This window comes from Aulonocara sp. 'chitande type north' Nkhata Bay, linkage group LG11 (assembly GCF_057382095.1).
Source record: "Aulonocara sp. 'chitande type north' Nkhata Bay isolate Kocher_YH1m ecotype deep benthic linkage group LG11, A_spYH_male_GT1.1, whole genome shotgun sequence".
Classification (NCBI taxonomy): Eukaryota; Metazoa; Chordata; class Actinopteri; order Cichliformes; family Cichlidae; genus Aulonocara; species Aulonocara sp. 'chitande type north' Nkhata Bay.
Window position 1 is genome coordinate 14,733,635 of NC_141354.1, and position 141,857 is coordinate 14,875,491.

Genomic DNA, 141,857 nt, shown 5'->3' on the forward strand with positions numbered 1-141,857 from the left:
ATAACCCAGCTATTGGGTGCCCAGAGAGCAGTGTGTAGGGATGGTACTGTGGTAGGGGTACCTCAGGGTAGTGTTAAGAAGAATCGAACCTCTGACCTTCTGATCATGGGGCCACCACTTTACCTACTGAGCTACCTGCCAGTATACATATGCTTATAATTAAATATAAGTATTCATTTTTAGTTAAAGGGGCAAAATCTGGCGCATCAGTGCTGCGTTTGTATGTTAAATCAAATGTTGTGAAAATGATTGCTGCACTAAGTTTATGCAGGAGCTTTACTATAACAACAAGAACAAAACAAATGCAACAAAGCACCAGGGAAGCCGAAATATGCTGCACACTTTATGGGAATAAAGTGACTTTTGTCCCACTTTTATGTGACAGTTGTTCCCTGTAATAAACTGTAAAGTGTGGTTAACTATTTATCTGAATTTTGAACATGTACAATGTTGTTTCATGTCACTGATTCCCATTGTGCATTTTATTGAGTAATAGTAAGAGAGTAATATGAGTTGCAGTTGTCTCATAAAACTGTTTCTTGTTTGTGTGAATGTTTGTGTGTGTATTCATATTTAAGCACATAGATGCAAAGAGTCCAAACTCTTTCATTGCTGAGGTTTTATGTATCATAAAACATAATCTGGTCCCTAACAAGTTCTAAAATTATTGAAATACAACTGCAGATAAATAACCACACATGAAATGTTTCTCTAAATTGTTTATTTGACCAAAACTAAGCTAAAATGCAAAAGCAGTACCTGAAAAACTACATATAGCCCACAATTCTGTAGCTTGTAGAACCACGTTTTGCAGCTTGAAGGAATCATTTTGAGTTTGACTTCATCAAGAATTGTGACTGACTCTTCTTTCCTGCAGTTCATTGATGTTTGTAGGCATTTATTTCTGCACAGCCCTTGTAATGTTTGACCACAGCATTTCAATGTTATTGAGGTCTGGATTTTGACTGGGTCATTGCAATTTAATCTTTTCTTTTTCAGTCATTCTGTTGTAGATTTGCTGCCAAGCTTGGAATCAGTGTTAGATGTTTGCCTCACATGTAACTTTAGAATACTTTGGCATAAAAAGGTGATCGTGGCCAAGTCACTGACTACAGTGACTACAGTGTGCTCTTCCACCACCATGATTGGCAGCTGGCATGAAGTCTTTGTGCTGATATGCTGTGTTTGGTTTTTGCCAAATGTGACACTGTGCATTATGACCAAACATCTCCACTTTGGTTTTATTTGTCCAAAGGACATTCCTCCAGAAATCTTGTGGTTTGTTCAGATGCCACTTTACAAACCTAAGCTGTGCTGCCATGTTTGTTTTAGAGAGAGGAGGCTTTCTCCTGGCTATCCTTACAAACAAGCCATACTTGTTCAGTCTTTTTCTAATTGTGATATCATGAACTGAGCAAACTAAGGCCTGTAGAGTCTAGGTTGTATCTCCTGGGTGTGTTTTGTAGTTAAGACAAGATAAGATAACTCTTTATTGTCATTGCACAGTCATACATAGTACAGTAGTACAATGAAATTGGAAAACTGTCCTACGTCGGCACTACATATAACACAACACGACACGATATGAGGATTGTGCTGACCTTGGGGTGAATTAACACACCTGAACATTCCAGACCAGCAAACTGCCAAAACCCCTGGTTTTATAGAGTGATCGGTTAAACACGTCTATTTGATTTGCAGCACCTGGCTGCCACTTACCCTCCCAATTCCTATGCAAGAAATTGCACAAAAATGCTGAATGTAGCAACTGATACTAATTAAAATGAATTTATGCAAATTAATATTGAATTTCCTTTTTTTTAAATTTGTCAGTAAACATGGTTCAGCATTATGTAAATAATGACATTGTAATATACTGTGTATTATTGATCATTTGTATGTATGAGTTGACCTGTTGTGTCCACACATACTATTGCATTTGTTCTGTAGATGCATTTACCAGAAGCGCTAGAGGGCGCTAGTGAGTATGTTGTTCTGGTTGTGGTTTTGAAGAAGAAAAAAGAAAAATAAAGAAAGGAGTTATCTCTGGTGATCCTCTGTTCCTACATGCATGTGTGTGTAATGCCTGCTGAACTAACACCACACAACATGACCCTATCTCCGAATCGAGGTATGATACCTAGCTTATTTAGCCCACACTTCTGACCTGATTAGTGCTTCCCATCTGTTAGTGTTAATGCTAGTGTTTGTTTTGTATTTTGTTAATGCCTGTTATATTAATTTATTTTGATCTATTGTATTATTGTGAAGCACTTTGGTGTATCCTTTGGTTTTAAATGTGCTTTATAAATAAAGTTGTATTGTATTTGAGGATTTATTTAAACAAGAATGTATTAAAACCTACTGAGGACCACATTGTTTTGTATTGGTATGTAAAGCTTTAGAATTGAAAGCGGGTGTTCTCTCTTTATCGCAGCTGTCCAACTGTGATAGAAATGCTATGCATGAAATGATGATGGAAGTATTCATGCTAAATAAATACCTTAGATTGTTTTGCCAGTGAACCCTCCACCTGTTCTCCACCAGCTCCACTTGGTTCAGTGTATTTGTTTACTCAGTTGCTGATGAAAACACTGGAATGTGTCCCTGCATTACGAACTGCAGACATATTTACGACAACGGGTGTTCTTCCAAGACTGCGTACATTCTCAGTGTGTGTTCTCATGCGCGCACACAGACTTGTCAGCGTAGCTGTTAGCTGTTCAAGATTAAATTTATAGGCTATTCCTGTTAAGCTCATTATAATGCAGTCGTAAATGAGGGGTAAGATGATAAACACGTAAACATGCAGACATGATTTGGTGAGACCAGTTGGACATAAAGGTAAAGTTCCACCCAAACCTGTCAATCTTCTTCACACTGCTCTGCTTTATGATTGGGCAAGCAAGACTGCTTTTCATGTTTTCATGTTTTTCTGTTCTCATGCAACACCCCTGTGCACACCCATAAATCTTTAGTAATTAAGTACTGACACTAAAAAATTACTCATTGATTTCCTGAACGGCAACTACTTGATACTGCAGCCTGGGAGAGTGTCACACTGTGGATTTTAATCCAGGGGAGATGCACCTCATGGCTTTTAATCTACAGTAAAACATCAAAAAATGTCTGCCTCACGGTTACTCTGCTTAATTCAGTTTCTCTGTGTCTTACATTACATTGTCATCACTCACTTTGGCACACAAGGATGCTATTGGCGTGTGATTTATTTGCAGACAGAGGCTTTTTCATCTTTCCCCCACCCTCTGTGTCTCTTCTTGCATTCTTCCTCTCTTTCTCAGCTTTCTGCTTTGTCTTCCGCTTTCTGGTTATGTCTTTGATTAAGTGTTGTTAAGCTATCATAGCTGAATTTAAAAGAAATAGTCGAGTAATGCAAACAACATGGATATTAACACCACGAAAAGACTTATGACATTTATGTGTTCCACGTGATTTAGTGTTTAAAGTTCCAACAATCTAATGTAGGTATTTCACAGCTGGCATAACAAATCCAGCAATTTTAAAATGTTCCACTTTTCCAAAAAACATCCAAGTAACTTGGTTGCAATGTCTGCTTGTAAATATTTGAAGTCCAGAAGTAAAGTTAAAGCGTTCCTCTAGCTTTAACTAGTAATGACTTTGTGAAATTCTTAACACAAAAAATGTAACCATTCTAGAAATAATGATTCACAGCTGTCCTGCTGATGTATCATCAAGTACAGCAACTTTTAAAACTGCTGGTATTTATTTAGACCCTTTCGCTCCAACATCAGCAATTACTTAAACTAAACCATTACAGTTCATTTTCTACAAGACTTCTCAACAAAGTCTTACCATTAATTGATAATACAGTTATGAACATGATGAGTCTATCTTAATTACAGGCCAATTTCTAATTTCTTAAAAGTCTAGTTCTAAGCAGCTGGGTGATCATCTGCAGAGAAGTGGTGTATCTGAAGCATTTCAGTGCATAATAAAACAAGAAAGAGTGCTATTGACGGTTCTGAATGATGATCATGGCCTCTGATACTGGACTCATTTGTGTGCATGTCCTGCCAGACCTTAGAGGAGCAGTCGATACCACTGATTGCAACACCGTGAGGAATCTTGGAGACATTTATACCCAAGATATGTCCTTCAATGTGTATATTAAACAAATATGTAAGACTGTTTTATTCTATTTAAAAATAGAAACATCTTTTTCAGAATGATCCTGAAAACTAGTTCATGTATTCATGTCTTCTAGGTCGGACACCTGCAATTTATTATTGTCAGTTGTCAGCTGTTTCAAGGAGGAGTCAAATGCTCCTTGAAAAAGCTTCAGTTAATCCGATGCATGGCAGCGAGAGTACTGATATATTAACTTCTCTTCACTGGCTATCCAGTTCCCAGTGTTTCTAAAAGTCAGACTCTTCAACTTCTTCTGTGGAACCAGCTCCTTGTTTGGATTTGGGAGACAGATGCAATTGCTGTTTTTAAGATTAGACTTAACCTTTTCTTTAAGATAATGCTTATGGTTAAGGCTGACACTGATGATTCTGAATCATCTCTTAGACTGCTTGGGTTTCCCTCCTTCTCTCGCTGGGGTGGATGTAGCTCACGTGGTAGAGAAAGTCAATTACTAGAAGGCTGGTGGTTTGAGCCCCATCTGCTCCAGTTTGCATGCCAAATATCCTTGGACAAGATGTTAACCCCAAGTTGCTCTCTGATGCATCCATCAGAGTGTAATGCAGAAAGAGCATAGAAAAAAGTGCTTGTGCGAATGAGGCAAGTTGTGTAAAGCACTTTGAGTGCTCAGTTAAAGTAGAAAAGAACTATATGAGTACCACTTCACTCACCTCTTTTAACTGCCCATGTCTTTATATACTACTGCTGCAATTAAATAATAGTTTTTAATTAAGTTTATCTCTTGTACTGTCTCGCTCTGCTCTCTTCTCTTTCCCTCCACTCCCTAGCTGGTCATGGTTACCTCTACCTGAGCCTGGTTTTCCCTTCCCGCTGTCACCAAGTGCTTAGTCATAAGGGGTTATCTGATTGTTGGTGTTTTCACTCTCATGTTATAGGGGCTTTACCCTACCCAGCTTTAAGGTGACTGTTGTCTTAATTCTGTGCTATAGTAAAAAAAATGCATTAAATGAAACGTGGTACGTGATGTAAATAATTCAACAACCACTGGCTGTGAAGATGTTGTGAAACCAGAATGAAAGAAAGAAAAACAATCAAGGAAATCATAAATTCCTTTTGGCACAGAGCATAGAAGAAGAAGAAAAAAAAGCATAGAAGATGTTTTTATCTCCCACAACCAAGCATGCACGACACGACAGCGGCCAGGAACTGAGCTGCTAGTCATGTCTTGTAAAATATGATTATAGCCTAATAACTTTGATTTAACACCTTATAACAAACACATGAATCAACTAATTCAGTCTAGGCCACAGCTGCTGGCAACAATTTGTTGAGCTTTTTGTTTTTCTTCACTTGTCGAAAACACTAATCACTACAAGTCCAAGACAAATTAACGGCTGGAAAATAAAGGGGCAAGGCTGTCGATAAGGCAAGCAAAAAGTTCTGTTTGAGGTCACTGCTTATAATCACTCTGAGACTGAAGAAGCTGCTGTTAACCACTGCTACTGCACTAGTCCTTTTTGATGTCATAATATATATCTGCGCACTGTAAAATGTTCATGCTAAAATGTTTTCAAAAGTGCTCGAGGCCTAGCCGTGTGTTTCCATCTGTTCCCTGAATCGCACCCCATATTTGGTTCACAAGGTCACACAGCAGACACACACACAGGCAAACACTTCCACAGCATGTTTACCACCTGTTGATAATTTGGATATTCCAGTAAGTTCAAGTTGAAGTGACAATGAGTCATCTCTTATCCATCAAATTCTCTCTCTCTCTCTTTCTCTCTGTGTGTTTTTGTGTGTCTGCACTTGCAGCCAGATCCCTTTCTCTTTTTGTTCAGTTGCATAGCCCAAGGTAAACTAAAGCATACCTGATTATAAAACACTTATTATTGTAAAGTAAGGTAAGTGGTATTTCCTGGTGTGAACCATCAGAGCCAGCTCGTTTCAGTAACGATAAAGGATGAGAATATCTTCTGCCAAACAAATCGTCCAAGTACAACAAACCTGCCCATATCACTCACATCCAACCATAGTCCCTCCGAGCCCCCAGATCTGTGCTGCATTAGCCCCTCTCAACAGCCAGTCCCACATTGCATGTCAGTGTATGTCTAGGTAAGATTGCCCCTCGACCTGGATAAGAGTTCTTCTGAGAACATAAAGGTCCACTGATTAAAAAAAATGGTATATGCCAAAACTTCATTTAATAAACAGTAAACGCTCAAGATTCAGTCAGAGAAATAATTGCCCTGGCACACTAGAACTCATGTCATTTGGGGATTATCCAAAACCCATTTTGGAATCCAGCCTGCTGTCCACACTTCCAAAACGACCGGGCGTTGTAGCGGGATTGCTGATCGGTGCAGAAATCATTATTGTAATCTTCACTTTTTTAAGGAAAGAATAAATAAAACATCATCTTATAGTAAGGTCCAAAGGTTTTTAGTCAGTTAAGTAACTTTTGAAGTTTTTTTCTTCATATACCATCAGAGTGGATTTTAAATCAAGCAAGATCTGATTGGAGGTCAGACTTTCAGCTTTTATTTTATTTTATTTTTGTTTTTTGTCCATCCATTTGCCTCCGCTTATCCTTTTCAGGGTGGCAGGGGGCGCTGGAGCCTATCCCAGCTGTCTTAGGGCGAGAGGCAGGGTACACCCTGGTCAGGTCACCAGTCTATCGCTGGGCTAACACATAGACAAAGACAACCATTCACTCTCATATTTGCTCCCCCATTCACACCTATGGGCAATTTAGTGTTTCCAATTATCCATTTCCCAATAACAGCATGTCTTTGGACTGTAGGAGGGAGCCGGAGTAACCGGGGAGAACCCACGCAAACACGGGGAGAACCTGCAAACTCCACACAGAAAGACCCTGGCCTGATGGTGGAATTGAACTCATGACCTTCTTGCTGTGAGACAAAAGTGCTAATCACCTTGCCACCATTTTTTATCATTTTGTTTAATAATTAAATGAAACATCTTTGCAGCCAATATTTGCCTGACGTGTAGATTCCAGGGATCTCACAAATTGCTTGTTTGGTGAGATCCCTTGAGATGCTCTGCCACGCACCGACTGCTGCCACCCTCAGATGCCATTTGATTTCTGTTTTTTGAAGAATACTGCATTTCTTTCCCTTGAGAAAACTCTTTGTTTGCTTTTTGCAGCATGCTTTGGGTCATTATCCATTCACACTGTGAAGTTCTGTCCGATTTATACAGCATTTGTTTGAATTTGAGCAGAGAGTACGTCCCTTTACACTTTACAATTCATCCTGCTGCTTCTATGAACAGTCACTTCATCAGTAAACACTAATGACCCAATTCCACTGGCAGCCATACATGCCCATGCCATAACATTGCCTCCATCACGTTTGACAGATAATGTGGTATGCTTTGGATCACGAACTGTTTGTCTCTGTCCACATTTGTTTCTGCTACGAGTTAGTCTTGGTTTCCGAGATTTTGTTGTCCAAAGATTTATTTCAGTACTCTGCAGAACCGAGCTTTTTTAGATATTTTCTGACGATGTGCAATCTGGTTAGGTATTGAGAGTAAGCAGTGGTTTGCACCTTGGTGTAAACCCTTTGTGATTCCATTCATAAATGTTTCTCTTAATCATAGACATCCTTAACAATAATACTCGTGCCTATTCAACAGTGTTCTTGACTTGGTTAGATGTTGTAAAGTTGTTTTTCTAAATGCACTTTAGTTGCCTTCTGTGGTCTTTCAGAACTTTTGATTTTACTGAGCTGGTCAGTGAATTCTTTCTTTTTAACATTGAACCACATTGTTGATTAAGCCAATTCTATTTTTTCAGATTAATGATGGCCTCCTTCACTTGCATTCACATGTCACTGGACTTCATTGGGTGTTGCAGTGAGTAGCCACCAAATGCAACTGGAGCACTTCTAATCAGTTCCAGATCTTTTATCTACCTAACTTTCTATTGGCTAACCACACTGGAATTTATTTGCTTAAACTGCACTTATCATCAAGCAAAAAATTATATTTTAACACAAAATATCAGATAAAGGGTGTACTTGACATTTTGCGTCATGCGACTTCTTTAAGGACAGAACTACCGTATGTCACAAGCTCACAAGCACAATTAGCCTACTGTTGCTTTTATATGTAGGCCATTATCACTGGCTATAAACAGCCACTGTATTCAATTGCCCAGCTCTTTTGGTTGGATGCAGAATCAGTCTTGTTTTACTGGCTTCATGTGCTTCACATGTGTGCTGTCCAGCTGCATTTAGGTTCACTCTGGGTAAATACTGTAGGCATGCTTCACATGTACATTGAGAGCACATTTAGAAACATCCCTAATTAGACTCCACAGTAATGATGACTTTAAACAAAATTCTGGGAACAGTCACAGTTTTATATGACCTTATTATAATTGTAGTGGTTGATAGTTCCAGTGTTGAAAACTTTGTGCTTTCCTTTTCAAATTTCTTGTGATTACAGGTTTTATATTCTGTTTCAGAACTGAAAATAATTATTATTAACAACAGTAATATTTTCAATATAAATCAGATATTGTTTGATTACTGCGTTGGCACTAATAACCTCTGCCTTAGTTTGTTAGTGAAGTCAAGTCATCATCAAACTGTGATCAGTTTAGCACTGCAGGAACATTTAAAGACCTCCCTCATGCTCACATTTCAACCCCTAAATCATTTTTGCTGTTCTTTTTCTTATTTTACTTCATTTCCTATAACTGCTGCAGATCATTTGGATTTTCCCTGTGTGCGGCACACATGTACTGTCCCCGCTAAACACTCCCACTCTGGTCATTAGTAGAAATAAGCTTTGGCTTTAATTATAAAAACACCAGCCCATGAATCCAGCTGTTTTATGGGTCCCGGGTATTTTTATATGACTGGTTTTCAAACATGAGATGGATTTCTTGTGTGCAAATAATCAACACTTGTTAATTTTTTAGAGCCTCTGGCCTCTGGGTGGAGAGATTCTTTCTTTTTTGTTGGTTACTATAACAATGTGTGACCAACTTCAACCAGAAAAGAGTTTTGACAGATAAGTGAAGCTTTTTTTTCCTGTTCTTTTTTGTAAACATTGCTGTCTCCTTGTATTTGGGTTTCTGACTATTGCAAAGATATTATATAATAAAAGGCGGGCCATTTCTTGGGCAAAATGAAAAACAAACTTTCATCTCTTCATTTATTTGGGGACATAGCAAAACAAGAAAAACACTATATGGATTTTTTTTTTTTTTCCCACATTAATTTTGTGGCTCTTACCCAGACAAAATATCCCAGCCATGGATTTCCATGCAATGTTGTACAAGCAGTCATGGTTAACAGGAAAAGGGCTTGGTGACTCCTTAACTTTTCTACGAGGATCAACTTTTGAAGTTTTACAGTGACTAACTGTAATTGAAACTGGGAGATTATATAGGTTCTTGCCAACTACAAGAAGAACCTCTGATCTTTTCCAGTAATCTGGAGGCCAAATCCCTCCAAAGTTAAAGACATTCCCCTGACCTCTAACCTTTTTCTTTGTTTAGTGCTCATAAATGTTGCCAGTGCAAACTCTATGAACTAAGAAGTTGAACAAGTTCAGCCTTACATGCGCTCAAAATTTTATTAGCATGATACAATTTTCATTGTTAGCATGTTTTGTTTGGCACTAGTAAGCACAAAATAACAGGACCAATTGCACGTCTGCAGTTAGTTTTGCTCAAAAGTCTTCAGTGTTCTTGTTTGTAGCACCCATACAAGCTCTTTGGAAAATTGCGCTTGGCTGACTATGGAACAGGTAGTTTTTGTGCATCCAGTTATATGGAATTATACTTCCCTTGCAAAAACAACCAACTGAACCAAGTCAAAAAACACTGGCAAAAGAGCAACAGGATTTATGTTTTGCCCAGTGCATTTCAGAGAAGCATCACTCCACTGACCTAATGTTTGGAACATCTGAGGAGCTATTTGTTGACTGTTAAAACCGCACTGTCTCAACAGTTCCTGAAATCAACAACCCAACATTAGCCACTGGTAATTGGGGCCGAACAGATGTGGCCAACACTGAGCAATGCTGGAAAAGGGGAAAGAGTCCTAATTTTTTTTTTCTTTGGATGGAGAAATGTTTGAATTAATTTACTTAATAAAAAGACAAATTCGTTTTGCAGTGCGGTTCACCAGGGTTGTTCTGCCTGGGTGAGAAGCAAAGGGGGAAATTGTACTTTCACACATGTTTTAATTCAGGCTCTTTCCATTAGAGCCCTTATATTGAGAGGAAATTGTTCACTAGAAAAATAAAGCTCAGGCCATCTGCCTTCTTTCAACTTTCTATAGTGAGTAATCTTGACATTTCTCGAGGGCTGTTCTTGAACCATGTGTTCTGTAAAAAGTCAACAAAAGTATTTGCACGTTAAACTAGATTTTTCCAGAGAGATGTGGCTTTGCAAACTTTCCATAACGATTGGAGGGTTTTGAAAGTCTCTCTCTCTCACACACACACACACTCACACAGCTACTCTCACACAGGCTGTCTTGGAGGGCGACATGGGTTCCTGCAGAGCTGAAAGATCACAGGACAAAAGTCGAGGGCAGACAGGCCGCCTGCTAGAAAGCATGAGCAGTGAAAGAAAGGGCTCCCCATGCAGATTAATAAAATAGCCCCAAGGTTTTTCTATACACACCCTGATCTGCGTACCCTCCTATTCCTCTCAACAGATATACCACACGCACACACATACAGAATACCTTGGGTTTCCCACACCTGTTGCCTGGCAACAAGTGATGGGGGAAAAAAGAGCTGGTGGTGCTCCAGTGATTAAAATTTCCTAGGAAGCAGTGTTTGATCCCCTGTACGCTGTCAATGTCTCGCATGGCTTCATAACAAACCCAAAACCGAGGCAGCAAGAACGGGGACAATATTGAAACTTTCTCACTCTTGATAAAAAGGGGTTGCTTTCTTTCCTCTAATTTCTAGAGGCTTAAAAAAAAAGAAAACACCTAAAAAGCCACTCCTGATTACCCTCGTGCTAAACAGGCACATTTTGAACTTAAACATGCACATATTAAAAACTAAGAAAAATATGTTTTTTACTAAGCAAACTTAAGGAAAAAACTCTTTATGTAACAGTTCAACATTTTGAGAAATGAGACTGTCCTACAGAGGTGAATGAAATGACTGATCTTCTTCTTCTTCTGTCAGCTGGTCTCTTTAGGGGTCACCAGTCACCAGGATCGTGTTAAATAGTCTGATTAAAACATGAGATGATTAATATACCCCTCATATGTCTACGAGCAACTTTAAGCATAGCGTTGGCTTAGTTTTGCACAAGCGGAGAACATGAAAAGAACAGGCCTGGCTGTGTCAGAAAGGTAACAAAACACAGGTCTAAAAACAGCAATTTGGTGTTTTACATGACTTGCTGGGAATTCACATTTACCAGCCAAGAAATATTCCAGTACATTATCCCCTTTAACTCTAGTTTTTAAGACTTAGATTGTTTCCGCACTTCGGATATTGTATAGTACATCGTTTGGGGGGAGGGGGGGGGGGGGGGGGTTGCGCAAAATGCAACGTGGTAGGTAGGCTTTGCTGCTTTGACAGATGCAGGATAGCCATTTCCTCCAGTTTCCATTCATTATGCTAAGTTAAGCTAATCATCTCCTGGCAGATATGTAAATGGTATCACACTTCTCATCAAACTCTTGGCACGAAAGCAAAGCACATTTACCAAAAAGTCACAATCCTCAACACGGATCTGTGTGTATTTTTTGCATTTTTTGCTTATCTGAGGGAAACACGCTTAAATATTGAGAATCAGTGGTAATTTGTCTCCTTTTCACAAACACAAACATGCCCACATGAACACCCACACACACAGCTATGGTGCCCTTCTCTTTTGACCTTCTCTATGCAAAACTCTAACTTGCTTTCCCACTGTGTGTACAGCTGACAGCTCTTGCTCACAGTGATTATCTGTCCTTGACTACCTTCTCAATCCCTCTTAGTATGAAATGATCCCCTCAATCACCCCAGCACACACACACAGATACACACACACAGTCACACACACACCTGTCTTAACCTTGTTTATACGAATCTAATCCTCCTTGTCTTTGTGTCTAACAGAATTTCAAGAATCACTATGTATTTATTGGAACTTCTAGAGCCTTTATTTATGTGTGTGTGTGTGTGTGTGTGTGTGTGTGTGTGTGTGTGTGTGTGTGTGTGTGTGTGTGCGTGTGTGTGCGTGTGTGTGTGTGTGTGTGTGTGTGTGTGTGTGTGCTCCTGCATGTCTATTTTCATAACATTGTACACCCTCTGCTGCCCCATGTCACTGTCTCCCTCTCTGCTTGCTTCACGCAGGAAGAATGTGCGGGATAGCTGCTGGGATATCTGCAGCTTTATTAGATGCAATGTCAGAAAAGTCCACACTAGCCTAATTCCTAAGCTGATGACAGGACACTTGATCAGCATTGTCACTGTCAAATGGGAATTTTATGAGTCATAGGCCTGGGAATGAACATTTTGGAGATCATAGGTAATGGCTTTGTGATGTTGTGGTATGTTCAATCCTTTGATGCAGTTAAAGATTACGAGTATGGCTTCTTAATGAGGGCTGTGCAATGTCATTGGTTACAACAAAGCACATATCTGTTTATATTAAAGATTGGCTTATTTATAGCCTAAACTCAAAAATGGCAAAAGTAATTAGCTCTTGACATTCCCACACATGCATTAAAGTTCAGTCTCTCATGTTCTGAAAATCACCTGAATATTGATGCGAACATTGTTAGGAACAACTGAACAACAGAAGAGTGCTTAAAAAAATGATAAATCAGCTATATATGGCACACATCACCTCAGCTGATTGATGTGTTATAAGCCCATCAAATTGCCATGATTAGTTGTTATAGCGCCACAATAACCAGTAGGTATCCCAATCTTGCTTGGGTTATCATCTGTTGTAATACGTAATAAATAGAGAGCAACACGCATTATGTGTTATTAGAAAGAGACAGGCAATCTTGGCAAGCGGATACAAATCCTGCACCTTCTTGCTGTAAGACGACAGAGCTAATCACTACACCACTATCCTAGTCGCCGAGACTGTTTGAAGACTTTTACACTTTTTCAGCATTGAATGATGTGATACAGATTACTGGTAGGCCGTGCATGGCCGATAACAGGCAGATTATATTCAAAACTTGTGGGTTGCCCAACATGAAAACAGATAAAGTTAGCAACTAGCTGGTGAATGCAGAGAAGAACCAGATTTCTCACTCAGGTGGTAATAGAAACCAAAACAGAGCTAAAAGGAGAGCAAGTTTTATTGTTTCATTTTTGGTGGTCACATAAATCCAAATTGATGCTAATTTTAAGTTTATAAGTGTCTGTGTGTGTTTCTTTCAAAATGTCTTTTCATTTTTAGGACGTTTGAACGTTTGATGGCTGTGGCTTAACTGTTTAGGGAAGGCTGGATGACAAGCAGCAGGTTCAACAACTGATCCCATCCATTATGCAGCAAATGCATTTTTTGCTGTTAACATATACTGGAAGCAAATATTTTAAGAGACTATAAGATCAGAATTTAATGCTCCACAGATCAACCCAGACTCAATATATTCTAGTCAGTATTAGGCACATTGTCACGGTCTGGCTAGGGCAGACCGTATGTTGCAGGGAAGGACTCAAGCGCAGACCGAAATGAGATGTGAATAACAAAACAAGCCGTTTATTAAGGCAAGAAACGAGGGTACAAAATAATAGGGAATCGATGAAAACTAAACAATGACTTAAACTGGGTGAACTAAAACGAAACATTCAAAACTCTAAACATGACGAACTGACAGGGATACCTGGAGCGGAGACATAGAAACAACGGAGCAGTAACAACAGACGAATACAACGGACCAGTACAACGGGCGACCTGACAAAGAATGACTGAGAACACACAGACTAAATGGACACAGGAGGATAATGAGGGAAGTGGCAACACATGGGAACCCAGCTGACACATGAACATAATTACGTCACAGGGGGAGAGTAACTGAACATGATGAACACAGACACACCAGACCTCTTCACAATAAAACAGGAAACACAGTGAGATATAGACATGACAACCTGAACTTGACAACATAAGCCACAGACATGAAATACATGAAAAGCAGGGGAGACACAAAATGCTGGGTCAGCAGACCCAGGATCATGACACACATATTATTAAACAAAACACCAGAAGCAACAGCTGGGAATTTAAAAGTTCTTTATGCTAACCTTAATTTGTGCCAGACTTTGTGTCATCATGTATAATGGTACAAAGTCTTGTACAATGCCTAAAATGGATTAAGGCTAAAATAGGACTGGATGTGGTATTAAAAAGAAAAAAAAATCTTGTCGCGTACATCCATCGCTGGTCGAGAGGGTTTGTGCACCTGCCCGACTTCATTTACAGGTGTCGAGTGATTCTCTCACTGGACGGTCTCAGGGACTGACCAAGTGACCTTAACCTTCCACACCCCAGTGCCACATAGACACCCGCACACACACAGATACACACACGTGCCTATTCCCATGGGCTTGCTCAGACTGGCACACAAAGACCAGCATTATTCTTCCATATCCCTTATACCAAACTGATGGGACTAAAGGAAGCAAGGTGGCAAATTTCATAATTTTTCATAACATTGTATCTGAATGTTTTTGCAACACTCCCCCCCCCCCCCCTTTTTTTTTTTTTTTTGCAAAATCATGGAAGAGAGACACATGAGATTACATTTCATAGTCTGACAAAGTTTAACAAAGGCGTTACTATGCCGCTGCTCAAAGACACACCAGTTTACAAAAAGGAAGGCAAGAAGACACAAATGTGTGTATTAGAGTCACATGTTCCACATTAACGCATCTGTGGCAAAGTTTGGATCCAGGAGTCTGCCTCGGTGGAGGTGAAAGGGTTTAAAACAATGCATCAATCTCTGTTATGTCTCACCGTCCTGGTCCTGAGTTAGTACAGACAGGCAAACAGGGAAGTATTGCTATAAAGAACTAGTCCACACTGTGTTTGTATTGCTTTCCTCAGCACAGTGACTGATGAAAGACCAGAAGCCACAGGGAGGAAAAGCACTGGACTCATGGATACTGTTCCCCTAAACATCAACACACTAGTTAGACAAATGAAGCTTCAGCTGCCCTTTCCACTGCTCTGCTCTGGTCTCCAGAGGCTGTAGTTCACTAAATGTAGAGGTAAATCACAAAGTCCATCCATTTAACAGAATTTATCACCAAAATGTCTAAACCTGCATTGTTTGCGTCTGCGTGCTTAGGTCGTCCCGACATATGTATCACTGACTGATAGTGTATTTATATTTCCTTGATGTTAAATAATTTGAGGCCAAAACAAGATTTGAATATTATTCTTGGGTTACATGTCTATTTTAAACTTTGCTGTTATTCTCTTGAATAATCTTCTACATTGTATAAATAGAAAAAACACGGTGACTCATCAAACAAAGGTCAAGTGTAAAGTTCCCCATAACCTACTGATCCCCGTGCTTTTCTGTGCAGAATCTGTGCCACAAGCTTTTATGGAACTCCCTCTAGAGGCAATACAGTGAGGTGCTACTGCTTTTTGGGGATTTTCTACCTCCCTGCTGAACTATCCCTCCCTGTCGCAAAAAAAAAGAAAGAAAAGAAAAAGAAAAAGGTTGCATTTATCAAGAACGTTATGAGACCATTTTGCACCACTTGCCTCATTTAAGCAATCTCACAACTCTTCAAATGCATGAAATAACAGTTTTTGGCAGATACGTACTCAGCAGACTTCAGTACGACTGGAGTGACTTTAAAATGTCACTTCAGTGGGAGAAAAACTGTTTTGATATGAATTTGTCCAAAGAATGTCAGCCAAAGCAAAAACATCTTCAAAAACATCGGCACTAATGTTTTATTATATTATTTAGGATGGAAAATACCTCCTTTATGAGATGTAGAAATTACCCATCGATTCATTCATCCGTCTATCATTTTCTTCTGCTTATCAAACAGAAATTAATTTGCACAAAAGATTTAGCAAAACTCAAGTATACATCTGATGACATCTTTTAACAACTGAGTAATGATCATCCAAAGCTTCATAGCAAAACCAAATAGGAATCACAGAGAAGCAACAGCTCACATTACTAAACCCTCGCTGAAAAACAAGGTTCTCTCTCTCTCTCTCTCTCTCTCTCTCTCTCTCTCTCTCTCTCTCTCTCTCTGAACTCCAAAGTTTATTTAGAGGGCATATCCCAAGCTTCGGAGAGAGAGAGAGATCGACAGGGAGGGAGAGAGTGAGAGAGAGATAGCTGAAGTCATCAGCGGGCTGAGGGAAGTGAATGGGTCCTGCACGCAAAGCAGAAAAGCGCTGAAACTGTGGAGATTTACTTTGGTTCAGTTGTAGCTCAGCGAGAAGGAGGAGGTGTGCGCTTGGTGGTTAGAGCAACGCGAGCTGTTTAACGTAAAAACTTAATTTGTCTTTTCTGTTGTTGGTCCTGTAGTGGCTTTTACGTCAGCTGATGGTCAGATGAAGCCGAGACCCTCGGCATATTAGCGCAGTCTGTACACCGGGACGCACGGTTCTCTTCTGAGAAAGACTTGGAGAGGGAGGGAAAGGTTCATTTGGAGTTCTACAAATGGATTTAATCCCTCAAACTTCTCGAGAGTCACGATAATGCTTCATTAATCATTCTATTTTTTCTTTGCGACCTTCACTGATGTTTGATTCTACTTTTCTCCTCCTCGCAACGGATGAAAATCCATCTTTTTGGCGTGGTTGTTTGGTTTTTGTTTGGGGGTTTTTTGTTGGGGGGGATGTTCTTTATAACTACAAGGATAACGGATCCCTAACTCAGTCTGGCTTTCTTGGCACATATGTGGACCTTATCCAGGATGTTACAGTCTAAGCGGCCCAGGCATCATTGGGCCACTGTACATTACCATCACCACATATCACCACATTGCTGGGGGTCCCGCTGTGTCTAGGAATTACCTGCAATCCCGCCTCTGTCTTCGTCTGGGGACAGAAAACGGAATCTTATTAATAAGTGTTTTGGCGAACATTGACATTGGCTTTACGAGTCTCACCTCTGGGCTACTATGCAATTACAACTCTCCTTTGTTTTGATCATCTTGCACTGCATGGATTACATTGGTTGTCAGCAGCACAGCAGCTCCAGGCACCGGCAACATAAACGTGAGTAAAGTGCTGTTCCGCGCCACAAAGTCCCATTATTAGGCTTGTATATTATTTCTTCTAGTTTTTAATTGATATTCACTTAATTTCAGCTTATGCTCAACAATATTTATTAACCGATTTCAGTCGAAGTTACGAAGATCTGCATCGTACATCTTGTTGCCATTAAAACAAATCTTCCAATATTTAGTCTTTGGTCAGATTTCTTAATCGGTTACATTAATTTTGCGCCGTGTAATAAATTGACAGATATGAAAGTAAACAAACAATCCTCCTGATGCGCTTTTAAAGTGATCACCAAATCAAAACATCATCAAATAAAAGTTCAGGTGACATTTAATTTTTCTGCATATGAAACAGGATTAAAAGCAATAATTAACAAATAAATAAATAGATAAAAACAAAATACTTAAAACAACAACAACACATTACCATCACCCATACTCCCAACTCTAATTTCTGCAATGGAGTTTAATAATTATGTATGTTTGCTTAATTTGGAAAACTGGTATTTCCTTTTTTTTTTTTTTTCTTTTTTTTTTTTTTTTTATTAAATGTATATATTTTGCCCGTGCCTAGACTGGGTGAGCGAATCAAGCTCTCTATTAAAACCCTTTTCCTTAATTGGATTCATTCACCTGAAGGCTGCAGCAGCCTCCCTGTGCGCTCGGTCTCGTGGTTCCCGTCGCTCTCTAGCGGTCAGCGGAGCAGACTTCATGCGCGGAGTTTGTTGTTTGTTTGGTTTCAGGGTTGGTGAATAATAAAGCTTTAGCTCATATACTTAGTGAGATTTACGTGAATTTGCTGCCTTATACTATAAAGTATTAAAAAACATTTTTTGGAGATTTTTTTTAATCTGTTGGTGCACATCAGCAGGGTACATTCTGATGGATTCATGTTCTGGTGAATATGAATTCAAAATGTAACTCTTGTAATTGTGCAAAATGTTAGTCAATGCAAAACTGACTCCAGCAAACAGCAGAGAAGTTCCACACTGACTGTGAAGGTATTTCGGCTCTCATATATCTCTCTGGGGTCCAACAATATGTCTCCTCTCTTGGGCAATGAGCAGCTTTTTTCCATGACACTATGAAATAATTATCAATAAAGTATTTTTTCTGTTCTTCCTACGCACACTTTATCATTGAGGGTCTCCAGATGTGCTCTGTGACTAACTCCGTTTGAGATGAGCGGTGATAACTGGAATATTCCATGTATCGCTTGCCAGTATGGTCAAAACTGTCTGTGATCTACAACAATGGACCTTCGGAGTGATGTTTTTATCCCTGCCACCTGGGGCTAAAAGATCTCACTACACCTGTTTCTCTTTACATTGGATTGCAGAGCTCAGACCTGCACACAGGACCAGATAGATGTCGAATCTATCGGGCATGTAATGAGTTGATTATTTTCCCTTAAACGTGTGTTTGTACCACACAAATGTAGACATCAGTGTTTGCTTTAGACCCCCCGCATATTTTCACTTTCTGTGTTTATTTCCCTCTAAACAATATTAAAGAGCCTCTCAGCAGAGTGTGAAAGAGATGAAACGAGAACGTCAACAACTTCTGTGCAGGACGATACACTAAAATATGTTGTTTTACTCAAAAAGATTTAAAAAATTGTAACCTCAGCATATATTGACATACTGACCCAATGTTAATTGGTTTTTGTGTTAAGGAGTAGGTTAATCTTCTTTCTTACAGACTGACTCAGTAACCATCAATTGATAGGCCCTTCTATGAATCCCAACTTCCTCTAAGAAAGCAGATATTAGGGAGGATGGAGGGTTTAGTTGGTGAAAGGGTGAATGAGTACAGACATTAGAGGGAAAGCAGGGGGTAAGAGTGAGTGGGGGTGGGTCAATGACCATTCAGTTAGCAGGTCCAAATCACCACACAGAGACAGAACCCAAGCTGTGAGCTTCCTGTCTGTGATGATTCACCCAGAAACAAAGGGGGCGGGTTAATAGTGGGAATTACATTAATATTATAGTTAATGAAGACGTTTCAGCTTCATGGAGGATGCTTTGATTTATGGCTAACAACAGAGTTTGTGCACAGTAAAGCCTGGGTGAATTGAGAGGCATGAAGGTAAAGCATGTAACACAATGGATGAAATGAAGTGGGGGGGGTTGCAAAAAAAAAGAAAAACAAAATGTGTATGTGTGCAAATGTGTTTATTATATGTGTAACTCTTGTTGTTATGCAAGTTACCACTGTCCAACTGAGGCTTCGTTGGTGCAAAAGCAAGGGGAAGGCCAAATTCCTGTGTTTTAAGGCTTCTGTGAATCAGGGCAACTTGGCAGGAACACATGTGGGCAAATGGACAGCGGTTGTAAAGATAGTCAGGATATTTCAAACAAAGTATCCATGATCTATGGTAAACTGACAGCTAAACCCTGAGTTGAAAATGCTGGCCAATGAAAGCCAGTGGCATGCAATGCCAAGACTGGGGAGGAAAACCAATTCCTGACGTTCTTGCAGGGGTTGCTTTTAATTTACCTAACATATGTGATTATGGCAACACCTCTCAAACAGAAGCAGCAGCGCAGGTGAATATAATAGTATATAAAACGTGGGAAATCTCTCAAAGACTCTTATTGCCTATATACTCACACAGGAGTCACTCCTTGTATGGATTAATATGTTTCTGTCACATAGCTGTCCATGCGAGGGTTTCTCAAAACCCTCCATTATGCCATTATTTAAGGAAGTGTGTTAACCAATGTCTTCATGGAGACAGCAACACTGTAGGTGCCTGGGACCTGGTGTGCATGTCAGGTTGTATTCAGTAAATCACCTCTGTGGTTGTCCACTTTATCGCTGTTCATTGTGCTCCAATTTAAATCAGACACCAAAGAGCAAATATTATATAAGACTGTTATGTTTTTTCAAAGAAGTCATATTTCTACAATTTGTCACTATTAGCCTTTGTTATGATTCGTTTACTTAAAATACTATCACACTGATGCAAACATGTTGGAATTTGAGAGACATTAAACATGCCGGGGACAAAGTTGCAACATACAGTTAAAATGATTAAAACCTACAACCTGTACTTTCATCCATGGAAGACAAAGTGTGGTGAATCATCTCAAACTGGTATATAGTTGGGGAGGACAACTCTACTCTTGAATATATATCAACATAAACTAAACACTTCAGTACTTATGCACATAAACAGAGTTGCAAATATGGAATAAATTGCTGTCATTGGCACTGGGCTTTAAGTTAATGTGACATTAAGTGGTTTGTCTTCTGTAATGCAACCCTTGTAAATATATTTAATTCCTGGTGGAGCTAAATTTACCTTTGGCCTCACACTTAAAAATGTGGATTTTAACCTTTTCTCCATTTTCATTTCATTCCCTGTTTTATTACCATCACTGCAAGATTTTAAAGCTATCGTAGACAGAAACTTGAGAATGCAAAACTCAGATATCAAGTGCTTGTTGTGAGTTTTGCCTCAATTATAAAAAGATATAAAAGGTTCTGTAACAAAAGCAACACTCTTGTAGTTTTGAAAAGCACTGGTATTCTCTCTCTTTTTGCCTTTTTATACAAAAAGGTGGAACATTGAAGGAATGAGTTATACATGCACTCAGAACTTTGAGTTGCCCTAAAATATCTGGAAAAATATGTCATATTTATTCATAAATATTCCTTTTTTATAAGAATCCTAATATTTTTGTGTGTGAGATCTATATCTAATGTGAAACCCATCCACCCTCTCCTCTCGACAGCGATCTCTGGTGTGAGCTCAGGGTGCCAGCAGGGTGGCTGTCTGACCTGCTCTGACTACAATGGCTGTCTTTCCTGCAAGCCGCGCTTCTTCATGCATTTGGAGAGGATTGGGATGAAGCAGATCGGGGTGTGCATGACTTCCTGTCCGCCAGGCTTTTATGGCACACGCTCTCCTGAAAGAAACACCTGTACAAGTGAGTCAAATGAACTGCAAATATAAAAATTTTAAAAGAATTTTTATGGATATGTTAACTGACTGCATGATTCCAATGAAAAAAGAACATCCAAATTTGAACGAGCACAAGCACTGAAATATTCAGGCTAAATATGGTGCCTTTAAAAGCGTAACTTGACTTTGTGTGCATCATTAAATCATATGTCCTGCCTAGTGAAGTGTAGTATGGCATGAAGTCGAGGCCTACATGTTCCTGAACAAGTGAAAAACATGAGACTGACCCTGTTAGCATGTTTCCTTTTGGTGACATTATATGAAATCAAGAGTTGCTTTGTTTAAAATCATTTATCATGATCCAGCCTGTAAAACATTAATTTCCCCGCAGTGTCCCATATTGTTTTTCCAGCCTGACACACACACACACACACACACACACACACACACACACACACACACACACACACACACACACACACACACACACACAGTGACACCCTGTATATTTAACGTGCAGGACACACACGATAACTTGTATGGTTTAAATAAACGCTGGCGGTGGGTCTGTGTTTCTCCGTCAGAGTGCAGGTCGGAGTGCGACTCCTGCTTCAACAAGAACTTCTGCACGCACTGCCGAGCAGGATTCTACCTTCACCTGGGCAAGTGCCAGGAGAACTGCCCCGAGGGCATGGTCCGCAGCGACGCACAGAGGGAGTGTATTCTCAGTGAGTACTCAGAGTTTACATTAATCAGGCATGGGGATTTTTTTTAAGTTCGCCTTTTATTTCATTTATTTGGGTTGCAGAACTAGTTTATATAGAACTACATTAAACATATTACATGCCAGATTACATTTTGTCTGTGCAGAGTGTCCTGCAGACTGTGAGTCATGTGTGAGCAGCGACATGTGTAAGCAGTGCCGACCGGGCCTATACCAGCTCAGTGGCATGTGTCACCATGTCTGTCCAGAGGACTATGAGCCCAATGACAAACTCATGGAGTGCATACCGCAAGGTCAGTCCAGTGTGAGTGTGGATATGTTAAAGAAAAATGTCTGGTAAATAACCATTTTGAAAAAGCGAGTAACCCCATGTCAAAATTTTGCAAAATATTTATTATCCTTATATTTCCCCTTCTGCCAATTTTCTCCTGTCAGTGCACTGTGAGGTGGGTGAATGGAGCGAGTGGAGCCCCTGCTCGAAATCTGGTAGAACCTGTGGCTTCAAGCGGGGCCAGGAGACCCGCACAAGGCAGGTCATGCAGTACCCGTCATCCTTTGGCAAACCCTGCCCTGAGGTCTCTGAGATCAGAGAGTGCATGGTCAGGAGGAGGAAATGTCCAGGTAAAGAAAAAAAAAACATAATTTCTGAGAAGATGCTGTGACAGAGTAGCACTGCTTTTGTGCCCAACTTAAATCCCACGTGATGCGACATAAAAACACACAACCCTCCCCCCCAGAAGGAATTATCAAATAAGATGCTTACTATATATTACACTGTCTTTGGTAATTGCTGCTGACCCATCACACTTACTGCCAACATTGTATTTGAGCTACATGGCACGGTTTCAATTCTCTATGAATTCCAGACCACACTGCTTAAGCTTGAACAACCAGAGCTAGCCGTTCTTCCGCTCAGGACTACGACTGTTTACTCAGAGGACTGTCATTGTCGCTAGAGTGAGGACAGTGGGGAGAACACATGTGTGATGTTGCAATGGCTATGCTGCGTGTTTTACCCATGAGAGCTCTTTGGATTTTAAACAGTAAAACCGCTTTCTGTGCTCCTAGTAAACAGGGGATAGCGTGATTATTTCTAATGAATAGAGTGCAAACTGCTTTCAGACGGGCTCGTCCCCTTTTAAACCCGAAGCTGTAGTGCATTTACAATCATCTTGTGTTGTGCGTACTGAGCGTGTGGTTGCTGAGGTGGTTGGTGGCTACGGCTGGTTGTTTTTTCGCCTGGGCTCTGTAGTGTTAAATGACAGATTGCAGACAGGGTAGGAGGCTGAGATCCAGCCCCCTGGGGCCTCACACTTACAGAACAAACACTGTGTGTGTGTGTGTGTGTGTGTGTGTGTGTGTGTGTGTGTGTGTGTGTGTGTGTGTGTGTGTGTGTGTGTGTGTGTGTGTGATGCAGCAGAAAAGCAGTTGACTCTGGAACAGAAACAGCCAGCTCAACATCAACATCCTCCCCCTGGGAGGCACGCGGCGACCAGGGGATCAGTATTGGTTTATCCCCACAGCTGCCAATACACACACACATATGCAATAACTCTCTCCCACACACACATATGCAAACCAACACAGGCACAAACAATTCCAGATATAGATGTGCCATTCTCCATTTCAAGCAAGAGCGATAGATGCACATACTCACATTTCCATGCAGGCACACACACATACCAGCATTGTCTCACTGAAATAACTACACAGCCATTACTCAGAGTGGTAATTTGTGAAGACAGTATACTGAGTTGGCGTGATTTGTAAGGCAGACTGTGAAATATGCCCTCTGTCTCTCTCTCACACATTTCCTATCTGTATCTTTTCACTGATCTATCCCCTCATCATCATCCCCAACACACACACACACACACACTCCCCAACAAACCAAAGAAAACATAGACCCCCATATAAGCTCCCAGCTAGCGCACCCAGTCATTTGGGGTCGGTGCCGAGAGTCTAGCGTAGAGTCGACGGATCTGTTGATGTACCCAGAGACTGACGAAAGGGGTACAGAGACAGAGCGACAGATAGAACGAAAAAGAAAGAAAGAAAGAAAGAAAGAAAGAAAGAAAGAAAGAAAGAAAGAAAGAAAGAAAGAAAGAAAGAAAGAAAGAAAGAAAGATCTGTGCACAGACACAGTACAGACCCTTCTTATCGACTTTGCTCCTTTGTGGGATAACCCGATTGCCCCAGCTCCAAGAGAAACCCTGGTGCGTGGGAGCTAATTATCTGCCTCGGTGTATCCTCTACCCGCTGTTTACGTTCTGCACACGCTAGAGGGTCAGTGGTCTGACTTCAGAGAGCCTCCAGTAATCCTCCAACAGCTCTCTGACACTGATACATCCTTCCTCTTGTCCTCATCCTTTTCTCCTCTTTTGCACTTTCTTCTTTTGTCCCTCCGCCCCCTTCTATCCTCTTCTGTTCCTGCTTCTCTCAGTACATTGTTTTACTCTTCCACATTAGAACACTAAGTCCTTCACTCATTTCATCCAATCTGGCCTGACCCTGTTGTTTTTTTTCTTTACCATTGCTCTTCTTTCTCCTTATTCTTCTTGCTTTTATTTTCACTCATCTGTACCGCAAACCTAAACTCTTGTGATACTTTGTGTCCAAATGTCTGTGTATTAAATCTAGGAAATATGCGACAGAACCTTTAATCAGTTCATAAAAGGCTACGGGCATGCACAATCAGTAAATGTTGACATGTTGGCAAGATAATTTTCCTTCTTTTTTTTTTTGTTTAAACCAGTTAGAAGGTAGTGGCTGTGCTGTACTTTGCAGGGTAAGTGTTCATAATTTTGCATGTAATCTTCAGATGACGTTGCGCGACTCATCCCAGGAAACTGTCAAAAATAACCCTTTCTCACATGTAGCACATGGCAGGAGGTAGTATGTAAACACTCAGGTGTACTAGATCAAGATTGGGCAGGTTAAAGACTGCTTACTGTCCCATCTAACCGTGCTGACATTTGCATTCTCACGTGCCCCCAGGAATGGACTGGTAATGTGGCATTCCAGGCATTTACCTGTGGTCCTATTACCTGTGCATATAAATGGATGGCAAAATTGTCCTTTAAGCAACTACTTTTTACTTTCTTTCTTTGAGTACATTTCAGAGACTTTACTTTTTCACTTTTACTTGAGTAAAGAAGTTGAATCAGTACTTCAACAGTACTTTTTAACACAAGTATCTACACTTCTACTTAAGTACAGAATGTCTGTACTTTTGCCACTCGTGCAAGCAACAAGGATTCAGGTAACACGAATGGCTACCTTGACCACGAGCGACTTTTTTAGCCTAAGTATATCTTTGAATTGTCACATGCTGCAGTGCAACAAAGAACTAACCCAACGACAACTTTAGCAACTTGTTTAAAACCTGTTTCAATATAAACAATCAAATAAATGTAAATATATACAAAATATGTGTATGCATGATAGATTGTATGTGTCCAATCACAGCACAGTTCATATGCATTGTTTCAAAATGACTGATATTAGGGGAAAAAAGCTTTTGATCTCCAAAGGTGTCAGCTATTGTAGCTCCTACATCCGCAAAGCTGCAGAACAATTTCAAAATCCCAAATGCCACCTGGGTCTGATTAAGCACTGTTTTTAAATTAGTGATATAAAATCGGAAGAGGTGTAAAACTGTGGGGAAGCAGACATGCTAAGTCTCAGAGCTAATTTATTGATGTTGACATACACAACCTCATTTGCTGCCTTCTCTCTCAATAGTTGTAATGTCTGATTTGTCCTTCAATTAGCCTGCAGTTCACCTCACTATCGCTGTAGCTGGATGGACCTTAGCCCCCCTTTTACTCCAGTATACACACCCTCAGTGACACTCATGCATATTAGAGACAGTTGAGCCAACTAACAGCAAGCAGTCAGCGAGGGCAGAGGTTTACACACACCCACAGACCCCCATGACATTCTGCCAACCATGCAGCCAACATTCCACTTATGGGACAGCCCATAGCCTATAATCCCCGCCTGGCTCTCGCCAAAATCTCCCCGGACGACAGAACGCCTGCCACAGGGGATGTGCAGTGTTGGGAAGGTTACTTTTAAAATGTATTCCATTACAGAATACAGTGCCCCTACTAAATACATAGACACAAACCTCCCCTTACCCTCACTGCCCCTTAACTTTCTCATTTGATCTCTGTCTGTCTGCTGTTCTCACCACAGTTATAGAGTCATCTAATACGGTCTGTGATTCTTATTCCTCCTTCACCACTCTATACTTCTGCTTGTTTTTTTATTTTGATATTTTTAGTGTAGCATGCTTGCTCACTTATTGCTCCAGCATACACACACACACACACACACACACACACACACACACACACACACAGAGAGAGAGAGAGAGAGAGAGAGAGAGAGAGAGAGAGAGAGAGAGAGGGAGTATTGTGTATGCAGTCAGTAAAGCCCTCTTGAATCCTGTCCTTTATGACAATGTTGTAACAGATTTCTTGCAGTTATATCATAGCCAGTTCAGCAGATCTACACTAACTTATAATGTACAGGCATGCATTTCAAAGGGAATAACATGGCCTGATAACAGAGGTGTCTCCATAGGATTGCACAGCCCTCCCCTAAAATATGATTGCCTCAGTGCCCAGCTTTCCCTAAGCTATAACCTATATATCCCATGTTACTGGACTAGAGCAGCATTAATCTTAGAGCCTTATAAAGCTCCTGTAAATGCCAACTCACATATTCCAGATGATCCTTAATGATAGATTACAGGAAACTTACAACAAAAGACAAATGTTTGTCATCTGTGGCGTCTTATGTTGAATTTGAGAGTAGTTACAGGCAAGATATTTACTGGATCCAGATTTGCCAGAAATGTCATATGTCATATAATCATAAATGTTTCCATTGCTTCCCAGCTGTGGCAGTTACCACAACTGGCTCAGCCGTAAAGAGTAGCTACTACTAATGGTTTAACATTATATCAAAAATGTATATGACTGTCAAGCATGCCAGCTATGTGCTGAGATGCCAGGACACTGCTCGCTTGCTAACTTGATCATCTAGCGCAGGGATGTCAGACTCATTTTTTATCACCACTTTGATCTTTAGTGGGCTGGATCAAAGGAAACTCATTTCTGTCAGCATAAAGATACTTAACTAATCATCCAGACTGTCTATATTTATAAAAGACCTATTTTCCTTTTCTTTTTTTGTGGTTAATTTACAGAAAATCTTTTCTTATCTACCTTGGCACAGTTTGAATGGCAATGGGGGAGGTCTTTATTAATAGGAAAAGCTGTAAAATGTATTAAAATACAGCTAAAAGTTCAAAACCTATGTACTCCTTTCAGTGGGGCAGATTGGAGTCTTTGCTGGACCAATTCTGGCCCCTAGGACTTGACATAAGGTTTAAAAATCTGCCGGTCAGTGCCTCTGAACCTCACCAAATAATGCATGCAACCAATTTAAATCCTGAAACAAACAGAAAAAAAAATTACATATTACGTTCCATTTATTTCCAAAAAAGTAGCAACCTTTGCATTGTTCAGAAATTACTGTTTCCGATCGCTTCCAGTCTTTGTGCAAAGAAAAGCTAAATTCACGGTGGTTTAGGAAGCTGATGGCCCATGTGCTCAAGTTCCACATTATGACGCTACTGGAAGTGTTTCATGTGTTTTCCCCACAGCCAAAAAATCCTTCACTGAAAGTCTTTTAAGACTCTGTGATATTTTTCATCAAAACTTGACTTTTGGGAATGTGCTAAATGTCGGTTGAAAATGTTCCAGAACCTCTTAAGGTGTCCCATTTGTGGACCATTATACACATGTCAACACACAGTTTACAAAAGGCCCATCAGAAACTGTTCCAACTAACCAAACGCAGGTTGGTTTGATAAACACTCTCGTAATCATCTCAACACTGGCATGGATTAGGTTTCTCTTCTGGCTCGACAAAAGCACAGGGGCTACAGTATGACTAATCCACTGAACTTGTAAATAGTTATGGTGTCAGGGCAGAGAAAACAATGAGAGCAAAGGGGACTTCCTGTGTTTACAGAGGACAGGGGGCATACCCCGAATGAGTCAGTGAGTCAGATTACTACATCCGTCCATCTATCCAACCATCCATCACTAAAATCACCTGTCTTCGCAATAATTTGTTCTTTTTTTTACTTACTTTTTGCTCACTGTGGTGTCTGTCTCCTGTCCTCTTGTTCTTTCATTATTTCTAGAAGGTTAAACACAGCTGGCAGAGAGAGCTTCATATCACAAGCTCAAAATGTGTGGGTCAGACTTGATCCCTGGTCCAAGCAGACACCTGCCTTGATTAATGAACGGAGTGGGAGATGATGAGCATAGGAAGGCTGGGGGGTGAACGTGAAGCGGACAGGAGAGAGACAGGGATCTCGTTTTCTCTCCCACTTTATCTCTCTTTCCCCTCTCCCTATGTCTCTGCCTACTGCCGACTTCAGCAGTTTCACAATCCCCGACCGGCCAGCCAACAGCCGAGCAGGCCGTGCTGCTCCGTTCCACTCACACATGAGCGGCAGCAGTACAACAACAGGAAAGGGCCTCCTCTGCTTTCACTTGCAGGTCCTGTCTCCAAAACTCCCTGCGGCTGGATCTTGTTATTATCATTATTAACTATGGCTCGAGCAGAGATAAACCTTCAACATTCCAAAATTCTCTGTTTTGTTTATGAGATGGTGTTGCAAGAACAGATAAATTGGGGGTTTATTTAAAGGCTTTCTATTTTGGACAAAGGTCTACTCATCACACACGGAGAGGGCTGCAACAGCTGATAGACCCGACAGTGTAGCTGCTTCCGCTGATTAAACACTGACATCTAGTGAGAACCTTAGCATGTTGCACTGTAAATGAAAGTTGTGCACAATGCTTTACTTTCAAGTGCATACTTTCTGGAATTGGCATTTCTTACTTCACAGAGGTTTCCCAGCAGGACAATCTTTTGAAATATTATTGACATCTTACTACATTTACTGCAGTTTTTAACAATATTTTTATTCCAAATTCCTTTGTGAAAATACTTGTGCAGTCATTTCTACTGACACCTCCCACAATCCACTGACGTTGCAAATCTTAATTTTTTTTGGTCTTCTTAATTTTCAGGACGGAAGAAGAATGAGCGGAGAGAAGGAAGGAATCGCAACAACCGGAAAGATAAGGAGAATCAGGAGGGGAGGCGGGAGAGGAAGAGAGAAAGGGAACGAGAGAAGGAGAGAGACACGGGTGAACGTGAAGATTCTGTTAACAGGAACAAAACAGAGCACAGGCACCGCAGAGGCCATGAGACAGAGCTAGTCTCACCTGTAGACGGCCCTATCCAGTAGTGCTCGGGGGAGATAACATCCAATGCCTCACCACCTTACTTCTGTCATCTTCCCATCCTTCGTGTTCCAAAACTTCCCCGCCCTCACCTCTGTTTGCCCCACTCACAACCTCTCTCTGCAGGGGTGTTGCTGCTACCTGTATGATTTGAATATACTGTTTATGCACAAGCAGGACGGGGCACATTCAGCCAAAAGGCTGGAGCCACTATTGTTTTCAGCTCCTCTTCAACCGCTGAGAGCGTCTCTTATGAAAAGTCCAGGAGACACTGCTGAGACTGCTGTTGGGACTGCAGAACACTGAGAATTGTCTGTGACAGTGTGGAGGACTGTCAGAGAAATGTAATGAGAGACAAAGACATTACACGTTTGTTGAAATGGTTATTTAATAGGGCTCTGGTACAACATTGTGCATCTTGGATTTTGAATGTAGATTTTCCAGCATTATGTAGAAGAATTCTCATTATTGTTGTTCTTGTTCTTTAGATCTCTTTATTTGGTGCAGATTTTGTAAAGAAAAAATAAAGATAAAAAGTGAGGGTTTTTTTTTTTTTTTTGCTCTTTCCATCTCGTGACATCTTCATAATCACTACAGCTGAGGGTGACCTACCTTGTAGGCAACTGCATCTTTGCAGTATTTGCAAGATCATTAGAATATTCACTGTAAGCAAACTATCTGGTGTGGCCAGCTAAAGGGGAACCCGCTTGGTATGAATAAAAGGATTATGGTCATAAAGTTTCAAGTGTATGCATGTCTGGTGGAAATGTTAATTTTATCCAGATAAGTGATAAATCTAATCTACCACTGGTTTTTCTTGTGTAAATAGAAGCTCTCAATACAGCTCCGACTAGAAACCAAAACACTTGTATGTCAAATAAAACTATAATGGGTTTGTACCTGTGACTGCTTTAATCTCTCTTTTTTGCCCCTTCACCTTCATCTTGTGCAATCCAAACAAGTATTAGCTGATCTCAACTAGGAAGTGAAACTCAGTACACAGATGCCACGCTCTCCATTTGGCTTAAATCTGATTGCAGTAGTAAGAAGCTATGGCCTTAAAAACTTACTTTAAAAAAAAAAAAAAAAGAAAATACTGGGAGCCCATCTTTCTGTAGCTGAAGCTACTCTGGCAAAATATACTTGAATTTATTAAAGTGCGTTATTAAATTTGTGTGCATTTTTGAATAATCCATAACCCAATTTGGTCAGTTTAAACAAGTAAACGAATATGAGATATGAAATTTAGGATAGTCACATCTGGGTGTACCCATTCAAGCCATTTTATGCAAAAATAAATAAAGAAACATTTTAAAGCTAAACTGTTTATTGGTGGAGTGATTATTTTTGCTCAACAGCAGCATCTACTGCATTTTGCATCAGGCATGACAGTATTTCCTCCTCATTCATTTAGCAAAGAAGTCTCCACTAATGTGGGGTTGCACATGAAAATATATGAAATTCTGATTTAAATGTACTTTACAACATTACAGTATGTACACAAATCTTAAGTGCAAGATAAAGCAATGTTTGAGAAGAGAACATTAATTATACATGACAAATACAACCAAGTTCAAAAGGATGGTATCTGAATCAAGATGAGTCTAAATCAAAAACGACAGAGGAGACACTGACAGATGGAAATTTAGCCAGATGCCTTTAAATAGACTGAACAAATTCTCAATCACAGCTGTTTTTTAAGGGGGTCAACTGTTCACTTCAGGTTGGCGACAAAATCCTCGCCCTTCTTGATAGAGGCCTTCAGCTCACCGATGGCGTCAGCAACCAGCTTCTCCTCAAAGGCGGACAACTTGCCGAGGCCAAGGTTCTTCTCGATGCCGTTCTTCCCCAGAAGGATAGGTGTGGAGAAGTACTTGCACTCTGTCTCCTCAGACCTGACAAAGGAACACTCCACCACTCCCTCTTTTCCATTTATGGCGTCCAGGACGGAGAAGGTGAAGCGGGCGCCAGCATAGGCCATCGAGAGGGTTGCAGATCCAGCTCCAGCCTTGGCCTTGACCACCTCTGTGCCGGCCTCCTGGATCCTTTCAGTCAGGGCGGAGAGCTGGTCAGCAGGGAACTCCACTTTAGGCGTGCACTGGGAAATGAGAGGAATGATGGTCTTCCCAGCATGGCCTCCAATCACCGGCACATTAACACGAGCAGGATCCAGGCCCTTGAGCTCTGCAACAAAGGTGTTAGCTCTTACAATGTCCAAGGTTGTGACACCAAACACTTTGTTTGGGTTGTACACTCCATGCTTTTTCATGATCTCTGATGTAATCGGGATGGTGGAGTTGACGGGATTGGAGATAATGCAGATCAGAGCCTCAGGGCAAGTGCGGGCGCAGGCATCGGTCAAGGTGGCCACAATGCTGGCGTTGGTGTTGAAAAGGTCATCGCGGGTCATGCCTGGTTTTCTGGGCACGCCGGCTGGAATTACCACAACGTCGCAACCCTGCAGCGCAGCGCCGAGCTGGTCGGGGCCTATGTGGCCGGTCACCTTGGCCCTCGTCTCGATGTGGCTGAGGTCTGCAGCCACTCCGGGTGTATGAGCGATATCATACAGGGAGAGGTGGCTCACCAGGGGGCTATTCTTGAGTAGCAGCGATAGCGGCTGGCCTATGCCGCCCGAAGCCCCGAGCACCGCCACCTTGGCGTTGTTCTGTGACGAGGTGGCCAAGCCCCGCACGAGGCTAACGGTAGGTCTCACAGCACGGGAAAACATCTTCTTGAATGTTGATTCAGCTACTGAAATGAGTGAAAATTGAAACGCCTTCGGAGCCCCTCTCTTCCGTGACACCAACGTCCTCTAGCCACTAGCAAACCGGAAGACTACCGAGTTGTCATGCGTCGAAGATAATGGTCGCGCGATTTTACGTCTGATTTGCGTCAGTTCGTACGGCTGCGTCGTCGTCTTTGTCTCAGCTTCTTTTTCGTAGGAAAACAAAGCCAGTGAACAGCAGAAGTGGGCAAATTAGAATTGGACATTAGTACCATCAAAAGAATTGTAACGAAAACCAGCTCAACACAGCAGTACGGTACGTGTACGGTCGTTGCGGTGTTTGTGTCGTGAGAAAAACACGTCTTCTGACTCTTTATGTCGCCCCTGCTAAAATAAGCTAGCGCCATCAAATGAACGCCGTCTATTTGCTGGAGTCACAATGCTGCCGTCAGATTAGCCAGGGCTAGCTAACTACAACAGGTTTCATTGTTATGGAAGCTTTGTCAGTCGAGAAAAGCCTCTGTGTCGTTATTGTTCGACTCGTTTTACAAGTAAAACGGTACTGTTTGACCAGCTGCTGGGTAATCAGCCAGACAAGTTTTTATATATACTATTAATAGTTATTGTGAGTATTATAACCATCACATCGTTAGCCGTTAAATTTAATTAAATAATGTGCTTGTCACTAGCCCTGCTTTAACGATAGAAGGTTTAAGTCACAAAGCACAGTTCACTGATTGTTGTGAGGTAACTGAGCAGCCTTTTGTATCACACACAGTAACCTCTTAGGTTTCACTTATAACTAGTGAATTAATCCCAACCTGTAAGTAATCGGTTTTAACGCCAGAGCTGAAGGGTTTGATTGGGAGGAAATGTATGCATATAAGAAATGGCTTGTTATTGTACCGAACAGTTGTATGTATTTTAAGATGAAACACATTTTCACTCACTTCTCTTTTCGTTTTGACAGTGGCAAGTTTCAAGGTCGAACAGCTCTCCTGATGATACATCAGCACTAAGCTCATTCCAGTAAGTCCAAAATGGATAGTGTATTTGAATTTTGTGATGGTACCAGTGTGCCTTTAGACAACATTAAAAGCTGGTTTTATTTAGCCTTTTATTTGTTTGCTAATTTGTGACAGTAACATTGTGTTAAGTGAAGTCATGACAGCAATAAAAATAAAAGAAAAATCAGCTGCATAGTGTCCATTTCATTGAAAGATATATTCATTTACCTAGGCATGATAGCCACAGAATAATATCTCCAGTAATATTAATAATTTCACACAATATACATCTGTATTGAAATTAACACTACTAATAAACAAATGGGTAGAACACATTCATTGTAACATTTTCCTTTATGATATTTCTTGTGGTTTTTTTTTTCAGTACTTCCTCATGATGGCTAGTTGTGGAGAGGTAGACCACTCTGTTAGCTCACTCCCATCCAGCAAGAAAGGCAGCAACAGTGGTGGTGGAAGTGGGAACAGTGCAGAATCATCGTGCTCTGGCTCCAGCAACTCATCCCCAGCTCTATCAGTTCCTGAGTGTGCCATCTGTCTGCAGAGCTGCGTCCACCCAGTCCAACTGCCATGCCATCACGTCTTCTGTTTCCTGTGTGTAAAGGGAGCATCTTGGCAGAGCAAACGATGTGCTCTCTGTAGACAAGAAGTACCTGATGACTTCCTGGAAAGGCCTACACTTCTCTCTCCAGAGGAGCTGAAAGCATCAGCAGGAGGTCGAGGTGGGGCAGCGAGTGATCACGCTTGGTATTATGAGGGGCGTAATGGTTGGTGGCAGTATGATGAGCGAACCAGCCGTGAGCTGGAGGACGCTTTCTCCAAGGGTAAGAAGACAGCCGAAATGCTCATTGCTGGTTTTTTGTATGTAGCTGACCTGGAGAACATGGTGCAGTATAGGCGTAATGAGCACGGTCGCAGACGTAAGATGAAAAGAGACGTTTTAGACATTCCCAAGAAGGGGGTGGCAGGACTGCGATTGGACACTGAGGGTGTTAGTGGGGCCGTGGGGGCTACAAGTAGAGAGAACTCTGCTGATGGGGCTGATACCACACTAACAAATATACAGCAACAGGTTACAGGTATCTCTTCTACTGTATCAGCCCCTTCAGCTCCTGCCAGACCTCCCACTTCCCTCGGTGGTCAGCCAGGCCCCAGTACTAGCCCCCCTCTGGAGGATGCTCTCTCCCAGCTGCAAATCAGCCCCAGGCCCACACCTTCTCATGAGCGGTCTGAGGCTGGGGAAGGAGAGGAAGATGAGGAGGAGGAGGCCTCACCTTCCAGGTCCTCTGACCCTCACACCTCTGTAGATGAGTCTGGCTCTGGAGATTGGAGTGATGATGAGGATGAGGAGGATGAAGAAGAGAACGGGGGAGATGGAGAGCGTGTGGAGCCGCGGGAGGGTAGGCCAAGGAGACAAAGACTGAATCCAGAGAACAGAGCCCCTCCTCATTCAGAGTCTGCCTCCCCGTCTCCCTCATCCAGTAGCAGTGGAAGGTCCAGAATGCCTGATGGCCAGTGTACAGTGACTGAGGTGTGAAGCGATCATTAATATATTATCACCAAATGGCTGTGTTCCTCATTAATTTGTTCCTCGCTTTATGCTGTCGTTCACTTGGTCACAGATCAAATGGGGGTGGAATACTTTCTGCAGGAGAAATGATGCACTACACATCCAGTAATAAACAGAACCACGTTTTCCTCTATTTGTATGCCCCATTCTGGGAGCACAATGATCTGGAGGTATCTGCGTGATTCTAACAGTCTCATCACAAAAATACAGAGTCAGCAGAAGTTTGTTTTCATGTTCTGGAACTGAGTGTTCTCATTCTGAGAGAGAGAAGGTACAGCTTGGTAAACAGATGAATACACAGCGTTTTCTGTTCAGCACATCATTTGAGGGAGGTGCAACAGAGTTGGCTGTAATCAGTCTGTGCACTACTGGCTGCAGGTGTATAAAGTTTGCTTTTTTCAAATTGCAGGCAAGTGGAAGTTAAAAGTGACTTCGGCCAAACCTACCTACCTGTTTACATTTATTAGCTAACACCCAGAGGGGGGGCAGAGTGTTAGCCCCAGTCAGATTTGTGACTTCCAGTGAAAGAAGGCATAATGGGATTTTGGAACTCAGCCATTATGAACGGCTGCATTCTGGTCATCTGCACTTAACTCTCTCAGCTAACATAGCACGCAGAAATGAGCTCATTAGAGCTCAAGTCATCTGCCTACTCGTGCAGAGAATTTAACCCTTAATACCTTATTCCTAGCCTCCACCTTACTTCAACAGTCTCCTTCACATTTAACTAATTATGAAGCATTTTCTTAAAGTTTTAATTTAACTGAACTTTTTCGAAGTGTCTTTCATTTCAGAGCTAATTGTGGTTTGAAAAGAAAGAATATAGTTTGTTCATGATGAAGAACGGAAACATTTTCAACACGATGCTCTTAAACTGTATGGGATTGTAAATTTGACACTTAATGATTAGCAACCTAGAATATCTGGAAACCTGAGGTTATCTGGCTATATGCCAAGATTTTGTGTTTGATTTCGCCTGCAGTTTTATGACAACTAAGATGTTTTAATGAATGTGTAAAACTTTTCCCAGCTTTGAAGAATTGGCATTTTACTGTGGAGTAGCAGCATTGTGCCTTTAAAGCTGCTGATGCCTCTGAAGCTTCCATGTTAGTGTCCCAGATTAAAGTATTCTCAATAAATGTGTATTCTAATCTGTGCGTGTTTGAAGAGAGAGTTACTTAAACACTACTGGTTGGCAGGATGTGGAGAATTGATGTTTTCAGTTTGAGTAAATGTTTTAATTTTGTGTTTGTGCATTTCTTATGGTTGTAAACCCTCTTATATATTATGTCTGGGGGAGTAAGAGAACAAATCTATACCATTGCTATTGGTCATCCTGCAGAAGTTTCAAGTTGCATTGGTTTTCTATTTCTTACATGCCTCAGTCATCGGCTCAGTTTTAAACTTTCCATTTGGAAGAATAAATCATTGTGTAACCTTTTTTTTTGCTTAGTAACCTTTTTGTTTGTTTTATGGTTCGTAATTTAAGAATAAAGTGTCATTTCAACATCCAGAAGTTATTTCGCTCTGTTTGGAGACTGTATTTTGTTGTTTTGGCGTCTCTGTGACAGTGCATAGTCTGGGAAAATATTTCCATCCTGATTTTAAAAGTAGCGCAATCAATTGGGACACTTTACATAACATTTCATCCACCTTTTCTCTACACCAAGTATTTGGCTTCCCTTCACTCACATCCGTGGTGTTTGGTATTCTGACCACAGCAGACAGTAACACTCCAGCTGGTTGTCTTGCCAGGAAACATGACCTTTGGAAGGGGAACAGGGGATACAAGCTCAGCAAGCTCCAGGGACCTGTCCTTTTCCATTGCAGTCCTTGAACATTTGTACTTTTTACAGAGCCTTATTTGCTCTGCGGGTTACTGAAAAATGAACAACACACTGAGGGGGAGGGGGGGGAGGGGGGGGGTACAACTTATGATATTTACTATGATTGGCTGAAATGCTTAATTGGCCCAGCGCTTCAGAATTTTGAATGACTCATCTCTCACTATCACTGCACTTGAACAGATGCACCTAGTAAAAGTACTCAATCAAAACAAATATATAACTTTAGTCCCCTAAAATTAGTTTCCACAAAAGTCATTTGTGTTTGGACTTGCTCGCCAGGGCCTCCAGGTTAGCCGGAGCGCCCCACACCGTCCCAAATATGTCCTTCTCAGTCCTCAGAGCTTCAGACAAAGGAAGCTCTCTGCCTGACAGCACCACCTTCTTCACAGCTTGGATCACTGGGGCAGGTCCCTTTGTGTAGCGACTGAGCCAGTTTTCAGCCTGCTGCAGGAGAGGGGCAGCACCTTCTGTTTTCTGATGGCCTTCCAGGACTCCATCCACCAGTCCAATGTTTACGCCAAGCTCGGGATCCACTTTTACAGCCCCGCCAAGCAACTTCAGTGCGTTCTGGCTTCCAACCAAGTGGACAAGTCGGGCAGCACCGCCCCAGCCTGGGACCAGACCCATGTGTTTATGGACAAACTGGATCACGCTGCCTGCCTCCATTAATCTGCGAGAAAGGAATAACATACGCATGCTAGATTATTAGCTTTTGGATAAAATGCTGTTATGTAACGGAAACTTCTCAGGAGCGTTACCTGAAATCGCAGGCAGTCGTGAGTTCTGCACCGCCTCCCAATGCTCTCCCTTCCACCAGAGCAACAGAGATCAGGGGGAGCCTACACTAAGAAAATGCTCCTGTAAGCATACTGTGGTGCACATTATATAAAAACTAAACTAAGACCCCTTTAAGCGCATAAAGGTAACGGTTGTAGTTTGCAAAAAAGCACTAGAGAGGAAAACTAGAGTCCTTACCTGAGCAGCCTCGTAAGAGCATTCTGCATGAACATACACATCTTCATCCCATCCTATGAGACAAGAAAAGCATCATTTAGGCATCTTCAGTAAGAGGAATCCAGACAGTCACACCAAGATAGACATGAATGCAGTAAAGAATTTGTCCCCTTTGTTACCTGTTGGTTAGATATTGCTCGGACAGCGTTAAGGTCAGACCCAGAGCAGAACGTTTCAGCCGCACCCTGAACTATGAGGCCTTTGCCCTCTGGCCAGTTCTCCAGCTGGCTCACCCTTTCCTCCAGATCTATCATCATACTGCCTGCCAGCAGGGCAAAAAATAATCAAGGCAATAAACCAAAGTGCAATTTCACTTACAAATATTTATGGGAGGCTAATTTTTATCTGTCAGTCTGCGTCAAATGTAAAGTAACCTTACCAGAGAAAGCATTCATGCGAGATGGGTTGTTGATGGTCAGCACCGCAATGCCAGAGTCCTGTTTCAGCAGATCAATGGAGCCTCCATGAAAGGCCTGAAGCTTCTCTTTGATCTCATCCTGGTTGAAGCCGTGGATGCTGGAGTAAACACAGCTACTCCTCTGTCTCTGCAGCAGCCTTGGAGAAACACTCATGGATGAATAAATGCCTTTTTGTCTTTAAACTCCATTCTTATTTATATGTGCGTTAAAGTTAAATGACATGTTAGTCATGTTAAATGTACAAACCAATGGCATCAGAGTCATTCAAGGGTCTATGAAAGATCTCAGACTTTCTAATAATTTTAAACACAGTTACAGAATGTCTGCATACTATCAGTGCTTTTTAAATCACATCCTATTAAGTGTAAGGTGCAAGGCTAGTGTAAGTTTACCTACCTAAGAGCCTATTTCTTTAAAAGTCTACTTTTTAAAAAGATACTTCCAAGTACAAAAGCACAGAGCAGGCAGTAATATCCATTCATTAGCTATACTCTTATATCAAATCTTAATGAAAATATGGAAGGGTTTTAAGAAAGCGGTTATGCAGGACACACACTGCATAACACATGTGATCCATGGCCCAAATCTTTATTGACCATTTATTAGGACTTTAGCTGATAAGGTTTTATTAAATTGTACTGATATGACCAGAGAGTACTGCAGGTTAAATGAGCTTAATGATACTGATTGTTAAGATATCAATAACAGTCATTTAAAGAAAGCTTTTACAAAGCAGCCAAATAGATTCTTGTTGCTCAAAGGTCAAACTGCATGCTTACACTCACAAACAGAGGAAGAAGGAATGGTTTAAAAAAAAAAAAAACAACTACAACCTCTGTTTAAATCAGCATGGGGGATGTATGTTACTAAGTGATGCAAATAAATGGTAAATATATAATCCAGTTTAGCTGAAATTGTGATGTTAGGATCAACATGAATTTCATCATTTTTAATACGTGAACAAGTAAAATGGATTTAACTTGGCATGGTTGACATTCTTTATTTGCTGTTGCCATTATAGCGATGAGCAATGATGTCTAGTCTCCATCACCTGGCCCAGGTTCTGCAGTGACTGCTGCACCTCAGGACCTGTTGCCTCAGCGCACAGAGGACCATCCTGCTGCTGCATGATGGCAGAGAAACACAGAGAGAAAATATTTGCATTTAGCTAGATTCAGTGAAATTGCCTCAGACTTGTGGCCAAACAATACGACACACCGTTAGGTACAATACTGATGGTATCATGATAAAATGATACTAGGATACTTTGCAAGATGACAATAAGCAACACATCACATTATCTGTGTGAGTGAAAGTGAATAAAAAGAGCCCTAAAGATTCACATAACAGGAGTTATATATTTATTCACCTTATTATGGCATCAATGCATATTATCAGTATTTAATATAATAATAAGCTTGATTTAATGATATGCTTTAATAATGTGTCTTCTTCACTTGCGGCTGGTTAACTGTAGTTCACTTTAATGCCACCATGAAGGATCATGAAGTAGAGACCTCTGTTAATTAAACTGGATAGAGTGCCATATTTTATTATCAATACCTTGCCTCTCCCCTAACTTAGACAGATCACTTTATATAGAATCATAGTGGGAATATGTAATGGACACTTCAGACTTTGAGCTTTCAGTTAATGCATTTCACAAATGTTTTTCATAAACTGAAAATAGGTAAATGTGTATGTGTATAAATTGCTGTAATTCTTAAACAGTTTATTCAAAATATTTGCAAAAGTCTTTGAATTAAAGCTAAAAATCTGCTTTTTAATAACATGTTGATTGCTTGATTTAAAACCCACTGTGTTTGTGTACAGAGACAAACCCACATAAACTGTCTTTCCACAACATATTGTGAAACAGGAACATTAAAATGTATTGTAGCATTTTTTTTTTTTTTTTTTTGCATTAAGATGAAATGGGCAAAAACAACCGGAGCTTTTGACATCTGTAACATGTCTGTAGTATTAACCAGCCCGGCATACAGTACATGTAGGAAAACATCTTTGAAACTACTGCAGTACGATACAAGAGTATCAACACAAAGAGTTAGTAAACAATTTATCAATAAAATTCCCAGACGAAGAATCAAACTTTGAAATCATTTTATACGGTTCTGTTTAGAGGTGAAGCATTTCACAGCTGGCAAATGAAATACACTGGGTTAGCAGTCCTTTTCTAGTTTTAATAACGAATGAAATATGTTCCGTAAAATTCGTTTATAAAATTTTACCATGTCGCTATTTCCAATATAAAACACTTAACACGAAACCAACCTTGCTTTATGACAGTCCGGTGGTGTCACTTTGAAATCTGCCCCCCTAGAAACTAGAACTCAGGAAACAAATACGATAGCCAGCGTGTGACTGTAGGTGTTTAAGTCCTCCACCAGGGGGCGGAGTAATACTCATGTTCCTTTCCTGCACTTTTGTTCATTTTTAAATAAAATAAATATATAAACAGATTTTATATTTTTTTAAAGAAACAATATATATATATATAATGCTGGTGCATAGACTGAACAATATTTAAAAAAATATATAATTTATTGTTGAACTATAATGTTATCCATCATAGGCCTATGGACTGCACAAAGAGACCTGCTCTTTATCACATGTCTGTAAACACTGCACACTGAGACTCTGGCTTTTGCAGACATGCCCTTATTCAGTAGCACTGACACCAGCCCTTCAAAAAGCACCCAGGACTCATATTTCCATGTCGGCACAGGCATTTGGCATTCATAATAACATGACCTATGTAAAGTTGTCACTATTGTACAGTGGGTTTTCATGTTAAAACCCTATTAGAACCGGTGATGATTTATAGTATAAAACATCTTTACTTGACACCAGTGAGCAGGTCATGGCAGTGGATTCTTTCTAATCTAGCACTATGTCAACATTTTGTCAAACAACCAAAACTGTATACACAAAGTAGGCATTGCAAAACATATGAAATAGGTGGCTGGAATAAGATCAAGATGAGGGTTAAGATTCGCTCAGTTTCTCCTGAGCAGCAATACTATAATGGCAAAGGGGTCGATTTATTCGCATATATTTACATATTTATTTGGTTTTGAATGTATTTTGGTTCCCAGTGAATTTATGATATGTGCTTTGTCTAAGGAACTATTTGCTTCACAAAAAACATAAAACCTTTGTGAGCGATAGACAAAAATGTGTCTGAGATCACAGTACTGTCCAAGGATTACCTTTAAATACATCTTTAAGACAATTCATTACATTTTTTTCACAGCAACAGTCACAGCAACAATGAAAAAACTGAGGTTTGTAAAGATTTGCCCAGTCTTATCATCATTTGAAGGAGAAAGGAGAGAAGGTTGAGTAAGAGTTAGAAATCATGGGCTTGCAGAGAGTGAATAATCATAAATAAATAAGAATGAGAGGATAATTTACTGTAAATAGCAAGAGTTGGTGAAGGAAAAGGTGGAAAATATGTGCCAAAAACAGAAGGAGGCTGAGACACTTCCTGCCCCGTGGTCTGGCATGTGGTTAGTGGACACATAAATCCTTCCCTTCAATCCACACATCCTCTACCGCTATTCACAGCCCATAGCATCTCTGTGGAAAGAGCAGAGGAACCAAAAATACCCCCCTCATTTCGTTCGGATTGCTGAGGATTCCTTTTCACTTGACACAAAACGGTTATCTGAGAAGAACTTGTCAAAATATTGTTGCGTTCACATGCCTAGAACCACAGCTGATCAGATAGCAGTGGCCTTATTTAAAACTGTCATCGCATACTGTTTTACAGGACCGTTCAAAGGAAAATATTTTGCACATACAAGCGGCAGCTGTCTGGATCAAAGTGTAATTTCCCCTAAATGGTTTATTGTAGCCAGACACAGTCATAGTGCAAACGTAAAAAGGTCATCAACAAGGATACACTGCACTGTAACCAAGGCAGCAATAGAGTCAACTCTGTTTAAAAGTCCACCCTTCTCCAGTCTATTTAAAAGTGGGGAAGGAATTCAAATGTTGGTGGGACTCTTCCCAGGAAGGCATTCCAGACACGTTGACTCCCTTTCTTGCTCTGCATAGTGCATTAAGCTTGGTCAGCTAACCTGCAACCTGTCCATAAATATCACTGTGTGAAGTGCAGAACCTAAAGGACATCGTGGCTTTGTGCAGTTTGCATATGCATTGGTCTCTCTGTAGTGTGTGATAAACAAGCAGCCTGGTGTGGTATCTTCCATCTTTCAAACTGTGCTCATCTACTTTCAGTCACTGTCTGTTCAGCCCTTTTAGCCTGTTTTATTATCCATCTGGATATCAGTGATGCAGCCACGGACTGATAATGGAAGGCTGTCTGAAATTACAGCCTCACTAATGGGAGAAAGGCAGGGATACATTTCTCACATCTGCCTATATGCATGCACAAATGCTGTTGCATGCCCTGTATGTCTGTGTGTGTTTCAGTGTGTGGCCGTGTGTTTACTGTATGTGGCCTTCAAACTGATGCATCAGTGTACTGATCAATATGCAGCTGTCTGGGGCTCCACAGGAAGTCGGGGAATGTGCCGCAGTCAGCATGGCTCTATACCAACACATCAAGATAAGGAAACACACACACAGGCACACATTCACACACACATACACACTCAGAGGACATTACATTGATTTAAGTACAATTCCTGGAAATCTGACCGACAATATCCTTAAAATATGTGTTTGTTTTTTGTCCACATATAGAGCACAATCCCCTTTAATAGGGGGTCCAATAGGGTGAGCAACATCTCAGCTACACTCAGAGATGAGATAAGAGCCTGTAAGGGTCTATTTCAGAGCACAAAGAATGGCAGGTTTGCAGGTGCCAGAGGTTCTCTGGGGCCCAGAGGTTTCCTGTGAGGAGTGCTTAGAGGTCTGTGGGGGTGGACGGCAGAGTGCCAGGAGACTCTGGTAAGGCTGTGGATACACTTCAGTGGAGGCAGCAACAGGGACGTGACCATTCAAGATGCAACTGAAACACTGGCAGACAAAAAGACACCTATTGTAATGTGTACCATGCACTTGAAACAACACATTATGAACCAATTTTTATGCAGACTACATTCTTTACAACTCACAAATTTCTCAATTAAGAAATACTGAGTTATTTTTTTCGGACATGCTTAATGTTCACAGTGTTCAATATGTGGCTGAAGTGCAGGCTTTCATCTTTATTTCAATGAGTTTTACAAAAATCTTTGGACAAATTTTGGACAAACAACCTTTTTACTACTTGGATGAAAAAACTTTGCAGGCAAGGTGTGCCTGACGTCTAGAACAAATGCTGCATTTTCTCGCTCGAGTTGCTCTGCTAGTTCTTTACTGCAGCCACCTTCAGTTTCTGCTTGTTTGTGGTGCGTCTGTCTGCATTCAGTTTTGTATTTAATAATGGAAAAGCATGTGCTGTTGATATCAAATTGACTTGGCCACTGAAGAATATCCAATTTCTTTGCCTTGAGAAAACCTTGGGTTGCTTTAAAGTATGCTTTGATTTTCCATTTACTAACTGAAGCTCTATCTGATTTTTGCAGCATTGGGCTGAATCTGAGCCGAGCGTATTACCATGTACACTTCACAATTCATCTTGCTACTTCTATCAGCAGTCAGAAGTAGTTTAACCTAGCTGTCTTATTTAACTGCAGTGGGTTTTCTGGGAGATAAGCACGCTGGTTTTAGGGTGGATTACTCTACAATTAATCGTTTTACATGATGTAATTGATTTATATTTGTACTATAAGAAACAACTGTATTTTTCTTTTAAATAGATAAAAGCAAGCTTTGGATTTAGTGGAAAGAAGTCTATTATGGTTTAAGTTAAGTGGGTCATTTGTTGATAGATACTTATTTGGTTTCTTCTTTTGATGATGTGTATTGAATGATCATGTGCCTTGTTTATTTGTGTGTATATTTTCTCTTTTACCAGAGAAGGGGGTTCAATGAGAATGGTACGGAAGAGGATTAGGACCACCAGAAAAAAGAGCGGGCTTTTTTTTTTTCTTTTCCAGAATTCTGAGATTAAAGTCAGAATTCAGACTTTTTTTTCCCTCAGAATTCTGACTTTAATCTCAGAATTCTGACTGTTTTTTCTCAGAATTCTTTTTTCTCAAAATTCTGACTTTAATCTCAGAATTCTAACTTTAATCTCAGAACTGTAATCTCAGAATTCTGAGAGTAAAGTCACAATTCTGAGATTAAAGTCAGAATTCTGTGATTAAAGTCAGAATTCTGAGGGGAAAAAGTCAGAATTCTGACTTTAATCTCAGAATTCTGATTTTTTTTTTTTCAGAATCCTGAGATTAAAGTCAGAATTCTGAGAGTAAGGTCAGAATTCCAACTTTTTTTCTCAGAATTCTGACTTTAATCACAGAATTCTCTTTTTTTTTTCTCAGAATTCTTTTTTTTTTTTAATTCTGACTTTAATCTCAAAATTCTGACTTTAACCTCAGAACTGTAATATCAGAATTTTGAGAAAAAGTCAGAATTCTGACTTTTTTCTCAGAATTCTGACTTTACTCTCAGAACCGTAATCTCAGAATTCTGAGATTAAAGTCAGAATTCTGAGAAAAAAAAATCAGAATACTTTTTTCTCAGAATTCTGACTTTAAGGTCAGAACCGTAATCTCAGAATTCTGACTTTAATCACAGAATTCTGAGAAAAGAAAAGTCAGAATTCTAAGGGGGCAAAAAGAATTCTGAGAAAAAAATCTGAATTCTGTGATCAAAGTCGGAATTCTGATATTAAAGTCAGAATTCTGAGAAAAAGAATTGTGAGGAAAAAAATCTGAATTCTGTGATTAAAGTCAGAATTCTGAGAAAAAAGTTTACTCTCAGAATTCTGACTTTCATCAATCATTAATAAACGCTTGTGACCTGGTTCCACTGGCTGCTATACCCATACAGAATAATGTTGCCTCCAGCAGGCTAAGTCTAATTGAGTGAAATCACTGGTTTGCACCTTGTTGTCAACAATTTGCAAGGGGATGTCTCTTTCTTGCAGACTTTGGCAGTGATGCACCTGCCTCCTCAAGACTTGGTTAGATGCTGTAAAGTTGTTTTTCTTATCCACTGAAATAATACTTTCTTTATGCACTTAAGTATTCTTCTTTGGTCTTCCAGGCCTCTTGCTGAGCTGGTCATTGCATTCCTTCTTTTTAACGATGCACCAAATTGAGTTTCTGCTATCTCTCTCATAGGTTTATTTGGCGTTTTCAGCCTAATTATAAACCTCTCACTCGCAGGTAGATCTCTTTAGATCTCATATTTAAAATTAAGTTAAAAGGTATAAACTACACTCATGTGACTTAACCTCAGATATTATGTCTACTTCATTTGTCAGTAAAAAAAAAAAACAAGGAAGCAGGCCTCACCTGGCCGTGAAACTGCTGGTCAGTATTAAAATTCTGATATTTATCTTTCTGATCTTTCACTAATGACATTACAAATAAAGGCTTGCTAAAGACAATTTTCCATTAACTATTACAAGAATAACCAGTAGTCTCTTATAGCTCATGTGTCAACACTTGGTGACGGTAATTTTAAGTGTTACCATTCTTTGCCTCCTTGATGAAATACAGATTGTTCTCTAAATTCTTTCCCTCAGTGTTATTTTAATCAGCAACAGGATAAAGAGCACTGGTTATATAATGGTTTTAGCATCTGGAAACCTCCAGATCTGACTACAGGATAGCACAAGTGTGCACTCTTGCCCAACCTTGACATAGTAAAACAGGTCAGACAGCCAATATGGTCCTAGACTGGGCAGGTCAGAAGAGAATGACAATATTTATATTTATATCAGCCCCTGGTAGGATTTCTGGCACCACAACATTGTCGCACCTGTTATTTCAGTCAGCCTAGAGTGCAAGGTTTCAGGGTGTGTGAGTGTGTGTGAAGTTGCATAACTAATGCATTCACCAAACAGAGCCTTGACATTCATAAATAGCATGGTACTTTTCATGTTTTTGTGTTTAGGCAAGGAAAAAAATAAACACAAAAATGCATATTTACTCCATGTGATGGAAACATATTTACAGAAAGGAATGTGGGGAAAAACTGCAAAAAGAAAAGGTGGGAACAGAAGTGCTTACACATTGACATTATAGTGTCTAGTGTCAGACAGAGAGTTCCACATGTCACGTTGCTCTGCACTCACAGGAAGAGATCACAGTGTTACCAAAGATCTTGGCCGGCAAGATTGAAGCAACTGGAGCCAGACAGTCGTTTGATTCTGGTGCTTCATTTCTGTGAGCTGAAACGTCATGCACTGTGACTTGATTTCTCTCACATAAATATTTATGCGCAAAGTCTGACCAATGTCCAAAATGTACTAAATTATTGTTCATAGTGAAAGGATAAGGTTTGAAGACACATGCAGCCTGGGAATCAGGCATGGGTTGATTGCTGAGAAATAAATTACTCAATGTCTGCCCTCTCCTGTAGTTTGTGTTTTGACCTTATCTACCTATGATCTTCTTTTTTCTCTTCTTCTTACCCTCACCACCTGCCAGTCACAAATGCCCACCCTTTACTGCCTCTGGTTGTGTCAGACTCAGGGGAGGATGAAGAACAACCCCCTGTTAAAAGGGGGTTGTTCCTCCCCGCCATCATCATGAGTTTACTCACAGGGGATTTTGTGATTGTTGGGTTTTTCTCTCTAATATTGTGGAGTCTTTAATTTGCAACATATAGTGCCACAAGGCAACTGTTGTTATAAGTAGAGATGGCACGATACCACTTTTTTATGTCCGATACCGATACCGATATCATAAATTTGAATATCTGCCGATACCGATATGAATCCGATATAGTGTTTTTTAATCAACAAAACTGTTTTTTAAATATCTTGCTGCATTTTGTATAAGTTCATACTCAAGTTTAAAACAACTACACTAAAGCTATTCTGTTATACCTGTATGCAAAAAAAAAATATTTCATAGTTCAGCAATACTGATCAATCTAATAAACTTAGACCTACACCATCCTCCCTATTCTGGTATTTTAAAGAGTACTTAGCATAAATATTAAGCAACCTAACTAATAGGGCTCCAACTCCCAGCAACAACAAAAATAAATAAATAAAAAATAGGGAACCACCCCTCACGCGCCACCTCATGATGCTTAATCGACGTAATCAACCTTAATTTGATGCAGTGTGAAAAAAAATGCACAGAAATCAATTATTTTTCAAGAAATATTAAATAGATTCAACATCTTTCTTCAACAAAATTGCAGACTGCACAGATGGTACCTTCCCAAAGGAAAAAGTACTATAGCTTACTAGGGTATATTAGACTTAATAGTTACTATATACAGTAATTGACTTCTATTCATTTTACATCAAATTAAAACTTTGGGTGTCAGATAATTATTTATTAAAAGCTAGACATTTTAAATGAGAATAAGAAAGAAAAGTATGTCTTTGTGCCCCCTTTTCCCTGTTAATGCCCTATCGGCCCCCCTGGCTAAACTTTGCTAGATCCGCCCCTGCACAGTTACCAGCGTCAGCTACGTAGAAAAAGATCCTCGAGTAGAAAGTAATATTAAATACATTCTAACAACAGCTGATCAAGCTTAAACGTGCTGCTGTTGTTCAGCCGCTGGTTTCCTCTTTCTGGTGCAAAGTGGGCCAAAAGCAAACTAGAGACACGACTGGCGACAGAAAAGCCGATCAGCTGATCGTTAAGCAGTTTCATGATTGAAGTAGCAGCAAGAAGAGGCAGTCGCTCCATATATCGGTTGTTAAGCTTAACGCAGGAATGCTTTACAAACATTCAGAGATGGACTTACACACTTGCTTTACTTCTCTCGGGGATAACTTTGTCGGAGATGAAATGCCGGGTTGCTAGCGAAGCTCCACATGCTATCCAGAGCACCGACAGGTCCTGCATGCCACAGCCGCTCTATCACGTGATGCATACTGCTCCGACTGCTAACGTTCTGAGGTGAGTTACGGCGTGTTGCAAGTTTTGTGAGGTGCTTTCGTGATATTTAATGGATCGGATTACATTTTTTATTTTTCTCCGATATCCGATCCAGTAATTTAGGTCAGTATCGGACCGATACCGATACGTAATATCGGATCGGTCCATCTCTAGTTATAAGTCATTGCTTATACATATTTCCACCCATTCGCTTCCGCTCATCCTTTTCAGGGTTGCGGGGGGCGCTGAAGCCTATCCCAGCTGTCATAGGGCGAGAGGCAGGGTACACCTTGGACAGGTTGCCAGTCTGTCGCAGGGCCAACACACAGGGACAGACAACCATTGGCATTCACATTCACTCGCACATTCACACCTATGGGCAATTTTGATTAACCAATTAACCTATCCCCCACAAGCTGCATGTCTTTGGACTGTGGGAGGAAACCGGAGTACCCGGGGAAAACCCACGCAAACACGGGGAGAACATGCAAACTCCACACAGAAAGACCCCGGCCTGATGGTTGAATTGAACTCAGGACCTTCTTGCTGTGCGGCAACAGTGCTAACCACCGTGCTTATACATATTTATCATATTAAATAGGTCAAATAAAAGGGTTTGTTTATGGGACTAGTCAATTTATTATTTTTTCTATTCTACTGTATAATAACACGCCTCTCATATTGTATTATGTTGGTCTGTTGCTTTCACAACACGATTTAAGCTGTCAACAATTTTGAGAAACGTCGCTAACAAACAGAGCATGACAAAAGCACATATAGCATATCCTAGATATATTACAGGTATATTACAAAGACACTCTTGACATGTCATGTGAAAAGAGAAGCAAAATCCTTATGTTTATTACACAAAATGAACAGCAAAGGCATCACTTTCATGATTTACCACTTTGACTCAAAAATACTGTACTACTCAGCTGAGTAATGTCCTGATATGTGACCATTCAGAATTAGGAAAAGTAGAGAAAAAGGCTGTTCTACGTCTTTCATATGCATTGTTAGCCATGTTATGCAATTAAGCAGGAGCTCAAGAATTAGTTTTGACAGAAACTCTAGAAAACATCAGAAGTGGATGGACAAAAGAAATGTAATTACAAACAATGCATTTAATTAAAAAAAAAAAAAGAGGAAATGTTGAATAAATCAGCCTTTGGTACCAAGTTATAAAAAAAAACTCACATTTAACCTGTTGATATCAAGTAAATGTTCTTTTTGCTTAGTAAAGAAAAATTAAAACCACAAGCAATGTGTTTTAGTCACAGGCAAGGTACAATCCAGGCATGTACTGAAGATAGTGATCAAGAAGGCAGAAAACTGACACTTTTGTTTGGGAGAAAGTAATGCTAAAAGAAAATCCACCATCTTTATCTCTGAAGTCAACATGATGCTACATGTTGTATATGTAATATCACACTTTGTGCTAAAAAAGCACATAAACACGATGCACGCAAAATACAAAATAAAGTACATTGTAAACACATTCTTTTGAATTTTACTTAGTTTAACCACTTTATCATGAATCAACATCACTTTCAATGTGTAAATACAGTTTATATATCAGAGTGAGAAGTGAAGTGTCTGTTGTTGATGGATTAGCAAGGCTACACTAGTCAAAGCTAGAATCCAGACCTGAGCAGAGATTATCCTTTCAGATGGTTAATATAAATAAATGACACGCCGGCTGTGTTATTCCTTGGAAGGTGATGTATTCAACGTCGGATGTAAGGTATGATTCCTAGCAGATTAATCAAAGCGTACTGCTGAATTACTGAAGCTGCTTCAGACACTTTCTTACCTTTCTTGGTCAATTAGGCTCCACTGGATACCATACATTCTAAGAGTTCGCTGATGAACTCACAACTAAAGCACTTCTTAGTCTGGAGTAGCTAAGAGGCAGTCCGGATTTTTATATACAACAGTAAAAAGCAAAGGTTCAAAATTCAGAGGTTATTATTCAAGGCTTCTGGTTGGTTCGGTCACACAGTGAAGATCAAATGATGATAGTCTCAATGTGAAAGGCATGTGAGTATGTAAAAGAAGAGGAGAGCTTCTGAAGGGGAATGGATGGAGGCACAACAGGAGTGGTAGAGGGAGAGGACGAGGTGGAGGAGGACGAAGTGGGGGAGCGGCTGGCCCATCGCGAGGGGAGACGACGGTTGGCTGGGCGGGCAGGTCTTGAAAAGCTCTTGTGGGTGGAGGAAGGCTCTTCATTTTCCTGAGAGGAAAAAAATGAATTAACATTTAGGATCATCACACCGTCCTGTCTTCAATCAAATTCACACACTTAGATACTTTACATTCTGTCATGTGTTCCATTAGTTGTCTTCTTGACCCTAGGGAAAACAACAGGCACATTTCAAACAGGAACACTAAAATAAAGCATTTTTATGTGGAAAAAGTCACACATGGTGGTCGAGGGGAAAGTGAAACTGAATATCTTACATATGCTGCAGTTGAACCGATTTAAAAGCACTTCAGAATGATCTTGGGTAGTGCTCCTCAGTTGTGCCTCCAATTACGTTCTTTTCACGAGGTCAAATAAAACTGGCTGATAATTACTTGCACAATTTCTTAAACATTTGCATGACTTGAAAGAAGCATAATCACTTCAGCTCACTCCACTCTGCAATCTGCCAAGGGCATTTAGTCAGCTGGTTTCTTGCAGATACTTCTGTAATTTCAACACAAAGGCCAGAAAAACACTTCCACTATAGAACCATTGAAAGATGAAAGACAAGCCAGTGAGGGTGAGCAGACCTCCCTTTTTTAAACTTTATATACCACACTGCCAGTTCCTTTTGTTAAGAGCCTTTAAGCAATGGAATGGCCCAGATGCCCAGATTATAATGGAGGCTTTGGCCTGCCTCTGTCTCTTAGCACATACCAGAAATAAACAACATTCCCACTGGAGCTGTCCTCAGTCAAGGGTAATTGCCTAGTGTTTCATAATGGAACAGAACAAAATGTACAACTTCCTGGTCCATCCAACTGGCCCCAAAAATATAGTGTTACTTAAATAGATTTTGTTCAAACTTAAATACATAGTTGCAGACTTTCTTCAAGTGAACTCTCTTTATATTAACATCTTCATTGTGAAGATCTGCTGAATGAAAAAAGCATTTCCATTAATACAAGTGTGCATAATTCTGTCAAGCTCCACCCACCTGCACTACAAGCTGTATCTCTTTCACACCACTGGCACTGTGGCTGCTTAGCTGTGCATGACTGGGGTGCATGACTGGGGCACTCTGTGTGTGTCTCAAAGTAAGAGGTAAAGGCAGAGGGTTCACATTCAGCATGTCCAGTTCTGTGGCGTTCTTCTCATGTGCAGCACTGAAGAATGGGTTAGAGTTAGAATGCATCTCGTTCTGTTGGTTCAGTTGTGCCCGAGCTGCACTTTCATAATTTTTTAGAATTCTTTCAACTGCTCCATAGTTGGACCTGGATCCCTCAGGCCTCGGGTATGCAGCAAGAGTGAGGGGTTTCCACGGATGGTCATTCATTATTCGAAGCCCAGGCCTGGAGGAGTCAGACTGGCAGGAAGACCCTGAAACATGTCTTGGCTGTGCCGTCTGTCTTTGTTTGTTCTCAGCAGACAGCTGCTGGAGTGAAACAGCAGCTCTGACTGACTGAGCCTTTGCTCCATGGGGATTCTCTTTCTTAGAGCTGGAATCATCCACAGGCTGAGCTGGCTGAGTACTTGCAGGCAAGACCGGTTCAGAAAAAAGACCCTCTGTTGCTCCTCTGTGTTGTGTTTTCTTCGAAGGACTGCTTGCTGTTCGAACTTTGTGCTTGACCTCACAATGGTGTGCAGGATTATGAGAGGGTACTGATGCTTCCCTAAGAACAGCCTGTGGTGGAACAGTTGAAAATACAGAAAGAGGTTCTTGCTTTATAATAGCCTCCTCTGGTTTAGTGGTGCATCTTACTGATCTTGGTTGGACCTCAGGGTTCTGTATTGCAGACTCTGAGACAGTTGCTTCAGGATGCACACCCATGATGCTAGAGGTTGCATCAGTAAAATGTGGCTCAAACTTAGTCTCTTTGGAAGGTAAAACATCAGATTCTGTATGGACCGGTTGGAAACCCACTGAGCTGGTATTCGTTGCATTAAGACTGTCTTCTCCATCGACCCCACGGCCCATCTCTGCCTGAAATAAAGTTCGGTTGAACTCAGCTGTTTTTTGTTCCAGCATTATGTTTCTTCTGGATCCCTGAAGGTTGGGGCTGACAGGTGAGGACAGGAGCAACTCTACAGGTAATTCTCTGACAGTTGGAGGTGTTTGTGCCTCAGCACCTTTTAAATTTCCAACACCTGGACAGTAATCTGAACACAGATCTTTCCTGGCAGTCCGTATGTTGGATTCAGAGAAGCTTTTCTGCACAGATCCATATGTGGACAACTTACTGTTAGTGAACTTGCTTGTATCACAGGACCAGCGGTTATGGCAACAGGCCATATTACAGTTAGAGTTAGCAGGCACCGAGCACGATGCTACCACACCATCTACAAAAACTTTTCCTTCATTTTCTTGTAGCATAGCCCCAAACTTCCTGACAATGGATGGGCTGCTACACTTTCTGTCCACTAAAGCGCAGGGACTATGGCACTTCTTCACAGTTGATATTGGAGATTCTGGGATGTGCAGTTCTGTGTCTGGATGGGTGGGAGTGCTCAGATTCCAGGAGGAGGTCCGAGGAGGGATGGGTGGGGCTGCTGTATCCATTTCAGAGTGCACTCCATGGCTTGTCTGTGTGTTTGTGTAGCCATCTGGATCGGTGTTATTTGTTGTCCAGGATTCACTCAGCCCTTTTTTTACTTGCCAGGTGTTACCTGGAGACAAAGTGATCCAATTTTCCCTCTCCAAGGCCAGGAGATCATCGTAGATCTGGCTGAGGTCACAAGGAGCTTCATCCACATCTAGGCGCGTTTCGTTATGGCCAAAGAGTATGTCACTTTCCTGAGATGGGCACAGAGATTCAGATCGATTCCTGAAAGCAAACAAAGTGTAAACTGAGTCCAGTATCTTTCTACAAAATCAATCTAGACAATTTACATCTGAAGTTTGAAGAGAAATGTCATGTATTTACACTTTGAAATAAAAAACACATGGCATTGACACTATGTACATGGTGAGCTTCAGCAGACACAGATTATCCTACTCCTATGCTGGTGCCAGAGAGTTAACATAAAAACAGGGATCTACCTCTTATCTCCGTTCTTCTTTCTGATCTCATCCTGGTAACTACAAAGCTCCTCACTTACACGGGCAATCTCTTTGAGAGCCTGAAACAGACAAACGTTGCAGAAAGAAAGACAATGAGACAAGATGAATATTGTGTAATGCCAGAGTATTTTATCACTAAAACCTAGAGCTGGTGGTATGTCACATAAAGAGGATTATCTGCAAAAGGTCACCAAGTGATGACTAAAATACAAGTACAGGGCAGAGTAAGGGTATACTGTTTAACACCACCAGTGATAAATATAATGTAATATATCTAGTGTTAGAGTTAATAGCAAATTAAAAAATAGATAAAACCCTCACAGCATTAAGAGCAATCGTATTTGTCTTCTTGTCACTGCCGTCGCTCAGGCCTCTTTCCTCATTGCCTTTACAAACATTTTCCTTTTTAACTCCACATTCTGGGGCTCCGTGATAATCAGCATCAAGCTCTGCTGTATCCACATCTTCCTTATTATCACTGACTGAGCTTTGCTGCCAAGTCCCTGCAGATTTCAATACATCCACAAGCTTAGGTTGTGAATACTGGCTCCGAGCGAACTCATTACCAACAATAAAATCACACAGACTGTCTTTCTGGAAGCAGGTGGAGTGGTGACTGTTTTTGTTACCGCAACCACCATCAACACTGATGCTTCTGTTGTGATAAAGTCCAGGTAAAGATGGATGTCTGTTTGGTTCTGACTGACTGCTGCTGCTGAGTAGCTCCGAGTGGGAGTTATCGCTGAGAAGACTCGACCCTGTGCTGGTGGAGCGGATGCTGAGTCTATGCACAGCATCACTGTGAACATCCGGTCTGCCACTGTCCAGTCCAGGGCCTGCTCGCTTGGTTCTCACCTCACAGTACAGCTAGAGATGGGAAGAGGAAATAGAGGTCAGAATTTACACAGCTATGTTGACAGACTTTCAGGTTTCTAATAGTGAAGGAAATGCAATATTGTTATTAATCTAGGCAAATATATCATTTGGAATGAAAATATTTTTGAAAAATAATATCTGTAATAACATTTTTTTTATCCAGTGATATTATTAATTTAGTGACAAGAATGCATCTTTTAACAGACTAGTGTGCTACAGCATACTCCAACCTCAACCTTTGGATGAGATTAAATATAACAGATAAAACAGTTCATGAAAGGCTCAAGCAGTGCGAAGCCTATAAATGGCACCATATGATTATACAGTAAAATTCTGGATCCACTGCTTATGCATAATGATAACTTCACGTTAAATGATGAGAAGTCAGGCAAGATAGCTAATGAACATTTTTAGACCACGGCAGACTAAAGAAAATAACATTCAAAGACTTCTCTTAAATAACAGTGGATAACCTTTGGCCTCCTACCATGGAAATCTTAAAATAGTAAGCAATTCATGCCGACTAGGCTCCCTTCCCATCATGCAATGTCTAGATGGGACTACTGCGCTTTAGCCTTCTTTATTCCTCTGTTGTTTTCCTCTCTAATTTTCTGGTCTCAAGGGGGCAAATTAGAGCCACATGTTCTTTTCATAGCAAATTGTTCCAGTGCTTTTGCTCTGTCCAACTACTTGGGTATAAAACACTAATCTGCTTTTCTGGGCATGTCAGATTTCAATCCACTTGTTTAATTTCTCAACTTTATGAAACTACATAAAAACAAAACAACATTTAAACAAAAATAAAAATGTGTATAGTGCAAAATAGCAGGATGGTAAACAGCTAGTAATGTCTAGTCTATTGTTTCAATTCAGCAGCCTGATTGATGTAGGGGCAAAAACTGTTTAACAGGAGCGTGACCCTTGAGCGAATGGTCCTGTACCTTTTTCCCTGACTGCATAAGTGAAAACAGACTGCACAAAAGATGAGTGGGATCATTTGCAATGCCCAGACTTCTGCAGATGCAGTGCTTGTTGTAGATGTCCAATAGTGTTAGAAGTAAGGCACCAATGACCTTTTCTGCTGTTCTCACATAAACAGGTATACTTCTACACATTAAAGATCAAGGATTTCCTAAACTTGTGTTCAATTAGTCAATTTGCACTTTAGAAAAGTGTGAATAACTTCACACCAAGGTGGGACCAATTGCACCATATCAGCACATTCTATTATCCAAATATAAATAAGAAACCAGTAATTTTTCTGACTGCTGCAGACTTGTCTAACATAGATGTTTACATATGGAGGAGTTCATTACTGCAGCACACCAGGTCACTGACAGTCCTAATCACTGCCTCTCGCCTGTCTCAGAGTCCAGAGGACTAACAGAGCGCTCTAATTCTTCCAATGCCTTTCTTTCCTCAAACTCCGTTGTAATGATCGGGGAGGATGTTTTCACACAGTTGATGGTGAACAGGATGTGAAGGAGGGAAGTGTTACACACTGTAGCAGCTATATGAAGCCATACATCATATAATTTCCTGTTATGGATGGACAATTAAAAGTGGCTAAGTTAACTACTACTCAACAACTACTATACAACGTTTGTAATTTTTGCATACTTGGTGGGATGTTTCACTTTTTCTGTGATAAGCTTTTGTTGTTGTGTTTACTGTTATATAAACGTGCTGCAAAACAAAATTTCCCTGACTGTGACTGTAAAGACAACTTTCACCTTTAACCACAAATCTAATGAAATGTAGACATACCTTCACACTAAGAGCATCTTACCTCTTCTATTTTCTTCTGCATATCCTTCAGCTGGCTCTCCCACTCCCTTCTCTCCACGTCAAACCTTTCCAGCAGCTCAGCTTTCTCTCTCAACCAGTCCCTCTCGCTGTGCTCTACGCGGCTGCGCAGGTCCATAGCCGTAGAATATGTATCTGCCAGGATCCTCTGCTGCTCTTCCCTCTCCCTGCAGGTCGTCAATGTCTCACCGTGCTGTTCTCGAGTGCACCGTGAAGCTGAAGAGCAAGGTCCTGCTGCTGACTGGACCCCTCCACGTACCAATCCAGCAGCCTCTCTACCCTCCAACTGAAAGAACCAGACAGGGAGTGCACAGTTTGCAGAGGAGGAGAAAAAAAGTTAGAAGGGAGATAGAAAGAAAAAGAGTGGGAGAGACATTGTAGAAAACAGTCGTGATAAAGGATAAATTGCAATTGGAGAACCAGAGGATGAAAGCCAGATGACAAGACATGAAGGCAGGAGTAGGAGAAAATGTTAAATGTGGAATTAAGAGAATGAAGGAGGGGCAGGAAGAGAAGGTGGAGGAAGTGGGGGAATAATACACCATGGGGATAAGTGTGAGTGGGTTCACAAGTAGGAAGAGAGAGAAAGACAAAAAAACTGAATACTGAAAATATCCTGTAAGAACCCACACACAGGTTCATAGGTTCAGGGTTCAACTTTCTTTTCTATGGTACTTAACAAGCACAGGATACAGTGCAGGATATGGCATTTTCACACACAGGAAAATATGTCTGCAGATGTGACCTCAGTCAAATGACAGTCTGGTAATCCAGTTATTTGTGTTAAGATGGTTTTTTAACACAAATAAGAATACAACCATGATTCCTTTCAATGCAAATAGCATTGAAAACATTACTAATATGCCAATCTTATTGGATTCAATTTGAATTTTCTGTTTTAATTAAATAAAGGTCCTTTTTAAATAAGATAGGATGGGCATTTCCCCTGGGATTTTCCCTGTTGAACAGCCAAACATGGACACTGAAAGTATGTTATCGAATTACTGAGTATGAAAAGAAATCTCACAAAACTATGAACTGTAAGAGAAAAGGATAGAAAGAGAAAACTGACTTAGCCTGAAAATAACAAACACTAGAGCACTGGTGGCCTCAGTTTAATATAGCAGTTTTGGGGAAAACCCATCTGATGTAGAGAATGTGTTTTTTTACAGAACTAAGGACAGGGGGGTGTTTCAGTACACAGATCTGTGCATTCCGTGGCAAATGTGCATTTTTGTTGCTAGTAAAAAAAAAAAAAGAAAAAAAAAGGCTTTGGTGCTGGAAAGAGCCCAGGACAACGCCTGTGCATACAGTATATTAGTGTGCCTGGGTGTGTGTGCATGTGCGTGTGTGAGTTTGTATGTAGTGTTTGTTAGAAAGAGGGAGATAATGCATAAGCTTGCACAAATGCGTTATTTCAGTGTCCATCCGCAGACACAAACCAAAAACCTCGGTCATGGTGTTATTTTTGCCTGTGGCCTGGGATCAACAAATTATGGAGTAGGAAAACAAGTCAACACAATCTGCCTGTAGCTCTTTTCAAAATTCTCCACAATTAGAGATGGATGATGATGGGTGCTGTCCACACTCTATTTAAACATCTACATGTAAACAAGTTGTGAAAATAAAGAAATAACATGCTTGGAGTCACAATAAAGAGCCAAGCAAAGTTTTCAATGATTGACAAAGGAAGTCAAACTGTCTTATAAAGGAAATACTGCAGGAACATGTAAACAGAGACGCAGATTACCAGCATTTCTTCCAGCACAAGGAAACATACTCATTCACATCCTTAAATTCAGTTTTGATACACAACCTCCAACTACTCTTGGCCACCCTGATAGTCACTGTATGGCACACAGGGTATATAAAGGTAACTGTGTCACCAGGGTGACCCACTATAAATAGCGAACACACAGCTTGTACAATGTTACATTCCAAGGGGAGGCGGGGAGCTGGGGTAAAGGGAGAAGGGAGCGTTGGCTGCTAAAGCAGAATGAGATGTCTCCTAGCTGCCAGCAGCATTCATAAATCAGTGGCATGCAGGGAAATATGCCTGGAAATATCGGGGCTAAGACCTCTGCCTGGGACCCTGGATGCTTCTTTGGTATCTGGAAACAACATATAGCAGTTACAAAATACAAAAGCCCACCAAAGAAAATGATGTGCCTTTAATATATGAATATATGAGCACAAACATACAACTGCTGATAAAATACTGCAGCCTTTTATTTGACTCACTTTGGCTTGAAGCCCATAATCTCTGGTACAGCAATTAATCTACAAAACATATCAGTGAAGCCAAACTTTAAAAAAACGACTCATATGGCTAAATCTCGCAGCTTCTTTATGATTCACCACCTACAAAACGACCAAAAGAGAATAAATTAAAGTCTGATACTGCTTTCAAAAGGTCTCCTTAAACTGCACTAATAAATAAACAGCATCTAGCTGTTCAGCTAGCAGGATACTGTACTAAAGAGCTCAGTTGATACCACTTTAACTTTATGACTCAGTCGAATGCATTTAACGGCAGTTTTTAAAACATACATGCACAGAGTGACATGTATAAATATTCTTCATTTCATTACTATTATAGATTGTCATCAACGTGATCAAAGGTCACATTCAAAGCGCCCTAGCGATTTCTGGCCATCATAGTACACCATGTGTTTGCTTTGTCTCACTAAAAAAAACTGATACTTCTGCTTCTGGCACAGTGAAACCAACATGTTGAAAATGACAGAGGAGTTTGTCACCCATGCTGAAATTGTTCACATATCACTTCAAAGTGAAATGAAGCTGCACCCAGTTCGTGCGGCTGACTTCCACTCATTGATTTGCATTCATTCTTGTCAACCTTTATGAGGTGTTTCACAGACAACGAACATTTGTTTAGTTCAGTAGTTCACACAGAATTGAAAAGAGTGAAACAAACAATAGACCCCCACCCCAATTTGATATGCAAGGTAATTACAAGTCTGCAAGTCAGTTAGTAGAGTTCTCTGCTGTAAATAGTTTGGATTTGGATCTTTAAGAGCGGCCTTATTTTTACTCTTGGTAAACAGTTTATGCTTTTGTGCCCAAAAACCTAAACTGTGGCAGGATGTGGCATCAAGACAAACAACTACAATGGAGTAAATCTTACTCAGCATGTCACATTTCACTTTTGTCTGTTTGTGCAATCCATACAGAAAACTGTGAGTGTGCATGAGAGGCAACATTCTAAATACTCTCATTTGACACAAACACAAAACACTATGGCACAAACTCCTATGAGGCCTTTGCAAACATATACCAAGGACAGACACTGACAGACACCTGTGCCAAAAAAAAAAAGCTCTCAGGTGGCAGGTAACAGTCTCTAATACAGTACATTTACAGCATCTTGGTGAAAACATCAGTGTGTGTTTCTCTGGTATCATGGTATGCTCTGCAGAAACTGAATTGTCTTTCTCACACTGGTTCACTGAGCTTTACGGACACAAAGCAGAACAGTAAATGTCCGTTTTTATTTGGCTATTTTTCAGCCACACTGTGAAAAGGCCCTGGGGGACAAAGAGAAGAGCTGAGAAGTCACAGTCTGCTCTCTACTCACATACAGAAAAGCTACATTATGATAGTTAAACCAATGTGTGTGATCTGACAAATCCCTGGAACTTAGTTTAATTCTAGTGTTATTACTTCTCAGCAGTATCATTGCAGCAACCCCTTAATTTCTATCACCATGTTATAGAATTTAGGAGATTCATGACTTCACTCAGAAGGAGATCAATCAGTTTAAAGTCTGTGATAGGAATGATATGGGGCTCATCTAGCAGATAAAGCTGCTGCCATCACAACATCACAGAGAAACTACAGCTCCAACGAGCAAAGAGACATGCAAAGCAGTCAGCGTGCAGTTAAGTCTTAATATTAACAGAGTATCCTTTCTTTTGATCTACAAAGGAAGAACAAGTCTCATAAGATTTAGGCATTAAAGCAGCCAAATAAATCCATTTTCTGATATAACCAGAAAAAAATGCTAAATCCCTAAAGCCACACTGCTTTGAAGAATAGCTGTGAATGGTCATTCAAGTGATCCATACAGTGCCCAACACAGCATGGCACTGGTATGCAAACTTAACTTCAAGTAGTTTCTGTCCTTTTTCACCACGTTTAACAATAGCTATCCATTGCCAAAACAGGCTAATGTTTCATTTTCCCAGAGCCAGCAGTTGAAAGCCAAGTTTGGTGTTGGTTTCTGGCTCGGTGGGAAAACTAAGTTTGTCTCCTCCATGCAAATCTTTTGTCGGAGCTGAGGCTTGAGTTGGACAGAAGCCACTGTGACTTATCACCCTGCCATATTGGCAGCAAGTCCAATTTACACCACAATGAATGCCAGCCATGCGCAAACACAAGAAAATATGCAATTATTAAAATAAGATGTGTCTGTGTGTGTACATATATATTAAAAATAAAGTCACCATCATCCCTCACTTACCTGTGCAATCCTGCATTTAAGTTCAGCTTTCTCCAGCTCCCATGCACATCTGTCTCTGGTATACTGCAACTGAAGCTCTGTTCTCTTCTCTTCTTCTCTCTTCACCTCCACCTGCACTTCTTCTAAAACCGTCTTCAGGTCCAACAGAATCCTCCTGTTCTCCCCTCCCTGCAGGAAACCAATTTTTTTCCTTTACAATCACAGAAGAACTCAGAAGAGGACGGATGTTTGATAATAGACAGCTGGTTACACAAACAAAAGATTAAACGTTCAATTTCACTCCAAAGAATAATCTAAGAACATTAAACATTAAATACACCAATTTATAGTTGTGTGCTACTGACAAAATATTTATATTTTAGTATAGCTGACAGACGAGTGGTAATGTTCTCAATTACTTGTATGTCAGCCACTTCTCTCAACAATGACTCCTTCTGGCGCATCCATTCTTCTTTGTCATGTATGTGTCGCTTTTTTAGATCCTCAAATTTCTTTTTTAGCCGTGTATGCTGGGCTTCCCGCTGCTGCTGCTGCTGCTGGGGTTCTGGACCTGGCCACATTTGCCCCCTGTGAATCTCAAGCTGGGACCCCGCTTCACCCTCTACACCTGCGGGGGAAGCACCGAGCTGCGTGTCGTAGATCTGACTGAAGACCGTGGGTGGGGAAGAGATCCTCCTCAACGGGTTGCGATTTTTTCCCTTGCCTCTGTCTGTCTTCTCCATCCTGGAGCACGGGACAAACTCCCATCCCTGAGAAGGGACGTATCCCCCGCCAGCACCGCCCCCACTGTGCAGCCCCGCGCCGTTCACAAAAGCGCTCCACATTTCTTAAGTGCATTAAAAGAACACATTAAAACAATAACCTGACTGGATCGATTGTTAGAGTACTATCACAAAGCAAATCTTTAAGTAGATCCATCGATTCTCCGTATGGGATACGTAGGAAACATTTTTCAAATAGTTCGGCATGCTTTCTCGTAAACTCCAGCTGCTTTTCAAGTGGTGACCAGTGGCAGAAAAAGTTATCCAAAGCCGATCAAATCCCACGTCGGCCAAACAGCAGCGCTCGGGTGAGCAGTCACAGCAGCGCTCACGCAGGACGCTCGAGTCCCTTCCATATCTTCACTGGGGTGAAGTTAAGCCCTCATTCTGCAGCAAATCCCTACGGTATTTTCTCTCGCTCTCTCTTTTAAATAAATTGCAGGTTTTCTGCTGTGTCCTAAACCTGCGCTGTTTTTAATTTCACATGTTTAAAAAAATAAAAATAAAAAAATACATCCCGGGACGCTCAGCTCCGTGCCGCGTCTCTGCCCCACACACAGAGACGTTGTAGGCGACAATCCAGAGCAAGCAATGACAAGACACCCAGTAACCACTCTGAGGCGAATGGGAGAAGCTCCCAAAAATATATCGTGGAGTGCACTGATGTAAGAGCTGCGGAGTATTTTTACCCCCTGTAACCATGAGTTTATACCCTTAAAGCCAAATAGCTGAACGGCGCCTGCAGGGGTATTAAGGAGTAAAAGAGATGCTCTAATCTACACCGGGCTCCTCTAATTACGTCGCAAGAGGTGCCACCGTGTGTTGTACCCATGGCAACAAATCACCTCACTGTTAGCTAAAAACAGCTAATCTTTACTCTTTAGAAACGGCGCACATTTTTTCTTTCTTTCTTTTTTTTGAAACTTTTTTTGTTGTTAGCGTAATACTAACACACGGTATCTCAAACTCCTGCAAAAGAAACTTACCTCCCCAGTAAACAAAGCCTGCCATCTCTTCTCTCTTAGCCATTTCTCATCCGCTGTCTTAGCATGAGAGGGGGTGACTATCACGAGGAAAGCGACGAAGGGTGTGTTTGTATTCATCCTCAGAGCCACCACTGTGACTCTAGCCTTGTCTGTAACTTCAGGCCTGTAAAACGTGGGCTAACTCGTGCTGCTTTTATTATTAACGTTGTAATTAGCAGGCGAAATAACAGTAGCGGCTTACATTTACATGCACTACATAGCGTTTGTGTTAGTATGCTATGTTCACGCGCAAAAATACGAAGCACGTGCAGCTTAACCAAACACTGCGCTCTTACCTGTTTTTCCTCTGATAATCCCGAGTGTTGCAGTGAATGTCCTCATCCCCCAAACATACACATTTCATTTCAGCCAGCAAAATTGGCTGAAGTAACTGGAATGCGGCGGTTCAGTTAAAAAAGATCGGAGAGCGAGAGGCTACCGCTGAATTTATGCTTTCATTAACTGGAATAAAATCCCCCTTTTCTCTCTCTCCCTTTCCCTCAACGTCTCTCCTCCTCTCTCCCTCCACAGCTGGCCCTAATATGTGACGTAAAACATCCCACCGGTGGGATGAAAGCAGTAGACCGGTTCCGCCCCCGTCCTGGTGGTCAGGTCCGCTGGATAAACAGATTCACCAACGGTATGCTTTTGCAGACTCACCCAGAGGCATTTTGTAAGATTCTCAGTGCAACACTAATGCAGGTAAAATGACAGTGCTCCTGTTATGCTTCCCGTGACTGTGTGGATGATCTGTTGTACATTAGGCTGACATTTGGTGGTGACTCAGCACAGCTGCCTAAGAAGAAGAACTTGCAGGAGATGTAGTCCTACAGTATGAGTGTCAGTGTTATTGTGGGAGGGTGCTTGAGTGTGTGTAGGCCTATGTGCATTTTCACAGACTTGACAGAGTATTCATAAAAGATGTGTGTTTATTCCTGTAGTCACATAAATAAGGCACAAACTTTTCCCCTCACAGGTATTTTCAGACAGCTTTTCTTTCTGATTCAAAGAATCATCTTAAACCTAGATTGACCTGTGAAGGGAATTCTATCACAGGTTTTCACAGTAGGAAAAATTGAATGACATACTCACCTAAAACTCCACTGTCGCTTCTAGGTGTGTGGTCTCCAGGGAATGTTGAAAGCAGCTGAACAGATGAGTGGGTCATACTTGGAAAATGAAAAAAACTGTACCTTGTGTGACCTTATGTAATGTGTTCAACATAACAAAAAGTGAAATAAATGAATATGTTTTAAAAAAAGAAGCAATAAAAAATAAACATAATGTGATACAGAAAATGTGCTCTACAGTACAAAGAACAGGGTGAAAAGAAATACCAGTTTAAAAATGGTGGCATAAGACAGTGAGGAAAACAGAACAAGAATGAGGATCAGCAAAATGATGGGCTGAAACATCTGGAGCGATGGGAGTTGAAGGAAAAATGGGAGTGAAGAGAAGAATGATGAGCATTAGAAGAAGAAAAGTGTGGGGGGGAAATGTGACAGTCACTCTTGTTTTTATCAGCTTACAGAAAGTGGCTCCTCTGCCTGTTTGTCGTCCTGCTTGGGGACATCCAGGCGGTCTATGAAGCTCTGCAGCTCTTTCCTGAAGGCTTTCATCTGTGCGTTGATACGATACAGCAGCTCGTGCTCTCTGATCCTGAGGAAGAACAAGTTTGGACTTTCAAAATCAGGTAAATTTGGAGGAGACTACGACAGTGTAGTGATCACACAAAACTGTGATAGTTTTTTCATGTAACAATTACCTGCCACCTTCCTCATCCTCATCCAACCTAGCAAACAGCTCCCCATTGGTGACATATACTCGGGCCTCAGAAATGATAGTGCTGGTGTCAGTGATGAGCCTGTCAATGGTCCGACCCAGCCTCTCCGCCTCGATGCGGATGTCTATCATCTGCTGCCGGTCCTTCAGGCTTCTGGATAAAAAACGACTATCTACAGGTGAGTAAAGAGAGCGCGTCGGGGTGAGGCAGCGGATGTTTCTCACCTCGTCTGAGTCACTCTCTCCTCCAATTGGGCCCTCGCGTTTGCGATGTGGCGGGAGGAGGCGAGGGGAGGAAGCCGAGGCTGAAGGTGTGTCATCGTCCCGCCCTCCGTCACTCTCTGCATCGCTGTCGCGAGGGCTGCCACGGATGCCCAGGTGAGAGGCCAGGTCGTAGCGCTGCATGTTGGAGAGCAACACGCGGTTCTCGTACTGGAGCTGCATAACTTTGCCACTCAGTTCGTTGATCTGCAGACGCGCTGCTTTCAGTTCCTCCTGGAGAGCCTCCACTTTAGCAGGGTCAGCTCCTCCTGGGGTTGAAATAATGCAACAATGGAAAATGGAGCATTAGTTCAAATTAGGGTTGAATGTGCAGCTCCTGGAGGGGTTTTTTTTCACATTTTTTTTCACCTGGTTCACATTTAATAAGCTTAAAAAGAAGAGATGCCTCTTTACTTGCAGTGCAGTTGCTTGACTCCTGCTACAACATCAATGACAGGCATTTAGAATATTAAAAAACATACAAACCTCCTCCGTGTCTTGATCCAGGTTCGTGGGACCCAGCCTTGTATTTAAGTTTATTGAGCTCACTTGTCACCTGAAGAGGAAACTCAGTGTTATCCTGATGTGTGTTTAGCATCAATCAGAGTCATTTACCCAAAAGAAAAACAAGGAAACACTTGCCATCTTATGTTGCTAAAATTAAAAATGTCAAGTACTAGATCTAGTTTGTTGCAATTTTCCTGAAAATTGGTGCTAGAAAGCTGTCAGCATTTTTATTTTTTTAATATTTACATTTTTCGCAGTTACTGCAAAAAAATGTTTGTTTGTTTTTGATGTTGCAGAAATGTTTCAATTTTTTTGTAGATTTTTTTTTTACAAGATATATATACACAGTGGGGCAAAAAAGTATTTAGTCAGCCACCGATTGTGCAAGTTCCCCCACTTAAAATGATGACAGAGGTCAGTAATTTGCACCAGAGGTACACTTCAACTGTGAGAGACAGAATGTGAAAAAAAAAATCCATGAATCCACATGGTAGGATTTGTAAAGAATTTATTCGTAAATCAGGGTGGAAAATAAGTATTTGGTCATCTCAAACAAGGAAAATCTCTGGCTCTCACAGACCTGTAACGTCTTCTGTAAGAAGCTTTTCTGTCCCCCACTCGTTACCTGTATGAATGGCACCTGTTTGAACTCATCATCTGTATAAAAGACACCCGTCCACAGCCTCAAACAGTCAGACTCCAAACTCCGCCATGGCCAAGACCAAAGAGCTTTCGAAGGACACCAGGAAAAGTATTGTAGACCTGCACCAGACTGGGAAGAGTGAATCTACAATAGGCAAGCAGCTTGGTGTGAAAAAATCAACTGTGGGAGCAATCATCAGAAAATGGAAGACATACAAGACCACTGATAATCTCCCTCGATCTGGGGCTCCACGCAAGATCTCATCCCGTGGGGTCAAAATGATCATGAGAACGGTGAGCAAAGATCCCAGAACCACACGGGGGGACCTGGTGAATGACCTGCAGAGAGCTGGGACCAAAGTAACAAAGGTCACCATCAGTAACACACTACAACGGCAGGGAATCAAATCCCGCAGTGCCAGACGTGTTCCGCTGCTGAAGCCAGTGCATGTCCAGGCCCGTCTGAAGTTTGCCAGAGAGCACATGGATGATACAGCAGAGGATTGGGAGAATGTCATGTGGTCAGATGAAACCAAAGTAGAACTTTTTGGTATAAACTCAACTCGTCGTGTTTGGAGGAAGAAGAATACTGAGTTGCATCCCAAGAACACCATACCTACTGTGAAGCATAGGGGTGGAAACATCATGCTATGGGGCTGTTTTTCTGCCAAGGGGACAGGACGACTGATCCGTGTTAAGGACAGAATGAATGGGGCCATGTATCGTGAGATTTTGAGCCAAAACCTCCTTCCATCAGTGAGAACTTTGAAGATGAAACGAGGCTGGGTCTTCCAACATGACAATGATCCAAAACACACCGCCCGGGCAATAAAGGAGTGGCTCCGTAAGAAGCATTTGAAAGTCCTGGAGTGGCCTAGCCAGTCTCCAGACCTCAACCCCATAGAAAACCTGTGGCGGGAGTTGAAAGTCCGTGTTGCTCGGCGACAGCCCCAAAACATCACTGCTCTCGAGAAGATCTGCATGGAGGAATGGGCCAAAATACCAGCTACTGTGTGTGCAAACCTGGTAAAGACCTATAGTAAACGTTTGACCTCTGTTATTGCCAACAAAGGTTATGTTACAAAGTATTGAGTTGTATTTTTGTTATTGACCAAATACTTATTTTCCACCCTGATTTACGAATAAATTCTTTACAAATCCTACCATGTGGATTCATGGATTTTTTTTTCACATTCTGTCTCTCACAGTTGAAGTGTACCTCTGGTGCAAATTACTGACCTCTGTCATCATTTTAGGTGGGGGAACTTGCACAATCGGTGGCTGACTAAATACTTTTTTGCCCCACTGTATATATATATTTTTTACCTTTTTGTTCTCTTCTTCCACATCTGCTAGATTCCTGCGGAGAAGTTCGGCCTCGTCTTCCACCAGCTGAAGCTGCTGCCTGAGCTCTGAGAGAGCCTCACCCTGCTCTCTGCTCTGTTGACCTCCACTGCTAGAGCCATCCACTCCAGCTGCTGCCAGACTAGGGGGTAAAGAGCAGACGAGCAGTGTTAATGAGGACGTCGGGTGCTTTTACTCTTCCAGCTTCTGCATATTCAAACTTGAAATAATTTCAATAACTATCTTTGTCAGAATTTACATATTTAATGTTCCCCAGTCTTTCTTTTCATAACAGCTATCATGTCATTCCACTAAGCTGCCGGTTGACTCATCAGGATTCTGATGAATGAGTGCCAAGTACCTGTCCTCCCTCATGTCATCCAGCTCAGCCTTCAGCCCTCTGTTCTCCACCTCGAGCTCCACAATCTTTCGCCCCAAGATGTTTGCTTCCTCCTCCACAAGGCGTAAACGGAGCTTCAGCTCAGATTCACGAGTGGTGGGAGGCCCTCCAGCCTCACCTTTAGGCAGAGGGCTGTCCACATCCCCATAAAAGGACCGATACTTCTGGAGCTCCTGCTCAAGTCGGTCCTTCTCTTTGTCGATCTTTGCCATCTTTTTCCTCATCAAGATGGCTTCCTCTTTGATGAAAGCTAGCTGGCATTTCAGATCTTCATTTTCTTCCTGTGAACAGATGGAACATTTATTTCATTCAGTAACTTACCAACTTTTGAGATAAATAAAGTACGTCTTAAGTATTTTGCCCATTCTTTAAGTTCTCTGTATTTTAGTCTCATAGACAAACCAGAGACAATACAGTAGCAATATAGCTTCTCTGGTGTTCTCATGACTTTGGTAGCCTGCTTAAAAATTTACACCCAAGATCCAGGTTTGATGTTACTCCATGTTACTTTTACTCACTATGAAATATGACTCTCCAGCCAGTCTATCACATTTATTTTTCATTTGGAGATTTACACAGCAAAAATAACCTCTTTATTAAACATATCAGCCAAAGGTTATACCTTTATAATCTTATAAATTGCTGACTCACCTCTGTTGGGGTCTGTGGAGTCTTTCTGTCTGCTTTCTGCCCGTCCTTACTGCCTTTTCTTTTGAGTGAGAGCTGCGGGGAAACAGTGGTTACATCACCATCAGCGGCAGCTTGGCGTTTTCTTACTGAGGGCAGTGATATCATCCAGATTTATGGAACACTGAACACTCACTAATGGAAAAAGAGGACTGCTTAAACTCGCCCTCCAGAATGTTTCTGGTAAGATATTCAAATTCAAAGCACGCTGCTGTCTGTGCAGTTGTTATTTTAGAGCCTTGAAGAAAAACACCCAAAAACAACTGGTTTGTGAATATAAATATTTCTTACACATCACATCATAAGAAAGACATTTTGTCCTAAATATGTAATTTTACTGCAGGGTAGTAGAGCTGCTGCACTGACAACGAACCTGGCTGTTATATTGCTATAAACCCAGAGTACCCAAAGCAGGTTTTTCTGTTTTTGTTTTGGGATTATTTTACTTACATTTTAGCTCATTTTAATCTGGAGCATTGGAAAACTGTGGAAAAACTCTGAAAGTATATTAAGAATTACTGCCTGATCTGCTCTTGAACCCTGTTCTTCAACCTCACCTTCACATTTTCTCCAGTGATATTCAAATGGCATCTTATAGTCTAACTTTTGGTTCAGGTAACAATTTGCATTGTGTAACTGTCACAGATAGTCAAACAAATGAAGACACACTGGCTTCAGCCTCTCACCTCTTTGGCCTTCTCCATTTCATTTTGCAGGGCCTGTTTGGTGACCTCCACCTCTATCAGCTGCTGCCTAAGCTTCTCATTCTCCTCCTCTGTCTTTGTCCTCTTCTCCTCCACATTTTCCAGCTCATGGTGCAAGCGCACAGACACATCCTTTGCCACCTGGGAGAGGAGTCAAGACAGAATAAAGAAAAAAAGCATATAGGAAATTAAAAAGAGGAGGGAGGTCCAGTCATTGTTTTGATCGTTAATTTAGATGATGATAATGAGGATGATGGGACATCCAAAGACTCACTTTCAGGTCTTGCTCCAGACTTCTAAGCAGCTCGCCATCCACTTGGCCACTTTCTGTGATCCTGAGCCTCTTTCTCTCAGCCTTCTTTAGTCTGTACTGGAGAATCCGACAGTTCTTGTTGGCTCTCTCCAGCTCTCTGCGCATGTCCTGCAGTTGGCATGCGTCTTCTTCATAGAAGGTATCCCGCATCTCATCCATCTCTGCCCGCATCTCCTCGATTTCATTCTAATAAAACGTGGAAATGAAATGCGTGATGAAATAATCGAATCCAGCATCTGTTCGGTAAATTTGACACTTCCATAAATATGTAGTTTTCAGCAGCACTACAGCAGCGGTGATCATGCAGTAAGCGTGCAAATACAACAAGTGCGACTGTTGAACACGCCAAAAGAAAAAAGAAGAAGAATAGAAAAACCATGGCCTATTATTTAAGAAAATTTAAACCCTGGCGTAGAATTGCATTACCTTCAAATCCTCGTTTTCATCCTCCAGTCTCTCCAGCTCTTCATGTAGTTTCTGGTCTGGCTGCGCAGCCACCTGCGAACTGTCGCGCTCGGGGGACAGCTCGGGCTCAGAGCCCGGCGGAGATGCTGATTTCGCCTGCATCTTTGTCCCTTTCTTTCCTAAACTCTTATTCAAGTGAAACTGTATTAGCTCGGACTGCAAGCATCCCTCCTTCCAGAAGCCGGGTCCGCAGCCCACTGTGCCTTTCGAGCTCTTTTTGTTGCTAGTTGCCTCCCCTCCCCTCGGATTTTTGCTCCTCAGTTTGGGGGATTTGGATGCGCAGGGTTGGTCGGAGACAACGCGGTTCTGATCAGCTCTGGAGGACAAGGAAGCGTCTTCTGCTGGTTGGACGGCTCCTCTGTCTGCCGCCGCCGCCGCGGGCCTGCTCTGCGTCGGATTTTCAGCACCAGCAGGCTGGACAGCAGCCGCGCCTCTGGTGGCAGGAGCGCTTCCGGCCTGCCGCTCCCTGCCCGTGGAGACTGGAGAATGACCTCGGCTACTTCTTCCTCCCCCTCCTCCTCCTCCACCCTGTTTTGATGTGATGGGCTTTGACGGGTTGCTGCCCTTCTGCGTAGTTTTAGAAGCAGCGTCTTTTAGCCCAGCCGGAGACGACGATCGCTGCTGCTGCTGCTTCCGGCTGCTATTGTCTGGCTGCCGCGGCGACTCGGCAGATGATGGGTTCATCATGGTGTCAGAGGATCAGCTCATCATCAACAACATCCATCCCCTTTACCAGTATCCTTGTACCTGGGGGACAATTGACTTTTTAGACATAAAAAATAGAGAGGATGTAGGCTGAAGAACGACGCTCTACAGGTCGATCAAATAATTTGCCTCTTGGAGTAAAGCCTGCGGGAAAAAATATATAAAATTTGGGGGGAACTGGCAGAGATTCACCGGGAGGCACCACGGATCACCGTGTATAGGCAAGGCTAATTAGGTTACACCATTGCCAGAGGAAAGCTGCCAGTAGTTGTGTTGTGAGCACCACTGATTAAGCAGTCAGTCATACAGACCCTGTTAGATGAGATGTGTTTGAGATCAGCTGCAGCTCGGCCGGGTAATAAGACAATCCACATTTACATCACACGCACCCAACGGGTGGGAAGTGGGCGAGAGAGAAAAAGAGAGAGATTGCGAGGTTAATGTAACCTATTGTCATTGGCTATTAAACCTTAGACAGCAGCCAGCCAATTAAGCAGCGCTACTTGCTCAGTTGACAAACAGCCGGTTCAGAGTGGCCCCTGATCTGATCCCCGAGCGCCCTGAAAGAAACAAAGGGCGATCCAGCCTCGTGATGGATCACTAAGAACCACTCTCACACTCATCCGGAGATAGCTGTTTCCTGTCAGCCATCATCTTACTCTTCGTTTCCAACATGCCCGCTGACTCATTACTTGAATGGAAGATGAGCGACAAAAGTGTCAGAGGCAATAAAAGAAAAACGCCCTTTTTAAGCTATTACACAGCTGGCATTGTTCATGCTTTTTTCTCTCTTTGTTGCTTCAGTTTTAAATGGACCAGGAATCGACTGGCTGCCTCACAGTCTCCTATTTAGCGCCGAAAAACCAAAGAATACTAAATCAGTCCAAACTGAGGGGAAAAACTGCTCATACGGGCTCATGTATTGCCTGATGTGTCTTCTACAAACAAACAGCAGCAGCAAGTGTAAATCATCCCACCTTGGAGGCCTGCCTGAGAACATAATGTGGAATACAGTCAGACATTTGCCCTTCATACAGGTTATTGTTGCCCACATTCATCTAAAACACGCCTGAGTACTCAAAGAAAAAAGGTATCGCCACGTGGAAATTATGCACTTTCAAATCCATCTCTTACCTTTTCTGGGAATTTTTTTCTTCTTCTTCTTCTTTTTGTCGGATGCTAAAGGGTAGTGATGATGGGGATGCAGAAGAGATGCTGACTCGAGCGCCTCCCGACCACCGAGCAACCTGTTTCAATATTCATCACATTACATCATCGCAGGGAGGGGCCGAACTGCACGGAAACGAAGCTGGGCTCCTCTCATTGGAAGAAGGCAGGAGCCTCAGTCTGTCCTGCTTTCGATGCCTCGCTCTGAATTGTGATTGGACACAGGTTCTCGCAGCATTATATTAACCTGGTATTGAATCATTAATTTTTTTTAGACTGTCTGCACATGCAGGGCGTATGATTGTCTTCTATTTTAAAAGCATATAAGCATCATTTACCCATCATTTATATATATTTTTTGTTATGCAGCATGATGTATATTTGCATATACAGTAAGATACTGTACAGACACTTAAAAACAACATTCCATAAAATAAGCAAATATTCTAATTCAAATGTGTAACATTGTTTGCTTATTAGACTTTTGGTTATACATTAGAAGTCACACTTCCCTCTGTGGCTTTTAAGCGAAATACATATGAGCTCTTAGCTCTGTGGTGTTTAAAACATTAATTACATTGGTAGTTCCCATATGACGTCTTCTTGGCAGCTGTTTTCTTTTTTCCCAAACCGAAGTTGATGCACTAGTCAGACTAGTTAGTGCTTGGAGAGAATAGAGGCAGCCTTCATGTACTGCTTTCGGGGGAGTAAATGAGAAATTGCACAGAGAAATCTGTGTGCTGTCCATTTCTCCCAGCAAATTTCTCTGGATGTTTGTTGTGAGAAAATGGAAATGGGTTGAAAGCAGGTTAGTGTGTTAGTCCCAGGGAAAATATATACTGAGGGTAATTTATTCTGTTTGGGAACAGGCTGAACTCAAGGCAACTTCAATTTGATTATGTTATTAGTGGCTCAGACCATGAAGGCCAGACTCATCTGACCAGTTATTTGAAGTTTTCCTTCTTGGCCACGCATCAGTAGATCTCTTATAGATGATAAGAGAAAGCACATATATATCTGAAGTGTTGCATGATGGTTCCAAGATACACAGCTAAAGTGGTGAATAGTTGTTTGCATCACCCCACAGTGAGTGAAATAACAAGTATGCAGGAAGAGCCAGGGATTGACTTGGATTGAAAAGTGGGGATTTGCTATGCTCTGAAGGTTTTATGGCATGGGTTTTCTAGGCTTCACAAACCACAGATCTTGGCCTCCTACGTCTGAACAATCCATTTGCCTCTGTCACTTCAGGCTTTTGCAACAGTATATCTGTTTAAAAAGACAGACAGAGAAGGTTCTGTGTTGTAATCACAGTTTAATCACCAGACAAAATGCTGTCTAGCAGGGCAAATCCACCACTTTGGGACAGGATAGGATGACAGATGTTTGGGGGCTTGCAGTCCCTTTTGCATTGTCACACAGTCACACCCTTCCCCCACTTCTACCCTCTTTCTTTCCTCTGGTATATTCAATTATTTACTTGAATTAAAGTGACAGATGTCTGCGTCATCAAGGCACTTATGTGACAGTCAAGGTTTCTAACTGTGCCTTGTGAAACAAAGGAAGGTGATAACTGGCGTAAAAGTGTGTCCTGTCTCCTGGTTAGATGCAGATTTGCAGTTTGGTAGCATATCTCTGTTTAAGTAGTTTATATTCAGCATACTGTGTATATATAACAATTATTTATTTTCATCCAAGTAAATAATTGCTAAGTGGCTTAACAACGAACAAAAAACATTCCTCTGAAAACGACCACAAACAAGAACTACACTGAATCCAAAGAAAAACTTTGAAAGACTTTCAGAAAGCCGGCAAAACTACTGCTCACGATCATCTTAAGAGATTACAAGAAAGTCTGGCTGTTTGGAAGCAAAATATAAAGAGAAATGGGCCTCTCAAGACTTTTGCACAGTACTGTACAGTACAAGCATTATACAATACAATATGATCTCTACAATAGTTACACATTACTTACTCATTGACTCACAGATTAACTCCCAAAGGAAGACTAAACTACACTGAAATGCAGCTGTGGATGGGAAAGAAATGCTTTGTGAGCTGAAAGTCTCAAAGTCCTGTCAGAAGAAATGCCAACTTACAAGTCTATATTCTTGGGTACCAAATCTCATTCCCATCACATTCACTGGTATGAGCACCAGCAGCGGAACTTACCAGGTGGTAAGAGGAGAGAGATGAGCATCCATCTAAAAATAACACCCTCATTGAACTCACACACTCAAGCCTCTCTTTAATTCTCACTTCCTCTATTAATACCAAAACCCTTTATCCCGAATCATCACAGTAACATCAGCATAGACAGAAAACCGGGCCAATGTCACTGTTCGATATTATCAGAAATTATCTGCAGCATGAAGTTGTCATTTCTAATCATCCTTTCCAAATATTATACTGTAGTATTGCTAAATTAGTCTAAACACCATAGTAAAATGCTGATAGCATATGAAAGTATTGGCATGCACACAAGCTTTAAACTTGCTGGATTTTATTTTGCCTTAAATTGATTGTTGAATTGCTTTATTATTTATTAATAGCCATTCTTAAAATAGTCACATGTCACACAAAAATAATTTTTTTTAGACAAAAAGAAAACTCCTTTTTTTCCCTGAAAGGTAGGCTTATTGAAGTCAGTGTGTGTAATGAGTTTCCCCTGTGAGGAACAAAAATGCCTGCCTCCAGCCTCAGTTGTTGTGCTCCAGATATCAATTCAATTCAATTCAATTCAATTTTATTTATATAGCGCCGAATCACAACAAAAGTCGCCTCAAGGCGCTTCATAGATACAGAGAAAAACCCAACAATCATATGACCCCCTATGAGCAAGCACTTTGGCGACAGTGGGAAGGAAAAACTCCCTTTTAACAGGAAGAAACCTCCGGCAGAACCAGGCTCAGGGAGGGGCGGCCATCTGCTGCGACCGGTTGGGGTGAGAGAAGGAAGACAGGATAAAGACATGCTGTGGAAGAGAGACAGAGGTTAATAACAGATATGATTCAATGCAGAGAGGTCTATTAACACATAGTGAGTGAGAAAGGTGACTGAGCTTGTGACAGCGAGGAAAATTGTTACTTTGCTGTGAAATCCACAGGGGAATTTAGTGAAGTAGGCACCTCTGTGTAAATCCAGTCACATGCTAAAGTTGCTGTAATGTATATCGGGCCGTTACCTGTGCAACGTTTCAGGATTGACATCCTGAAAAAATTGCACATGAATAAAATTACACTGATTAAAGTTAAAATAAAGACATAAAATCTTAACCGACATGAATAGTCTAGAAATCTGGCATATAAGACGTTTATGAATCCATTAAAAAGCCTCAGTATAATGCTCCTTATAATTTATTTATAATAAATATTCAGATAATAATGAATATTTCTGAATAAATAAAGAGTATTTATCTACTTGTAATTAAATTTCACTGCCTATTATTGAAAAGTTGAACTCAGAGATTTCTTAGTGCTTTATGCTATGGAGATGCATTTGTCCACCAGAACAGATTGTTAAGACAGAACTGAAAGTGTTATAACGACATTCTGTCATCATCCAAGCAAAAGGCTGCTGATGAGGTTATGGTGTTATGTTACTGAGTTGTGAAATTATTGCGCTGGGTTGAGGAATAATACAAACGTAGTCCATGTGATAGGCCTACCCCTCTGCTAGTGGAGGCCTCCCACTCATAAACTCTGCAGGGGGATTGCATACTCATAGAAACACGTTTCTAAGCCTCTTACACAACAACATGCACATACACACAAAACTTTCACTCACTAAGCCAACCACCCACATACACATATAAGCATGAAAACCCACTTTAACTGTTTATTGCATCAGTGCTCTTTCTCACATAGACCCCAGCTGATTCATGGAGAAATTAAAGCAAGAGGAGGGGAATGGGGGAATAATGGGGATGGGGCTGGGAGGGCTTTGAGAAGATGAATGGGTAGGGGGTGTCTGACAGCTGCTGTATACAGTTGTTATGGAAACCATTGTCTGAACTCATTAACTGGAAGGAAAATTTGGCATGAGTTAAAGGTTTTCTTTTTTTCTTTTATTATCTTAATAGTTTGATGGATTTTAGATTTGCAATATCTAAAACATAGCAGATGTGATTTCATCTAATGAAACCGCCCAGCTATAGGCTACTGCTTAGCTGCATATACACAATGTCCTGTTGGTGAAGGTAATATCAATACTGCTTGATTAATACTGAAAGCTGAGATTTATGTCTGGAAATAGTTTATTTAAACGATATGTGGTGGGAAGCTAACACTATGACAGTATACGCTATTTAATATGGTAATAGACCATGCTAAGCACTGTGCAAAAGTCTTGAGCCACCTCTCATTTCTTTACATTTTGCAATAGTTCTCCAGGCTTTTTGAAGGAGTTTTTCTTTGGACATTGGTTGCTTTTTGACTCGTTTTGACTGCAGTCTTTGTACCTGACCATTTTCAGGGGAATAGTTTTTGTTTGTTTCTTAAGCCATTTAACACTGACCTAATTATTCAGGTTCATTCAACCAGTTTTAATTTGTATTTTGAGGTACTTTTTTACTAGCAGGCTGTCACAAGACCATGTAATTTGGTCACAACTCAGTAGTTGAAACTACAAAAAAAATGCCAGATGATAAGACATAAAATTGTGCTTTTTCAGTACTAAAGCGATTCCCAAAAAGCTATCATCTGAAAGCGTGTGTAGTGTAATAAACCAGAAGAAGCAAATGGAGAGCAAATAAGTTGCAGACCTAAAAATTAATTAAAAAATAAAATATTTAGAGCAAGTGAATGATATCCGAAAGTCATGTCAGTAGACCTGATGCAGGACATGAGCGATGAATCTGACTTTGTCCGCTGAAGCCTCATCTGAAATGGTATCAGTGGAAGGATGGGTGTCCAGAAGCAATTCTTAAGGAAGGAGAACTTACTAAACGCTATAAAAGCTTTAAAGAACGGAAAAGCCCCAGGACCTGATGGTTTTTGTAGTGAATTTTATAAAGAATTTCATGAGCTGTTAATAGACCCATTACTTAATATGTTTAATTATTCGTTCTTGCATAATAGATTACCTCAGACTCTAAGGGAAGCTAATATTTCTCTTATTTTGAAGAAGGGGAAGTGTGCAGAGTCTTGTTCCTCTTATAGACCGAAAGCTCTTCTAAATGTGGACCGGAAGATACTTTCTAAAATATTAGCTACTCGACTCGAAATTCTCCTGCCTGTAATTATTAAAGAAGATCAAACAGGCTTTATAAAAGGCCGTAATTCTCGTAATAATGTCAGGCGCCTTCTCAATTTAATTCAGGCTGCTCAGCAAAGGAACGTGGGCCGTTTGGTGCTTTCTCTGGATGCTGAAAAAGCTTTTGACCGGATAGAATGGACTTACTGTAACGGTGGACCCAAGAAATACCAGCCGGAGCGACTTTGACAGTGCAGAACTTTTTATTAGCTCGGGGTTGTACTGGACACATATACTCCGCGCTCTCTTTCTCTGCTGTCACCTCCTTCTCCGTCTGTCACTGCCAACACATAAAGAGACACAATCACTGTCAGATCCCAGCACACCTGTTCACCCCGCCCCTGCGCCGCCCCGGGAGCTCACTGCGTCACGCCTCCTCTGCAGCTGGCCAAGGACCACACCCACGCCACACATCCCCACCGCCCGACTGAGGCCGGGGCCCATCCGGCCGAACCTACTCCCCCCCCCCCGCGAGCGAGAGAGGAAATCGGCCACGACCATCTGCGCGCCCGGCCTATGGATCACCTTGAACTTAAAGGGCTGCATGGCCAGATACCACCGAGTGATCCGGGCGTTGGCATCCTTCATGCGGTGGAGCCACTGCAGCGGGGCGTGGTCCGAGCAGAGGGTGAACGGGCGGCCCAGGAGGTAGTAGCGAAGGGAGTCGACCGCCCACCGGATCGCCAGGCACTCCTTCTCTACGGTGCTGTACCGTGACTCGCGGTCCGTGAGCTTCCGGCTGATGTAAGCGACCGGCCGGTCAACTCCCTCCACCTGCTGGGACAAAACGGCCCCCAGCCCTCTGCTCGAGGCGTCAGTCTGCAGACAGAAAGGGAGGGAGAAGTTAGGTGTGAACAGCAGCGGCTCTCCACAGAGAGCCCGTTTCACCTGCACAAACGCCGCCTGGCACCGCTCCGTCCACTGGACCAGATCTGGGGCACCCTTGCGGGTGAGATCAGTCAGGGGGCTGGTCAGGTCCGCGAACCCTGGGACGAACCGCCGGTAATAGCCGGCCAGCCCCAGAAACCGTCTCACCTCTTTTTTCGTCTTGGGACGCGGGCAGGATGCAATCGCCGCCGTCTTCTCCACTTGAGGTCGCACCTGCCCGCTCCCCAAGTGGTACCCCAAATACTGTACCTCCCTCCGTCCAACCGCACACTTCTTCGGGTTGGCCGTGAGCCCCGCCTGCCTCAGGGACTCCAGCACCGCGGCCACACACCGCACATGCCCCGCCCACGTGTCACTGTAAATGATGACGTCGTCTAGGTAGGCGGCAGCATAGGCAGCGTGGGGCCGCAGCACCCGGTCCATGAGGCGCTGAAAAGTGGCAGGGGCGCCGAACAAGCCGAACGGAAGCGTCACGAATTGGTACAACCCATACGGAGTGGAGAAGGCCGTCTTTTCCCGGGACTCTGTAGACAAGGGAATCTGCCAGTAGCCCTTGGTTAAATCCAGAGTCGTAAAAAAGCGAGCGGTGCCCAACCGGTCCAGGAGCTCGTCGACCCGGGGCATGGGATAAGCATCAAAACGTGACACCTCATTCACTCTGCGATAATCGACACAGAACCGTATAGACCCATCCTTCTTTACTACAAGGACGATGGGGCTACACCAAGCACTGTGTGATTCTTCTATTACTCCCAGCCTCAGCATTTCCTTCAATTCCCGGAAAACAATTTGCCTTCTATGTTCCGGCAGCCTGTAGGGCCGTGAACGCACCGTCACGCCAGGCCGCGTCTCAAAATGGTGCTCTATGAGAGAAGTACGGCCGGGCAAGGGGGAGAACACGTCGGCAAAGCGCTGTTGCAATGCAGCAACATCCGCTCTCTGGGCCTGTGTGAGATGGTCACTGCAATGGAGGGAGGCGGGGATGCTAGACTTTGGCGCCTCCGGCCCCAACTCATCTCTCCCTCTTACCAAGCTCACTAGAGAAGCGGTCTCCGCCTCCCTCCAGGCTTTGAGGAGGTTGAGGTGGTAAATCTGCGTGGCCCCGCCCCTGTCCGACCGTACCACTTCATAATCAACGTCCCCCACTCGCCGTGTGACCACGAAGGGTCCTTGCCACTTGGCGAGTAATTTAGAGCTGGAAGAAGGAAGTAACACAAGCACCTTATCTCCCGGTGAAAATTGCCTGAGTCTAGCCCCTCTGTCATACAGGCGTCGCTGCCGCTGCTGGGCCTGGAGCAAATTCTCCCGCGAGAGCCTCCCCAGTGTGTGCAGCTTTGCTCGCAGGTCCAGCACGTACTGAATTTCACTTTTCGCAGGGCTCGGACCTTCCTCCCAGTTTTCCTTAATCAGGTCGAGCACCCCCCGCGGCTTCCTGCCGTATAACAGCTCGAAGGGAGAAAATCCCGTGGAGGCCTGGGGCACCTCCCGCACTGCAAACAACAGAGGGTCTAACCAGCGATCCCAATTGCGTTCATCCTCGCGAATGAACTTACGAATCATGGATTTTAAAGTCTTATTCAGCCTCTCCACCAACCCATCAGTCTGAGGGTGGTAGACGCTGGTCCGAATAGATTTAATACCCAGTAATTCGTACAGTTCCCGCAATGTGCGCGACATGAACGACGTGCCCTGGTCAGTCAGTATTTCTTTCGGAATACCGACTCGGGAGATGACCTGAAACAGTGCCTGCGCCACGCTCTTCGCTGAAATGGTGCGTAGCGGCACTGCTTCCGGGTACCGCGTTGCGTAGTCCACCAGGACCAGCACAAAGCGATAGCCGCGTGCACTCCGGTGCAATGGCCCGATGAGATCCATGCCAATACGCTCAAACGGGATCTCCATCAGCGGTAATGGGCGCAACGGCGCCTTTGGTACGGCCGGCTGGTTAACCAGCTGGCATTCGGGGCACGACGCACACCAACGGCGCACGTCGGCCCAAATGCCCGGCCAATAGAATCGGGCCATTATGCGCTCCAGAGTTTTCTCGCCACCCAAGTGCCCTGCCATGGGGTTCGAATGAGCCGCCTGGAAAATCATTTCCCGGCGGCTTTGCGGCACCAACAACTGTGTGCGGATTTCATTAGTGTGAGTGTCACGGCTCACTCTATAAAGCCGATCGTTCCGCAATTGGAAATGAGGGTACGTTCGCGCAGCGTCGGGGCGCACCGAGCGACCATCAATATCCATCACTTGGTCATAGGCTGAGCGTAGGGTGTCGTCCCGAGACTGCTCTAGTGGAAAATCTTCCGTGGGGTACACAACGGGAGGCGGCGGGGCTTCCGTGGAAGTCCCCGCCTCCTCCTCCCCCCCAGAGTCAGCGTCGGTCGACCCCGCGTCACCGCCGAGCGCCGCGCAAACGTCACACGAATTTACAGACCGCGATCGCATCCCCGCGTACTGCCCCAGTAAGCTGTGGAACCCCGGCCAATTCGTACCCAAAATAAGGGGATGCGACAGGCGCGGGCTAACCGCCGCCTTCACTCTATGCGTTTTGCCCCTGAATTTCAGCAACAGTGACACTACTGGGTACTTGTGAATATCCCCGTGCACACATTTAACCTCCACCCAGTCAGCCTCCAACAATGCCCCGGGGCGAACCAAACTTTGGTGGACCAGAGTCTGCGTGCAGCCCGTGTCCACCAAAGCATGGCGAATACCCCCTTGACACCTTACCGGCACGCGGTACGTCACTCCTGGACCGGGGGCGGGCGCTGGAGCGCCGGCAACGCGGAACACCTGCCCCACCTCCATGAGCGGACAGTCTCGGCGCAGGTGCCCCGGCCGCCCACACTTCCAACAGTCCGGCCCCGGCGTCTGTGCGGCTCCCCGTGGCTCCGGGGCAACCTCGGCGGCCGCCGGGGTTCCGGCGGGAAGCAGCGGCCGGAACGGGTTCCTGGGGCTCCACCCTGCTGCCTGCTCCGTTCCCGCAGGGCCGCCGCCTCTCCTCTGCGACGCCGCCGCCGGTGGCCTGGGCGGCGGAACACGGGCGCCCCGCCGCGGCTCCTCACGGCCCGGTACCGGGTCGGCCGCCAGATGGTCCTCTGCCAGCGTCACCGCCGCCGTCAAATCCGCCGGGCGGTGGCAGCGAACCCAACGAGCCGTCGCCTCGGGCAGGCCTCCCACGAACTGCTCGAGGACGACCATGGTCAGCATCCGTGTCTCCCCAGCCGAGGGGCCCGGTCGCAGCCACCTCGCTGCCGCATCCTCCAGCTGCCGAGCCCAGGCAAACGGCCGCTCCCCCCCCCGACATCCTGCTGGCCCGGAACTGACGGCGGTAATCCTCCGGGGAGAGCCCCAAACGATCCAGCACCGCCCGGCACACGTCCTCGAACACCCCCCGCGAGCCGGGGGGCAGGCTCAGCGCCGCCGTCTGGGCCTCACCCGACAGAAGCGGCAGCAGCCGGGCGGCCCACTCCTCCTCCGGCCACCGACAGGCCAACGCCGTGGCCTGGAAAGCCTCGATGAAAACCAGCGGGTCCTCCCCATCCCGCATCCGGTGCAATGTCACCGACAGCGGAGGGGCGGGAGCCGGCGCGGCCGCATTCCCCAGCAGCTGCCCCAGAGCCGCGGTCTGCTGCTCCGATTGCAAGCGAAGCAACGCCAACTGTTGGTCCTGCGTGGCCGCCTGACGAGCCGCCATCGCCGCCATGTCCACCATCATCTGGCCCAAGATCTGCAGCGGCTGGGCGGGCGGTGGGGCGGGCGGCGGCGCCGCCGGGGGAGCAGGGGGAGCCGGCAGGGGACCGGACATCACGCCTGGGTTTCGGCACCAGTGTAACGGTGGACCCAAGAAATACCAGCCGGAGCGACTTTGACAGTGCAGAACTTTTTATTAGCTCGGGGTTGTACTGGACACATATACTCCGCGCTCTCTTTCTCTGCTGTCACCTCCTTCTCCGTCTGTCACTGCCAACACATAAAGAGACACAATCACTGTCAGATCCCAGCACACCTGTTCACCCCGCCCCTGCGCCGCCCCGGGAGCTCACTGCGTCACGCCTCCTCTGCAGCTGGCCAAGGACCACACCCACGCCACACTTACTTATTTTACACTTTAAATAAATTCAGTCTTGGTGATAATTTCATTAAGTGGGTAAAAATTTTGTATGATAATCCTCAGGCATCCATCTTGTCTAATGGACTGAAATTAGATAGTTTCTCATTGTATAGAGGAACGAGGCAAGGCTGCCCACTGTCACCTCTTTTGTTTGCTATTGCCATCGAACCGTTAGCCGAGGCTATGAGGACGGCACCTGATGTACGGGGCTTGCAAATCGATTATGAGCATAAGATCAGTTTATATGCAGATGATGTTTTAATATTTATTTCTGATCCAGAGACATCAATACCGGCTTTACTTAACATTATTGATTCATTTAGCCAATTTTCTGGTTTTAATGTAAATTTGACTAAGTCAGAGGCTATGTCAATTGGGAGCCTTAATTCATTGCCAACTGGACTGTTTTCTTTCCCCTTCAAATGGTCCCCCACAGGTTTTGTATACTTAGGGATATTTATAACTCCAACATGTAAACAAATGTATAAAGCAAATTTTGTCCCTCTGTTCGAGAAGGTAAAGCAGGATTTGGAGAGATGGAATTCCCTACCCTTTTCCTGGCTAGGACGTATAGCTTTGATTAAGATGAATATTTTGCCTCGACTGTTATATCCTGTTCAAATGATTCCAGTTATATTTTCAAATAGGGTGATGAAGGATCTGAATGGCTGGCTAAGCTCTTTTACATGGAGTAAACGCAGACCAAAACTTAAGATGGCTACACTGCAGCTCCCAGGTTCAGTAGGGGGTTTAGATTTAGCAAATATTAGAACATATCAATTGAGTACTCACATGAGCTATATTCATGACTGGGTCACAAATAATTTACACTCTATCTGGTTGGGGATTGAAACCTCTCTTTCAAAGTATCCATTAAGGGACTTACTGTTCTTTAAGAACTTTAAAGATATTAGATTGAGCTGTCACACTGAATAACACTTAAGGCCTGGCAGTCAGTATGTCGAATTGAGGGAAGGTTGAAGTTAACATCTGTGTTTACCCCTATTGTGAATAATCTTGACTTTCAACTGGGGATGTTCGATATAGGTTTTAAGGAATGGAAGAACAAAGGAATTCACAGACTGAGGGACTTATTCTCCGACGATGTTATGCCGTTTGACCAAATGGTTGAGAAATATTCTCTCCCCAAACATGACTTTTTCTGTTACTTACAGATGAGGCATTATATCTTGCATAGTACTAACTTTAGTGAGAGTCATGAAGTCTCTCCTGTTGAAAAATTATTATTTTTAACAGATAAAGAGGTACCTGTGAAGATATTTTATAAGGCTTTATATTCTGTACCTTCAGTGATGTCACAGAGGCTTAAAGGCACATAGGAAAGGGAGTTAGGTATAGCAATCAATGATGAGGAGTGGAAAGATGTCTGGAGTTACGCCAAATCAATCTCAGTTTGTAATCTTACCAAAGCAAAACAGTTGAAAATCATACACAGAGTGCATATATCCATATTTCGCAGACATCAGTATAATCTTACACTTTCACCCATGTGCCTCAAACGCAAGACAGAAATTGGTACCCTAACTCACAGCTTCTGGTCATGTTTGAAATTGCAAAAATTTTGGTCTAATGTGTTATCTGAAATGGAGAAGATTTTTGGTTGTGAATTGGAGATGGACCCTCTGTCTCTCATACTGGGCCTCCCCAGCTGGCGGTTAATATCCAAGAATAATAGGAGATTGTATTGTGTTCTCACCTATGCAGCAAGGAAGAATATACTACTCCAATGGATTAATAAAAAAGCACCAACTATTAAAGATTGGCAAAGAGTAGTGTTGGATCTAGTGCCATTGGAATATCTTACATGTGTACTGCACTCAAAAACAGACCAATTCTTTAAGGTGTGGGAACCATACTTGAATTATGTGGAACCTGACATCTCTAATATTATGTTACAAGGATTCTCTTGAGTGTTTAAACTGCAACGTACTACTGGGACCACAGGTATTGTATTGTATTCTCTCTTTATTTATTTTTTTTAGATGGACCTAAGCTGGTGTTTTGTGCTTAGTTATCAGTCTGTTTGTTTGTTTGTTTTTGTTTTGTTTTGTTTTGTTTTTATTTTTGGTTCTGAATTGTACACTTTATTATGTTATATAATTATGTACTATTTGTGAAAACAGAAAAACTAATAAAAAAAACTTCTTTTTTTTTTTAAAAAGGAAGGGGAACAGGGATAAAAGGCTAATGTATGGCAAATTATACAAGAAATGGACTAAAAATCAGTGTCAATCAGTCGTATCAAGTGACAAATCCAAATTTGACATGTTTGGTTCAAATCATTGTTAGTAAGGTGCAACCTTTCTATCTCATTGTGGTGGAATGAAAATATAAAGCAGAAAAATACTTAAGTTCAGCACTTTTGTAAATATACTTACTTTCCAACTCTGAGCTAAAGGCTGTTTTACAGATTAAGGTAATAAAAATAACCTTAACTTTCCAAATTGTCATGGTCCCTCAGTCCTCCTGGCTTCTGCTCCAGGTTCTATCTTTTATCTGTTTCCCCCTTGTTTTTTCTATCTCTCCTCTCTGTGCTCATTTGTTTGTGTCTGTTTGTGGGCGGGACTTCGCGGTTCACGTCTCTGACTGAACACTCTGCTCTAATCACTCACCTGCCCCTGATAATGGAGGACCCTACTTAAAGGCTGAGGCTCAGCCTCTGCTAGATCATTGAACTAAACAGTTAGTTGTAACCCTGGCTCCTGTTTTTGCTCTGCTTCTTCCTTTGTGCATTTTGATATTGATGTGCAAATAAAGCAATGAACCAGTACCGAACCACTTCATCAACTGTATTGAAAATAGGATCGTTCATTCAAAGCTTCGTTTCAGCGACATCTAGTGGTGAAATATCAGCGCATCGGTATCAGACAGCCATCACTAACTTTTGTTTCTCTGTTCCTCTTGCACAGGTTCCTGGATTCCCTCCCCTGGTGTGGTGAGCCTGAATTGAGCATGAGAAAATTGTGCATGGCGGATGTTTGGACCCTCCCCCCGGAACATAATTTGCTGTTTGCATATTTGTGATTGTTGTAGATAGTTTCTTCACTGTTAAAAAAAACAACAACAAAACAACCCGCACTGATCTGAGATCTTCCAAGTCTGCACCTGAGTCTACCAGTCTATTGGCCTTGACAGAATAATCCAGCCAAGAAATGGACTCTGCAGACTAACACTGTGAGCTGAACCCTCGCCTCCCAGTTGGACTAGCACGAGCAAATACTCCTAGGGTCACAATGTCTGCCATGGATCAAACAAATCAAACCTGTTCTCTCCAGTCCATTATGCCCTCCTTCCATATTCCCACCATCTGATGGTTTTTGATGAAGAACCTAAACAGTATGCTGAGAACTGGGATCATTTGATTCACATATCTATTGAAAACTTAGGTCTATTCTCTTCATATCATGAAACCAGGCAGTACATTATGTTTATGACAAGTTATTTCCATTTAAAAACGTGGTCAGTGTAGTGAGCACACAATTTAATATTTGATGCTCATTTTAATGTGACCAATCTCCCCCATTGTTTTTTAAACCTGGAAATCCACATTAAGGGTAAAAACACAAACTTGATTCGAACACATTTTTCAGGCCTTGTCAGTATTAGGTTCGACCAGCCTTTGCCTTCAGAACTGCTTTAATCTCCATGGTACAGATTCAACAGAGAAACATTCATCTGAGATTTTGCTGCAGATCCATGATCTCTGTTTCCTGTTTCACTATTTCCCAGAGGTGCCCTGTTATATGGTGACTGTGGAAGCCGCAAACACACCTTCATGATCAGGAAACCAGTCTGAGATGACATGAGCTTTGTGACATGGTGCGTTATCCTGCTGGAAACAGCCATCATTAGATCGATAATCTGCAGTCACAAAGGGATGGACACAGTCAGCACCAATATGTAATTAAGCTGTGGAATTCAATGGGTACTCAGCTGGCAATACAGGGTGCAAAACAACCAACACCTTTACATCATCCCCCACCAGCCTAGACCGCTGAAACAAGTTAGGATGGATCCATACTTTTATGTTGTTCATGCCAAATTCTGACCCTACAATCTGAATGCAGCAGAAATCAAGACTCATCATACGAGGCAACCTTTCTCCAGAATTCTGTTGACTAATTTTGGCACCAGTGTGAATTGTAGCTTCAATTTCCTTCTTTTTAGCTGAAAGGAGTGGCATCCAGTATATTCTACTGCTGCTGTAGCCCATCTGCGCCAAGGTTCAGTTCAAGTTTATTGTCATATTCAGAAAACATTGTAGCAACATTTACCCTTAATGAAATTCTTAGACTTAGACTGTTACCCAACTTTACATGAACATATAGAAAGTGTTAAAAAATGTTAAGAAGAATTTAAAATTAAGGGATTTAAGGTTCGATCTGCTGGGTAAATGCACTTCTGTATCTCATAAATTACTGTCAACAAGGCATTTTCAGCCAAAGAAATGCAGCTCACAAAATATCTTTTCTTTTTAAGACCATTCTTTGGAAACCACATAGATGGTTGTGTGAGGAAAATCCCAGCAGATCAGCAAATATTAAATACAAATCTGTCTGGCCCCAGCAACCACGCCACATTCAAGGTAATTTAAATCACCTTTTTTCCACATTGTGATGCTCAATTTGACCTTTCCCATGTATGCATTGATTTGCTGCCACGTGATTGGTTGATTAGATATTTGCATTAACAAGCAGTTGTACAGGTGTACCTAATGAAGATTCTGGTAAGTGCTGAATGAAAATATCTTTGTTAAAGACAAACTGCACCATGAAGGAGACAATTAAACCAAGTCAGCATTTGTACAGGCATTCAGTTTAGTTTAATCTGAAGAGAGTTCAAAGATAAGATATTAAAAAGAAAAAAGGAAGAAATTAAAAACAGAAGCAATGTTGACTTATAAAACGCCCAAGCAGAAAAGGCAGGAACATTCCCAAATGAGCAGTGTCCAAAATATCACAATATAATATGTACAACACAAAAAGAAGACAAATACATAGACAATTACTCTTAGCAAGGTGGAAAACAGTATTTACATAACAATAAATAACCAATAAATAAAATGACATTGAAACACATTAGCTGAAAGATGAAATAAGCCAGGAGTTGTTCATATATATCAGGCTGATCATTTATGCTCCATATACTACAGACAGTGGTAATGCATACATAGTTCTAATAGATGCACACCAAGTCTTTTTATGTAGAAATCATTATCTTTTATCTTTTCTAATCCAAATCTTGTTTCTGATAAATTTACATTCAAGCCTGCTCCAGGCATGAATTCAATCTGAAAAGTTGACTGAATACGTAAAGGAGTTTTTCTCAAAGAAAACAGCGCTGAAGGCAGGTTTAGTTAACGTGATGTTTTGTTTCTTTAAAAAAAGGTAGCAGCTGTAAGCTAGCTCTGAATTCTCTACAAGTACAAAAGGGAAGCCAGAATGCCACCATGTCGTCAGCACATTACATCTTCACCAGGGTCTAAGACGAACGACAACTTCTGAGAGGACAGAATATAAAAAGACAAGTAAACATCAGCAAAGACACAACGCAGCCAGCTTCGCTGACGGGGGTGGGGTGGTGGTGGGGGAACACTGAGATAGTCATCAGATTCATCATTTATCTGAATAACATTTATTACATTTCATCACATTACATACAGGTAAGGATATGCAAAATTGGTTATGGTTGTAAATAGAAATAATAATTTGTCACCCCCATGTGAGCTGAAGCTAATCTTTTCATCTTAAAAGCAGCAGTGGAACAGCATCATCCAATCAGGGTTGACAATTCATTTACTCCTATTTCTATGTACCCCTATGTATCTCTGCATATGGATTTCTTCTTCTCCTTTACATATACATACATATATATATATATATACATATATATATGTATATATATGTATACATATGTATACTTGTGCGTTAATGGATGACAGCTCAAAAGTGAGCATTTATATCCCATAAATAAATTAGTGTAAATAAGACAGTTTCATCTGCACAACTAAGTGGCTACCTGTAGGAGTGTCAGTTTGCAGCACACAGGTGCTGTAAACTCAAAGTCTCACCTGTGCAACGTCAACAACGTGTAAATAATATGAGGACAAAACTGACACGATAGTGTACGTTATCGTCAGCTTTGTATCTGTACAGGTAAGCAACAAAAAATAAGAATACACTCAAATATAAATAGACATTTCTGTTATCATGTGTATTCCTGTCTCAGTATAGCAGTTTCTAATTGCTTTTTACCAGCTCAGATGCATTAAATGCAACTTTCTCACTTTTCAGGCTTCGATTTTAACTAGCTAAAAGTCACTCATGGAAGCAGGTCTACTCAGCGCCACAATAAAGAGAAGGAATACAAAGCTCTGTCTGACACCAGAAACTGTTGTATTTGGTGTTGTGATAATGGTCATCCGGTGTATGACCAGCGATCACCTTTTAGTAACAGAATGGTCCTCTCTTAACAAAAAATGCCTGCCTCGTATTTTATATACAACTCAGATCATGGCTTAAATAAACTCATCCCACCTGATCATCCACTTATCTAAATCTTCCTCAAAGTAAGTCTTTCATGTTTTAGCACGATCAGCCTAGAAACCAAGCAAGGCCCTACCTCACCTGAACCTCTTTGACTCACCCTCCTTTAATCTCTTTTAGCTCGTCCTTTCCTCTTTCTCCTCCCAGAGTTCTCCTGGGGTTTCTCCTCTTTGCTCCCCATCAGCATTGCTCCGTTGGCAGCTTTGCTGAGGCCGTTGAGGGTGCCATTAGAAACAGCCTTGCCGGCTTTAGAGGAAGAGGACACGTCGCGACGTGCGGGTTGCTGGCGGCGGTAGGTTTGATAGTAGAAGTTGCCAAACAGGACGATGAAGGTGATGGCGTAGCAGATGAGGGAGTAGTGCATCCAGTGGGGGAAATCGCAGTTGACATAGAGAGACAAGGCCGTGTGACCGATGGTGACATGGAACTGAACCTGAGCCCCAAAGAGAGAATAAGAGTTATGCTTTTGCACCATATTGTGTTTTCACTTTTCTTTCATAGCAAGAAGAATGATTTTCAGTCAAATGATCCCTACAATCAATATATTTAATTTCAAAATCAGCCACCCTGGAAATCAACCTACCATCTGGATAATTGTCAGATACTTCTTCCACCACAGGTACTTTTGGATCTTAGGTCCACAGGAGGCAAGACCGTAATACAGGTACATCAGGACATGGATCATCGCATTCATATGTGCACCAAAGAATGCTGCAGTAGAAGAAACAATAAGTTTTTAATTTTGTTCTGCTTACTATAGTTAAAAAAAAATCTTAAACTGAGTTGCTTTGAACTCCTGCTGTCTGTATCCAATAAAAAGACAATAGTTGAGGGGGTGGGAGATACAAACAAGTGTAGGTCCAGGGGCCCCATGAATCCAGATTAAACTATCCAAGCTACATATGACGATACTATGCTTGTGGGTTTCAGTGAAATTTGTCATCTAGCTTCCTCATCAGTGTTCAGACTCAGTTTACTCTCAGTCACAATCATCTACTTGCAAATATACATATAGCTGCACCTGCGTTTACTAATTAGCAAGTGATAGTGTGTTATCATGCTAAATACATACTGTGAACATGATAAACATTGTACCCAATAGTAAACTTCAGCGATTAAATGCTATTACTCTCAACATGTTGCCTTGTTGGCATTAGCACTTAGCTCAAAGTGCTCCTCTGCCTGTGGTATACCTTTACAGAGTTGCTAGCATGGCTGTTAATATGCAGATGCATATTATAAAAAAAATAAGCTCAACAAACAACAATAATGAATACATTTACCAGTAGTGAATAAAAGGTTTATAGACAAGTAGCTCCACATGTTTGGTTTAGCTTCCTGAAGCACCCACCAAGGGATTTGTGTCTCTTCCCAGCCCTCACCCAGTATAAACCACAAAACTACAGAGCCGGTGAAGGCTTTATCAACAGCAATGCTGATAAATTCAGCATATAGCTGATGTCTGCTGTGTTGTGAGCTACTCACACTGTCCTCCTGCCACCCACTTGATGCCAATCCACCAGAGCGTGAACATGGAGCAATGATGGTAGACGTGAAGGAAGGTGACCTGGTTAAATTTTTTCCTCAAGATGAAAAACACAGTGTCCAGATACTCAATGCCCTTGGAGATGAAATACCACCACAGAGCTCCTGCCACCTGACTCCCACAGAAATAAAGAAGGAGAAGAAAAAGACTGTTAACATATGAACATATATGATCAAGAGCTACATGTGCGTGAACTCTGATTTTGGAAATCTTAACCTCGACCCGAGACTGACTCACTTGTGGTTTCTGTTTCAAACTACGTCATGGAGCAACAGGAAGGAAGGTGAAACTGAACACCATTCAACTCCGGCTTGTACTTTTTTCTGATAACAGGCCCATGCTCTAAATGTATGGACGCCGCTCATGTTTCTAAAAGCTCTCTGAGTGACGTGTCCCTGGCAGGCTGACTGTAATTTTCTGAACCATGGGTACAGTGGAGAATTATTAACAGGTAGGGATCTGGTTCCAAGGAAACTAATTATTGTAGCCACAAAAGTCTTAAGATAGTAAGTTACATAAACAGCTGAAGTCCCACTACTATATTCAGAGTTTATCTATGCAAGTGTGTGTGTGTGTGCACGCTCTGAACACTCACCCTGACTTCATTGGGATCATCTGAATAATCCACCGATTGACAAATGTAACTGTATCTGGCTGCTCGCGTTGCCATAAACAGCTGAAAAAACAAGAGTGTCCATTGAGTCACTGCTATCAAGCATACAGTGATAATGGCAGAGAAAAGAAGAGATGGAGTGCAGACAAGAGCATGAGTACACTGTAATTAGGTTAGTCTAAACCCAGAGGACAAAACGGCTGCTGTAACGTATCAACTCGGGAGCACAGTTAACGCTGGAATAAGAGGATATCAGATTTAATTCACTGACTGCAGTTATTGGACGCGTGCAAGTAACAATCAAAACAATGTGACAATCTACCTCTTTAAAGATGAAGAAGTTGAGGAAGACCATGCTGAAGTTGTAGACAATAAGGGTTTTGCGGAGCTGGAAGGGCTCTCTGTTCTTCATGTATTTGGGCCCAAGCCAGAGAAAGAGGAGGTAGGAGGTGCTGATGGCGAGCGTGGGTAGGGGGTTGTCCATCAGGGGCCATTTCTCCACACGCTTGTCTGACAGAAACATGTTTTCATAGAGTTACATAAATATTCGTAATATTTGCATTGCACTGATGCAGCGTGGGTTCAGTATATTTTGAGAGGAGTGCTCGTGCTGAGTAGTAGTGCAGATAACAGATAATATCCTGCAGGTGGATGCCCAGTGGTCAGTTTGATGGTGATACTTTGAGAGAGCATCCAAGTATATCCTGGGTTGATAAAGGGTACAGGGCCTGTTACTGGGTGTAGCAACATAAATACATACTGCGGTATATTGCAGTACATATATAGCTACTATATGTCCTAAAGTATTGAGTAATTTGTTAACAAATTGCCAGTGATGCACTATTCTTATACTAACTCCCTCTATAATGACTCACAGCAGCAAGAACCCTGCAGAGTGATACATAATATCTAAGGCTGGACACACGGGCAAGTGAATGTGCATTTACTCACTGATAAATACAACTTCTCTGATCTTAAAATATCTCACACAGATGCTCTCAGGCATGCCGGATGTTTTGAAGGTATTACCTGCAATAGTGAGGGTCCATTTGTAGAACTCTATGGTGTCGTTGATTAAATGTGTGATGATCTCCATGGCTGGGGTAGTTAACCTGAAATAAAACAGACAACCATTTAATAAACAGAGCTAAATTCACTGAGGTTGAGTGGTGTCATTATGTAGAAGAGCAATAACAGGGAAAAGACATCTTAATAATGGCAATAATTTTATTTTAACACCACTCCTCAGAAAAGTAATCAAATAAATAGATCAATAGGCCAACGGGAGGTCAGTTATATGATAGGAGTTTGGTGCTCCATGAGGCCTTGGTAGTTGGGCAATAGGGTTCATTGCGCACAAAAGCTGGGAACACAGGCTGGTAGAGCGCATGTGTCAGCAGATTTTTGGTTTGAACACGACCAACAGCCAACCTGGTGACTCTTCGAACGAGAAGATGCCTTACATACTTTTACAATGAAATGCCTCATCTCCTGTAAAGAGAGCCAGGATGAAATACTCTGACTGTGGATTGCACATTCATACGCAGGGTGTGATTTAACGCTCCTAAAAAGGTGCACCACCCCCCACCTCCCTCTCCTCCCCTTTCTCTCTCCGGCGGATCAAGCGATGCTGCAGCATCTGCCATATTCCTGCACGCGCTCTACACAAAAACCGATCAGAGAATAAGACAATAATTGCAATTTATATGGAAGTTAAGATTCGTATTTAATACGCATATCTCTAAAAGCTTTTATTGCGATAAAAGCTTTATTGCATGCGTTTTAAAAAGCCCACTCTGTGTCACGGGTTTGCTTTCTGCGGCATGCAATCCCGGCCTTCAACCACGGGCTGCACGAGCAGTCTTATTGTCAGCCTGATCTCTCAAAAACTCACAGCTGATTGTATCTATGCGCCATTAAAACAACGCTTTCCACAAAACACATGATCTGACACTCAACGTCTGCATGCATCGCACAGTAAGCCACAATAGCGACATTTGTCTCGCCTTCACCTCCGCGCGGATGAGGATGCTCGTTTCCTTACCGTGTCGGTGCTTTAAAAGAAAATCCCACTATTTTTACATTCAGTGCAAGGTCACGCGATGCGCGTTAATCCGACCTCCAATCTCCTGATAGACTTTTATGTGACCTGATGAATTGTTCCGTTATTTGGAGTGAAACAGACGGGCCGCTGAATGAACGGCAATGGCACGAAATTCTCGTTAAGGGACCATACTAGCCTCCACTGCGCGTCTGCTTCTATGAATACCAACAACACGAGCGTAAATCCAAACAGTTATTATGTTGTACTTCCGGTTATATTTCAAAAATAATAAGATTTTGTTCCCAACTGATTGCACCCCACCCCAATGATCTTATATTATTATAATAATATTATATGATAATAATAATAATAATAATAATAATAATAATAATAATAATAATAATAATAATAATAGTTTCGTCTTGATGCATTCTCAATCATCCAGGTAAGTAAATCTCCAAAAGTTGATTGCGTTCATCTCGACGTAGCGTATTATTATTATTATTGTCATTATTATTATTATTATTAATAATAATAATAATCATTAAATAATATTATTATTATTGTCTATATGGTTTGGTTTGTTGTTTTTCTATTTTTCTTTTCTTTTCTTTTCTCCTTTTTAATAGCGCACTTTGGGTTTTTATTGGAAAGGACTTACCCTTTATTTCCGGTTAGGTTTACGATCTCCTTCGTGCAACTTGACTCAACCCCGCTCCTTTGCTGCCACTTGTCGGTGGATGAGGGAAGGATGCTTTGCACATGCGCACAAATTGAGACGGATGCAGCAACAAGCGCTTCACCAGCTTTAGTCAAGTCAGCCGGACACAAGCAGAGTCAGACAGGAAGAGCGGTACCCTTCGCAGAAATCTCATTGGAATACACTCATTGAAAGTGTTGCATCATAGTGCATTAAAGAGTTGTATAAACGCCATTAATGATACAAATTAAGAGATATGATTGCAGTTTAGGGCGCTGTTCATTACGAGTACATTCATATAGAAAAATTCTGACACTAATAAAAAGATTAATGCTAATTAACGTTTATGAACTGTATATCTCCATGAGATCGTCCACATACTCTACGTGATGTCGGTAAAACCAGTGTCGTCGACTGATCAGGACACTCGAGCGAGGATTTTATTCTGAAATGTGCGACCTGACTCCTGTATCTCACTATGTGACTTGACGCTACTTGCCTCCGCAGTTGCACCGGCTTCTTTTGTGTCCTAGCGGGACGATTTACTTGAATTCATCCATTACAGGCCATCTGCCTGTCGTCGCCGTGACGCGGGGATCGCAGGGTGTTTTGCGCAGTTTTTACGCGAAGCTGATATGCGGAGAAAAGCTGGGATGTGTTCCCTGGACTCACTGCATTGATGTTCGTGAGCTTCTGTCATCACAGGCCTCATTCTCCCATTACTGGAGCTAGTTCCTCATTATAATGGTGCGGTGAAAAGGGCGTTTTGTTCCGCGATAAGGTCAACAGACTGACATATAAAATGAAAATTTGGAGCACGGAGCATGTTTTCAGGTTGGTCAGCACACTGAGCCGGTGTTGTGCCAAAAAGTGATTGTCTGCCAAAAACTGATTTCCAGTGTTTCTGTGTATTTTTTATGTGTAATATCTTTACGTATGTTCGTAAATAGACTTCGGTGAACAGGGGATACAAAGGGGTTATATATAGAATTAAAAAATTATCTGTTTTTTAAGTATCTTTACAACTTGTACTTACATTATAACCAATCCGGTCCTTTATCCCCACTTAAAATATTTTTACAGAACTATTGTAATATTTGCTGCCATTTCTGCTGTCCTGTTGGGCAACTTACTCTTACAAAATACATTTTTAATGTTAATGAGATTTTTTTTACTGCATAAATAAAGGTTATATAAAAGTCGCTGCCAAAAACTGATTGTGGCTTGTATCTTGCTACACGAATGTTGTTTGTGGCTCAAGATGACTTTATGTCATCCATAAGGGATGCATTTGACATATGTTTAACATATTATAGCCCAACAAGTTGCTTATAGCACTTTAAATATGAGCAATCGCTTTTTGGCAAATACCGGAAATCAGTTTTTGGCAGACAATCACTTTTTGGCACAACACCGGCATGTCCTTGTCTTTAACTTAATGTAACCCGGTGCTTTAAACGGTGAAGCTCATGGCTCCATATCTCCAGTCAGTCTGCTCTATGTTAAGTCATGATGGTAAGTCTTTATATGGGCTTGACACCAGGAGGCGTGCCACTGATGATGTTTCAAGGATGATCACTAACCACACCTGTCCAAGCCAGAGTGTGTCTTTCAGAAACCAACAATGGAAGATTTTTGATGGCTGCTGTTGTAACCACATTTAAACGTTATCTTGTCCTGGTCTGTGTGCAGTTACCCTTGGGAGACGGTGATCAAGGCTGCTATGAGGAAGTACCCCAATCCCATGAACCCTAATGTGATCGGGGTGGACGTGTTGGACCGCAGTCTGGACACAGAGGGCCGGCTTCACAGCCACAGACTCCTCAGCACAGAGTGGGGCCTACCGGCTATCGTCAGAGCGGTCAGTCATCAGCAGATACAGATATATGAAATGGTTCTCAATGTCTTGCAGGGGTTCCGTGTTTCAAAGGAATGACAGCACAACAATTCATTCACCTGAAGTGACTACAAACACTTCAGGTGAATGAAGTGTTTGTAGTAATTAGGCTGTTGCCAGTACAGGTTTGATTGCTGGTGTGATTTAGTGTGTCTGTGCTGTATATTTCTGTCTGTAGATACTGGGAACCAACCAGACACAGACCTATGTGAAGGAACATTCCATAGTTGATCCAGACGAGAAAAAGATGGAGTTGTGCTCAACAAATGTAAGTTAATATGGAGGCTTGCAGCTTGATAAATGCTTTTAAACAAAGTGTGGCACAGACTTTGTCACCATCTACCCTTTTATTTTCCAGATCACTCTAACTAACCTCATATCTGTGGATGAGAGGCTTCTTTATAGACCACACCCAGAAAATCCTGAGGTGTAAGTAGTCTAACTTTTATTTTATTTGCATGTGTTTAGAATGAATACCATCAGTCCATTTTTAAAGGGCTAAGAGATAGGAGCCAGAATCAACGTGACACTATTTTTTTGCAGAAACAAGATGTTACGGTAATGTTTTTCTGTTTAACGATGTCTCTGCCATCGCCTGTGCTCTCTCTGCTCAGGACTGTCCTGACCCAGGAAGCCATCATTACAGTGAAGGGAGTCAGTCTGGGCAGCTACCTGGAAGCCATGATGGCCAGGAGTATGTCAGCTAATGCCAGGAAGGTAACACATAATATGTTTCTCTTTTTATTTGTCTTTTGCACCCTGATTTGATGATGAATGCAGATTCAAATAATACAGTCTTTGCATGTCTTCTAAGTGGGCCTCTGCTTTCTCTGCTAGTTTCTTTACCACTCTGGCAGAAGCACAGTCAGTGGTTTACAACCCCACCAGGATGTTCACTGGCCAGTCTCTGGGCCTTGGTCTTGTTTTTAACCTTTCTTTCTCTCTGTGAATCTGTAGGGTTGGGATGCTATTGAGTGGATTATTCAGAACTCTGAAAGAGAAAATGTTCCTCTCTGTGACATTTACTAACGCTGGTAACTCTTCTTTTTGCCTTTCTTCGCAACTTTCTTCTTCATTCATACCTCTGAAAATCCCCAAAGTTGTAAGTGCACAGAAGCCATAAAATTCTTAGAGCTTCTTTGTTTGAATTTACAGATGTTGAAGTGTACAGTGGCAACTATTTTCCCTGGCTACACCTCATAAACAACTGGCGATCCTCAGCATTTCCAGCATTTCTCTGGCCGGTGGTGGTCTGAGAGGTTTTTTTCTGGATTTCTGTCTGAAACAGCACTGGAAGAACAAACAAAAAGTAACATTTTTGCCAAAGCTGAATGATTATTAAAAAGTATTAGAGTAGATTTTAAGAGATAAGGGGCCAACTGTGGTAGGCATAACTCATTGCTCACTGACTACTCATTAACTCATTAGCTGTTTAAAGAAGTGTTAGCAAAACAGAGAGCTGCATCAGCTTCACTGAAGGACCACCTGAAAACACTGTTTGAAATATTATATTACAGATGACTTTCACACCATGCCATATTATTTTTAAAACTACGGAGGAAGGATGCAAAAGGTGACGACGTGGTACAATGTTACTAGTATGCAACCAACTTCATGATTTTATTTGAACTAATGTAGATTTTGTGTAGTGTCACACAACAGAGACTATAGTAGGAGTTTAAATTGGAAAGTTTTTATTGGTGCTTATTACTTGTTACAACGGGGCACAGACTGTAGATCATGTCCGCATGATAGTAGTAAAAAAAACCTGCAAGAATGTGGGAGTGGGAAGAAAAATATTTCGACAATATCAGTTCTTTGACTTACTATCACAAAAACAAGATGGGAATGTATCATTAACATCGCCTTCTTTCTGTACTCTCAAAGCATCAATACACCGGCTTCTTTTTGATGTAGCATGGGCAGCAGGTTTGCAAGCAGGTTACTGAGGAAGAGGAGGATCGTGCAGGTTATACAAACGCACACAGGCTAAACCATTTATAATGGCCTTAAGATGATGCCGGTGTATTGTTGCTTTGAGGGCAGTGCAATGCCTTTGCCAGTCACACCTGTCATGCTTCCACATGCTGAACTACTCCATAACCTGTATACCCTGAGGAGCAGGGCAGTACTGTATGTGCAATTCTGCATTGGGAGAAGCACAGCGTGCTAAATCAGCTTTCTGAGTAAAATTTTAAAAAATTACATATTTGTATAAATATTATTTATTTAACAATGTGTGATAAAACGTAAATTATTTCATGTGTGTGTGGGTGTGTGTTCATTTCATGGGGGGAAAACGTTACTTTTTCTTTTTCTTTTATTTGTAACTTGAAACAGTTGTCTTTCTGCAATGATTAAAAAAGTGCTTGAAAAATTGCTGAAGTCATTTAGATTTTCACTTCAGAGCCACAGTGTCAGTTTATAGCATGAATCTCTCTATACAAGGCTGACACTGCCTGAATGCTTTGGTTTGTGTCAATAACACTCACATTTGAAAAGAAGCATAAATCTGAGGCAAACCTCTCAGTAACTGTTGCACCATGACCACAGTGAACATACCAAGAGTTTTTTAAACTGCAGTGTAGTTCATCATTTGTCCAATTGGGGGCACACAGATACCTATGGTGCGGCCTCTGTTCACCTCCAGCAAGAAACCTAGAAAATGTTTAAAAATTGTCCTCATGTAAGCTCATTGTATACGCCGTTCAATAAATAAAGGAAACTTCTTTTTTTTTTTTAATTAACGGCGCACTTAATGATCACGGTATTACACAAAGTCAGTTAAACTTAAGGCATATCAGTCTATCGAGTTTTGTGAATTCATTATGCTTGCTTTGGTAAACATGAAAGTTACGAGGTTCACCGATTAGGGGAAAAATTACAAGACAACCCCCCTAAGAGGGAATGGTTTTACAGGTGGTGCCCACAGAACCATTGCTCTCTCCTTTTCCCTGCTGCCTGATTTCTCTCTAACCCTGCTTTTTGCTTGCATCCTTATCACTACTGGTAACATGAGACAGTACCTGCAGCCCATTCAGGCTGCACAAGTAGACCAGGTCCTCCAAAAATGGCACATCAATGTATGCTGTTGCAGGAATGTTTACTGTCTCAAAAGTGTTGCAGAGATCCCACGAGAGGGGCCATTACACAGGAAGAGAGGGAGGTAACCCAGCAGCACCAGTATCTGCTCCTTTGTGCAAGAGAATGGGGTGCCAGTGTTGGGCCTGGCAATTCTGGTGTTACTAAGAGAATGCACACTAAGCTGCATGGTACTGGTCTGAGAACTTCAGTCCCACTAAATGATGTCAGGACATCATGCCAAGTCTGTTACTTCCCATTTTGGTCAGAAACATGCAGACAAGTAGCCAGCTGGAGGTCATTTTGTAGGACTCTAGCAGCACTCATGCTTGCACAAAATAAGTCCTGCCTAGCTCTCCTCAGATCTTCACACACTGGAAACCGTTCTCAGACACACACTAAATTTTCTTGCAACAGCGCACACACACACCCTGGAGGAGCTGGACTACCTGTCTAACCTCCAGCTACCAGGAGTGATGGGGAAACTAGCAAGAAGCTTCCTTATTTTGCAGTTGTTTCCACTCCAGAGCACTTGTCACTTTCATTTGCACCAAGGAAAGTGAACTGGTGTACAATGGATTCTGCTTCCTTACTGGACAGATTGATTCCTTGAAGTTTAACTGTGTGTTATACCATGATGATCAAGTGCTCTATTCATCCCCCCCCCCATAGAAAGGTGTAGCGACTACTCAGAAATGACACCAGCTTTAAGGGCTTTTTTGCCCCCCTTTTATTAATTGAACAGAACATAAAGAGAATGCATTGCATAGCATGTACATCATTCTTCACTGTCTGATCAGTGAAAAAATAAAATAAAATAAAAAATAAAAAAGTGAGTCTGGGTCAGACTGCACTTTTCCTTCAAACCCAAGTGCACAAGCTGAGCCGCTTGCCAAAAATCTCATTAAGTAAACACAATCAGCTCGATGTCATGCGGGATATCTCAAACAGTTAACTTTGGTGTGAGAGCCTCAGAGCTTAACCCTTCTGTAAATGAGACACTTGATGTTTAAAATGATAAAAAATAAAATAAAATAAAATAAACAGCATTAGGATCTGAAAGCATTGCAAACAAGGCACAAGCTGTACCTATACGGCTTCAAGTTTCATGATAAAGGCACACACCACTGTTACACTGACTTTGATAACAATCTTTGGTAATACTGCACTCACGTGCTGCGGCTGTATCGCCTGCAACAGGAAAAAAGAAAAAAATCAAATCCTTATAAAAGTGAAAAAGAAATCAAAATAGAAAAGACTGACAGTGAGTCAACGTGTCAAACCCAGTCTAAACGGTTATTTACAACTCATGCTTACATTCATTTTCTCTTAGGTACCGCTGCAACCTAACATTTACTTTTCTTCATCCCAGTTCCAAACATGAATATTAGTACAGACTCCATCTAAACACCAAGCACACTGCACCTCCCCATACGAGCAATAACAAATACAACTTTAAAGAAATCGCTCTTCTTCCTTTGAAGAACAATTACTGGAAACCACTGAAATACAAGATTAAAAGAAAAAACAAAATCCAAAAAAAAGGTGCTCAAATCTAAAGTTCAAAAGGTGCTTTTACTTTGCAAGTGTAATTTCAGAAAACACATTAAACTAAGATTGAACTCCAGCAGTTAAGTATTCCCTTCATTTCCTTCGCATGTAGCCCGATTTCCTCGACATCACTACTGCTCTTCGTCACGTCCACTAGCTTTCCACAGTTAACCCACTCTGATGGGTTCTCAGTGCTCGCTCAAAAGAAACCTGATTGCATAACTGTCCCGCTGCCTCAGCACTCTCCAGTCTCTTCTAAAATACATCCAAGAATCATGATATTAAAGAAAACAATATGTACAGCAGTATGTACAGTCCGATCATCGGGATTCGGGGCGTCTGTGAGTGGGAGGGATCAGAATTTGAAAAGATTGATAAAGTCTTGAGGGGAGAGGGACATGGTGCAGCTTTCTGGGTTGTTGGCTGTGCAGGGGTGGTTTATATCCTGAAAGAAAAAAAGAAACATTGCATGAATTTATAATGCCTTTTTCCCCCCTCTGCTTTAAAAACAAGAACATTTTAGTTTCACATCTACACTGATCAAGTGCAAAATGAAAGAGAATGAAGCAGAGTACCTTCCAGAAAAGGATGTGGCAGTGTGTGCAGAAGTGCAGGGTGTCGCTGTATTGCTCTCTGTGAGGATAGCAGCGGCTCAGCTTAAAGTAAATTTTTTTCCACTCCAGGTGACCTTTATCTGACACCATCAGCCGCTTCCGGATCTAAAATATAAGACAGGCTTTTAAAAAATGTTACTCAAAAAAATAAAAAAAATAAATAAATACTTCAGGCTTTTATTTTATTCATATAATACTAGTCACACTCAGAGTGAGATTTTTAGAAACCTTAATGGATAGTTTTGTCATAAGGGCGTCTATCCTGTAAAGCTTCTCTGTAACCCACTTTAGCCTATAGGTGAGAATCCCTCACTCACTTATCAAATGCATGCCTTTTGAGCATGGTGCTGGGTTACTGCCTCCCATTTTCCAGGCTAGCTTTATCACAGATGCCATAAAGGCCATCTGAACATTCCACGTACGCAAGTGTTTGCATTCCCTTAAATTTCTACATGCCTGTCTGTCTGTGAAGTGGTACTGGCAGAGTTTCTTCCACAACAGCCGGTCCTCTGTGAGGGTCCCCAGCTCTGGACACACTTGGCCCAGGCTGACCAGGTCTCTGCCGTCAGAAAGACTGTGCATGATGTTCAGCTGCAGACTGGCAGGCAGGTCAGTCAGAGTCATACCTGTATTTGTTGGCTTAAAAAAAAAAAAAAGAAAAAAAAAAGGAAGAGATGAGAGAAAAGAAGAAAATCTATGATGTAATAAAGATTTGCACTTCAGAGCCCCTCTGGAGTTCTGCATTGTAGGCAGATGCTTACCCTATTGATCTGGATGTTGTCCAGCTGTTGCTGCCACTGCAGGATGTTCTCCATTCGGTGTACCCAGATGTTGATGTTCCCCACCAGCACAGACTTGCCCATGTCCTGAACGAGCCCACACAGCGAGACATATAGGGTCTGCAGCAGCTCTTTGATGGGGCGGACGTTCTGCTGGTCATCGAGGACTGTGGAGAGTTGGTCAACAGCCAAGATTAATGACCACAATGATACAATGAAGTTTCAAGCCAAGTAGACAGCGACTCCGCAAAATAAAATAATTTAAATAAAATAAAAAAATAAAAAAAATCTCTATTAAACTAAATATTTGGTTGTGATGGAACGGCCCCGCAGAACTTCAAATATTTGGCAAAACAGTTTCATAACGCTACCTAAACAACCTGAATCTCTGTTTAGCAGAAGGAACATTTAGTTTACACTGTGACTTGCACTCGGGTCTGGTGACTGTCAGTGTTTTTCAGCGTGCCACTAAAGCACTGAACTCCATCCCCAGCCTTCTTCAGACATCACAAAGGTTCATTTCATCATATATCGAAAGCTTCAGCTTTGCTATACCTGCATTATTTGTGTTTACACTTTTGAGAAAGTAAGACGAGAAGAGTCCACTACGCTGTATATACGAGCTTAGCAAAAACTAAGTAGACTGAGGGGCAAATATTTAAGAACAGCACAGGGAAACAAAACGACATGAAAAGAAAATCATCTGAAACACAAAAAGACTGAAATGAAGAGGCAGGGCATCAGAGCTCACCTTTCTGTACCACTCTTTCCAGAATGTTCATGTAGTTCTTCTGCGCCACTCCACTGAGTGAGGGGAGCTGGGACTTGGCAATAAGCTCCAGGAGCTGGAGGAATGGGGAGGTGGGGGGGGAAAAAAAGAAACAACATAAATTTCATCCTGTCTGCAAGTGAGACGCTCTGTTCCACTGCAGTGTTTCTTAAAGATTGTTAGGCTGCATTCTTACAAAGCACTTGGTTCTAACAATAATTGCTGCCTAGAACAACTTTGGAGACGTTCCATGTGGTCATTTCTCTCAAGTGAAGCTGTGGACGTCTAACAGCATTCTAGGGCTTTTATTAGGGGAAGAAGCTACTCGGAAAGGTGTTGGATAAGAGCGCAGGCTGTCAACAAGGTCAGCCACCCCATGCCGGCACAAACAAGCTTTTAATCGTTTGAGTCCTGGTTTTCCTGTCATGTGAATTAGCCGAATCATTTGACAGAGTGTGCGTGACTGTGTAAGCGCGCGTGTGTGTGTATGTATGTCTGTTGCCGTTGGCTAGCGGACAAACAGCGGGTTCCAACAGGGTGGCATGTCTGGCATGCAGCAGATGCTGTGACATCATGGAGAAACTGGCTCATTTTGACCACGTCATGACCTTTGTTTGTATATCAGCGTACTGGTAAACTGCGGGGTACTTTCTGGGGTACTAGGATACTGAAAAATAAGAACCAGCCAACCAGCCATCTTAATAATGCATCATTTTTAACCAAATGACCTTTTTTGAGCCTTTTCATCCTCATGCTCCCTGTCAGCTTTGCCATTTTTAAGCTTCTTCACTCCTTCCTCACTGTCTTCCCCCCCCTCCCCCTCTTCCCAGCGCCATTCCTAAAACTTAATCCCGTGCCCTTCTTTTAGCAGCTCATCAAGTGCTCCTCTCTTTGTAGAGCAGCCGGGCAGAACAATGTGCGTTTCCGTATCTACTTTTAGCTCCTGCAGTTCACTAAACTGCGCTTTATACTTTGGCGTGCGGCTCACACTTTTTCCACAAACACACCGACAGAATTAGACACGCCGCCACCTTTTGTTATTATGTGCCATCTCTGCATTGATGCTCATTTTAAAGTTACACATGGCTCGCCCTTGAAATAACCTACGTTCACTGGCTGTGAGATGAAAAAAAAGAAAGAAAAAAAACAAAAACAAATGGAGGACCACTTGCCTTGTCATGGAAGAATCTGATCTGTGTAACTGAGACAGAGTTAAATGAACCCGCAAATGCCATCAGACACAACCAGTGAAGAGCAGTGACCTAGGACACTGTGTCCAGACCAGGCGCTAGTGTTTCACAGCCATATTGTTCTTTGGGCTTACCACACTACACTGCACTCGTTAACTGGAACCTGAACTAAAAGGTCAATCCCAAACTCCAACAGAGATGTTAACAAATAGGAGTTAGCCAAATATCTGCAGTAAATCTAACACTTATCTGGACTACCAGATTATTTTGTATTCCGATAAGATTAGAGCCCAATCTCCATTTATGGGTTTGACACTGTATAAAATACGATCCCCTGAAACCTCACTGTTCTGCCAAGAGAAAGTTTTCTTGTGTCCTCCTGAAGAAGGCTACAACTCATTTAAATGCTTCTTTAGATAAGAACGACACACAGATACTCAACATAGAGAGGGAAAAAGAAAGACAGAAATGTGACACTGGACCACTGGATGAGTGAGGAGAACACATAAGGAGGGTGTTTAACCTGACAGAGGTATCTGTGTTTGTGTTTGCAGAGGGGTCCGAATCATCTGACTACCACCGGGTTTGGTTTCGTAAAGCAACTGTCAGGTGGTCGCACCTCACTGCACAGCTGTCACCCTCCTCTTGCATACACACTCCCCCACCTTCGCCTCACATGTGAGCACATGTGGGAGAGCTGGTGTTCAGTTCAGTGAGGAAGAAGCTCCAAATTCGACTAGATGATGGCAAGCGAGCATCACTTTTTTGTTCGTCTTTGTCAGGAATACCCACCAAGCTGAATCTGTTCAAACTCTGTGCATGTGTGGATGACTTTCATTAAAGAGTTTCCCGTGCATGGCCTTCCAGGTTTTCTGTTCATATCCCACAATGCTACTGACACTAATATCTCCCAATTGGTCATTGAAGCTCACTACATGATCCATCTGTTCCTCGCTTAATCCTATGGGATACCAACATGCTTTGGCAATCATATTCCAAAACAAAAAGAGCCACACTGTGTCCCTACTTCAAACACACACTCCCTGGGTCCCTATCATCAGCACTGAGAGACTCTTGTCTGCAGAGCAATGATAAGAAGCTGGCAGAGGCCTACACACCCTCTTAACCTTAAGCCTTTCTGTGCCACTGACAAACAGATCTCCCATTAACAACCACAGAGAAAGACAAACAGAAAGAGACAGCACAAACTAAGAAGAAAGGAAAGAAACGAGAACTCACTCTGACAACGTAATTAAATCTCCTCGTGTCCTTGATGGCGCTGCAGAAATCTAAGCGGTTGAAGGCCTCTCCCAGTGTACAATATCCGTGGCGCTGGGAGAATTTAATTATCAGGGTATTAGATTGCAATCCTCAGCAGGAGTATAGTTTTCTCAGCATGTTTACATTAGCAATGACGATATGAAAAGTTGATGTGAAGCGGAATGAGTCGGTTTGTTACCTCCTTGGTGCTTCCTTTATGAACATAAATCCATTTTTCCCTGTGGAAATCTGTGAGAAAGCAAAGTGTTTATGTTAGTGGCCTGCCCTCATTAAGCGGCTTATAAGCACTGTGACAAATGTACTCAGCACAACTAAGTTTTCAGAGCTGCCTTTGGAAAGGGAGTTTATGAAATGCAGGAGAATGACTAAACATCAGTGTCATTAGGAGGTGCTCCACCAATGCCTTCCCTTCCAGCTTTCTCCTGCTTGTATTACCTACTCCAACTTAAGTTTGATGCATTGCTATGTGATTTATGACTCCCACGCTTTAAAACGGGCTAAATATTTTGCTTCCTTTTTTTGTTTTTAATAAGGACTCACATGGGACTTTTGTGTTGTTGTTCATTAAGTCTTTTTTCCTCTTCTTGGCAGCCATGTCATAGCTGAAAGAAAGCAGCAGGTTCTCCTTGTTAAAACTCTCCTCCTCCTCGGCCTCTTTGCAGAAGCTGCAAAAACACAAGGACACATTTATTTATTAATTTATTTTGAACTGCAATCCACTTTAACCTTTTCCTTCTACACAACGAGCAACTCCAGCATCAAACCCAAAGAAAAAAGTGTAACTTGGGCCGTGTTGAAATGACTGTAGCTCATCTGGAAAGTTTACAGATCTTTGTTAATCCACTCACTTGTTTAGGGAGGTTATTAATAGCTCGGTGATTAGCCTAGGAAAGTAACATAGCAACCAGAAACACACAAAGACACTGAGGTGAGTGAGAAGGAAACGACACCGAGGTGGAGGCCTATAGTTGTTTTTGGTTTGGTGTGTGTGTGTCAGCCTGCTTCTGTTCATAATGCTGTTTGGACTTTTGAAGAAAGTCCCTCCTCCCTCCATCTCTCTCTAACCAAACAAAAGTGATGGCGCATTTCAATTTCCAAAGCTCCTCAGAGACAGCGCCATTTCTTAGCTCTCGGTTAATGACCAACCTCTGCACGGAGACATTGTTGTTTTTGTCGTCGGTTGTTGTCTTTTTCCATCCCTCTTCGGTTTTCACCCAGCTCTGACCCGGCGACCTCCAGTCCTGTCCGAGAAAAGGCATCCTCACTCGATGACGCTAACTTAAACAAAGTCAATAAATGTGTGAGAAATCTTTGGAAAGCCCTCTGATTTAGCTTATTATGTAACCACCCCCGCTTCTAAGTGCTTTGTTTTGCCCCCTGTGTTTCTAGCCTACTGTTGACATTGCGCAGCTCTTCTTTATATCCTCCAAGTGAGAACCCGGAAGCACGCGAGCTCCGCCCACTTTGGAAACTTCCCCGCAACACGTGGCTTTGTTTATCAACTCCAGCGTTGCACAACCTCTCGGAGAAGCGAGCGGAGGAATCAACACTCCTCATGTCATGGAAAATAATGACAGGGGACACCAACAAATATTTTAACACATTGGAGGAAGGCGTTTTTTAATGTATACAGACTATTATGTAACTTTGAGAAAGTCAATTTCAACTTCATTTTATGCTTGGACTTAGAGATGTTTTGTGTCTCTTTGCAGTCGTTTGATTGACTTGTGTGTACTCTTTGTGCTTGATTCATTTTTTTCTTCTGCTTTTTTACATTGAGACACTGCTACTTTCCTGGCTGTGGTCGGAGTTCAGGTACAAGGAATAATCATTGTTACACTCATAAATCTACTATCACCACTGCTGTTTTTGATGATTGGGTTAAATATAAAGAAAATAACACTTGGTAAACAGAAAAATGATATACCTCACAAGTCTGCGTGCTCAAACGAGAGCTGGGTTAAATTCATACTGATTTGATCCCATCTTCCTTAATCACTATTCAATAGTTTACAAATCAAGCATAATTTCCAAATATGCTGTGTAAGCCATCCTGCAGCAAACCTCTGACTTTGAGGAAGGCACACTGCAAACCTGCCTGTTCAAACAATAACATTTTTTTTAATGCCTGATGGATTGATGTTGATAAAACACAGTTGTTGTTCAGGAAGCGGCCTGCTCAGCCTTATCAGCGCTCACTTCATGACACTGTAAATCTATAAGGGGGAAAATTACACTGCAATATCACAGCTAAGTGCCCTGATTCTCGGTCTCACTCTGTATTATAAATAGACTGATTTGTCCTCTAGATTTTTCCAGGGTATTTGGCCACACTGTGGATTGTGAAGGAGTGTGTTTGTGTCTGCATGTGTGTGTGTGTAATTCAGGGGGCTTACCAGTGTGTTTCAGTTTTCCCAAAATGGCCCAGATTGATCCGTGAAGACAGGATGAGGGTATTTTGTTGACTTTGGCCCACGTTACAGAAGATAGCGTTTACAGGTCACTGGGTCGGATCTTATCAGCTTCATTAAACATGTGACACGTTTACACATTAATCTGTGTGTGGCTTTTCGGAATACACATTAAAAGTTTATGTCTGTGTGTTTACAGCTTTAATCGCTTTTCTCATGCCAGCCTTGAGCTTTCAGTGCAATGACCAAGCGGTTCATTGAAAAAACAAAGATAAAAGCGATTGATGAAGAAGTGCCTTTAAGATCTTGCAACACACACCCTGGTCTGGTCAACCTGTCTTTTAGCTGCGGATATAAATGTCAACTTTCTAAAAATTGCTCCAACATAGCAAACACTTCTCAGTAAACTGCTGCAATGGCAGCTGTGCACGCATGTGTGTATCTCAATCCATGTGAGTGAGCGCTTACAATGCTGTCGTATATCACGACACGTTATATGATCAGGAAAAACATGTTATCTCTGGCACATGGTTTCCCTCCAAGAAGCACTTGTGCTTTGACACATTAAGCCGTGCAGATGTGGCTCGTGTGGTTTTTGTGCTGCTGATGGTCACAAACTACCCCCCAGCGCTACAAATGTATTTCCGCTTCTTCTTCCTCTATTTATTTCTTTGCCTTTTTTTTACCGTGTAGAAAAAAAATCCACCTCAGACTGCGTATTACAACTTTATGGCTCAAGCTTTTGAAACAGATGTTTGTGGCTTTAATCTAACATCTTGATATATGTAGAAGGCCTGCGAACACTCTCTGCTAGATACAATAGAGCCATACGGGGCATATAATCTCAGCAGCTGCAGAGCTGTTTGTGCAGAAGTAGTTCCCCATATGGGTGACCATAGAGAGTGTGTGAGAAGTGGAACTGAAAAACCTAAAATGTATTACTGTGTGAACTTCAGGGTAATGCAGTAATATGCTGTGAGTCCCTGAAGTCTGATTAAGTCTATTTGTAGACTAGGCTGAATGGCAGGCTGGAAAGTCCCAGCAAGTGCAGTCAGTTAGTGACTGACCAAGAAGGCAGCTATGACCTAAAGAGTCTGGGTTTAGTTTACTCGTGGAATGACCAATAATGTAGCCCTACAGAGCCAGCATGTGTGTATGTGATGCATAAATGTATATTTTTTAACTTTATACATTTTCTATATTTATATCTAGATAAATGTTTAAATATGTTGAAATATATCTTTCTCTGATATGTTTGTCAACTTAGAACCTAGGAAAGGTCGTCAGTGAATGATCTTTTCCACTCTCACCTCTGTCTGTTTTTGTTGTGATGTTGTGACCAGACACGGCCCCACTTGAAACGCCAAACACCTTAATCACAAACACACACACACATATATATGCACACAGTTACACAAACACATACACCTGTTGCTGCTCCTCTTGGATGGGTTTCATCACTCGGTCAGGTTCTCTGTTGTGAAACCCCCGCTCATGAGTTTCTCTCGAGTCTTCGCTCACATCTGCCAGCTTGCACGGAAACCGGCCGGGCCACATGCCTCACGTGGTGTAACATTTGCCCTTCTTGTTTGTTGCTCAAAATAACATCAGATCACCTATAGTTTTTCCAGTCACCCATCCACACCACCTTGTCTCGGCCACTCCACCCACTGTCCCCTGGGCTCCGTTTGCTGGCAGCAAAACGACTGAAACATCTGACCCAGTGACTTATGGTTTCAAAAAAATGTCCCCTCTGGTCACATTGTGTTTACGCCATACGAAAGGCTGACATTACATTGCAGATGCCACTGATGAATAAAATGATGTAATCTCTTTAACTGCTGCTTAAACTTGCACTATGCAATCATTCTATAGGAAGCTGTTTGTCCCGCATATCTTCAGATTTTTAGCATACATCTAATTTGTGAACCATAACAAATCAGTGAGTCAGATGGGATTCGTGGACTCAATTCCCACTGTCACAGGGCCAGCAATGATGTTCTCACTGGGTAAAAGTTCAGCATGTTCTTTATAAAAGGGTAACGTTTCATGGTTGCATTCTGTATCTCCATGTGTGTGGAGAACAGGAACCTGTCTGGACATGTTGAGATCCAGTGTGAGAGGGTTTAAACAGACATACGATGAGACATACAGGGCACCGGCTCAGATTGAGATTCACTGTCAACAGACCAAGAACTGCTGAGTCGTACTGTGGGGATGAAGAAAGACCACATATATAGACTGTGATTTTATTTTCAAGCTGTACAAAAACGGGCTAAAACCAGTAAACAACAGTACAAAAACATTAAACCTGAACATTTAGAACAAATGATTTCAGCATTTGATGCAAAAGTATGCTCGGCACCCAAAGTCCCAAAACAGTGGACCTTCTGGTATGCTTTTATTTTGATTTCAGCACTGCATTAACAATCTCTTGCTCTTTATCACATGAATTTCACCACCATTTTCATTAAAGTGACAGAAACTGATCCAAGGCTTTGCTGCTCACGTCAACAGGCTCAAACCTACGAGCTGCACACACAGCTTTGAGTTGCACCAACCGGTACACAGCCCTCTCGATTTAAACATGACAGGTGAAATCTCTGGATTTAGAGCAGGCTGAAAATAGCACTCTCACCCATTGTGAAGCCAGACAGGTTAAGAGCAGGCTATGCAACAAGAGTCGTCTTCTTTTATGCGAGTCAGAGTCAGGCATTAAACAACAACACAGAAAAGTCGTGGAATAAATAGTGCTTAACATTTAAATACTTTAGTTTTAAATTGAAAACATTAAAAAATGAAAATGACATTTGTTCTATAAAATATTGACGTCAAAACAAAACAAAACGAAACACTACTGCCTGCCTAATTTATGATTTCGACCATGTCTGTGAGACACATGTGAGAGTCACGGAGCCGTGATCGAACAGTTTGAAAGGCAGACTCCCTTTACTTGTCCATGTGTCTGTTTTCGGGTCGTAACACTCAAAAGCGTCCGAGTCTTCAATGACGTCGTGGCCATTGATGTAACGTCCGCCTGTTACATACAGTTCGTTACTGAGAACGGTGGCTGAATGGTGCATCCTCCTCTCCTTTAGGTTGGCACACTTGATGAATCGGTTGGCCTTGGTGTCGTATGCAATCATCCTCCTGGTGTATCCTGTGACAGAGAAGATATTATGATATATATATTCATATGCAATAGTTTGGTATGTAGTGGTGATGAAATTGTAAAGTGATCCATCAAGAATTGTGCAAGAATCCCTTTGTTTTGTTGAAGAATACTGTAAAAATCCCATTTTCCTAATGGACCGTGTATGAAAGTTCAGTCCAGGCCCCCGGTGAAATGACACAGTTATCATTATCACATGTGCAGTTCATGTTTATTCTATCTGTCTTAGCCCTTTTACCTCCAATGATGTAGATTTTCTCATCCATGACCACAGCAGGAGCAGAAACATTCTTCACTGTTCTGTTCTCCATCTTAGACCACATGTTCCTGGCAATGTGATACACCTACACAGGGGAGAGGAGAAATAAAAAGGGTGCATGAATAAATGTGAATGGATGAAACAAATGACTGCAAAGGTAACAGGTGTAGTAATACCTGTATCATTCTGACAGGGTTGTGCATGGCATCCTCTCCTCCAAACATGTAGATCCTCTGGTTAGTAGCAGCCACCGCGGGGTGCAGTACAGCCTCAGGCATGGGTGCCATCAACTCCCACAGATTGAACATACTGTTGTACCTGATGAGAGCATTGAGAGATGTGTTTGCTCATGTGTGTCATTCTGTGTATGCAGAGTTTCTTGACTAAGGACGGACCATCTCACCTCTCCACGCTGCCTGTCAATCGCCTGTCAGGTCCAAGGCCGCCCAGGGCAAAGATGAAGTGGAGGTAGGAGACGCTCTGGTGGGCAAAACGTGGCTCTAACATAGGCTCCGCTGTCCGCCAGTGGTTGGTCTTAAGGGAAAGGGTGTAGACAGTTCTACTGACTTCGCTGTTCTTCGGATTTGTGGTCAGACCTCCGATGACATAGAGGATACTGTGTAGGACAACGTAGGAGGCTTTGTAGAGACGAACAGGCAGCTTAGCAAGCCACTGCCACATCTGGCTCCTCTCATCGAACACTATGGCCTCCCTGGAGGTTTGCTCATTATTCTTCCTCCCTCCTACCACCACCAACATGTCATGATAGCTGTAGCGCCTTGGCGCAACCCAGGGATGTTTAAAGTCTGCTGCGATGTCTCCACTGCATTTTGTGCTAACAGAGAACATGAGGCGTCTAACAGATTCTATGAGTTCAGTGCAGAGGGTGGAGGACTGGATCAGAGGATCATTGGCTATGAACTGGAAGAGGTAGGTGGGGTGGATATATCGAAGGCGAACCTTCTTGAAAAGGTCACTGATAGCACCTCGCCTGGACAAAGGATCGTGATGGATCCAAGCAACAAGTGTCTCAAAAACCTGCTCCTCCTCTGCACAAAGGGAATCATCCTCCAGGTATCCCATGAGCTCCGTCAAAGACAGCTCACACAGGTCCTCAGATATTGACACGTCGCAGAAGCTCTTCATGGCCATCTCTTTTGCTTTGTCTCTTAAACTTTTACAGCTCATGATATCAGAAAGTCGTATCATGCTCAAGCAGTTGTCTGGGCTAAGCTGCTCCTGCAGAAAACTCGAGCAGGCCTCAAAAAGGCGGCCATATTGCAACATGGATGCTGCCTGCATCAGAGGAAGCACGTCATCCATGCTGATGCTGATGAGTCCTGTGTAAACATAGTCGATAATGCTGCTCAGAATGGTGGACGTGATTCCCTTTAGGTCTATTTTGGTCTGCTGTCTCTCCACAAAGTTGTTGCAGAACATGGCTCTGAAGTAAGGGCTGCTGGACACCAGGACATTTCGGTGACAGGGGATCTCTGTATTATCTGAACACAGCAGCACATCAGTCAGGATGTTCTCCTGTCTCAGTCTGTTGAGCTGCAGGAGCAGGTTGGAGGACTGCTCTTTGTCTTTGAAATGGTAGACCTCACGTGCTGGTTGATCCATGCTGAGAAAAGAAAGCAGGCTCAGATTATCACGTGCAACTTGTTATTCAAGCCTATGAGCAATGTGATCACTTACTCACTGTGCTCGCTGTGAAGTTATGTTTATTGGCTTAATGCTGTCAGAATACCAGCTTTTTATTGTGTAGTTCGGATAACATATTGGGATTCTATTTCTTAGATGAGCTAAGTCCTTTCTGCTTTTTTCAGTGACTTGATGAACGAATATCCGAATGTATGAATCAATCAAGGAAACTATTTTCCTGCAAATGCACATGGTTAGCTTTTCCTAAAATTCTGCTCCAAATGTCTAGTTTTAAAGTTTGCAACCCTTTCAACTCATAACAGCAACATAATCTTTGTTCAGGCAATAGTTGGACCATATTTAGCCTTTTTAACCACACACAGATACTCAATGAGGCCTGCAGCATGGCCGTCTGATCATTTTGGAAACTAAGTCGAAAATTCTGATGAAACACCCATGAAATTATTTTTCTTGGTGAGGTGTCATGGGACAGATGATGATTTTGTGTTTTGTGTTTATGTGTGGCAGTGTTTATGTTTATGAGCTTCACACGTTTCATGCATTAGATATTAGTACAAATTGTGCAAACTAATGCACATGGTTAATACCAAATGTCACATACTGTCAAAACTAAGTATTAAATGCTGTACAGCTGTGGCTCAAGAGGTAGTGCAGGTCATATACTAATCTGAAGATTGGTGGTTCGATCACTGGCTGCTACAGTCTGAATGCCAAAATATCCTTGGGCAAAATACTCACCCATAGCTGCTCGTGTGAATGTTAGATAGAAAGAACTTATGCATAGAAAATAGAAGGGAATAGGAGAAATGAGGCAAGTTGTATAAAGTGCTTTGAATGCTCAGAGTAGAAAAGCACTATATAAGAACCAGTCCATTTACCATTATAAATTAACATTTATTTCAGCATATGAAATAAGTATATTTCAGTATATGTAAGGTACTGCTAAGGTTAGACATCACACAGAGCAGATTCAGTCCTCCTTGCAGCCTTACATGAATACGGCTCTTACCTGTTGTGGTTCTTTCAGGGTTTCTTGGGGGTCCCACTGAGTTCAAAGTAAATTCTCAGCATCAAATATGATGTCTGAACATTCTCCTTCCCTGTCTTCCTCTTTCTTCTAGCATTAAATCGATGTGACTGTACGCTCCTCTCTCTTTGTAGAGGTGTGTTGCGCACTGTTTGTTGTTATGGACTCTTTCCACGAGGCCCGTGTGTACATTCCTCCCCTAAAAATAGAGCTTGTCTTTGGCAGCACTGCTGCAGACACATGTGACATGCTAGAGAGCTGTCTCAGAGTCTGTCTGGATTTACCACCAAATCTGTATTGTTCCTTTATTTATTATTCTTTCTCTCTCCCTCTTCTTCTGATATTATGTTCTTCCTCTGTTTATTAAATCCACATGAGACCTCTCTTTTCTTCTTTATAGCTCGCATTCCTGCTCACTCCATCAGCTCTATCTCTGTCTGGCACATGATTGCAGCAGTAAAAACGGCACTGATACTTGATAACACTCATTTTTGCTGGCTGCTCATTCTGCCGGCTGGCTCGTGGAACACACAGAGATATAAAAACAGGATTATGTTACAGCAGAAGCGACATAAACAGAGCGATACGAGGAGGTTTCAGCAGGATTCCAGAAAAAAGAACATGGAAAACACTTTGGCCACAACATTACAAACAGTTCGCCACAAGTTCAGTGAAAATGTTTCCGATTTATGTAACCTCAGCCAGAGGCTTGGGTTTAATGGAGGAACATGAGAGGTGTTTTGTGTGTTGATCCTTTATGCATAAAGAATATCCTAATTTAACTGTATATCAGCAACAGTTGCTTGCATTCCCTATCTTTGTGTGTTTTTTAAGCTCATTTCCATCTCATTTTTATGCTCTCTGAAACAGATAGAGCCTATACAGCGGCTTTCATGGAATGCGTCATTCAAAGTGGCAACAGGATATTCATTAAAGCTGGAGAAGAATCAAAGCTTGCTGGGTCTTTCTTAAATGTGGGCACTTACATATAATTTTTTTTTTTTTTAATGAAAAGGCATTTTCAGTAATCGCAGTTACAAATGTGGCATGTTTTCTCGTGTTTGTGGGATTTTGTACAGAGCTTGGCAAATTCAAGATAAATAGCTGCCTGGGTTGCCATGGCAGTGTAGATTGTAGGATATTGTACAACAGCACCAGCAGTTCACATCATAGAGCACTTGCACTTACTGGCCATCTTATGTTGACATCTTGTCCTGTTGCTTGTGGGCAAATGCGAGCATGTCACTGCTTGCACAGTTATAGCAACAATAACAACAACGAAATAAAGTAAAGGCTGTAAACATCAAGAACTGAGGTCACAATAATCACACGTGTGATACCACAGGATAGTACTTCTTTGCATTATAAGCAGACACAACTAAACAGCGCCATCTAGTGGCCGAGCGTTGGGTAAATACACAATTCATTATGAAAAAGAAAAACAATTTCCTTTCTAATTAACGCTTAAACCTTTGTTGTTTGCGCTTACGGGGTCCTCAGTGACAGTACACAACAAAGACATCATTTATATTCCAATAAACTAAACTGTTGGGGTTTTTTTGCCTGCTAATTGTATCATGAAACAAAATGTAAAAAAATTAATATCTGCCACTACGTGCTCCTGTCAAAGGCAAACGCTTAACTCGTTTACCCGTGAGACCGCAGTGTCATTTTATCACCCACACTCTCATATTCAGCGCCGCGATTGCATCTTTTAAAAGTTAAGCACATTGTCTTCTATCTCTGTTCCGTCACCTTGACAAAAAGGACTCATTAATGTCTGCCTGTAGGCAACAAGTTATATTAAAAGTTAAAGCTTCGGCACACACTTTTCATAGCGCAGCGTTTTCATACAACAGCTTAACTGTTGCCACCCACTGCCCCGTGCTGTGTCTTCATATCACCAAATGATTATCTTCTCATAAGCACACGCTCTAATAGAGCTTATACACCCAGGGGGATTTAGATCTCACCGATTACTCTTGTGTTTGTGTAGGTGTGAGTGTGTGTCAGACAGCTCTCCTTGGTCAAACAGAAGCGACACGTGCAGCTCTGTCCTTCACTTAATTTCGCTGTACTCTGCGGCACTCGGTGCTGCAGGTAATAGTTTGTTTCCCACAAAGAAAGCCCCCCTACTTATTACATGTTTTCATTCTTAATCCACAAATATGAGGAGCTGAAATTCAGGTTCTGTGGGAGACAGAAGGGCTAAAGAAAACAGACCACTGGCTATAAAGAAAAGGTAAAGGTAGGGAGGAGTGCTCATCCTTGTACAAATCACGCAATGAGTCCCCTTCATTTGTGTTTGCTCATTTAATGCCCTTTTTATTACATCAGAGTGAAAGTAAATAAGATCATTTGCATCAGTGCTATTTGCACTATTCTGCAGAAGGGTACCAAAAAGATAACGCAGTATACAGGACAAATCATATTATCTGAGATTACTGTGCTCGCAGCTAGTTTATCACGCACCACACAAAGCCAACTGTCGGCTCAGTTTGAATCAGTGTTCCTCAGTTGCACCCAGACCCCCCAAAAAACATTCTCTTGTTGTTTTGTAATGAATTTCAGACTTGGGCCCAAAGTAAACTGGATTGTCACTCTGTCATGTCTGTTTAGATATCTGGCCTTTTGCGCCGGAGCAGCGATTTCTGCGCTTGACTAAGCTCACTGAAATGTTCAGCCCAAAACGAGCTCTGCTTCCACAGCGCAGACAAAGATAGCTGGGTATACCTGTGATTTATGCCACTCGTTATTTCGTGACATGATTCATGACTCACATTAAAAACATGAATTATTAGAGCACCTTCTAAAGCTCTGTGGGGAAAAAATACTTGTCATATGAGGCGCAACATCTTCCAAGAACTTTCTAATAACGCCAGGGTTCACTCACCTGCTGATCACCTGGAACATACTTTAACCTTGTGAGGTTTAAGCACCGCTGCCACCCTCACCATGTGCTTTGGAGAATAAAATATGGACTTTCTGAGAGGACAGGGGCGATCGTGGCTCAAGAGTTGGGAGTTCGCCTTGTAATTGGAAGGTTGCCGGTTCGAGCCCTGGTTTGGACAGTTTCGGTCGTTGTGTCCTTGGGCGAGACACTTCACTACTGGTGGTGGTCAGAGGGCCCGGTGGCGCCAGTGTCCGGCAGCCTCGCCTCTGTCAGTGCGCCCCAGGGTGGCTGTGGCTACAATGTAGCTTGCTATCACCAGTGTGCGTGTATGTGACTGAATGTAGTGTAAAGCGCTTTGGGGTCCTTAGGGACTAGTAAAGCGCTATATAAATACAGGCCATTTGACACTGGTAGAAACATTCAGAGAACAGTATTCAAAAGCCAAGAAATAGTAATTATTAAAAAAAAAATCTCAGATTCTCAGGGTTAGAGGGGTTATCGATAATGACGTCATGACTTACTGATGAGGGAAGAAATGACTCTGTGAGATTTACTGTGCAACAGGAGAAAATGTGACTGGTATGTAGATGTGTGTGTTCAGTATGTAAATCCCTTTAACATTTTAAATGTAATCTAGTTTGGGAATGGTGGGCTGCCTGTGACAGCAAGCAGAAGCCACGACAGAACGAGGATGACGGTTACTATGAATGCTATCAAACTGTTGGTGAGAAAATGTTGCTTGTCCAGCCTCAGACGTTCTTACAGTGGTAACATTTTTTCTCACTCGATTTAAGCATGAGTCCAAGTTAAAGGTTGAAAAATGTAGATGGGAGTATAATGAATATTACGGAGTGGAGACTACCTCCATTATTCACATCACTTTACTATTGGACTGTTTTATTTTAAGCACACAGATGGTGCTCTCTCTATCGCTTTCTTTCTCTCTCCAATACCACGTTCAGACCAGCAGAGTATCCAGCAGGTGTCAGGCCAACGTTATGCAAATTTCAGAGTGGTTAGGGGGCTTTAAAGGCTACGCTCACAGTCAGTGTGTCAACAAAACAGACGCATAAACTGCTGAGATGAGAGATGAGAATTGGCTGGCGTGACAGAACATTTTCTACGAAAAGAAACCAAATAGAGGCGTGAGACTTGAATGCTTTGGGTTTTCATGAAACGTTATTTTCTCAGCCGTACACACACGTTTATGGTGCAAACTTTAAAACACCCATTTAATCAGAGTGTGATAACCTTCGAATGAGTCTGCCATGGAGCATTATTCCCAGGCGTAAAGAGATACATGCCAAGCAACTCTGAGATCAGTAATCTGGGTTTTGATGGAGAGACGTCTACATGTAAATCAGGGGTGGAGAGGGAGGTGTGAGGAGTAGCCTACAGAGACAAAGAGGGAGGGGGGCTGGAGGCTGTGAAAGTAAGTCTGTGTTTCAGTACCTACACACAGGCTCAAGCAGGGATGTGGTCTTAAAGGGCTTACAGTTAGCTGCTTAAAATTCTTCTGATGTATCCAACGAATGCAGGACATGTTATTTGGTAAAGGGGGAAAAAATGCGAAGGCGCAAGGGGCAAGCACTTAGTGTTTACTGGTTGTGCCCTCTGCTGTAGCTCTCCCAAGGTTCCTCTCTTGTTGGTATGGCGGTCATTCAGTCGCTGCCACTGTGCAGCAAGGCAAACACAGCGTCGTTTTTTTGTTGTCTGCTCTGATAGAGTCAGCTAACCTGTGTGGGTTGGGTGTGTGGACGACGCAGGGGTGTTGGTGGATTTGCGTGTGCCTTCATGTGTGCTATATGTTGCAGTATGTGTGGGAGAGAAGGGTGTGTGTGTGTGTGTGTGTGTGTGTGTGTGTGTGTGTGTGTGTGTGTGTGTGTGTGTGTGTGTTCGCGTGCATGTGTGTGCGTGTGTGTGTGTGTGTGCAGCAGATATTGATATTCCAGCAGCAGCAGAAGCTGAAGCCCATGTCTTTAAAGTGTCAGCCCTCAGCAGCCAGCCAGGTATACCTAAGGTACAGAAAAGAGAGGGGGCGAGTGAGGAAAGGGAGCAACGAGAGAAAAGGGAGTGAGATAGAAATATATAAAGAAAGAGGGGCCATGAAAGACAGCAGAAATACAAAGGCAGGGGAGATAAAGAGAGACAGAGAGTAGAGAGTGCCACAGAGAGAGAGAGAAATACTGAAAGGGGAGGGAGGAAAGAACACTTTAGGTGGGTTTTCTGGAGGTGAAATTACTCAGATGTCTTTGAAGGCCTCACTGACTGTCTTCTCCCTCTGTATTCTGGGCGACACGCGGACAAACAGAGAAACAGATGGACACAGAGGGAGTGGTGGCTGCAGGGGCAGGCAGGGAAAATGTCAGGTTTCAAAAACAGAGCAAATGAGCGGTGTTGAGGAGCACCGAGGGTCACCGAATGCACGATAGCGCAAAGAAATAACCGCACAAAGGACACAATAAACCGTGGTCTACTTTCAAACAGAGCCTCTCCAATTAAATGCTGCAACAGTCCTACAGGGGTTTAACAGTGAGTCTGTTCTGATCTTATCACTCTTACTCTGTGGTATATTTAGTGTTCAGCGCTGCCAGGTGATTCAGACAGAAAGTAAACACATTATTCCAAGCCAGTTCTTTTATTCATACGTTATTCTGAGAGGTAAACAAAAAGAGGGAGAAAAAAAGAATAAATAGCACCCAGCCATGGCGAGGTGGAAATACGTTTCTGATGAAATGAAGATTCTCGTCTTTGTCTTGAGGATTAGTCTTTCTTTTTTTTTTCTAAAGCTGATCTATTTGTCTAATCTTTATTCTCAGGAATGGTAAAATAACTAGCTCATTTACTACACTTGGCTGATGCTCTTTGGATCATTCTTATTATCTCTTTCATTACTGCAAGTTTTCTGTCAAACACCACATAGTTGGCATAGTTTCCTCTCATCACTCCTGGCCACTCAGCAGATGGCTGTCCCTCCCTGAGCCTTTTTCTGTCTGGTTCTTCCTGTTAAACGGGAGTTTTTTCTTCCCACTGTCACTACATGCTTGCTTAAAGGGATTCATTTGATTCTTGGGGTTTTTGCTGTATTATTGTTGTTGGATCTTTACTTTTAAATATAAAGCACATTGAGGTGACTGTTGTTGTGATTTGATGAAATTTTTTTTTTTTTTTTCAAATTGAATTGAACTGGCATATTTACAAAGTAGCTAGTAAAAAATAATAATCGATTAATGACTTCTTGATTTCTTTCTCCAAATAAATGTCAGAATAGCTGTGAAACACAAAAAACAAAAAAGAATGAAAGAACAAAGCAATAATTCACCACATCACCACATCCCCCAGGGATCAATAAAGGATTCTGATTCTGATTCTGATGTCTTTACATGCCAATATTACGTTCACAGCTTGTTTTGCTGCCTCCTAGTGGGCAAAAATTTAAATAAAGCTGCTTTAACGCCAATTTCTGCGGTATTTTCACATGCTCTTTATTCTTTCACCTGTACGCTTCTAAGAGCAACCACACAGTCTTATCTGCGGCTGCCCATGTAATTAAAAGATCAAGGGCCTTGCTCAAAGGGCTGTCGGTGGCAGTAATGAGCTGAGGCCATATTTAGATGTTAAGTTTACTTTTATTAACACCCATTACTGCTGAGCAGTTTCTGATCTCGCTCTGTTTCTCATTATGGCCCCACTCCATTTTCTCCTCTTTGCATCATCCATCATTTCCTTCAGGTTCTTCTCAGCTTCACTTGCCTTATTATCTTTGCACTCATGGCAACCCTCCCTTTTTGCTTCCTGGAAACCTGTTACACCTCTCCTCCCCTCCCTCATTCCTTTCACATTCACTCACTCACTCGCGCTTTCCTCCCCCTCATCGTCCTCCCTCGCATTTCTAAACATCATCCAAATTAATGGAATGTCCTTTTCATGTAATGCAGCTCGGGGATGATGACTGTTCTGACCTTGTCTAATGTTGGCAGTGTTTTGTCAAAGCGCACCCATTTGGTGCCTGCGTATCGCTCTGCTTAAAAAGAACATCAGAAAGCTAATCTTCTAAACAGAGAGTATCTGGACAGACCTTCCAGTGAAAGAACGAAGCACAGTGTGTCTCTTACTTAGACTTTAAATCTATTCTGGATAAATCCATCTCTTTACTGGAATTGCTGCATATTGATAGAGCTACAGCAAAATCACTGAGATACAAACCTGACCCTGCGCTCTGGTTTGTTTAAGATTAGCCTCAGGAGGTGTCCTCAACTTTGTTTTACTGAGTGCAGTCCAGTGAACTGTGTCAGTAGACATACATTTGCAGTTTTTCTTTTATCTGCACTCTTGTCTCTTTCCTCCCGACCCCCCCAAGTGTGTAACTGAGGGCTGAGACACTGGGCTTTTTGGAAAACCTACAATTTAATCGAGAATAACTAAAAGGCACATAGGGCTGAGCTGAACGACACTGCGTTAACCTCGACTTTGACATGTCGTGGAGAAGAGGCCGCGTACAGAAAAAGAGAGAGCTTATACATCTCACATGTTTGCACTGCTGTTAAGTTCCCCTCGGCCACAAAATCACCATGCAAGATTTTTTCTGGGCATTTCAAACTGAAGGAACATGAAATGTGTTTTTCATCATCAGAAGGTTTTTGGGGTTTAAATTTTTCATTTAATTATTTATCCAATGTCACAATTAGCTGGCAATTCTCATTCTTCTACTCAAATGACCTCCACAGTCATCAGATCTCAGTCTAACAGACTGTCTTTTGGATGTTGTGGAATGGGAGATTCGCATCATGGATGTGCAACTGACAAATCTGCTGCAACTGTGTGACGGTCTTAAACCTCTTAAGAATGTTTCCAGCATTTTACAGAATCTGCGCCTTGTAGAATTGAGGCAGTTCAGAAGCCAAAAGCGAGTACAACTAGTAAATGAAGTGGCCCCTGGAGTGGACATCTGGTACTTACACAAATGTATATGCTACAGTTTTTAAATAATACAAATAATTAGCTCGGTTTATAAAAAAGCAAAAGAAAAAAAGTTTGATAGAAAAATTACAAGTTGAAAAGAGGATCAAATATTTAAATCTTTGATAGTGGAAAGATTTTGGTGAGCTGCAGGCACACATATTTTTTAAAGGTGTAGTGATTAGTCATCCTGATTTGAGACGTAATTCTTTCTGGGTATTTCAAGTATAATAAAAAAAATTGATTTGAAAACTCACCACGACCCTGTGCTGTGAAGATAAATTTTGACTTGTCTGGCTGCAAAGCTTTGAAGGCTCTGAAGGTGATTTATTGAAGACTGACATACTGAATGTGAAAAGCATGTTACAAAAATCTGGGCACGGGTGAATTTAGCAGGGTCACTAAAGATCCAATTTTAACAAGCTTTCTAAGATTAATGGCAGATGAGATTTTTTTGTTGCGTGAAAGTGTCAATTTCTTTTCCTTCAGCTCACTAAAACTTACTGGATTAAAAAGAAAAAATGATAATAATAAGAAACCTTTAATAATGCAAATGTGTTCATGGATCAGAACAAACGCTTGCATTCTTACTACCCAGAAAATGATGACATTCGTAAACCATGGAGCCTGTAATTAAAATGTAATTTTTGCAAATAATTATCTTTTGATGACACGAAAAAAGTCATTAAGTTTACTGAAATCGTTTGGATTAAAACAATATTTCAACTGGGAGAATTAACTTTAGAGTTAATAATCCAAGCAAACCTTATAAAAAAACAGCCTGAAACACTAGAAAGTGAAATAAGGTCAAATTTATTGTGTGCAAGGTAGCTGAATGTAAGCAGAAGCGAGTATTTAAAATATTATGTTTAACAACATCTGGTTTGAAATGAACGCTGCCTGATTGAACATTTCAATATTTTTTTAAGCTGATTTTTTTTAGGACTTTAGGGGAAAGACAGGTAATGAGCTGTGTCTGTAATTATTGTGAAGCTGTTGATCTTGGTATTGGTTTCTTTAAAAATGGATGAAAACTTGTCTGTGTAAAACACTCGGGACACAGAACCCGAGGTAAGAGAGCACATCGATAATCATATGCTGGACTTGAGCCACTGCTCTTTTTAAAAAATGAGTTGGCAAAACATCCACAGGGTTTCCTTTTTCTAACCATGTTGGTAAGAAGTAGCAGAAAGGTGGCCAAACCTGTGCAAAGTGTTGAGAAAGAGAAAATGTGCATCTTTTTAAATAAAGATTTAGGTGCGTGTGAAACAAAATCTGGGAAAATACGTATACATGCAAAGTATTCGCTCATCTATCCAAATCATCGACTTCAGGTGTTCCAATCACTTCACATGGCCACAAATGTATCAAATCAAGCACCCAGGCATGCAGACAGCTTCTACAAACATCAGTGAATTCTAGTGTGGTACCATGACAGGATGCCACCTGCGCAAGTCCATTCGTGAAATTTCCTCACTAAGTATTCCACTTTGGATAACGAAGTGGAAGTGATTGGGAATGATAGCAACTTAGCCATGAAAGATAAGTCATGTAAAATACCAGAGGTCACCAATTTTCTGCAGAGTCAGTCACTACAGACCTCCAAACTTCATGTGGCCTTCAGATTAGCTCAAGAACAGTGTGTAGAAAGCTTCATAGAATGGCTGAGCAGCTGCATCCAAGCCTTACATCACCAAGCACAGGGTAAAGTGCAGATGGAGTGGTGTAAAGCGTCGCCACCACTGAACTCTAACTTAGTGGAGATGTGTTCTCTGGCACGACAAATCATGCTTCTCCATCTGGCAATCCGATGGACCAGTGTGAGTTTGGTGGTTGCCAGGAGAACAGTACTGAATACATTGTGCCAAGTGGAAATCCCCCCGTGGAAAGTACGGGGGGATTATGGTATTGGGCTTCTTTTCAGGATTCTGGGTTGGCCCTTTAGTTACACTGGTTGGCCCTTTAGTTACACTGAAAGGAAGTCTTAATGCTTGAACATACCAAGTCATTTTGGAAAACAGCTAGGGGATGGCCCCTTCCTGCGCACCAGTACACAATGTGAGGTGCATAAAGACATGGATGAGAAAGTTTGGTGTGGAAGAACTTGACTGGCCTGCACAACCCAAGAGAACAACTTTGGGATGACTTAGAGCAGAGACTGTGAGCCAGGCCTTCTCATCCAAAATCAGTGTCTGACCTCACAAACAAGAATTTAAGCTTTTTATAGCTGCAAAGGGTGGGCAGACATCATATTAAACCCTATGGATTAGGAATGGGATGTCTCTCAAGTTTATGTGCATGGAAAAGCAGATGAGTTTTTGGCAATGTAGTGCATAACAAACATATATGTATATGTATTTTCCCACATATATACTCTACACTTATCAAATTCAGGGTTGTGGGGGTACCTGGACAACTCACCATTATGTTACAGGGCTAACACACAGACACAGACAGCCAATTACTTTCAGATTCACAACTGCAGTTGGGGCCAATTAAGAACCTTCAATAAACTTAAATGATCTTGGATAAGGAAAACAATCATTGGCAGGAATACGGTCAGCAAACCTTGCGGAGTCAGGATGCTGATTGAAAGCCTTTTGTTCAGATAGCTTTTTGGGGCTTTTTGCTTCACCTTCGAGTCTGGTCATCCAGAACAGATAAATATGTTTGTTTCTAGTTGCGGACTAGCTAGAAAATAGTTGGTCCAGCTGTATCCAGATGGGTCACCAGAAGTGGAAAATTTGAATTTATGGATTTTTGCCTCAACTGAGATAGTAGGAACAATTGTCATGCAGGCCCTTCAGAAAGCATACCAGTGAATACAGTGCTGCTCAGCTATATGAGGCTCTCTCTTTTCTATGCTAAGTTATGTAAAATACACCTCAAATAGCGTGTTTTCATGGATACTGAAGCATAATGAGATAGATAGTGCTGGGAAGAAGAAGAAATGCATTTTCTGGTACGCTAGGGTTCCCCAGGTGAGCATAACTGACCCAATCATGTTATCTTGAGATGTCATTTAGATAACAAAGATCATCAAAAAACAAAGCAGTAGTGGTCTAGTCAACATGTCCTTAGTTAAATATGAACACATGTTTGCATGGGGGCATTATTAAAAACAATCAGTCAATCAGATAGCAGCTCAAGCTGTCACTACACCACTACCAGCCTTTAGCCATTTGTATGTCTGCAGAGCCCCTGATATTGAATGAGGACATGGCACAGTCATAGAAAATAGTTAGGCTTTAATATGCAGCAGCGGTAGAAACTTTTTCCCCCCCGAAGGCATTAGATTTCAGTTAGCCACATCCTGTAGTTCAATAGTGTGGTCTAAATGGAAACAGAGATGAGAAGAGGCTTTTTATTTAATTCGAGAGAAAGTTTCGCAGAGTGAAGCCAGACCAGCACACTTTTACGGTCAAGGTTTATTTTAGCACTTCTTCTTTGCTCATACATCAACTTTCACTGAATCCCAAACAGGTTTATATTCACTTGGGTGGCCACGTCCTGGAATCCAGCCAAACTCCAAATTGTGATTTCATTTTGGTACACCTGCAGCCACAGAGCAGCTAAGAAAAAATAAAACAGAACCTGGGTTGTGACCAGTTATCATTAAACTTTATTCAAGTGTTGATTCAAGGACACAGGCCCGGCGTAAGCGAGTCTATTTTTCATAAAACTTTGTCAAAAAGAATCTTGATAGTAAAAACAGCCCAAACTATCACTATATCTATAAAAAGCTAAAATAATGGAACATGTTTTACATGCTGTGCAGTATAGATTAAACTGTAATGGACTTTTTGGAGTTTACTCCTTTATCTCACTATTGTGGTACCCCTGAAAATGGACCCTTTAGGTGTGTATGATGACCTGACTGTCTGGGTGTTTGGCTTCTATCAGAGGCTCAAGGACAGTCTAGCTGCTCCCTGATAGTGCAGAGACACTGTGTATCCTTATCTGGAGCACTGACGTTAGGAAGGCAAAAATGAAACTCTATGTGAGATTAGAACTTCATAATAGGATAAGCAGGCCTACTGCAACATGTGTTCACCCAAAAACACCTTAAGATTTTCTTTATCATATGATCAAATGTTTAGTAATTAATTTTTAAGACTGGATGAAGCAAAAATGACATCCCATTTCCATCTAATGTATGCAAACTGTCATCTTTATACACACTATGTTGTATGATAAACACAGTAATAGAGAATTCCAGCCAGTCCTTTTGAGAAAGCACTTGGAAAGAATAGGGATGAAAAAACATGCCCTTTAACAGAGAAAACCCTTCAGCAGGAGTGGCCTCAGCAAGGGCGGCCATCTGCCACAGCCAGTTGGAAAGAGAGAAAAGAGGAGAGGAAGGACCGGCATGGAGAGGAAACAGAGAACATACAGTTTAACGTGGACTCTGAGACTGTTGATGGTGGAAGTATCCAGTGATTGGGAACATGCAGGTCATGAGCTAGAGGTACCTACAAAACAGTACAGGGAGAGACAACAATCATTACGAGAGGTCTTCCAGCACCCCAGTCATACAGCACCATAACTAAAGAATAGCGCAGGGTTCCCTGATGCAGACTGACGTTTTATCCAAAAGACTGAAGACAGAGCTAAAACGCAGAATAGAGTGTCTGCCCCCTGAAACCAATCCTGGGAGCTGGTTTGATAGAAGAGTAAGAATCGTACTCTTAGAAACTCTCAGAGCTCTCAGAGTCTGCACTCTGAGAGAGCGGTGCTGCTTTCGGATAATACAGTACTACAAAACACTTTCAGATCTTCTAGAGTTTGGTCATTTTGTAAGTGAGGAGAAGGATTTAAAATTCAAAGCCAGTGGGGGAAAGCTTCTATTACTGAACAAATAAATGAATTCAATCCAGCCAATAAAACTGTTTCCCAAGTCTAAAACAATCCTGCATCTGAAGCCCAAAATGGAAAAAAAAGAAACCGGAAGATCAAGACTGAAGACCACTGATCCAGACACTTACCGACTCTTGCCCTCAGAGGCTTCACTCTCTCTCTTTTCTTTCTCACAACCTGTAATCCAGCGATCAGTTGTCCAGGCAACTGCACTGGCCACAGTTCCAGCACGTGCTCAGTGATGCCAGGTCAGGATGAAAGTACCTGGAGGGGACAATGCAAATCCCCCTTTGCACCCTATTGAAGACTAGCATAGAAATCCCAGCAGTAAACCTGCCCCCAGGGTTGGGTTTTTTTTTTCCTCCAGAGTGGTGCAACGCCTGTGTGTGTTATTAGTACTCGCGTGTGAAAGATCTCAGTCTCACATAAATAAATGAAAGCAGTTCCAGATCTGCTAGTTCTTTAACAGAAAAACAGATTTTAGGAAAGTCGTTACAAGCTAAGTGCATGAATTATTTTTGCTCAAATATTTTTTTAAGGACATATATTATTTATTTTGTTTTATTTTTGTTAATAGGCTGATGCAACCTAAATTCACAACCTTACAGGTCACACATTAGCTGTTTAGAAGGCAGACAAAGTGATCTAGGGATTAACATCTTAGCATGGAGGAAGATGTCACCATGTTGGAATGTGAAAAGTTGCGAGTGTGTGTGTGCATGTGCACATCCAGTACTTTGCCCACGCTGTGACAGCACAATTATGTGCTGCAGGAATCAAAAATACTGCACATTGTCCTTTTCCTACATGGCATCAACAACGCTCATCTGGCTCCCTGTTGTTCAGGTATTAGCTCATAACCTTGTGCGCTAAAGCTTTCAAGCTCTTCCATAATCTCTCCTGCAAACTTTGTGTGAACTCCGGTGCACATGATACCTTTATTCAAGAGTCAATAGCAAGTGGAAGAATAGCACAAAGCAGATATTCAGAAGTGTTTTTGTGACAAAAACTAATCAATAGATGCTTGATATTCAGAAAGATTTCTTTGCCTGTATGATTTTTCTGCCAGAAAGCTATATTTCACATTAGCCAGCAATACTCTAGCCTCTCTGGGTGTGGGTCTTGTTAAATGAAAGTATATGAATTTGGTAAATGTAGCAGGGAAATCAAGACAACATATGAGGCAGTCACTTACACTAACACTCGTGAAGCCTGAGTATATCCAAGGGCACATCTCTGACGGTCCTGTAATCAGAAGTGCAGACATAAAGAGGTATTGTAATGACACATGCCTGCCTCTTTTTAAATATAGGTTTGATTTGAAAGAAAATGACAGTGTAGTCAATTTGGTCACTTTGGCAATGGTACCAGCCTTCTTCTTTTCTTTCAATAGAAAATGAAAGTGTTCGTTTCCTACTGGGTTTCCACTTTCCTGTGTGAATTTTTCTCCCCGTCATTTTCTCTCATCCCATCTCTGTGTCAGCCTCTCCTCATAGTCTGTGTCTGTTTCAAGCAGAGGTGTGGACTCGAGTCACATGACTTGGACTCGAGTCAGACTCGAGTCATTAATTTTATGACTTTAGACTTGACTTGAAAAAATGTTGTAAGACTTGTGACTTGACTTGGACTTTTACACCAATGACTTGGGACTTGAATTGGACTTGAACCGGTTTACTTGAAAAGACTTGATATTTTACCCCAAATATAAAATTTAACATGCATATTATATAGAGATTGAAAATGTGACGTCATTCACGGGTAGAACCGCAAAGGATTCTGGGAACTCTTGGCAAGCGGTACTAGCGCACGCAGGCTTTCAATTAAAATCAGTCACACAGCGATAAAAAGAAACACAAAAATGTCAAGAAGCCGTTGTATTATTAACTGCAATAGCCGGTCGCATGACAGCCACGGGAAGCCGACGGGTAAAGAGATCGGTTGTTATCGGATTACGTCATTGAAGAGAAATTGTTCGAGCCATGTTTCCGAAGTGACAAAGATGCGACGGATGACCTGGATTGCAGCCATTCAAAGATCAAATATAACGTCCCAGAACACTCCAGCTCACAGGTTAGTCTGCTCCAAACATTTACACAAAGGTCAGTGTCTTTTAGTACTTAATACGTCATTTTCATAACATAATTGGTGATATAGGTTACAAGCAAGTCTGGCGCTGAACAGAAATTGTCGCGCTATGCTCCTTTATTTATTGTGCATAAATAGTGAATTGACCTGACACAATATTGCGTTTCGCTTCTGTTATTATGGTACATTGACAAAAACATATACTTTTATTCACAGGATAAAACAGGTTTTTTTGTATCACTAATTGCCCAGTGCGATTACAGCATACAATATTATTGTCACTGCTACATTTCTGTGATGGGTACCAGAAATTATTTCCACTACTAATTAATTACCGTTGAGCTCAAAGGTCCTATTAATAAACGGTTAAGGAATGTGTATTTATGACGACGATTTGTGAGACTGGTAAACTTATGATACGTACGATGGTCTTTCGTTCTACACGGTGCATTTCAAGGTCCTGCACCCATCCGTCGGTAAACTGTACCTGGGCTTGTTGCAGTGACCTGAAGTTACTAAACTTCATGAGTGTATGCACTCACTCCAAGAACCGTATGATTATAAATATGCATATAAATATGCTAAGATGAGATAGCTGACTTCATCTAACTAGCAAATGTTGTCCAGGCTACGTTGGTGATACAGTTTTTTTTTAATGTGTATGATATTTTTGTCATGCGATTTCAAAGCCGGTCCTACAACCGCATCCAAGAATAACATGCAGCTTATCTCAGAACTGTCGGTGAAAATTATTCTTGGAGCTAAGTTTAATTGAGCTGCATTTTAAAGAGGTGCAATTTCACAATTTGTGTATATTTTCTAAGTTCACTATTTTGTCATGTGTTGAGAAAAACACAGATTAAAAAATTACATGGTCTAATATTTACATTTAGCATAACTGCAACATGCTTTTTTTCGGGTTTTTTTTAAAGACTCGAAAGGACTTGAAATTCAAAGTTTCAGACTTGTGACTTGACTCGGACTTTTACACCAGTGACTTGAGACTCGACTCTGACTTGCCTGACATTACTTGAGACTTGACTTGAGACTTGAGGATAAAGACTTGAGACTTGCAAAACAATGACTTGGTCCCACCTCTGGTTTCAAGCATCCGTTTGTCTGTCTGAATCCTCTCCGGCTGTGACCGTGAGGATGTCTGCTTTTTGGTTCTCAAAGAAAAACAGATGCACGGTGCTTGATAGAAATTATGAACACCGAGTATGTTCCATTTTCCACTCGTGGGTGGTTAGAGTACATTTCTCTCCCCCAAAAAGAGGCAAAAAAAAGAAAAGTGGCAGAAAAGGAAATAAAAAAGTCTGTCACACGTACAAGGACTGAATTATAGTCCTGCAGTTATAATATGTAGTATGAAGGGGAGGTATAATTTGTTGATTTGCTGTTCTGTGGAGCTGGGTTGGCAGATGAGCACCATTAAGTGTTTTTTATCTATGTGCGTGGAAGAATTACAAGAAGAGAGAGTGAACATTTGGAGTTTTTAAATGGTTTGCTTGTACAACCCACAGAACACACATTAAAGAAACCCTATAGGGCATCTTCTCTGTAGACGTGTAATTTAGTTGAACCATTCCAGGGTTGTAAATGCACCTGATGTTACTTTGAAATGAACCTGATGAGTTCAGCTTCCATGGCGACTTCGGCCTCCTCAGCAGAATGGGAGCTGACACCTGTATCGGGGGTTCGCACTCTTTGCAAACTCGACTCACACAGATTTAATTTGTGTCACTCTGTGAATACTTTTTCTTCCGCGCTGTTCCATCACTGTGTAGCAGACCTTTAAATACTCGTCCCGACCTCGAATAGCCCGACAGCCCCCGAGATAATCCTGCGGCTTCACAGCGCAGAGAAGAAACAGTGCAGAAAAATCCGCTTGGAGAGAGTGACTGTTGGAAAATTCTCACTGACTTCTTAGTTCTTATTTATCTTCGTGACAGTGGGTCCGGAGAAGGAGATGACAGGGAGGGAGAGCGGCGTGGTGCGTTGGCTCTGCGTGTTAAGGAGAGGCTGTGATCATCGCCGGCTGCAGAGAGACAACAGTGACAGGAAGTGACGATGAGGCCCGAGACGAGAGCCGCGATGGTAACGCGTGTCACATCGATGAGGCCTCTCAAAGAGAAGTCAGGAATGAGATCAGCTACTTCCTACTTCCTGTCTCCCGGTGTCTTAGCTGGGGGCTCTGATTTCCAATTTTTCACTGCCATCATTTATTTGGTCTTCTTCTCCCTCTTTAGTCGTCTTTTCAGCCTCTCTAATCTGCCTGTCTTTCTGCTGGACTATTCTTTCCTCTGCCCCTCGTTCGACAGTGGACACTATTCATCTCTCACTCCTGGCTGTGTTTCCTTAGTTTCTTATTCTTTTCCAACTCTGTATAATTCACAGCTATGCTACAACCTTTTTCTTGCAAAGGAAATAAAAGTAGGACTATTCAAGTCCCCTACCCTATAAGACTCCTTTAAAACCTAGGGCTAGAATGAATAAGCAGAACACTGCTAAACCTACCAGAAAGGCTGGTCGTATTGGTTGTGTTAAAGAATAACTGTTGTATAACTTGTGAACAAAGCCTAGAGGCAAACTGACTGCTTTTAACTATTTAAATAGCTTTACAAGCCAAACCAAACTTACCTGTTGACACTTTTGATTATTCTTTCTGTCATAGTCTGGATGTGCCTTTTCTCCAGTGTCCACCTCTGGGCAAAGCTGCCATTCTCTCACCAGAGCAACTCACCTGGAAGTTATCTGTGGCAATCAGCAGAGGGGTATTTATGACCAGCATCACTTCGCCGCTGGTCCGTCAACTCACCTATGTTGGTAACAGGCTCACTCTTGTTGCTCAAGATCGATGTCCTTATATTACTTACCTTGCTTTCTATATCCTCTAGCTCTGTTGACTCAATGGAGGCACACAGCACCGCCACGCAACAGAACTCACCTTTTGGATACTGGTCACAAACCTCACCAGATTCATGCTATGCTCCAGGAAGAAAACACCCACCACACTCACCTGCTTGCCCTCCTGACACCGCAACTTACCAGGACTCCTGAAATTCAGGTCAGCCTGTCGTTAATGCTATCAGTTTGCCACTCGAACCTCTGCCTCCCCCTCCAAGCCTAAGACTCCACCTGCAAAATTAAGTCACTCCAAACAATCTCAAATTCCTGTTATCTCTGGACCAGCCCCTGTAAAGACTAACCCCCTCTTCCTCTTTCCTCAGTGGGACCTCGCAACCGCCACGCCACCAGTCTCCCCTTGAGTTACCTCCCTTAGGCTACCACGCTAGAATCCCTATGTCAAATATTGTGTGTCAGTGCCACGCCAGATTTCCAGGTTACGCTTCCCACATCAAGTATAGCTCTGTGTTTTGTGTTAAAGTTTGTACATTATTACATTATTATTGTACTTTATTGAGCCCCGTGGGGAAATTGCTCTCTGCATTTAACCCATTCACTCAGTGAAGCAGTGGGCAGCCATTGGGCGCCCGGGGAGCAGTGTGTAGGGACGGTACCTTGCTCAGGGGTACCTCAGGGTAGCTGTTAAGGGGAATCGAACCCCCGACCTTCCGATCATGGGGCAACCACTCTACCTACTGAGCTATCCCTGCCCTTAACTTGTGTTAAGTTAACTGTATCACCTCTGCATGTCGGTCTTGCAGTTGAGTCCAGTTATGTACAGGCCTGTGGCCCCACGTTTCACTATCTTATAGGCACTAAAGGAAAAAAGGAGTCAGGGGGTTAAACCAAGAACCACCCGACTCCACAGCTACAGCCACCACCTCCAACAATCAGTTGGAGTGTTGTTTGTCAGCTAGAATTGGTGCTAAGAATACAGCTTGTTTCCTCTGATCCATAACTACTTCACTAAGGCTACGTTCACAATGCAGGTGAAAGCGCATCAAATCCGATTTTTTTGACCCTATGTGACTCATATCCACAGTAGCGGTTTTAGATACGGGTGACACGGGCGGTGGTGGCATTGTGGTGGGGGGCGGCATCACGGGCATCGGCAAAAAAAATGCTGGTACTCATGCTCCCCCGACGTCAACCAGCGCATATTGGGAATGGTACATGCACCGATCGGTTTTCTATCGCCCATTTGCTGGGAGTAAGGACGCCCTTCGTTTGCGAGGTGCACTGACAGGAGAGGGCGGGGCGGCGGGGGATTTTCTGATCGGCTGGAGCAGCATCTAATAACCAACTTGCAAAGTAAAACAAAATAAAAACAAACCAACAAACACGAAAACACCAGACATTATAATACAGACTTATAATTTGCACCGATGTTTTTTCGAAATTCTATACACGAAAAGTGAGCGCGAGAGCCCTCGGTGCACCTGCTTGCTGCTGAAGTCAAAGTAAACTTTATTGTCATCTCCGCTACAGTCCAGTATATAGACAGACGAGATGACAAGGCTCCAGTTACAGCAGTGCAAGTAAACAAAAAATATATATATAAGAAGAGTAAGAAAATAAATATACACTTTAGGACCAGGGGTAAAGGGATCAATAACAATTTAAAATTTAAAGTTTGATACACAAGTCTCACACACAAGCCGTTGAAAGGGGAGGAGGGGTTGGCTGCTTCCAAATAGAGCACATTTCATTCATAATGATGTGAATTCAAGCCCATCATGTATTCATGATTTGAATCCTGGGTTGTGTGAAATCTCAGAAATGCACCCTAGACAAAGTGAATCTGTGAACTAAGGTGTAGGTGTGTTAGATCATGTTGTGGTGATCCTTGGGTTGAGGGATGGGTGTTCATACTGGAGTGCAAAATTAAAACCAATGGAAGATGGACAAGAAAAGTTCAAAGCCATCAGGTCCTCAGTTTAGAAAAAAGGGAAAAGAAGAGGAGGAGAAACGAGCAAAAGATACAGGTAAGCAGATGTGTCATTGGATAATGGCAGGTCATCCTGAAACAATCAGAATCAGAATCCTTTATTAATCCCTAAGGAAATTATGTGAGTTACAGTTGCTCCAAGATGAAATGGTAAAAATAGCAACAGTAACAGACTAAACTCCAAACAATACATTATGTTACAGATTTTAATATTAATTAGTCTTTGTCAATTGTTCTCATTGTATGACGAATTATGATGGCTGTTTGGTAGCCGTTTGCATACTATGCATACTCTCTCTCTTCATATGTGTGTGTGTGTGTGTGTGTGTGTGTGTGTGTGTGTGTGTGTGTGTGTGTGTACAACAGTTTTATATTAATGTACAATCCTTAATATGTTTTGTGTGTGTGTGTGGCGGGGGGGCGCCAGAGGGAGTTTTCGCCCAGGGCGCCAAACTGGCTAGGAACGCCACTGCATATCCGATCATGGTATGACACTGTGAATGGCACGAATCTAATCTAATTTTCAAATTCGATCTGGGTCACTTTCGTATGTGGTACTGAATCAGATACATATCCGATGTTTTAGAAAGCGACTGCTGTTTGAATGGTCATGTCGCATTAAATCCGTCTTTTACGTCACTGACACACGACGGACGCCAATTATCAGCTCCGGAGAAGCACCCGAGAAGATATCGCAAACGCTTCCTGGACATCCAGTGTAGATGTTAGTGAAACTGTTGGGAAGACAACGTGAACATGTTATTTGTACTGTATAATCTGCAGATTCTGACAGAAATCTGCAACTATCCTTTGAAGCACCGCTCCTCTGAAACAGCAATAAGGATCATTATTAGGTTATTTACATTATTATGTAAATAACAAAATAACTTAAAGCAAAAATTGGGAAACGTAAAGTTCGAAGTCTTTATATTAAGGGCCATCATTCAAACAATATTGTTTGCTCTGGGTCTAAACTGAGCGCGATGTGTGTGACGTCTTCTTTTGCTCATGCGGGTTCACACTAGTTTGCTGTCACATGTGTGAACAAGCAGACATAAAAATCGGATTTGATCAAAAAATCGGAATTGTGCACCTGCAGTGTGAACGTAGAAAAGACCACAGCGCCACTGAGTTTACACAAGACTAATGTCACAGACAGAGATGCTATACAAAGTCAGCCTGCAACATGTAGCCGGAATTTATTCATTTATTTTTACTTTGTGTCGAAGCATAGAAAGCTGACACTGGCTATGTCTCTGTGTGTAAGGCACTACATGCAAATGGGGAAAGTTCTTATTTGACTTGAATAAAAAAACAAAGAAAAACACTGTCAGGATTTTGCCTTTAACTGAATATTTTGTACAGTGTGTTAAGCCTATAATCAAGCTAAGATAGAAGCAGATTGCATATAGACAACTGGGAGTATGAAAAATAAGAAACTATTTAAAATAAACATATATATATAATCATCATACATAACCCTTTTTAAATTTTGTTTTAAATGATCACTTTATTACAGTTTGAAGTTCTGAAAGAATTTTCCTACTATAAGCCTCATTCACCCACATAGTCACTTAAGCACCTTTTCTATTCTTAAGTGCTTTTAGAATAACATTTATATATTCATACTCTCAACACATCAGAGTGGCAACTTGGGGTTCAATTTGTATGTCTGTTTGATGCTGGATTTACTCTTTGTATCATAAGTTACTTGCACCATGATGGTGAGGTGGTTTGCACTGATTGGTACTCTCCTCCCACAGTCCAAAGACATGGGCTCAGTGTTGACTCTAATTTGGCTGTATTGGTGGATTTGAGTATGAATGGTTGTCTGTGTTAACCCTGTGATAGACTGGCAACATGTCCAAGGTGTACCCCAGCATCCCCATAACTCTGGAGTGGAAAAGTGGAAGAAATGGATAATGGATAATGTGTACTCATTAATTGTAATTTCTCCATAGTTTTTCATGATTTTATAAACATTTTTTATTTAAAAAAGGGAGCAAATATTTTGAGTAAGCACTCATCTTGTACGTCCATCTTGTACAGTCTGTGCCATATAATAATAATAAAAAAAAAGATGCAGATCCTTAGGAAATAATGGAGCAACGTCCTTGATTAGTTTTTTTTTAAAAACCTCAGCTAAGAAAGTACACACAAAAGAAACTACATCCTACTTGTTACAGAAAAGTATACAAAGTACAACTACAGCTTGTGTCTGTTTTTGTAAGACAAAATATAAAATTATGTAAAATGCATTTTATTTGCACAGAATTTTTTTTTTTTAGATTGCCGAGTTCACATTTTCAGCATTGATTGCTTTGGGTTTTGTTTTAGTTTTTTTCAAAAAACATAAACTTTGTATTCAGGAAGCGACAACATTTCAACATATTGCTATCTTGGTTCTCTCTATGCTCAGTAAAAGCTCTGAAGTCTACACCTGTGCTGGTGTTTTGTGTCTACAGTGTTTCGTGCCAGGCGGGTGGCAGCCTGGGTGGGCGACACCGAGCTGTCCAAAATCTCTGTGCAGCCCACTGAGCTCCACTGAGCTGCAGAGGAGCTTATAATGAAAGAAAACAGCTCTAATCATTACACACACCCTCACCCTCCACCCTTCCCTTTCCTGTGTGCTTCTTCCCGCCTCCTTCCTCTCATTAAAAAAAAGACAGCAACCCGGAATACTGATGCATTGTTAAGCGCTCTTAATTGAACTTCTTAGAATTTAGGCCACATTAAGAATTCCTTGGATTCTTAATGTGCCATCATTTAAATGCTTAGTCTGTGTTCTCTCAGCTGCTTAGTTCGAATTGCCATTTGTGCTGTATTTATCTCAGCCACCTCCAGTGCACGTCCGTTCAGTGGAAGGGGAGGAATGGCTCTGGCAGATTTGTAATGTGCAGGCACGGAGGAAAGGACATCGACTCTTAATACAACAGAGGGAACAAAAGCCTGAGCTTGGAGCCAGCTGGGAGTTTCATCATCAGCCAGGGGAGAGAAAGAGAGAGCAAGAAAGGGGTGGGCAAAGTGGGAGAGCAAGAAAGAAACGAGGTAGTGGGAAAGAGCACAGGAGTGAGGGAAAAAAAGTTATTGGACTAGACGGGCCCGGGTGACATCAATAGCATCCCAAGCAGGGCCACAAATTAGCCGGGCAAGAAGCAGCGCAGCATGGGATCTGACAGCTGAGGCCCCGTGCGCAATGCCACCAGGGGATTAGCGGGGGCTTCGGGATCTGACACAGAGGGGATGAGCGTCATGGGCAGAATAAAGAGCAACGTGGGGATTAGAGAGCTTCCAGACACTCCACCAACACTCATGAAGGGCTTAAAGGGCTATAGATATCATTAATGAATGGACAGTGAGAGAGACTAAGAGAAAGAAAGACAGAGGCGCTTGGGGGTGTTGTCTTTTTGATTTTATTCAGCCTCCACATTGCCGCTCAGATTTTTAATGATCAGACATTCCACACGCTTGCATTAAAAGTCAATGAGAGGATGGCCGGAGAGGCAAACTGCTCGTGTTCATCATTCAACCAAACACAGAGCGCACCAGTCAGAGATGGCCAGCCTCTGACAGGGTATTGTATGTTCAATTCATGCAAGCCTCTGATGTTAGGCCTGAATAATTCATCTGAAAATGCCAAACATAGATTTGAATATTTGCACGCCTCTGTGCGGACACGGTGGAAGAAAACGAGATCGTATTCATCATTGTGCACATGTGGGTGAACTGTAGGTATCGAATTCTGCATTCAGGTGCTGGGTATGGGGTGATTTGAGGAGCCACGAAGCTGCATGTTGTTTTATAAAAAGGAAATCACTGAATCGCTTTTCTCGTATAAACAGACCTTGCCTTCAGATAGGTACAGCTCCACAAGCGTGTCTGCACAACCGCTGCAGGGATTTGACACCCAGATAACCTTTGTACTAGCAGCTCACAACAACGCCGAACATGAGACAAACCCATTAAGCTAATATGATCTTGGAAAATGCCATGCAGAAGAGAAAAGTCGGTAGAATATCAGCACAATCTGTGAACTTAAAAATGTCCACGTGCTGGGCCTTTTCCATGATAATGACATTGCCTCCGGGGGAAAAACAGGATATCTTGGACAGGAAGGCAGTGGGAGATAAGTCAGCCTGTTGTTTAGGAACATGGAGTTATCGTCCCCACCACCACCTCCTCCTCTGAGCTCCGTGTGCAGCACTAATGGAGTCTTTATCATGAAAGAGTTAACTACTTATCAGTGGGTCTCTACCAAGGATCAAGGCACAACTGGATTCGCTGAAGGGGCAGAATGCACTTTGATGAACTTCAGTCAGAGTTTAAAGAGAGCGTATTTTTATCCACAGAGTCCTAAATCTCTCTGTTAGGTTTACCTCCATTTGTGGACACAGGATAGGTGTCTTTGGAGAGAAAATGCAAGTCCATGATGTAAATGTCTTTGCCTGCCTCAGTGTGTGTGTGTGTGTCAGTCTGAGGTCATCAATTTGTCCACATTTGAGGATGAAAAAGCAATAGCTTGTTTCCTTCCTGACAGCATCGATGACTCTTCAGCCAGCTCTGTATGCCCAGATGATTCACATTCGACTTGTTTTTGAAATGAATTCCTGCCTCCCACTGGGCTCAAACCGTAATCCGCTCTCGCCTGCCTGCCTGTGCGTGAGGCGACAAACCTCGTCCTTGTGTACAGCCTTCTACCATTGTCCTAAGAGATCCTCTGAGATCCAGGAAGGTTGTGTGGGTGTACCCCCGCTTTGTCTTGGCTCTGAATGAACAAACAGTGTATAATCAGTTGTAATATGCCCTTGGAACAGAGAACCTAACGCTCCGAGTGTGAAGTTGTATCAATTTAGTGCACTTCTTGTACTCTGATTGATGCTACACAGAAGAGCCTTGTTACAATTACTGTCCCTTTCGCTGTTGTCGCCACTGAACTAGCGTTTGCAGTGACAGGTGCGCAGAAGAAAAGGACCGAGGCACAACTTCATTTACAAGAAGAAACTCTCATAGGTGAAAACATTGCAACATAGCAATAAAATAAATTGTCGTGCAATCACAATGATGGTAGCGTAGGTGATCTTTTTTTTTTTAAGTTTTGATTCGTAATAACAACCTGTGGAAATTCGAATGCAGCTTAATTGCTTCTTTGTTGTTGACACACTTTGTTAAAACTGGAATCAGGAGTTTTGTTGACAATAAATCTCAAAGTCAGACCTTTAAAGGGAGGCACTAGCGTTGCTTCAGCGCAAACACTCAGGCTTGGGAAGGCAGTGGTGTAGTCATTACTGCCTCCCATTTTCACATTGAGATTTTAATCATCGGCTACAGTATTTCTGATTGATGTGTGTGTGTGTGTGTGTGTGTGTGTGTGTGTGTGTGTGTGTGTGTGTGTGTGTGTGTGTGTGTGTGTTTACACACATATATCTGTTCACATGGGGGTTGTAATACATCTTTGTAATTAGTATTATAATTATAAGGCAATAAAACTGCGGTACACATGGGAGGCCGATCCATCTCTGGGATACTGCAATTATCCTGCTAAGATGTGTTACTGTGACAAATTTACAAGAAGCAAAGTGCAGCTCTGCACTGATCCGGTTAAAACAACGCACAGAACACAGACTTAGTTCAGTTTTGTGCCAATAAATGTGTGTAGAATCTATAAATATATCAACAGAGGAGATCTGTGGATTTTATTTGCTCAGCAGACAGGGTAGCAGCACAAAACAACCCCCTCCAAAAGCATAAAATGATTTAGTTCCAGACCTGTTGCCTCTTGTGTTTCTTTTTTCAACAACTTATGTCTAGACTGCAGTCCCAAGCAGCGAAATACTGATGCACAAACAACTCATCTTTGAGTTCTCCCTCAGTCTGGTCAATGCGGTGATATGAGACGGCCGCTGAGTGCGTCTAAATTGGCTTTGCCTTCTATTAGCTCCAACAGTGCCTCGTTATCAGCAGCCAAGATCTAGCCTGCAGGGCCAGACCTCTGCTTCTCCGCCACCCACCAGCTCACTGCCACGCACACACACACACGTGCAATGAATTCACAGGTATGCAGAAGCACACGCACGTAGGGATGCTCTCGCAGTCTTTCACACTCTGACACTAATACTTCCATTTTCATATCTTTGATTAAGCCAGCAGGATGTCCAGGTTGCCACTGAGCACATCTGCTTTCATAGCAGACACCCACAAAGGATAATGGGATGCTTATCAGCTGGAGAGAGAAGAGGAAATCGTAGCTCCCTCCATTGGTGGGCAGACACGGCGAGGTTTTCTCACAGCAACCTGAGAGTGGAAATGCAAATCAGGCTCTGTTGTGTAAATAGAAATGATTTAATTAGTTTAATATGGATGAGCGTCAACCCGGAGGGCGGGTTAAATATCAACAAGTTTATTAACTATTCACACACGCATGCACGGTGCATGTGCAGAAAGCAAAGGTTACGTTTGCTTAAATTACACACACACAGTAAATGTCGCTTGGCGTTTAACCTTTTCTAACAATGTGCAGACCCTCTTCCCCTTCAGCATCTGCTGTCACAGCCTGAACGTCGCCATCATGCCTGCAAGTCATGCTGTAGTGGTCCTAAAGTTTTGTTGCTTTGGATTCTTTGTGAATGTATCTGAGTTTGGGTTTCTGTTGAGGTTTTATTGTTTTTCCAAATGTTTGAAGTTTTGATTTTTTTTACTCCATGATGTGCTGGCCAGTCACAGGAGCACGTTCAGTGAGCGACTGAGATTACCCAAATGGAATGGTGTGAAAACCATCACAGGCCACAACACCAAGAAAAGCACAGTGGGGGGGACTGTGGAGAAGGCAAACGAACTCAACAACTTCTTCAACAGGTTTGACCAGCCCACAACCCCCCCACCCTCACCCTCACCTTCACTACAGAGTCCTCTCCCCACTCTCCTGCCTCCCTCGCTTCCCCCCCTTCCTGACACCATGACACCCCCCTCCTCCAATCCCTCTCTCAGCAGCAAGACATCTCCCCCCCTCCCCTCCTCCCAAACATCTCCCAGTGTCACAGTGGATCAGGTCAGGAGGCAACTGAGGAAGCTTCGCCCCAGAAAGGCAGCAGGCCCAGACAAGGTGTGTCCTAGGATGCTTAAGGCGTGTGCTGCTGAACTTGGGGAGCCGCTACAACGAGTCTTCAACCTCAGTCTGCGACTGGGGAGAGTGCCCGCCCTATGGAAGACATCCTGCATCGTCCCGGTCCCCAAAAAGAACCGGCCCAATGAGCTGAATGACTTCCGACCGGTGGCACTGACGTCACATCTTATGAAGACTCTAGAGCGGCTCTTCCTCAACCTCCTCCGACCACAGGTACAACATGCCCAGGACCCACTACAGTTTGCATACAAGGTGGGTGTCGGAGTGGAGGATGCCATCCTGTACCTCCTACACAGAGCCCACTCACACCTGGATGGGGGAAAAGGCACGGTCAGGATCCTGTTTCTTGACTTTTCCAGTGCCTTTAATACCATCCGGCCCTGTATGCTTCAGGAAAAACTGAACAGGATGGAGGTGGACCCCTGCCTGGTGGCTTGGATCTCCGACTACTTCACCGACAGACCACAGTACGTCAGGCTGAAGGACATCACGTCTGACACAGTGGTCAGCAGCACAGGAGCACCACAGGGAACTGTGCTGTCCCCTCTTCTCTTCACCCTGTACACCTCTGACTTCTGCTACAACTCTGAATTATGCCATATTCAGAAGTTTGCAGATGACACGGCCATCATGGGGTGTATCTGGGATGATCAAGAAGAGGAGTACAGAAGTCTGGTGAGGAACTTTGTCGCATGGAGTCACACAAACCACCTGCAACTCAACACCTCAAAGACTAAGGAACTGGTTGTGGACTTCGGGAGGTCCAGAGCAGGTCCACTGCCGGTTCAGATAGAGGGGGAGGAGGTGGAGGTGGTCAACAAGTACAAGTACCTCGGGCTGTGGGTGGACAATAAACTGGACTGGTCATGCAACACAGAGCACCTGTATAAAAAAGCCCAAAGCCGACTGTACTTCCTCAGGAGGCTGAGGTCTTTTAACATCTGCAGGAAGCTCCTGAGGATGTTTTACCAGTCGGTGGTTGCTGGAGTACTTTTCTATGCTGTGGTGTGCTGGGGGAGCAGCACAGCAAAGAAGGACTCATCCAGGCTGGAGAAACTGATCAGGAGGGCTAGCTCTGTGGTCGGCATGAAGCTGGACACTCTGGTGACAGTGGCAGAGAAAAGGACATTAAAGAAACTGATGGACATTATGGACAATGCTGGGCATCCTCTGCACACGGCCATAAACAACCAGAAGAGTCTGTTCAGTGACAGGTTGCTTCTCCCCAAGACAAGAACTAACAGACTTAAAAACTCCTTTGTCCCACACGCCATCAGACTGTTTAACTCCTCTCTGGAGGGGAGAGGGAGGGGAAACAGGAGGACAAAGGAGGGAACAACTAAGCTGTAGTGCCTCTGCACCTCACTGTACAATACCTTGTGCAATACTTTTTGTAAATAGTCAACAGTGCAATAGACTCAATACTTGAAATGTGCAATTCACTTGTATTTTTATTTTTTATTCCTATTTATTCTATTTATCCCCTTTGTATATTTTATTTATATTTGTCTCTGTATTTATATATGTGTGTGTGTGTGTGTGTGTGTGTGTGTGTGTGTGTGTGTGTGTGTGTGTGTGTGTGTGTGTGTGTGTGTGTGTGTGTGTGTGTGTATATAACAGTTCTGTAACTGTAACTTTGGTCGTTGCTGTGCTTTTTTTGGAAGTCGAATTTCCCAGAGGAACCCACCCGAGGGATTAATAAAGTTCTATCTTATCTTATCTTATCTTAAATGCACCACTGAACGACACAGGAAATCATCCCTGCCTGTGGATATCTCCCATTAAAAATCCTCCATATAACGCACAGTACACACTGCAGTAGTTACACCCTTTTCCACATCCTCACCAGTAAAAATAACAAAGTTTCACAGTTTACAGTTTAGAGTAAAATGTCAATTATATAATTTTAATGTCTGTAATATTCTGGATATTTATAATAAAGCTATTTGAATAAATTAGAGCTATTTCTTATATTTTGTAACTTTGTAATATATTGAATTATTTAATTTAGTTCAGTCTGTTAGTGTTCTTATTGTCTTGGAGCAACTGTAACCAAGTCATTTTCTTAGGGATTCATAAAGTATTCTCATTTTGAATCTTTTCTTTTTCTGTTGTAGATTTGCTGCTGTATAACCTAATGTAAGCCTCACGTTTCACTCTCTAACATTTTTGTGTACAAAACAGTTTATGGTCGGCTCAGTGACCATCAGGTCCCCTGGCTGTAAAATCATCATCCCTAGTTTGTATGCAGTTTTGAGGATATGCTGTGTCTGACTTTTGCCAAACATGGTGCTGTGCATTATGGTCAAGCATTTCCACTTTTGTCTTGTCTGTTCAAAGGACTCTGTTCCAGCTGTCTTGTGGTTTGTTTAGATGCAACTTTGCAAACCTAAGCTGTGCTGCCATGTTGGATAGCCACAATTACTTCCCTAAGATCATATGCTTCCTCCTTAACACAAAGCAAACTGCCAATCCTCTGCTTCTATAGAGGCGCTAACACTTGCTGAGGATCAACAAATGAAGTTAATTTGATTAGTACGACCTCTATTCTACTTACCCTCTTAATTATATAAGCACTAAGGCTGTACTTAGTGTTTCACACATTGCTTCTGCATTTTGGCTTA

The 141,857-nt window shown here is 42.1% G+C and overlaps 10 protein-coding genes and 1 long non-coding RNA gene across 16 annotated transcripts; 4 read left to right on the top strand and 7 right to left on the bottom strand.

Moving 5' to 3' along the window:
* The first annotated feature begins 16,444 nt into the window (after positions 1–16,444).
* On the top strand, positions 16,445–30,632 carry rspo3 (R-spondin 3). The gene is made up of 6 exons (XM_086310733.1): positions 16,445–17,344; positions 21,090–21,284; positions 21,844–21,987; positions 22,130–22,276; positions 22,419–22,604; positions 29,105–30,632. Exons 1-6 carry the CDS (start codon positions 17,248–17,250, stop codon positions 29,323–29,325), a joined length of 990 nt encoding a protein of 329 aa, XP_086166859.1. The 5' UTR covers positions 16,445–17,247; the 3' UTR covers positions 29,326–30,632.
* mdh2 (malate dehydrogenase 2, NAD (mitochondrial)) lies at positions 30,630–32,175 on the bottom strand. The gene has a single exon (XM_086310732.1). It carries the CDS (start codon positions 32,046–32,048, stop codon positions 31,035–31,037), a length of 1,014 nt encoding a protein of 337 aa, XP_086166858.1. The 5' UTR covers positions 32,049–32,175; the 3' UTR covers positions 30,630–31,034.
* On the top strand, positions 30,680–36,156 carry LOC147318668 (E3 ubiquitin-protein ligase rnf146-like). 2 transcript variants are annotated; one of them, XM_086310731.1, is made up of 3 exons: positions 30,680–32,356; positions 33,016–33,074; positions 33,438–36,156. In XM_086310731.1, the coding sequence occupies exon 3, from the start codon at positions 33,447–33,449 to the stop codon at positions 34,605–34,607; it is 1,161 nt and encodes a 386-aa protein (XP_086166857.1). In that variant the 5' UTR covers positions 30,680–32,356; positions 33,016–33,074; positions 33,438–33,446; the 3' UTR covers positions 34,608–36,156. The 2 variants fall into 2 exon arrangements, with proteins under 2 accessions (XP_086166857.1, XP_086166856.1); XM_086310730.1 differs by having other exon boundaries at positions 30,682–32,361.
* Positions 33,155–40,246, bottom strand: echdc1 (enoyl CoA hydratase domain containing 1). 2 transcript variants are annotated; one of them, XM_086310734.1, is made up of 7 exons: positions 40,213–40,246; positions 38,972–39,037; positions 37,881–38,056; positions 37,621–37,763; positions 37,463–37,515; positions 37,246–37,326; positions 33,155–37,157 (listed from the first exon to the last, which is right to left on the bottom strand). In XM_086310734.1, exons 2-7 carry the CDS (start codon positions 39,034–39,036, stop codon positions 36,740–36,742), a joined length of 936 nt encoding a protein of 311 aa, XP_086166860.1. In that variant the 5' UTR covers position 39,037; positions 40,213–40,246; the 3' UTR covers positions 33,155–36,739. The 2 variants fall into 2 exon arrangements, with proteins under 2 accessions (XP_086166860.1, XP_086166861.1); XM_086310735.1 differs by having other exon boundaries at positions 38,972–39,043; positions 40,213–40,244.
* An 8,454-nt stretch (positions 40,247–48,700) lies between these two features.
* Positions 48,701–62,353, bottom strand: mtcl3a (MTCL family member 3a). Of its 3 annotated transcripts, XM_086310737.1 has the most exons (8): positions 60,677–62,353; positions 60,279–60,446; positions 55,779–56,081; positions 53,435–53,980; positions 53,093–53,172; positions 51,050–52,877; positions 50,183–50,218; positions 49,961–50,100 (listed from the first exon to the last, which is right to left on the bottom strand). In XM_086310737.1, exons 1-7 carry the CDS (start codon positions 61,100–61,102, stop codon positions 50,201–50,203), a joined length of 3,369 nt encoding a protein of 1,122 aa, XP_086166863.1. In that variant the 5' UTR covers positions 61,103–62,353; the 3' UTR covers positions 49,961–50,100; positions 50,183–50,200. The 3 variants fall into 3 exon arrangements, with proteins under 3 accessions (XP_086166864.1, XP_086166862.1, XP_086166863.1); XM_086310738.1 differs by lacking the exon at positions 50,183–50,218 and having other exon boundaries at positions 48,701–50,100; positions 62,026–62,353; XM_086310736.1 differs by lacking the exon at positions 50,183–50,218 and having other exon boundaries at positions 48,701–50,100.
* On the top strand, positions 61,755–67,317 carry LOC147318671 (uncharacterized). The gene is made up of 5 exons (XR_015131478.1): positions 61,755–62,126; positions 62,596–62,704; positions 63,589–63,757; positions 63,861–64,025; positions 66,613–67,317. It is a non-coding gene; the product is annotated as an uncharacterized LOC147318671 (long non-coding RNA).
* mtcl3 (MTCL family member 3) lies at positions 63,158–71,131 on the bottom strand. Its single transcript, XM_086310739.1, has 11 exons — positions 71,009–71,131; positions 69,131–69,916; positions 68,666–68,890; positions 68,374–68,532; positions 67,652–67,723; positions 66,962–67,281; positions 66,583–66,742; positions 64,594–64,663; positions 63,830–64,376; positions 63,594–63,723; positions 63,158–63,479 (listed from the first exon to the last, which is right to left on the bottom strand). Exons 2-11 carry the CDS (start codon positions 69,854–69,856, stop codon positions 63,369–63,371), a joined length of 2,520 nt encoding a protein of 839 aa, XP_086166865.1. The 5' UTR covers positions 69,857–69,916; positions 71,009–71,131; the 3' UTR covers positions 63,158–63,368.
* A 14,969-nt stretch (positions 71,132–86,100) lies between these two features.
* elovl4a (ELOVL fatty acid elongase 4a) lies at positions 86,101–92,291 on the bottom strand. The gene is made up of 7 exons (XM_086310740.1): positions 92,069–92,291; positions 91,054–91,136; positions 90,347–90,534; positions 90,007–90,087; positions 89,351–89,522; positions 88,449–88,576; positions 86,101–88,298 (listed from the first exon to the last, which is right to left on the bottom strand). The coding sequence occupies exons 2-7, from the start codon at positions 91,118–91,120 to the stop codon at positions 87,972–87,974; spliced, it is 963 nt and encodes a 320-aa protein (XP_086166866.1). The 5' UTR covers positions 91,121–91,136; positions 92,069–92,291; the 3' UTR covers positions 86,101–87,971.
* A 1,267-nt stretch (positions 92,292–93,558) lies between these two features.
* Positions 93,559–97,367, top strand: prelid3a (PRELI domain containing 3A). The gene is made up of 7 exons (XM_086310741.1): positions 93,559–93,602; positions 94,461–94,629; positions 94,844–94,933; positions 95,024–95,094; positions 95,280–95,382; positions 95,623–95,699; positions 95,821–97,367. The coding sequence occupies exons 1-6, from the start codon at positions 93,571–93,573 to the stop codon at positions 95,692–95,694; spliced, it is 537 nt and encodes a 178-aa protein (XP_086166867.1). The 5' UTR covers positions 93,559–93,570; the 3' UTR covers positions 95,695–95,699; positions 95,821–97,367.
* A 1,075-nt stretch (positions 97,368–98,442) lies between these two features.
* On the bottom strand, positions 98,443–105,301 carry fbxo32 (F-box protein 32). The gene is made up of 9 exons (XM_086310742.1): positions 105,077–105,301; positions 104,471–104,595; positions 104,109–104,158; positions 103,889–103,981; positions 101,442–101,535; positions 100,673–100,857; positions 100,368–100,550; positions 99,873–100,016; positions 98,443–99,742 (listed from the first exon to the last, which is right to left on the bottom strand). The coding sequence occupies exons 1-9, from the start codon at positions 105,187–105,189 to the stop codon at positions 99,653–99,655; spliced, it is 1,077 nt and encodes a 358-aa protein (XP_086166868.1). The 5' UTR covers positions 105,190–105,301; the 3' UTR covers positions 98,443–99,652.
* Positions 105,302–108,584: 3,283 nt separating this feature from the next.
* Positions 108,585–112,630, bottom strand: klhl38b (kelch-like family member 38b). 2 transcript variants are annotated; one of them, XM_086310745.1, is made up of 5 exons: positions 112,447–112,630; positions 110,176–111,396; positions 109,949–110,090; positions 109,752–109,857; positions 108,585–109,501 (listed from the first exon to the last, which is right to left on the bottom strand). In XM_086310745.1, exons 2-5 carry the CDS (start codon positions 111,393–111,395, stop codon positions 109,212–109,214), a joined length of 1,758 nt encoding a protein of 585 aa, XP_086166871.1. In that variant the 5' UTR covers position 111,396; positions 112,447–112,630; the 3' UTR covers positions 108,585–109,211. The 2 variants fall into 2 exon arrangements, with proteins under 2 accessions (XP_086166871.1, XP_086166869.1); XM_086310743.1 differs by having other exon boundaries at positions 110,176–112,630.
* Between the last annotated feature and the right edge of the window lie 29,227 nt (positions 112,631–141,857).

Bases quoted from the DNA above. Each gene is read 5' to 3' on its own strand.
- rspo3 (XM_086310733.1), top strand. From the start codon at position 17,248: ATGCAATTACAACTCTCCTTTGTTTTGATCATCTTGCACTGCATGGAT. The intron at 17,345-21,089 runs GTGAGTAAAGTG...TCCTCTCGACAG, and splicing joins CAGGCACCGGCAACATAAAC to CGATCTCTGGTGTGAGCTCA. The intron at 21,988-22,129 runs GTGAGTACTCAG...TTGTCTGTGCAG, and splicing joins ACAGAGGGAGTGTATTCTCA to AGTGTCCTGCAGACTGTGAG.
- mdh2 (XM_086310732.1), bottom strand. From the start codon at position 32,048: ATGTTTTCCCGTGCTGTGAGACCTACCGTTAGCCTCGTGCGGGGCTTG.
- LOC147318668 (XM_086310731.1), top strand. From the start codon at position 33,447: ATGATGGCTAGTTGTGGAGAGGTAGACCACTCTGTTAGCTCACTCCCA.
- echdc1 (XM_086310734.1), bottom strand. From the start codon at position 39,036: ATGGTCCTCTGTGCGCTGAGGCAACAGGTCCTGAGGTGCAGCAGTCAC. The intron at 38,057-38,971 runs GTGATGGAGACT...TGTTTCTCCAAG, and splicing joins CACTGCAGAACCTGGGCCAG to GCTGCTGCAGAGACAGAGGA. The intron at 37,516-37,620 runs GTAACAAAGGGG...CTTGTCTCATAG, and splicing joins GAGCAATATCTAACCAACAG to GATGGGATGAAGATGTGTAT.
- mtcl3a (XM_086310736.1), bottom strand. From the start codon at position 61,102: ATGTGGAGCGCTTTTGTGAACGGCGCGGGGCTGCACAGTGGGGGCGGT. The intron at 52,878-53,092 runs GTAGATCCCTGT...GTTTGCTTTCAG, and splicing joins AAGAAGAACGGAGATAAGAG to GAATCGATCTGAATCTCTGT. The intron at 50,101-51,049 runs GTGGGTGGAGCT...TTTTCCTCTCAG, and splicing joins AGATACAGCTTGTAGTGCAG to GAAAATGAAGAGCCTTCCTC.
- mtcl3 (XM_086310739.1), bottom strand. From the start codon at position 69,856: ATGATGAACCCATCATCTGCCGAGTCGCCGCGGCAGCCAGACAATAGC. The intron at 68,891-69,130 runs GTAATGCAATTC...ACGTTTTATTAG, and splicing joins ATGAAAACGAGGATTTGAAG to AATGAAATCGAGGAGATGCG. The intron at 64,664-66,582 runs GTAAAAAATATA...TTTCCTCTTCAG, and splicing joins TGGAAGAAGAGAACAAAAAG to GTGACAAGTGAGCTCAATAA.
- elovl4a (XM_086310740.1), bottom strand. From the start codon at position 91,120: ATGGAGATCATCACACATTTAATCAACGACACCATAGAGTTCTACAAA. The intron at 90,088-90,346 runs GTAGATTGTCAC...TTGTTTTTTCAG, and splicing joins ACTTCTTCATCTTTAAAGAG to CTGTTTATGGCAACGCGAGC. The intron at 88,299-88,448 runs GTAGGTTGATTT...TTTGGGGCTCAG, and splicing joins ATCTGACAATTATCCAGATG to GTTCAGTTCCATGTCACCAT.
- prelid3a (XM_086310741.1), top strand. From the start codon at position 93,571: ATGAAAATTTGGAGCACGGAGCATGTTTTCAG. The intron at 94,934-95,023 runs GTAAGTTAATAT...TTTATTTTCCAG, and splicing joins TGGAGTTGTGCTCAACAAAT to ATCACTCTAACTAACCTCAT. The intron at 95,095-95,279 runs GTAAGTAGTCTA...CTCTCTGCTCAG, and splicing joins CACCCAGAAAATCCTGAGGT to GACTGTCCTGACCCAGGAAG.
- fbxo32 (XM_086310742.1), bottom strand. From the start codon at position 105,189: ATGCCTTTTCTCGGACAGGACTGGAGGTCGCCGGGTCAGAGCTGGGTG. The intron at 101,536-103,888 runs GTGAGTTCTCGT...CCATTCCTCCAG, and splicing joins GATTTAATTACGTTGTCAGA to CTCCTGGAGCTTATTGCCAA. The intron at 100,551-100,672 runs GTAAGCATCTGC...TTTTTTTTTAAG, and splicing joins ACAACATCCAGATCAATAGG to CCAACAAATACAGGTATGAC.
- klhl38b (XM_086310745.1), bottom strand. From the start codon at position 111,395: ATGGATCAACCAGCACGTGAGGTCTACCATTTCAAAGACAAAGAGCAG. The intron at 110,091-110,175 runs GTGAGATGGTCC...TGCTCTCATCAG, and splicing joins TTGACAGGCAGCGTGGAGAG to GTACAACAGTATGTTCAATC. The intron at 109,502-109,751 runs GTAAAAGGGCTA...TCTCTGTCACAG, and splicing joins GAAAATCTACATCATTGGAG to GATACACCAGGAGGATGATT.